This window comes from Chlorocebus sabaeus, chromosome 1 (assembly GCF_047675955.1).
Source record: "Chlorocebus sabaeus isolate Y175 chromosome 1, mChlSab1.0.hap1, whole genome shotgun sequence".
NCBI classification, from domain to species: domain Eukaryota; kingdom Metazoa; phylum Chordata; class Mammalia; order Primates; family Cercopithecidae; genus Chlorocebus; species Chlorocebus sabaeus.
The window spans coordinates 42,279,960-42,424,138 of record NC_132904.1 but is presented as its reverse complement, the minus strand read 5'-3'; the positions used below and the strand labels follow the sequence as shown (position 1 = coordinate 42,424,138).

Sequence of the window (144,179 nt, the reverse complement as noted above, 5' to 3'; positions counted from 1 at the left end):
ATAATCTAGAAATTTAACACATTGCTCTGCTGAGATTGCATTGGCCCAAACCTAAACAAACTGTACATATCTTCAAGGGAGGCTGAATAATCTTTACCTGGTGACCATAAATACTATGAAAAGTTCTCTCATTTAAAAAAGGAAAGAAAGAGTGAGTATTGGGTGTTATTGAGTATTGCGCAACACACAGAGAAGAATCCTCGGCAATTAGAACAGAGGAAAAATTAGAAAGAATTAGATGGGCTCAGAATTAACAGTAGTGGTGAAGAAAAAAAAAATGAAACTCAATCTGCACTGTTTATTACTAGTAGTTTATTGTATATAATTGTGTTAAAATTGCCCTCTTAGTTAAAAGGAAAATGTTCACAGGGTGCATTAATAACTTTTAAACTCCTGAGTGAGTGAAAGAAATCTTCAGGTTATTTCTGTACTTTGATAAAGAGGATCAACTGAACTACGTTGACTCTCATCATGAGTTCTAGGCCTGCTACTTAATTACACAAACAGAGTTTTTGGCAGGCGCGGGAGCTGACATGGTTGTGGTCAAAATCTCTGAGCTAGGAGATTCTGAGAAACAAATAAATAAAAGAAAAGGTAACCAGGAAAGGTAAAATAAGGAAAAGAATCTGACGCCAAGACTGCAGCTTCCCAGCCTCAGTGGTCTTTATTTAAACCCTTCTCACCCTGAAAAGATACAACTCCCTCCAGATAAGACCTTATCAGCTGTATGGGAGATAGGACTTGTGAGGAGGATCCAGACTGTTCTTAGGCTCTTTTCCTCCACTCTAAGAATGGCTTCTTTGGTAGGACTAAGCTTTGGATCTGCTTTTCTCACTCCTACAAATATGGGTATTTATAGGAATTAGATGACTTTCTTGCTCATATTCATCAACCTTGACAGTCCCCCACTGATCCAAGTATCTTCCTGCTGGGCCTGCTATTTCCCTCTGCTACAAATCTTCACTCCACTCCCATGCCATTTCTCCCCTTTTCCACTTATAATTTATCTTAGTGTGACTTTTGGATAAGCTTAAGAACCACAGTAATATGTGCTCTTTAAATACAAAAGAAGAGAGTATACTTAAAAGAAAGGTTTGATTAAGACAGACATTTTAAAATTCAGCCATTTCCATTTTTCAAACCTACTTGATGTGAATTGTACTGCCAGTAAAATTGTGAACAAGAAAACTTTCACAATTTGTTCTTTGGCTTACAAGGTGTTTTGGCTTTTCTTTACAAAGACAACTGGAATGAAAAAGAGACACCCAGGCCCGTTGGAACAGAGAATATTCTTTAACTAAACAGGTCCACTGAATTCTCATTAGGATGAACTAGTAATTGATATTCCAATTTATGTATTAAACAAACATGCATTGTACACCTTCTAATGACCACAAGACAACCGAGAACTTAAGTGTACAATCTTTCATGTTAAATAAGAGTACCCACATCATAGAGATTGTGAGGATTAAATGTGACAGCAGGCTTAAAGAATTTAGGGCAGGGCCTGTTATTTAGTAGGTACTCAATAAATAAAGGTTATTCATGTAAAACAGTGCTATGTTTTGGAGATTCACTGATAATTGACAAGATTCTAGGCTTTGAAAGTCTTTGATGGACCAGTAAAAAAGGGATTCAAAGACATTAGAGGAGAGTATTGAAATAAATTGAGTTGGAATTTCTAACTTTATCAATTAATAAAATCTGAATGAAAATGAAATGCCTGAAGACAGGTTTTGATAAAAAATAGAGAAAAACTGTTAGGTACGTGATGGGGAGTTGTTAAGTCTGAGCTGAGAAGACCTTGTCAAAATAACAACGTTGCTGAGGGCCAAACCTGAACCTGGATATGACAACAATTTACTTCACTTTCTTGTCATTTCCTTCCTGTTATTTGTTAGGTTTTGGATCTGCAGACATTCTCAGCGATAATACAATTCAGCAATACATCTAGTCTTTGAATTTATGGAAAAAGTAATTAATAAAAAATAGAAATTCTATAAATCAGAATTATATTCTTCACATGGTGATAAAGTAAGATAAAATAAATATTTAAGCACTTGAGCATTTTTAATGTTCAGAAGAATGTTTCTAATTGACACAATGATGTCCACTTCGTATTCTAGGGTTTAATATCTTAAGATGTGAGGGCTAACCACAGAGTAGTTTACTATTTGACTTTGGTATAAACAAAAACTATTTATAGACAGTTGAATAACCAATTTAGAAATTTAAGCTTCTCTCACAAAATGTGGAAAGTCAGAGTGCTTATATTAAGAAAATATATGTGTATATATTTGAAATACACATTTATATGTGTGTGTACAGAGCCAGATTCTCATCAGGAAACCTCACAATCAAACAGAGTAAAGGAAAACATTTTGATACTGGGTCTGTTTACCAGGTGTGGGCTTGGTTAAAGGAAACCACCAAGAGATAGTGAAGCACTTTGTAGTTAGTAACTGCAGAAATCCAGGGAGTTATTGCCACCCTTAGACACAAAGAAGCAAGGTAAAGGAGCACTTCAGCTAACTGGAGATGATAGCTGTAACTATACTGTAGCTAAAGGAGAACACTCAGCAAAAAGGGTCTGACTGTAGCTATGGCTTTGGTAGAGGGAACAGTGAATCCATTATGACCCTGTAGAGAGAAATTGAGGAGTATAATACCTTGCTTCTTCCCCAGCTATTCTCTATCCACGGTTCTATCTTCCTTTGGCCAAACCCAACTGGAAGACAAAGGGCAGAAGACAACAATGATGTAATTCAAGGAAGTAATATCTTCTTGTTCACTTGTACCTTTAGAAAATAATCAGTTTATTCAATCTATTTTTTCCCTGTTGGATTATATTTTTGAGACATTAATATTGCCAGTTCCCTTTTCTTTTTGTTAGCATTTACTTATGTCATTGTTCCATTCTTTGTTTCCAAACTTTGTCTTTTTTTGTTTTATTGCCTTTCTTAGATATATTCCTGATATTTTTAAGGACAAGATTTGAGATTTTGAGTTTAATTGGGAGATTATAACTCATTCAAATTTACTGTCATTCCTGGTATTTTTGATACACTATTACTGCATTTTTGTTTTCTACTCATTATGTTTTCATATCATTTATTTTTACATTGTATCTTTTATTCCTCACCTTTGTTACAATTATTTTTTCGAGCAATGTTTCTTCATATGTTTTATCTCTATTTTTAGCAGATATTGTAAAAGTTTAACAATATTTAAATTTTATTGCTCTATCAATATTTGGCCTCAAACAACTCAAAAAGAAGCATAGCATATTTGGAAGGCTTTGGGCTAAATAGAACTTTGCAAATTTTATGAGCCAAAGGAAGGCCATAGATCCAAGGAAAGATTGGTCTGAAATGAGAATAGCTAGGTAAGCAAGGGCAATCACAATAAAAGTAGTCTGGGTGAAGTTCAGTTCTTATGTCAATGCGACAATAATTCTTCTTGACAATCAACTGTAAAATCTTGGTGGCATACAACAATAAGCACTTATTTCTGGCCCACAATCTATTAGTGAACTGAGGCAGCTCTGCTTTATGCTAAGGATCTGCTCCAGATAACTCTCATCTTTCTTCTGGGACTAACAGGCTGACAGTGATGGCAGAAGTGCAAGAAGGGAAGCCCCACTGATCATACATATTCTGAACCCCATCACATCTGCTAATATCTCATCAGATAAAGTGATTCACATACCTGAAGCCAAAGATAGGGAGGGGACATTACTACCTTTGTGGAAGGAATTCTAAAATCTCATGACAAAGGGCATGAATACAGGGAAGGGTAAAGAATCACAATTTATAATTCAGTCTACCACACCTTATACTTTTCACGAGTTTTATACAAGCAAATCAAAACAGATCAGGAATCGTACATCAAAGGCCTTCCTATAAGGAATTTTTACAGCTACCATGGGCCAGGTGGCAAAGTAGGTGAAATTTTGTAGGTCAAGTTAAAATGTTGGATTTTATTTTAACTTCAATGGGAATGATTGAGGGATTTTAAGCAAAGAGTAAAGTAACCAATTTATACTTTAAAATGATTACTTTGGCTACTGGAATGGGGGAGGGAAGAAATGGACTATTATGGCACAGTTTCCATATTAAAGTGGCATTATGGATGGTAAAGAGTGGATACTGTGTGTATATACATACACACACATATATAATATGTTATATATGTTATTTTATGAAATGTAATGAGCATTTTGAAAAGAGAACAAAACAAGTGTACAGCACAATAATTTTCTAAATGTGAAGTACAGTTAAGCAATGTTTCTTCAAGCCAAACAGAGACATGGAACATTTTCTGCACTACAGGACACATCTTCATGCTCCCTGCCATTCAGTAATCTCACAAAGTTAATGACTGTTTGATAGCTATTGCCATATGTTAGTCTTTTGCCTTTGAGCTTCATGTAAATGAATTCATACAGCATATTTTCTCTTGCATATAGCTTAATTCTCACTGCTATGTATGTGAGAGTCATCCACATTTTTTTCATGCACCAGTAGTTCATCCTTTTGCAGTGCTGCATAATGTATCATTGTATCAATATACCAGAATTATTCATTCTCTTAGCTTTGAATCTTTTTGGCCACTTTAATTGATTTTATTGATTGGAGGAGTTATCTAAATATTATGGATACAATCCTTTGTGAAGTATATGTATTAAAAATCTTTACCCTATTATGGCTTGAATTTAAATCCTTAAATTTGTCTTTTGATAAAATAAACTAAGAAAGACCTGAAGAAATGGAAGTCCATACACTGCTGATATATTGGAGACTTGATGTTCTTTAATTGTCAATTTTCCTCAAACATATGCATAGATTTTGTATAATCTAAGTTACAATTTCATATTTTCATGGAAATTGACAAGCTGTTCTATTTAGAAATGCAAAAGTTTTAGAATAGCTAAGACACGCTAAGAACAAAGTTGAGAACTTATACAAACAGATACCAAAATTTCATTATAAAGCTACAGCAATTAAGACAGTGTGGTATGACACAAAAATAGACAAACTGGTCAATCCAAAGCAGATTGCCTGGTCACATACATGCACATTTACAGTCATCTGGTTTATTACAAATTTTCCACTTTCAATTAAGTATAGAAAAACTTGTCATTTCAATAAGCAAAATACAGCAAGTTGCTATCCTAATAGAAAATGTCAACGTTTAAACAATAAAGTTTCCAGAGAAAGAAAGAAGAATGAAGAAAATATACCTTAAATAGGTACAAGAAACACTCATCATAAAAATATTTATAAGTAAACTTTATTAACATTGGATATATTTTTATTGAGGGATTGACAGGAATTTGTTATGTTAGAGTTGAGTGTTAGAAGTTTCAATTATGCAAAATGAACATGTTTTAGAGATCTAATGTACAGCACAGGGAAGATAATTAAAAATACTGTATGTTATGCTTGAAATATGCTAAGATAATAGATCTTAAATTTCACCACACACACACACACACACACACACAGTAATTATGTAGAGGTGATACATAAGTTCACTAGCTGGAATATAGTTTTACAATATATATGGTACATCAAAATATCAAGTTGTACACCTGAAACATATATGATTTTTATATGTCAATGATATGTCAGTAAAACTGCTAAATTTTATTTGAAGATTACTCCCAAGATTCTGGCATAAGAAACTATATCGTTGAATAAAGGGCTCACTAACTGAGGTGGGAACACTAGAGAAAAACACATTTGATGGGAAGGATAGTGTTGCCTTCTGATATCTTGTGTTCCTTGTTTTAGTCTCTGTTCCAATTAGATTATCATCAAATATATAGCATAGCATAGGGATTAAAAAAATCTTCTATTCTGTTTCCTCTTTGAAATTTTAGGCATTTAAGTAGACTCTGTAGAGTACACCTGTAACTCTGAGCAGTATCCCTGGGGCCAAAACATCACAGTGGCCCTAGTCCGAATGAAAGACTCCAAGTGATTGCCTGAGCCTGAGTATCATGGCATATACAGAGATCAGGCAAAGAACTCAAAGTTACCAGATGAAATCCCTAAAGACAAACATTAACACCCATTTGTCTTTTATCTTGATAATAGTTCCTCTTTCACAATGTGAGCTATAGGCCTAACTTTAAAAAGGACTATGAATCATATTTTACCTGAAAAAAATAATATTGGACTCACCTCAATGAACTTCACATCTAACGGTTTAGCACCTCAATTTCTGGCTGCCTCAGCAGCTCACTGTTGCCTTCAAACAAATATGTCTTTGTCTTTTATGTAGTTCTTCCTAGGACAAAAACAGAAATGGAAGAAATCTTTGGCCTCATCTCTTAAAATGTTGTCAGCTCACAAAGTAAGGAGTTAGTCTGAATAAAATCAATCATGGGAGAAGAAGATTTCCATGGGGCAGGCAAGGAAGTCCTGAATGTTAGTGGAGCGTCTATGTGATGGCCAACTCCACAATTTTGTTCTATATAAGAAGCCAAATGGTAACGGATCAGTTCCATTCAAAATCCCAACAAGATGTGGCAGGTTTAATGAGGGTTCAAATCCTTCAAATCTACTTATAAGGTTTTCATTTAGGTACAATGAATTTATGGGTCTTCCTCAAAAGTGAGTGCAAAAAAAGTGGTTCTGGGTGACACAGAGTTTGATTCACAAATGGGATTAAATCATCTGGCTTTGAAGGCTACTGACTTGAAGAAATGTGTTAGCTTGCATAGAATTCTGTTGTCTGTGTTGTATAATCATATTCTTATCACTACAAAACATCATGTTATAAATGTATTATTTCTTTGTTTATTACATGTCTCTCTTTCCTAATTACAGCTCTATGGACAGGATATTTCTGTTTAGTTTGCTGATATATCAATACCACTCAGAACAATAACTAAAATGTAGTTGATGTTCAGTAAGCATGTATTGAGTAATGGATCAATTTATTTCTCTTTACTAGTAAGTCTAACCTTTTGCTTTTTTATGACCTCATTCAATCAATAATCAGTTACATGTGTGCTCAATTTATACAGCACATTGTGCTGTCTATGAATTACCATGTCCTTGGCTGACCACATCTCTTTCTGTCCTCTCACCTTCTCTGATCAATGTTTATAGTGATCCTCCTTTGATCTGGCATTGCAGTTCTCAGCACTGACTTGGTGTCTTACTTTATTAATATTAGCATTAAAACTCATTTGTGCATTAGTGGTACACTATAATAGCCTCCCTGTTGGCATTTCCTTTATTGAAATTTACCCCCACCACAGGACCTTTAGAGAGAGGATACCGGAGTATCCACATTTTGACCACATAACCTTATCTCCTTAGAATTGAATGGGCCAGAGTGTAGATGTTGCCCAGGAGTATCTACGCATAGGATTCATTTTTTCTCCTTTGTCTCTCTGCCTCTCTATTTCTCTGTCTCCCATTCTTTATCTCACTCTTGAATTTAAACAAAGAGGTTTAGTTATTTATATAAGGCCACTGAGAGTTATCACTACAGTTTTTGCCATCATTAACAGAGCTCCAAAATGATACTTAGAGAAGAAGCAGGTGCTCCAAAAAGTTAACAGGAAAGATGTGCAGACATCTACAACCATCTGATATTCAACAAACCTGATGAAGACAAGTAATGGGTAAAGAATTCCCTACTTAATAAATGGTGCTGGGAAAACTAGCTAGCCATATGCAGAAAATGGAAACTGGACCCCTTCCTTACATCTTACACAAAAATAAACTTAAAATGGAGTAAATACTTAAATGTAAAACCCCAACCTATAAAAACTCTAGAAGAAAATCTAGTCAATACCATTCAAGATATAGGCACAGGCAAAGATTTCATGACAAAATCAACGAAAACAAAAATTGACAAATGGGATTTAATTAAACTAAAGAACTTCTGCACAGCAGAAGAAACAATAGAGTGAAAAGGAAACCTACAGAGTGGGAGAAAATTTTTGAAATCCACCCATCTGACAAAGGTCTAATATCCAGAATCTACAGGGAACTTAAACAAATTTATAAGAAAAAAACCAATGACCATATTAAAAAGTGAGCAAAGGATATTAACAGACGCTTCTCAAAAGAAGACATTCATTTGGCCAACAAACATGAAAAAACCCTCAACCTCATTGATCATTAGAGAAATGTGAATTAAAACCACAATGAGGTACTATCTCATGCCAGTCAGAATGGCGATTATTAAAAAGTCAAGAAACAACAGATGCTGAGGAGGCTGTGGAGAAATAAAAACACTTCTACACTGTTGGAGGGAATGCAAATTAGTTCAACTATTGTGGGAGACGGAGTGGAGATTCCTCAAATATCTAGAACCAGAAATACCATTTGACCCAGCAATCCCATTACTGGGTATATACCCAAAGAAATATAAATCATTCTATTACAAAGATACATGCACTTGTATGTTCACTACAGCACTATTCACAGTAGCAAAGACATGGAATCAACCCAAATGCCCATTAATGATAGACTGGATAAATAAAACGTGGTACATATATGCCATAGAATACAATGAAGTCATAAAAAGGAAGAAGATAATGTCCTTTGCAGGGACATGGATGGAGCTGGAAGCCATTATCCTCAGCAAACTAATGCAGGAACAGAAAACCAAACACTGCATGTTCTCACTTATAAATGGGAGCTGAGCAATGAGAACACATGAACATAGGGGAGGGAATAACACACACTGGGGCCTGTCTGCAGGTGGGGTGGTGGGAGGGAGATCATTAGGAAAAATAGCTAATACCTAGGTGATGGGTGAATACCTAGGTGATGGTATTTTAATTATTATTTTCATATAACCAAAAATAATAAGTAGTTTCTGTTTGCAATGAATGCAAACAGTAGTTCTGTTTGCATATATCAGAAATTCAATAAAATCAAATCAGTAAAGACCACTTTTGAGATGTGGGAGAAGCTTTAATATTTTACGAGGTCAATACGTACGTGATGGGTTGATAGGTGCAGCAAACCATCGTGGTGCATGTTTACTTATGTAACAAACCTGGACATCCTGCACATGTACCCCAGAATTTAAAATTAAAATTAAAATTTAAAAAAAGAAAGAAAAGACATGTAGAGAGAACCTCAAATCTCAAAGTATTTGTACTCAATGGAAGAAAGAGAGTATAATGATGAGTCTGGCCACATTTTTGATGATTTATTGTTTACAGTTTTCAAGTCTCACCCTGCACCCTCTTTCTCTTCTATGCCACACCTTGGTAAACTGATAAAGCCCTAGTGCTGCCTCCCTTCACACTGGCGGAAAGTTCAGTCATGAAAGTCCCTGCCTGAGAACCCATACCCCAGCCCCACACAAACCACAATAAACTTTAAAGAAGATTGCTCCTACTTCCTCAAGTCATTTTTGGAATGGCTTGAAAGCCTGCCCTGCTCTCCCCAGAAAGCCTTATTATGTGAATGATGAATCTTTGCATAGCCTCTGCTATGTGTGTGTGGCATTATTAGTCTCAACATCTGAACTAAATTTTTGATAGAGGGTCCATTCTTCAGTGAGGTAACCACAACAGAAAGAGGGAAAGAGAGAAATAGACAGAGAGAGAGACAGAGACAGAAATTTTCACATAACATTTTAGTTACTCTAGGGCATAAATCTGCTTCATTTCTTGAACTTAGATGCATGTGGGGTTGCTTATTATTCCTTATCATAAATGCTATTTTATCTAGGTTAGTTTTAAAGGGTTTCTGTGTTTCTGTTCTTGGCAATCAAATGATCCCTGATTATGACACATGATGGCTCCTCTTTTATAATAGCCTGCAGACTTTGTAAAATATTAATGATGCCTCTCCCAAAGCTCATAAGTGGCCTTTACTGATTTGATTTTATTGAATTTCTGATATACTCAAAGAATAACAGCTCATTGTAAACAGAATCTACTTATTATTTTTGGTAATATAAAAATAATAATTAAAAGATAGAAGAAAAGAAAAATATTTGCTTAAGCTGTAGATAAAGCAAAGTCAGAGAATATCTAACTCATATGTTTCCAGAGCAAAGAGTATGAAAAATGTAGAGACTATGTCATTGGAACTGAAATGGTTCTACCCTCCTGGGGAAACACACTAGAGTCATTCCTTTTGGCTGTCAGAGTTGCTGTTAATTTTGTCTGCAATTGCCAGCAAAGTGTAAGAAGATGTATGAGGATGAATTATTGATTTCCACTTGGATTCTGATTGAAGTGGCTTTGCAGCTTATTTCCAAGTAACTCGTTTCATCTTCATGGCAATAAATACAAACATCAGTTTACTTTATCTCTTTGAGGTAGCACCTTTTATGACAAATTGTATTTATAAAACTAATCATTCTCTCATTATAATCAGCAAATGAAGAACTAGAGTTGAGCAGATTCTTCTAATACACCAAAATTTAGAAATAGCAACTTTCAGGAAAAAAAAAAAAAAAGATTTAAAGAAAGTGAACATAGAGTATAGAAGGTTTTCAGTACAATTAATCTTGCAGGTTAAAGAAAAAAAGAAGTTTCCTGTGGAAAATATTGTTGATAGTGATTGAGGAATATGTTCCTTCACTCAAACTAAATTTTCTGGATTGTGAGAGATTTGGCTTAATTACATTAACCCTCTGTACTTTTGTGACTTCCCCCACTCCCCTAGCCCCCACCCCCACAAGAAGAAAAGCGACATCTCAGCGCTGCAGAGCTAAGCTGCAGTACTCTGAAAGCACTCAAGCTACATAGCTTTTTTTGTTTGCTATGTCTGCTGAAGAGCTCTTGCACCTTCCTTCCATTTGCTTAGGAGACAATGGTTTCAAAGAAATATCTAGGATAGCTATTGGGCACAAAGTAGGCCCCTCACTGCTCAGTCGCTGTTTGAAACCTTCTGACTCCAACCTGCATGAGGATTTGAAATTTCAGGATTTGACTTAATAAGGATGGTGACAGACTCACAGCTTCAGAACAGTTCACCTATCTAAAATAGCACATTTTTACCAGAAGTCCTAATAATTCAAAACCATTTCATATGTTCTTCCTACAAAAAGACATGCTTTCTTCTCTATCAAGCTGAGAAATGAGGCTCACCAACTTAAACACATACACATAACAAAAACTCTTATGTCTGATAGCTCATTTTAGCATCCATTCAAATGGCTCTTCTTTTAATTGAGAAGTTTTCTGGGAGAAAAATTTAATTAGGTGAGGACAGTAATCATTAAAATTTTATCTTCTAAAAGTATAAAACTCACTGATAAAAATAAGGGTGCGGCCAAATTTAGAATACTTTAATACTATAATGATGGTGTGTAAATCACTCATATCTTTAGTACAAAGGTTAAAAAATAAAACTATTAAAAATAATAGCTGCTATAATTTGTTAGGTGATATACAATATACTAATATAAATTTGGTAAATATAAATATAACTGCACTATATAATGTTCACACAACAGTGAAATTACCTAACACTAATTTCTTAGAACATATTCCCATCTTTAAACAATGTATATGCACCTAATATCTGAGCACCTAAATATATAAATAAAATATTAACAGATTGAAAGGGGAGATGAACTGTAATGCAATAATAGTAGGGGACTTCAGTACCCCACTTTGAGCAATGGAGAGATCATCTAAAAAGAAAATCAATCAGGAAACACTGGGCTTAAACAATACTTTAGACCAATGGATCTCACAGACAGATATAGAACATTTCATTCAACAACAGCAGAAGATGCATTCTTCTCATGCACACATAGAACATTCTTCAGGAACAAGTGCTAAGAAATTTAAGAAGATTAATATCATATCAAGTATCTTTTCTGACCACAATAGTATAAAACTAGAAGTCAAAAACAAAGAATTTGGTAAAAATTTACAAATACACAGAAATTAAACAACATGCTTCTGAGTAACCAGTGGGTCAAAGAAGAAATTAAAAGCCAATTTTTAAAATATCTTGAGAGAAACAAAAACAGAGACACAGCATACTAAAACTTATGGGATGCAGCAGAAGCAATTCTATGAGGGAAGTGTACTAGCAATAAATGCCTATATCAAAAAAGAAGAAAGATTTCAAACAATTAACCTTGTATTACACCTAAAAAACTAGAAAAACAAGAACAAACTAAGCCCAAAAGTAGTAGAAGGAAGGAGATCATAAGAATCAGAACAGAAATAAATGAAATAGACACCAGAAAAACAATAGAAAAGGTCAAAGAAACTAAGTGTTAATTTTTTAAAAAGGATAAACACAATTTTAAAAGTTTACATAGTCTTACTGAGATAAAATGAGGGAAGTCAGAAATAAAATCAGAAATGAGAGAGGAGACAATATAATAAATACAACAGAAACACAAAGGATCTTGAGAGATAATTACAAGTAATTATACACCAAAAATTTGGATAACTTAGTAGAAATGAATAAATTCCTGGATGTATACAATGCACAAAGACTGAATAACGATGAAACAGAAAAATCTGAACACACCAATAAGGAGTCAGGAGATCAAATCCATAACAAATATTCTCCTGCCAAAGAATAGCCCAGGTCCTGATGGCATCTTGCTGAATTCGACCAAACATTTAAGGAAGAACTAGTACCAATCTTTCTTAAACTCTTCCAAAAAAATTAAAGGAGAGGTAGTACTTTGAGAATTATCTTACAAGACCAGATTTACTCTGATATCAAAGCCAGACAAGGACACTACAAAAAAAGAAAATTACAGGCCAGTATACCCGATGAACATAGATGCAACACTCCTCAAAAAAATGCTAGCAAAAGAAATTCAACAGCACATCAAAAGGATCTTTCACCAAGGTCAAGTGACACCTCACAGAGGTTAGTTTCGTGCAACATATGCAAATTTATAAATGTGACACACAACATAAACAGAATGAAGGACGAAAACCGTATGATCTCAATAAATGTAGAAAAAGCTTTAGATGAAATTCAACATTTTCATCATAAACTCAGCTAATTAAGTATACAAAGAATGCACCTCAATATAATACAGGACATATAACAAAAGCCCATAGCTAACATCATATTCAATGGTAAAACCTTGAAAGCTTTTCCTCTAAGATTAGGAACAAGGCAAGGATGCCCATTTGTGACACTTCTATTTGACATAGTACTGGAAGTTGTAGCCAGACTGATTAGGCAAGATAAACGAACAAAAGTCATCCAAAGCAGAAAGGAAGAAATTAAATGGTGTTCGTTTGCAGAAAAGATAATCTTATATATGGAAAACTGTTAAAACTAATAAATGAATTCAGTAAAGTTTCAGGATACTGAATCAGCATACACAAATCAGTAGCATCTCTACAAAAACCTGTTAAAACTAATAAATGAATTCAGTAAAGTTGCAGGATACTGAATCAGCATACACAAATCAGCAGCATCTCTATATACCAACAACAAGCTATCTGGTTTTTTGTTTATTTGTTTGTTTGTTTTGGAGTCAGGATCTGCTCATTCAGTTGCCCAGGCTGGAGTGTGGTGGTGCAATAACAGTTCACTGCAGTCCCAAACTCCTGAACTCAAGCAGTCCTCTTCCTCAGCCACGTGGGTAGCCGGGATTACAGGCATACACCACTATGCCTGGATATTTTCTTTATTTTTCTTTTGTAGAGATGGGGTCTCACCATGCAGACCAGGCTGGTTTCAAACTCCTGGCCTCAAGCAATCTTCCTACTTCGACCTCCCAAAGTGCTGGGACTACAGGTGTGAGCCACAGTACTTGGCACAACAAGCTGTCTGAAAAACAAATAAAAAAAACAATCCTATTTACAATAGATACAAAAAATACTTAAGAAAAAATTGAACCACAGAGAAGAATGATCTATACACTGAAAACTATAAAGCATTGATAAAAGAAATCAAAGAAGAGAGAAATAAATGGAAATATCACTCACATTCATGAATTGGAAGAATTAATATTGTCAAAATATCCATACTACACTAAGTGATCTACAGATTCAATACAATCCCTATGAAAACTTCAATAATTTTTTTAGAGGAATAGAAGAGACAATTTTCAAATTTATGTGAAACCACAAAAGATTTCAAATAGCCAAAGCAATCTTGAGCAAAAAGAACAAAGCTGGAAGTATACAATACTTCAAAATACATTACAAAACTATGGTAATCAAAAAGCATGGTGCTGGCAAAAAACAGATACATAGATCAATGAAACAGAATAGAAAGCCTAGAAATAAATCCACATATTTATAGTCAGTTGATTTTTTTATAAGGGTGCCAAGAACACAAAATGGGGAAAGGACAGTCTCTTCAATAAACGGTGCTGGGAAAACTGTATATCAACAGACAGAAGAATAAAATTAGACCTTTATCTCACACTATATACAAAAATAAATCAAGACAAAATGGATTAAAGACATAAACATACCATCTGAAACTGTAAAACAATGGGAAAAAAGAAAGAGAAAAAGCTCACTGCCATTAACCCGGGCAGTAATTTTTTGGATATAGCCCCAAAAGTACATGCAACAAAAGCAAAAATAGACAAATGAGATTACATCACACTGAAAAGCTTCTGCACAGCAAAGGGTACAATCAACAGAGTGAAGAGACAATCTACAGAATGAGAAAAATAATCAGCAAATCATTAGTCTTACAAGGAGTTACTATGCAAAATTTATAAGGAATTTATAAGGTCTAAAACAACAGAATAGCAAGAAAAAAATTAAAAATGCCTAAAGAACCTAAATACATGTGTCAAAATAAGGCATACAAATGGGCAACAGTTATATGAAAAAATGTTCAATATCCCTAATTATCGAGAATATGCAAATTAAAACCACAATGATTTATCACCTCACACTTTTTAGGATGACTATTTTTTAAAAAGATAATACATACCTGGTGTTGGAGAAAAGGGAACCCTTGCACATGGTTGGTGGGAATGTAAACTAGTATGGCCATTATGGAAAAGAGTATGGATATTCCTAAAAAAAATAATTAAAAATAGAACTACCAGATGATTCAGTAAGCCCACTACTAGGTATATATATCATATGGAACTGAAATCAGTATTTCAAGGAGATATTTGCATTCCTATGTTCATTGTAGTATTATTCACAACATCCAAGACGTAATCAATCTAAGTGTCCATCAATAGAAGAGGGGTAAAGAAAATGTGGTATATACACACAATGGAATACTCTTCAGTCTTCAAAAAGAAGGCAGTCTTGTCATTTGCAACAACATCGATGAATTTGGAAGACATCATCTTAAGTGAAATAACCCAGACACAGAAAGACAAACACCTCACGCTTTCACTTGTATGTGGAATCTAAACAGCTGAACTCATAGAAGCAGAGAGTAGAATGATGTAGTTACCAGAAACTAAACGGTGGTGAGGGCTGGGGCGAAAGGATACAAAATTTCAGTTAGACAGGGGGAATAAGTTGAAGAGATCTACTGCACAATATAATGATTATGGCTAACCACAAGCTGTTATTTTGAAAATCACTAGGAGAGTAGATTTTAAGTGTTCTCACCACAAAAAATAAGTATGTGAAGCAATGAATATATCAGCTCAACTGAGCCATTCCAAAATGTGTGCATATTTCAAAACATCATGTTGTACCTGATAAATATATACACTTTTAATTTATCAATTTAAAAATTTAATTAGTTAAAAAACTGTCTTCTTAAATATTATCCTTTAAATTTTCTATCTTATGATTCATTTAATTTTGAGGAATTTGTAATGATATTTTTATTATTTTATATCTTGATTATTTTGTTGAAAATATTTATTCTCTTTTGTATACTGTGTTTTTGCATGTATTACCCTAGGTGTCAAGAAAAAAAATACAAAAACCAGACAATTTGCTATGTTCTGAGGTAATACCGCAAAATACAATGGCTTCTATTCCTGGAGGGTACAAGAACAGAATGACCAAATTGAAAGAAAAACACTTTATGAATATATTATTAGCCCAAGACGCATTTTTCCGTGCTGTTGAGCTGCCATGAGACGGCTCAGAGGGTTTAAATTGTCTTTGGTTTATGTGTTATTTTCACTCTCACCTCCCAATTAGAGCAGAACTGCCAAGCTGCAGGGAATTGAGAGGGAAAGTGGAGGTTGCTAAGAAAAGGGATGACTTGAATTATGTTATTTTATGGGACAGGAGCATCAAGCCCAGAAAAAGAAGGCTCTATGTGCTGGACTAATCTGTTGCATGACAATGTGTGTGGCTCCCACAGTTGTGTGACTTTGGAGACATGGCGAACTCTCTGCTCTGACAAAGGGCCTGCATTTGTCAGGGGCTGTACAAGGTCTGAGATACAAGGAGAAAAGAGATACCTCCTACCTATAGATGGTTTACAATATAGCGGAGCCTATGGAAAAGAGACATTTAGGATACAAAGTGATAAATGTTATAATAAGGAGAAACGTAAAAACTGTGGAGCATAGAACAGAAACATTTACCTGGTCCTTGGAGTCAAGAAAAGCTTCTGAAAGGAGCGATGATAGGCTCACACCTGAAGGGCTTATAGAAGTTTGTTAGTTGAAGGGAGAAAGGAGAAAAGAAAGAAAAGGCAAGAACGTGACAGGCAGAAGGGAGAGCTTGGAGTCAGAGGAATGACATTCCATAGTGGCTCTACCATATTGGTGGTTTGACCTTTGGCAAGCACTTATCTTCTTTAAAACTCAGTTTACTTATCTGGAAAATATGGATAATAATACTTATCTTTCAGCATTACTGAAAAGTAAATGAGATAATATATATAAAGAGCTTGATTGTTACCAAGTGATAGAAATCCAGCATCAGCCAGTTTACGTGTAAAAGGCAATGATTTGCAAGGTTATTGGGATATACCACAGAACATGAAAACTTTATGGAAGGGAGAGATATGACCATGTCTCAAGACCAACTGCAATCAGAGATTCAAATGCCACTGGGACACTACTGCTTCTCATATCTATTTCCATTTGCATGTAGATGGAAATAGATATGGAAACATATCTATTTATCATTTCCATATTTACTGTTTCCTCCCACTAGACACCAACTTTCTACTCATAGTAGATGAACGTGGCCTCCCAAGAAGTTGGCTTCTGAGGTTTACATCTTTGGCCAAACCTTACTCAAAGAAAGTTTGCTTTTCTCAATTACAGTTCCAACAGTCTCAGGAAAGAACTGGTCAGATTCCTACTCCATGGCCTCAATTGTGGCCAGAGAGTGAGGTCATAATGTACTCTCATGGTGGTTCCTGGAATGACTTTGATGCAGGAGGTAGTTTCCAGAAGGGGAAAAGAGCTGGAGAGGCAGTCCAGTTCTTGGTTCTTAGTAATATTAACTAAAATTTCTTATCTTTGGTACATATCTACTATATATCATGCACCGTGTAAAAGTTTTAGATTCATTATCTAATAAATGTTAACCTAGGGAGGGCATTACTCTTATTATCTCTTTGTCACAGATGATGAAACTAAACTCCGGAGAAAGGGTCACTTGCTCAAGTTTCACGCAGTTAGGTGAGAAGCCATAATACCAAACCAGGATTGCCTGGCTCAGAGTTTGAGCTATTGGTTAGTATGTACATTTAGTTTAATTAATGTCCCCTTCAGCCACAGACGAGAATTCTACTTCCCCTCACTTAAAGGAAGAAATCTGTACCTTGTAGAGGTGGGGGAATAGCTTATTCTTCTCTCCTTCCAGTGTTTAGGCCAGCCAGAGATTGCAAGCAGTTCTATCTTGAACAAAAAAGCCAAAGCTGAACACAAAGACAGGAATTCTTTAGATGTTATAGGTCATAGAACTTTGATGTAATTCTGTTTCCTATGTCTATATTATACTCCTCTTTCTAACAGAGTACAAAATATCACAGCTTTGAATGCTAAAAAGTGACTTTCATATATAGATACTGATTTTTAATAATCTTTGGTGGTGCTAGTCCTCACCTAACCCTATATATCTTACTAGAAATGAAAGAGAAGTGATTTTATGATTCTAAAAATAGATGTGGGTAAACTGGTAGCAATTTTTTAAAAGATGCATACAGTGCCTGTAAATTGATCATAGATTAAGGAATGGGCAAAGCCTGAGTTGATTCAAGATTTTCCAACTAGGGTTTCACAATAACTGATGATATTGCCAAATGATGTTTTTTGACATTTTGAATGAATCAGAATACCCACGTCACGTTTCAGCATCAAATCTACAGGATGTTTTTGTTTGTTAGTGTTTCAGTAGAGTGGAGGATGGAAGCACTTAAACTTTGCTGAGAAGGAAAGGGGGAGACATATGACTGTGTATTACTGCAAGTATATTTATTAATGCATTAGTTCACTCATTTATTCAGAAAATAATGAAGTGGAAAGAAATGTGATTGAGAAGGAGATAAAATGGTGGCTTAATTTTTATGTTTCACATTTTATTTTAAAATTCTGAAACAAGTATGGCAAAATATCAAGATTTGTTTAGGGCTTATTGTAGGGCTGGACATGGTGGCTCACATCTGTAATCCCAACATTTTGGAAGGCAGAGGTAGGAGCACCACTTGAGCGCAGGAGTTCGAGATCAGCCCAGACAACATAGTGAGACCATGCCTCTACTAAAAATTCAAAAAAAAAAAAAAAAAAAAAAAGCCAAAATTGGTGGTGCACACCTGTAGTCCTAGCTACTCAGGGTCACTGAAGTGGATGAATTGCTTGAGCCTGGGATGTTGAGGCTGTAGTATCATGCCACTGTAGTCCAGCCTAGGTGACAAAGTGAGACTCCCTCTCTCTCTCTCTCTCTCTCTCTCTCTATATATATATATATATATATAAAAATATATATACACACACATATATGGCTTATTGTAGGTACAAGGGATTTTTGTTTGTTTTTTCTTTTTTGAGACAGAGTCTCACTCTGTCACTCAGGATGGAGTGTAGTGGTGCGATCTCAGCTCACTGCAAGTTTCGCCTCCCGGGTTCATGTCATTCTCCTGCCTCAGCCTCCTGAGTAGCTGAGACTACAGGCATCCGCCACCACACCCAGCTAATTTTTGTATTTTTATTAGGACGGGGTTTCACTGTGTTAGCCAAGACGATCTCAAGCTCCTGATCTTGTGAGCCACCTGCCTCGGCCTCCCAAAGTGCTGGGATTACAGGCGTGAGCCACCGTGCCCAGCCAAGGGTGTTTGTTTTAAAGCCAAGTCTCTTGTATTTAATATATAGCATTTGCTTGGGAATAAAGAAGGGAAAAGAAATTCTGCTTCCATACTTAAAAGTACTAAAACCACTTCATTTTGGTTTCATTTTTTAAAATGCATCATAACTGTTTTGTGCCCATAAATCTTAATGTATCAGCACCATGAAGGTTTCAAACCTTTAGTTATATGACACGTTGTTTTATTATGTTCTCTGCTTGGTCAGGGGTGGAGGTGGTACGCTCTAGAACTGGAAATTTAAACGCCATATCAAATTGGAAGGCACAGATCTCTCAGAATTGCCTCTTTTTAAACAAATATAAAAACTTATTGCTCGAAATGTTACCAAGCATACTTACCACAAAGAGCTGCAAGCCTCAAGCATGACATGTAATTTATCTTAGGATTTTACATTGACTCATGATGAATTCAAAAATATGAAACAGGCAAGTCAATCTTCTAAATCTCATCACACTTATATGTAAGTTGGGAAAAACAAAAATAATAGTACTTAATCTCAAAGGTTGTTATAAAAAGAGGTACTTACCATGACACCAATAAGGGTTAAGGTTTGATGTTTCATTTGTGCAGATTTTCTCCAAAGTCATTACCTAATTTTGTATTTGTAATATTGTGCTTCTTTTTCTTCAAAAGGGCCTTCCTAATTAACTAGCTTCAAGCCTCATTTATCTGGATCTTCTACTTACAGAAAGATAGTAACTAGAAATTTGGAACACACACACACAGAGACAGAGAGAGAGAGAGAGAGAGAGAGAGAATTTAGAGAATTGGCTTAGATGATTATGCAGGCTGGAAAATTTTTATTTTGTAGGGTAAGCCAGCCCGCAGGAAACTCAGGCAAGAGTTGATGCTGCAGTCTTTATTTTTATTATATACATTTAAGGCATAAAACATGATGTTTTTGCCTGTAATCCCAGCACTTTGGGAGGCCGAGACGGGCGGATCACGAGGTCAGGAGATCGAAACCATCCTGGCTAACTCGGTGAAACCCCGTCTCTACTAAAAAATACAAAAAACTGGCCGGGCGAGGTGGCGGGCGCCTGTAGTCCTAGCTACTCGGGAGGCTGAGGCAGGAGAATGGCGAGAACCCGGGAGGCGGAGCTTGCAGTGAGCTGAGATCCGGCCACTGCACTCCAGCCTGGGCGACAGAGCGAGACTCCGTCTCAAAAAAAAAAAAAACAAAAAAAACAAAAAAAAAACATGATGTTTTTATAAACACATACATAAAAAATTGTTCAGTCAAGTAAATTAACATATCCACTTTCTTACATTTCATGTGTGTAGAGCTGCATTTCATGTGTGTAGAGGGGTGTATTTGTGTAGTAAGAGCACCTGAAATCTAATCTCTTGGCAAATTTCCAATACACAGTACAACAATAACTACATCATGCTGTACATTAGGCCTCTAGATTCGTTTATCCCACAGAACTGCAACTCTATGCCTTTTGACCTACATTGTCCCATTTCCTCTCTCCAACCCTTGGTTAACCAGAGTTCTACTCTCTGTTTCTAGATATTCAGCACTTTTAAAGATTGCACACATATGTGAACTCATACAATATTTTTCTTTGCCTGGCTTATTTCACTTAGCATAATGTCTTCCTCCAGGATCACTAGCATTTTTGCAAATGGCAGAATCTCCCTTTTTAAGACTGAATAATATTTGTTATCTATCTATCTATCTATCTATCTATCTATCTATCTTTTATCTATCTCATAATTTCTTTATCCAGTCACCCATCAATAGATACATATTTCCTTGTCTTGACTATTGTGAATAATGCTGCAATGAACATGGAAATGCAGATATATATAAGAAGTGTTTATTTCATTTTCTTATGGTATATACCCAGAAGAAGCACTGCTGGGTCATATGGTTGCTCTATTTTTAATGTTTTGAGGAACCTCAGTTGTGTTTTTCATAATGGATATATCAACTTAAAGTTCCACCAACAGTGAACAAGAGTTCCATTTCTTCCATTCCCTTGCCAACACTTGTTATCTCTCTCTCTCCTTTATGATAAGGGCCATCGTAAAAAATGTAAGGTGATATCTTACTACAGTTTTGATTTTCATTTCTCTGATTAATGATACTGAGTACCTTTTCATCTCATGGAATCAAAAAAGACTCTGAAAGCCAAAGCAATTCTTGAGAAAAAAGAACAAAGGTGCAGGCATCACACTTCCTAATTTAAAATTTTATTATAAAGCTATAGTAATCAAAACAATATAGTACTGGTATAAAAACAGACATGTAGACCATTGTGACAGAATAGAGAGCCCAGAAATAAACCCAAGTAGGTACAATTAACTAATCTTAGGCCAAAACACCAAGAATATACAATGAGGATACGATTCTTCAATAAATGGTGTTGGGAGAACTGGATATCTGCAGGCAAAAGAGCAAAATTGGATCTTTTTCTTACACCATACACAAAATTGACTTAAAATGAATGGAAGACATAAATGTTAAGACCTTCAACTATAAAACTCTTATAAGAAAACATAGGGGAAAAATTCCTTCACATTGACCTCAGCAATGATATTTTTGATATCACACCAACAAAAGCAAAAATAAAGTAGAACTTCATCAAGCTAAAAAGATTCTGTACAGCAAATGGAATAACCAGATGAAAATATAGCCTATAGATGTGTAGAAAATACTTAGAAATCATATACCTAAGTAAGTGGTTAATATCCAAAATATATAAGGAACTCACACAACACAATAGCAAAAAATAGATAAATAAATAACCCATTCTTTTTTCAAAGCAGACATAAAGATGACCAACAGGTATATGAGATGTTGCAGTCTTGCGTGTGAAATCTGTAGATCGGTTGGCAGGCCAGAAACTCAGGCAGGACCTCCATATTACAATCTTGGGGCAGAATTTCTTTTTTCCCAGTAAGCCTCAGTTTTTGCTCTTAAGGCATTCAACTGAGTAGATAAGACCTATTCACATAATTGAAATGTTCATTTATTTAAAGTCAACTGATTGTATATATTTAATTACATCTACAAAATACCTTCACAACAACATCCAGACTAATTTTTAACTAAACAACTGGGAACCAGAGCTTTGATCGGTTGACATGAAACTAGACACCACACTAAGTGCTCAACAAAGCAAAGTTGAGTACTATGCAAAGTCCTAACTAATTGTTCTACTTTTCTTTGCCTTGTTGTGGCCCCAGTTTCCAGAAAGTTCACCTGTAATTGAAAGGTTCTTGAAAATAAGCTTTTAAGAAAATGAGTGTGTCAAGATATGCCAGAGTTAATTATTTAGTAAATAAAATGTAATTATATAATCACAGTAAACAACTGATACACGGATCTCACACAATGGCTAGCATAGTTAAGTCTGAAGAGATGGGTCTGATGGCACATCAGCCAAGGATAAGTGGAGTCTGGTGTGTTTCTTGTATTTTTTTCCTGGTCCACAAGCTGTGGTCTTAACATAGGGTTACGAAGTAAAGTCTGATGTCTGAAGAATGAGAGATTAATACTATAATTGCTGTATAACTATTTTTCTTTCTTACGGCAGAAATAAGATATTCAACATTATACCTTGTTAATATTCCTTGATTACTAAAATGAAGGATGGATTTATCTTAAAGATCATAACAAATATATTGATTCTAATCTAGACTGTCTATAACATAAAGCCAACATTTAGTCACATATCCTATTTATTATTATTATTATTATTTTTTGCTGTTTTCCATATTCGAAGAAGTCAGTGCCATTTCTACCTTCTCTCACTCTTGCCTATCTCTTAATTCAAAAGGTGTTCATCCTTCATCAGAAATTTACAGTGTGGGAGGTGGCAGGAAGAACTATGTTCTAATATTCAATAAACATTTCTTTGTTATGCATGGGCAACCTACAGGCTTGTCTGCAGAGGAATAGAGCAAAATGTATTAAAACAAACCCACTTTCTTATCCTTCCATGATCCTACTGCAATGTCTATGCTAACACCAGGAGTCACATCATTTTGTTTTCCTGCGATCTTAATAAATCAAGCTTCTCCAGAGGTCAAAGATGAAAGTGGTGTTTATTTGCATCTCAGTTCAATCTCTATTCAGTAGCTTGCTTCAAAATGGTTCTTCCTGGGAACACATGTATTCCTATCAAAATGTCAATTACATTTGTTCCTTCAACACTATCAGACAAGACTTCTTGCACCCCTCTTTGAGTGCTTTGTATATCTGACTTGCAATTTACACAGAAAAGACACTGGCTTAACCTAAGGTCTCTGAAGTGTGAAGTCTCACAAGTGACTGAGACTAAGACAAACTCTCCACACATATTTGGGCTAAGTCTTCCCTTCCAATGTACATTCCACTATTTGAATGGGACTTGATTAAGTCATGCAAATAGAAAATGGAGAAACTATGACAGCAACAAAATGTCTTTTCTGACATTTGTGGCATAGTGCAAAGAACATCAGATTCACCAAACATTTCTACATTCCTTTTGAGATGGAATATTCTTTAAAGATAATCTAGTCTAACTGCTCATTTAATAAATGAAATAATACGTGTTTGTGTCATTGCATGTTGCTCAAACATTAAATGTTTATTGGTTACCCTCTATGTGTCTGAAAGTGCTAGACAGTGAGAACCCAGCTTATGGAGCTAATGGAGCATTTATTTGTGGCAACAGATGCTAAGCCAAAAATCATGACTTTCGCTTGCATAATCAGAAGCTACATTAAGTACTATGAAGTAAAAATGTGGAGGAATTTGTGAGTATATGTTAGGGGAGACTCATTTTTTGGTGGTGACAGGAAGCAGAAAAGACCTCCCCATGGAGTGACTCAGGATAAGATTGGAAGGATTATTATGGGTTATTAAAAAGGAATTTCCCTGTGCCTCAATTTCCTCATCTGTAATATGAGGGAATTGGACTAAATTCCCCTCCAGCTCTAAAATTGAATCATTCACCAAATTTAGAGATAGGGGATCTAAGTTTGACTTGAAAACAGATGTGGCCATTATTCAGGAAGTGGCTGGTTTTTACATTCATGTGGATTGTTTAATATACAGTTCAGTAAGAAAAGATACTTAAAATTGGTATTTGGGCACCCAATCTTTTTCCAATATGTTCAGTTCAAATCGTCTACCTTGGACTGAGCTCTCATGGGATTTTCATGGAATCTTTTAATCAAAATCTTAAGCATAAACTATGTAATGGCTCCAGATTTCTCTTTTGATATACACAGTGGGACTAAGGGAGTTATTTCCTTTCCCATATACAATCATCGCTGTAACAGAAAATATGTTTCAAATTAGGCATCGATTCTGTGAATGAGTATAGTGTGAATGCTCTATGTCAACATTTAAAAGAATATTAAGAAAGAGAAACGTATACGTTATGTATTGTGCTGAAGTCTATGTTCATTGTCTTTGGAAATATTAGCATCTCAATTCCTACCTGAGTAAAACCATCTACTTTTAACTTGCAGCTCATGTTAAGGAAAAAATGATAGTATTTGTTTTAGAGGTTCAACGTGGGATGTGAGCATCATGATTCTGAAACTATGCTTGTGTGGATATTGTGATCTTTTTAAACCATGCTGCAGCATTCTGCTTCCAAAAGTGAGAATGATTTTTGAGGGTAGTAATGACTCACTCTTAAAATTTATTTCATATATATTTCTTGATATTTGATACTTTCTATGGCCTCCTTAAAAAACAAAAAGGAAAGAAATGATTGAGGAACAAGCATGTGGGAAAACTGAGAAATGGAAATTCATGCTTGCTTTGACTGCTTGACTCCCCAAACCCTCAACACCCTGGCACCCATGATTGTGATTTTATGGCAGACATATAACAGTCATAATTTCTGCTAGAATGTGTCTAGTTCATATGACATAATTCAATATATAAATATTTTATGGCATTACACGCACACAAAAGCACTAAAAATTCCATCAAGACTTTCTGGTATTCCCCCAAATAAAACAGAAAAAAAAAATCAGCCTATAGAAACCTTTTAAATGTAATTATAATTATTCACAAATGAAAATCTAGATAATTATTTCTTCAAGAAATCTCTTTACTTGCACAATAAATTTTACAGAGGATCTTAAAACACTAAAGGTAACCGTCATGCTTGTGCACAAACACAAATATTCAAAGTCAGGGTTAGAATTCTGTAAATGCTGAGAGCACAGCTTTTCCCCATGTGAAGTTCATTGTTAATTGCTAGTTATTCAAAATTGGTTAAGATTCACTGGATTTCTACTGCATATTTGTGATGGCGAAGAGAAATAACACTTATCAAAGCTTTGCCTGTCTAATTCCTCTATCCTCTCACTCTCCCTGCAGCAAGTTAAACAACGATCCAGGAAAAGGGAAAGTCCAGTGGAATCTGGAATAGAATTCCTAGTAAAGGCAATATGGAAAGCCAAAAGTCAAGGAGGAACTAGAATCAAAACCTTTCCTGATTACTGAAGTCTTAAGTGCCAGGGACAGAATGAAAGGTGTTAAAATATGAGGTGGGGGGGGGGAAATGTGGTTTTAAGTCAGGATTTCAAACCCCAAGTTGGGGCTTGGAAAATAAAGACAGGGCAAGTAAATTGGAAATACATAGACAGGAGATCCTTGGCATAGTCTCCAACCATGAGCTTTTGCCTTGAACAACCTTAATATTGGTGACATACTTAAGTTCAGTTTAACAGGATGACAGTATCAGAAGATAAAGATACTCAGAAAATTACTGAAACTCTACAGGCTCTCCCAAAATAAACTTTTTTTTCTAGGTTTAGGGATATTTTTTGATCAACTTTTGGAATAATTGACATGATGCCACTATATAAGTTTCCTGGAATTTGACACCCTGCTAAGACCTTTTTATTAAATGATGCTGAAACATCCTTACTGATGACAACCAATGAGGGCCTATGATGTTTTCAACTATCATAGCATCCAAAATTATTTTATTAAGGAGGAATGAAGTTATGTTTTGTAAGATTTTTATTTTTTATGATATTATAACATTTATGTTATAGATATTATTTTAGATGGATTATTTGTTTAACCAAAACACCTTATCATAAACCAAACTGAGCTTATTAGACTTTGGGGAAAAAAGTTTTCATTTTCCAAATCACTGAATGATTATTCAATTTATTAACAGACATTTATTAGGTGCTTAATATGTCCCAGGCACCAACTAGATAGAAGCTGAAGTTTAAAGACAAATACATGCAGCTTGTAGGCTTAATTTGCCTTTTAGTGGCAGACAAAGGCAAGCCACCAATACAATACAGACTAAAATGTTCCATGTTGGAGGTGGGCACAGAATATGTTAAAAGTCTGTAAAAGAGTAGACAGTGTTAGGGTCACCCACTGTGAGAGTCTAGTTAAAATAAGGTTAAACTGAACACATTTTTCTTGAAATGATTAAACACAACTGGGGGCATCTGATGGGTATTTTGAGCAGAGACAAAAATCTATGCAAACTCAATGTAAATAACTCATGGTGTAAGGAATATATAGGGTGCAGGTAAGAAGAGATGAAGCTGAGGTAAGCTAGGGAGAAACTAAATTATTTTCATATTCCCAGAAAATGTGTATTTTTTGGTATGTATGTGTCAAAAAGTAAAAAATGTTTATCATCCTGTTGGTTTAATTGAAAAATTGATATTTCATTAGTAGGGATTTATATATGTCATTATCTAGTTCTTCTTGCCCTCAGTTATGAATGAAAATTTTATTTTAGAACCTTGAAAGAGCAAGCATAATGGGAGGCATTAAGAGAAAAAATGAGCTTGGGAATCAGATGGATACAAGTTTAAATTTCATCACCTTTACCTTGGCTCTGTAAACTTGAGAAAACCACTAAATATTCTAAGTAGAAGTACATAGGTTTTGTGAGTTGTAAATAAAATAAAACACAGAAAGCTTTTACCTCGGGATTTGCAATGTGTTTTAATTATTAGTTACGCATTTTCAATCTGTATCCTTTATCTTCAAATGCTACACTTTTTATAGAAATAATAGAGTAGATACTAAATGATTTGCAGTTGGAGCATAATACAGTTGGCACTAGATTTATGACTTAAGATTAATTTGGATTTGGGACTAGTGACCAAAAAATGTACCTTTCGTTTTGGACTACCACAACATATTTCCACACCACTCTCTCCAACATCCCCACCATTCAATGTCCTCATGCTAGTCTAAATGTCTAAAATCACCTCCCATGAGGTGCCTCCTTGTTGCCTGATCTCTTGGAATGACACTATATTTGCTAAATTTGTTCAACACACATCAAAACTATTGCCTTGATACTTTTTCCTGGTAAACCCACTGTTAAAAAGACATGAGATATGAAATCCTTTACAGTCAGATATTTGTATTTTGACAGGAGTCAAATATCAGTTAGATCTTATTATTTTTAAACAATGGAAACCAACTCTCTCTGATTTTGTGTGTGTGTGAGGGAGAATTTTATTGAGATATAACTCCTGTACCAAATAATTCATCTGTTTAAAGTGTGCAATTCTGTGGTTTTTTAGTACCTTCACAGAGCTGTGCAAACATAACCATGATCAATTTTAGAATGTGGTTAACGTTTTTAAAAGGCAGAATACTTTAGAAGGATTCAGGAATGTCAAGAAAGGATGGAAAGCCCAAAGGACCAGTCTTGAAACCAGGCAAGATCCAAGGTGCCTCTGTAAAGTGAAGAGATGGCCTCAAAGCTGGAAGAGTCTGATTGGGCAACACCGGCACAATGACAGTTTTAAATGGCTTCTTATGGTTTTTATTTCTTGCCTAAGATTCAGTGACTTGGGAGAAGCTGTCTCATTGGCTTTGATAACCACCTGACTATACTGAAGCTTCAGGTGTGTAAAGTTGGGCAATCAGTTTTACTATGCCATGTAGACTGCACACAACATGGCAGAAAGTTGTTCCACAAAAGGTGATTATGGTACTATCAGGGTAAGAGATTAGGTACTGAGAGACCCAAATGACAGATATCTATTACCAAGATTATTGGATATTAATGAAAGGCAAAACAAAAATATAAGGTAATGGTGAAATTTCAGAGTAAAAGGGATATTGTTTCTTGGGGGTTCAGGGGGCTAGACACACCTCTTTGTACTTGGAATGTGAATTTCTTGGATTCTAAGTGAAATCAACTCTTCCATGAGGGTCTAATTCTCCATAGAATCACAATGGGAGTCATAGATTTGGGCCAATGTGAAATTTTCTTCCTTTTTACTTTCATTCTAAGCCTTGTTGAAATGATTTTCTCTGAGGCAAAATCCCAGGAAAACTGCAAAATGATTTGTAACTCTTTGTCACCATTAGAAGAGCAGAAAATAGGCAGCAATCCAAAAGACTCCTTCTTGTCATCAGATATTTTCGACCATCTTTCATGGTTATTGCAAAATAGACACCCAACTGGGTGGAAGTTTGTATTAAGTACTTCCAAGGTCCCTTCAACTCTGAGATTCTGTGATTTCTTAACCTTTGTAGTGAATTATTATGTATGCAGGGAAACTCCACAAGGAGTCACTAGACATCTATGAGAACTTTGCAAAACTTCAAAAAAGAACTTTTTAAATGTGCAAATAGCACTACAACACAAAATAAAATTTTCAACAATGGTTAAATGAACCTTTAAATCCCATATTTCAATTTCTATAATTAAAGTGCAGAAAATATGTTTGGATGAAAATAATTTTGTTTTCTTCCAAATCAGTGGACATGAAGCTCCTGGGATTTTGACACTTTCTTTCAAAGCATTTGTTTTGACATCTGTGAAGCACATACTAGATTCCCTTATAAACGTCATCACAAATAAACCTAAATGCTCAAAGGAAAGTGTAAACCAGTTCCTCAAAGTGAAACAACAGGATGTTTTTCATTTTATATAATTATTTATTCCCTGGTTTATTCCAAAAGACATTTGAGATAATGTCTTTACTTTAATAAAAATACAGGCACTACTGGTTCTAAATCCTTGAGGAATTGCCACACTGTCTTCCACAATGGTTGAACTAATTTACACTCCCACCAGCAGTGTAAAAGCATTCCTATTTCTCCACATCCTCTCCAGCATCTGTTGTTTTCTGACTTTTTAATGATCGCCATTCTAACTGGCATGAGATGATATTTCATTGTGGCTTTGTTTTGCATTACTCTAATGACTAGTGATGATGAGCTCTTTTTCATACATTTGTTGGCCACATAAATATCTTCTTTTGAGAAGTGTCTGTTCATATCCTTCGCCCACCTTTTGATGGGGTTGTTTTTCTCTTGTAAATTTGTTCAGGTTCCTTGTAGATTCTGGATATTAGCCCTTTGTCAGATGGATAGATTGCAAAAATTTTCTTCCATTCTGTAGGTTTCCTGTTCACTCTGATGATAGTTTATTTGCTGTGCAGAAGTTCTTTAGTTTAATTAGATCCCATTTGTCAATTTTGGCTTTTGTTGCAATTGTTTTTGATGTTTTAGTCATGAAGTCTTTGCCCATGCCTACATCCTGAATGGTATTGCCTAGGTTTTCTTCTAGGGTTTTTATAGTTTTAGGTCTTACATTTAAGTCTTTAATCCATCTTGAGTTAATTTTTGCATAAGGCGTAAGTAAGGGGTCCAGTTTCAGTTTTCTGCATATGGCTAGTCAATTTTCCCAACACCATTTATTAAATAGGGGAAATTGACCCAGCAATCTCATTACTGGGAATATACCCAAAGGATTATAAATCATTCTACTGTAAAGACACACAGTATGTTTATCGTAGCACTATTCACAATGGCAAAGACTTGGAACCAACCCAAAAGGCCATCAATGATAAACTGGATAAAGAAAATGTGGCACATCTACATCATGAAATACTATGCAGTCATAAAAAAGAATGAGTTCATGTCCTTTGCAGGAACATGGATGAAGCTGGAAACTATCATTCTCAGCAAACTAACAAAGAAACAGAAAACCAAACACTGCATGTTCTTGCTCATAACTGGGAGTTGAAAATAAGAACATATGGGCACAGGGAGGGAAACATCACACACCGGGTCCTCTCAAGGGGTGGGCTAGGGAAGGGATAGAATTAGGAGAAATATCTAACGTAGATGACAGTTTGATGGGTGCAGCAAACCACCGTGGCACATGTATACCTATGTAACAAATCTGCACGTTCTGCACATGTGTCCCAGAACTAAATAATAATGATGATAATAATAATAATAATAATAATAATAAACTATTTGGCAAAAAAAGGTACAGACATTAACAGGAAAATGATGCAAATAGTAAGAATGATGCAAGCAGAAACATGCTTTTTATGTTGAATATTCATTATGTATTGATTTTAGTGCATAAATATTAGTTGTCTTCCACTGCTTCAGTCTGTCCTGCTAGTGCCCTGGCTAAAATGAGCAAAAATAATCATTAACTATTTAAGAACATTGACATGAATATGCCATGAATTTCAAGACTGTCTTCATGAAACTTGTGAGACAGGGGAAGTGTCAACTGTCCTAGGTAGACATCTCTGGTTCTTTGTGTTAGTAGCAAAGTACAGTGCCCTATTAACAGGTGTGTTTTCTTGGCCAAGCCCTAAGCCTGATACCAGATTTACTCATCTTCTGTCCCACCATTTTGGGGACCTGACAAATTGTCAGAAATAATGCCTGATAATATCTTAATAGTTCTTCTTAACACTCTCTCTCCCCTTCCAAAGAATATGTCCACATTTAACTAGAGCCCAGCAAGAAAAAGGCTGTTCTTTAGGAGCTGGCACTGCACTGTTCTTGTGGGTACCTATCCAGTGTGTGTTTGCATAACACCAACTCCTATGGTGTTACACTGGCTGTTATGGTGTGACGTTGAAGATGATAGTTTTGGGCAAGCAGAACTCTATGGTGCTGTTCATAATCATTCATACGTGCATCAGTGATTAAGTACCACCTATGTGTCAGAGACACTGTGCTGGGCACTGGAGTTATAAAAACTAATAGAAATTTGAAACTTGTCTTTGAAGACACATGGCGGAGGCAGGAGGTAAATCATGCTTTACAGCAAGGTGATAAGAACCATAATGGAGGCACATATGGGAGCACTGAGGAAGACTTTCCAGAGGAGATATATGACATCTGTGTTTTGAAAGAAGAATCAGAGTTTGGCTAAATGGAAAGAACTTCTACATAGAAGGAGCCTATACAGAAAGGTTGAAGCAGAAAGTCATTGAAGCTAGTAATTCATTTGGGAATCTACATATTACCTGGGTGGAGATATAACAGTTAAGAACAAGAGCCAGGCTTCCTGGGTTTACATCTTAATCCTTATTAAATGTAAATGATAGGAACTGTGAATGATGAGATTGTTTGATGTGTCCGTGCCTCAGCATCTCCACATGTAAAATGGGAGGAATAATATTAGAGTAATACCTATCCCACAAAAAATGTCCAGCACATAGGAAGATTCCATTTGTGTTCACTGTGATAGTCTCACTGCGGCTAAGCACAGGAGGTGGGAAAGGCAGGGTTGAGACATGAAGAGGTTAGCAGGAACCAGGAAATAAAGGGCCTACCGGGCTGGGCTGCAAAGCTTGGCCATCCACCCTGAGGGGACAGCCTTTGTGGATTTTCCATTAGAGAGTCATGTGGACAACTGCTTCTCCAATTATAAATGAGGGGTTTATGGAAAATCAGACCTGAATCCAGAGCACACGTGCACTCTGAGAATACATAGAATGTGCTTAGTGGGTGCCTGGACAATCCTTAGCTTGATTTAATCTTTTCAATGTTGTAAACAGATGTCTTCAGGAAAATTGTGTTATATTTGCTCTAAAACTTAGGTTGGAAAGAAACACAAGGTGTAAACACTTTAGTCCAGATGAATGGATATGTGAAGTGGGTAATGTGACTCAGGCAATCTATCATCCTCTAATTACTAAGCTTATAAAATGTATGCTTTGGAAATGTTCTGAAGTGTCTGCAAAACGCATTCCTGAAAAGTCATCAGAGTGTGTAGTACCATTTCCTGGGTACTAATAAAATACACCCTCTCTCATTAATGCCCTATTAACAATCACTTAGCCATTAATACCTTATTATTAATGGACTTATTAGAGAAGGAAAAATAAAAAGAAAAAATACAACTGGCAATCCACAATTTTGGAGCTTAAATTTTGAGTGATGTATGTAACACATTAAATCTTGCGTGCATTACAAAATATTTTATAAAAATTGGGTCATGATGTACATTCTATTTTTAACATGCCTTTCTTTTCACTTAACACGGCACAATGAACACTTTCCCACATGACTGCATATTCTCCTATATGTTCAATTTTAACGACTGCATATAGTTTTATCATCCAGCTGTAATACAGATTTATTTTTAGTTCTTTGACATTTATGTGGATTCTAAAATTTTACTATTATAAAATAGTATAAAAACTAAATTCACGTAGCTAAATTTTTGCCCAGGTCTATGATTTTTTTTTTTTTTTCTTTCAGAATAATTCACAGTGAGCATTTTCCAAGCCTTAAAAGGTCCTGATTTAATTGCAACTGTTGGTCAGGCCTGGCCTCTCCCTGAGCCCTCCTCAGAGATGAGGTGTCTTTAGTGTGATACTGCAGGGTTTCTTACAGGCTACTTGACAACAGCCAGGTTCACTCTTGCAGTGGGAAGAAAGTGGTTTCCCTGAAGGATCACGCAGTTCTGTGTAAATGAGATGACAAGCTACTCCCTGCTGTTTCAGGGCCGGGGTGCAGGGACCTCAGATAAGGCGGTTTTGAAAGATTCCACTTTGAGCACAATGTGGCTCTGCAGCCAGGCTTCTCAGCACTCATGAATTTCCATTTTAAAACAACAACTGCTCTTTGAACTGAAATTCTATAACCAGAGAACAAGAACAAAATGAAAACCTTTATCCTTAATGGTTTATGACAGTAAGATGATTTTGAGTATTTCTTAATATTATTATGTGTTCAATGGAAAATCATTTTGTTTTCTTTGGTAGAACATAAATAATTAAAAATAATTTTTCCCAAACCAAATGCAAATACTTTGATATCTGAGGTGGAAAAAAAAAAACAAAAACAATAACAAATGATCTAAGTGATCCAGAGCTCTTCCATTTTAATCTTCACACTATCCTTTGATGAAAACATTTTTATGTATAACCTATAAGTAATGATCCGTTTATATGTTTATAAACCACATCAGACCTGTTGAAACAATAAAACAAAACATGTTTTGTTCTTATATAAAATAATTCTTACCACTGTCAAAGAAAGAATAAGAGAAAGTCACCTGTAATCGCATCACCCAGTGGTTATCTCATTGCATTCATTACTTTAACCACTGTTTTCTTACATTTAGCTTGATTTAAAAACAACTATTATAAACATTTGCTGCTATGAGTGTCTTTGTAGCTATATTTTGTTCAAGCCTCTTTATTTCTTGAAAAAGTTGCCTACAGGAAGATTGCATCAATTTACTCACTCACAAACCATATATGAGAGAGGCAGTCATATAACTATTAATGGTTTATATCTAGTGAAACTGAAGGCTGCAAACGTCAAAATGGTGACAACATTAGTGTCAGTAAATCACGGTTGGACTTGAATCCTCGCTTCCTTCCAGCTTATTCTGTTGCGCTTCCTAGGAGGAGAATGACCGGATTCGCTCACATTTGTGGCCAGGAGTGGTGGGGAGAACGTCTGAGACACACGCGTAGGGTTTTGTTTTGTTTTTTTTTTTTTGTTTCAGGAAGCAGTCAGTTGCCCAAAGAACAATAGTTAGGAAACCAAGCCCTCAGAGGACCGCATTAACTTGTGCAGTAACAAGTTCAGGGACGCTGGGTGTCTCAGCTGTTCAATAACAAGAGAGGGGCGGAAAGCAAGGTTGCCATGGCGATGCCTTGCCGCACGTGCCGCATGGGGGTGGGGGCGGAGGTGACCTTCTGCAGAGCTAAATGAAGCTGTGAAAGTCGCCTCGCCTTGGCCTTGGGATGCGCCCCAAATGTGAGGCGTCTCGGCCGCTGCCAGGAGGCGGGCTGGGAGCACACTGGATCCCTTGGGGAGGGCATGCTGTCCTTAGCACAGAGCAACCCCCTCCTGGCAGCCATTTTATCCCATCTTTTACTCCTGGGCTTCTTCCCAGCGCAGGCCTCCGTGGAGCGCAGTTCACTCCCGGGTCTGCGGCGGGAGGCGGGCGCGCCCCACAGCGCGCGCTCGCCGCGCAGTCTCTTGGCCTTCCCCACCTTACGTGCAGCTTCGCGCCCGGAAGGGTTGGTTTTCGTGGTGATTTGATGTTGGGAGGGGAAGTGGAAATCAAATTCCCGGCAGACTGGGGTGCGATTTCACATGTTGATCCTACTGCGGGTGTCTAAAGGGTAAGGAGACGCAGATGTGATTCGTAAGTGAAGGCTGTAGTCTTGGCGCACTTGGCAAAGGCTTTTTATTTTATACATTGTTTGTATTCTGCCGCAGTGATTTCGGAGGCAAAGCAGACGCGCACTAACCTGGAATTAAGACACATATTCACACATTCGTTAAGGACGCCAAGCAGATACGAATTCGTGGTGTTTTCACAGAAAAGAGAAACTGCACAGGCAGCACATGTCTTTCTATTTCACTCCGCTGCAGCGAGGAGATGCAAAGCAGGGCCTGAGCAATAGTATGCTTTATTAAATTCAGTCGCAGTGCCTGCTTTAGGCATTTCATTTTTCCACCTGATGGATGGGGTGACACTAAACTGGCATTTTCTTGGTCTGCACTGTGTTTTGTATGTGCTGCATGCATGCAGTTTAGTGCAGAACGGTTTTTTTTTTTTTTTTTTTTTTTTTTTGTCAACTGGAAATAGTAACTTCTGTAATTACTGCACAGTGATGTAATCCAGTGAAAAATCTTTGGGGAGGGGAGGAGTTTAGGCAGAACAGATTGTTAAAGACAGTGATGATGGGATTTGGAGGTATAAAAAGAATGACAAAGCAGAAATAATTGTGCTGCCCTCAAGCTAGGAGCAAAGCTCGTTTATAATTCTCGTAGTTATAGAAGCTAAAAGCTAAAAAAAAAATGATTCATTGAGACAAAATCTTTTCCAACATTGCCTTTTCACAGTTGGAGAAATGAAGATTTGAAGAGGTAAAGAATTAACTTACCAAGGTCACAAAACCGTAAGAATACAGACCTGCTTTTCTGGTTTAACTACGCCAAGTCAAAAAAAGCGAGGTGTGGAATTGACTGCATTGAAAAATGAAAACTTTTTGTCTCAGTCTCCTTCACACTGTAAATTATTGAGGACCCCAAGGACTTTCGTTTTTGTGAGTTGTATCTATCACTGTGTATCATACTAAAATGCAAAATTAGAAATAAAAATACTAATTCATTTTAAAATAACAGTAAAACATTATATGATAACCCAAATAACTCATTTTTATGAGGAAAATTAATGAAAAGAGATGTATAGATTTCCATTTTTTGAAAACTAATGGGGAACTTATAGTCGGAGTCTCATCTCTGCTTCTGCATTTAATCTGTTTTAGAGTGTTACTTTGATTAACATACATGAAGAAATCTAGCCACTCATACAAAAAGAGAGGACCTAGTACCGGAAAGGTTCTTGAGAACTCTCAGTAAGTGGTGTGCTGCTCCACTTGTGGACAGTGTTTTAAAAACCAGTTCATTATTGAAGGAGAGAAAGGCCACTTTGTAGCACTGCCAGTTTCTCTGGTGTAAATACTCCCAACATGGCTGATAATGCAAAGTTGGGACAAGACAGGCAGTAGCACATTATTATATAGTGTTTCTACCATACAAATACAATAGCTAGAAATAACTGCAAGAGCCTAACAAGATTGTAGTAAAATGATTAGGAAATGATGGGTTGTGAATATTTATTATCTTTATGTTAATATAATTTAATTGAATGTTTTTATAATATACTTTTTAATAATGATTATGTTTAAGGACTGACTCACAAAATTCTTTAAAATTTGACAGTGGGGACTGCTGAGTCAAATGATATTTCTGGTTCTAGATCCTTCAGGAATTGCCACACTGTCTTCCCCGATGGTTGAACTAATTTGCATTCCCACCAACAGTGTAAAAGTGTTCCTCTTTCTTCACAGCCTCGTCAGCATCTGTTGTTTCTTGATTGTTTAATAATCACCATTTTGACTTGTGTGAGATGGTACCTCACTGTGGTTTTGATTTGCATTTCCTGATTAATCAGTGAGGTTGAGTATTTTTTCATGTTTGTTGGCCATATAAATGTCTTCTTTTGAGAAGTGTCTGTTCATGTCCTTTGCCCAATTTTTGATAGGGTATTTTTTTTTTCTCTTAAATTTGTTAAAGTTCCTTGTAGATTCGGGATATTAGAATATAAATTATTCTATTATAAAGATACATGCATGTATATGTTCATTGTAGCACTATTCACAATAGCAAAGACATAGAATCAACCTAAATGTCCATCAGTGATAGGCTGGATAAAGAAGATGTGGTACATGTGTATGATGGAATACTATGCAGCCATAAGTAGCAACAAGATCATGTCCTTTGCTGGGACATGGATTGAGCTGGAAGCCATTATCCTCAGCAAACTAACACAGGAACAGAAAACCAAACACCACATGTTCTCACTCATAAGTGGGAGCTGAACAATGAGAACACATGGACACAGGAGGGGGGACAACACACACTGGTGTCTATTGGGGTTTGGGGGAGGGAGAGCATCACGATAAATAGCTAATGCATGTGGGGCTTAATATCGAGGTGATGGGTTGATAGGTGCAGCAAACCAGCATGGCACATGTTTACCTATGTAACAGACATGCACATCCTGCACATATATCTTGGAACTTAAAATAAAATAAAATTTTTTTTTTTATTTTTATAAAAATAAAATTTTTTTTTAAATTTTTTTGGGAGGTCGAGGTGGTCAGATCATGAGGTCAGGAGATCAAGACCTACCTCGCTAACACGGTGAAACCCTGTCTTTACTAAAAATACAAAAAAAAAAAAAAATTAGCGAGGCGTGGTGGAGGGCATCTGTAGTCCTAGCTACTTGGAGGTAGGACTCCTGAGGCAGGAGAATGGTGTGAACCAGGGAGGCGGAACTTGCAGTGAGCCTAGATCGCACCACTGCACTCCAGCTTGGGTGACAGAGCAAGACTCCGTCTCAAAAAAATAAACTGAACTAAAATAAATAATAATAAAAAATAAAATTTGACAGTGGGTCCTTAAGAGATGATAGAAGCTGCTCCAGCACACCATTGCCTCCAGGGATCCTCAAACCGTAATGGGAGAACCAGTGTATTAAGTTAATTCAACAAAAATTATTAAGCACTTAGTTTGTGCTAATGTCTGGATAATACATATATTGAAATACAGAAATAAAAGAGTAATACCAAGGGTGGGGAAAAGTAACTACAAAATGCAATAACTTGTGCTTAGTCCATTCAGGCTGTTACAAGAAAATACCATAAATGTGATGGCTTATAAACAAACATCCATTTCTCATGGTTTTGGAGGCTGGCAAGTCCAGGATCAAAGCACCAGCAGATGCAGTGTCTGGTGAGGGCCCCTTTTCTGGCTCATAGATGACAACTGTTTGCTGTGTCCTTCACATGGTGGAAGGTGCAAGACAGCTTTCAGAGGCCTCTTTTTTTTGAGACAGTCTTTCTCTGGAGTGCAGTGGTACGATCTTGTAGCATCTGCTATATGCTGCGATTTCACCCCAACCTTCACCTGAGGCTTCTTTTATAAGGGCATTAATCCTGTCATGAAAGTTTTTCCCTCATGACCTAATCACCTCCCAAGGTCCTACCTCCTAATACTATCACACTGGTGATTAGGTTTGAACACATGAATTTGGGGGAAACACATTCAAACAGTAGCAATTAGGATACTTTAAACCTTCTATTAAGTCAATTTGAGTTAATTATCTGGCTTATGTATTGCTTTCCTAACCACACCCCTCCCTCCAAATGACAATGTGTTTGTTTTCTCTAGATGTTATGATTTTATATTTTGTAGTAGGGCTGTAGGCTAAGTCGATATTTTCATCTGACGGCAGTGATCTGGATGTAACATCTCTCTAAAGGTAAAATATTATCATCTTTACAAACAGAAGTACATAAACCTCCAGGATTTATGAATTTAACCTTCTGTGCTACAGTCTGCAGGATTTGTTGGGTTTTCAGCACAAGCACATTGTTTCCAGATTAGAGGGGCCGTACTCATGGTGAATGCTTGAAATATATACTGACATTGTGGAAAATTAGTCATTCAATGATTATTTATTGATCATCTGCTCTATGCTAGAAGCTGGAGAGCTTACTACCCTAAGTAGCCACTCAGTGCTTAAAGCCAGCACTGGTCACGGGTGTTTCCCTGGGCATTAGAATTGGTGTGAAATAGGTATTGCCCTGAGCACTGTGACAGCAAAGTATAGGAGGCACAGTGCCCTTTTTTATTATATTCTACAACTACTCAGCTATGTTTCTTGTGCACATTCCCATGAACATATTCTTTAGTGATGATTTGAGTCACATTTGCTCTGGTTGCTGCCTTGCAACATTTGAAATGATTTGGAAATAAAATATTTTTATTTGTTGGTTTAAGTATCAAATGTAAAGGAAAAGCAATTCAATTACAAGAGAGACTTGGCAAGGGCCTTACTTACCAAAGGATCTTGGTCTCTAAAGACCTATACACTGCACCTCATTCTAGTACAGGAACAGCTAGAATGTGCATCCATTTTAGATGAAGTGGTGGTTCAGAGGGCAGGGCCTGCTTTGTGTAGCTGGGTGTCACTGATCAAGGCACACCTCTAAAGGATGTGTGGCCTAATTGTCAGCGATGGAAAAATAGATTTGCTGGGGTCAGAAAGTCAGAGCCCTCAATTTAGCCATGCCAGGCTCCATTTCTTCCATGCCTTTCCTTATCATCTGGGATTTTAGAAAAGAAATCTTGGATGAGGCAGAAGAAATGAAAGTAACTTCATGTGATTCTCATGACTTTGTTTCCACAACATATTGCCCTAATGGGTATGGATGGAAGCTCTGGGGCTCAGTCCCTTAGTTGTATAGATAAGTAACTGTATGACCCAACTCTGTGGGAAGTTGAAATAAATACCCTCTAAATTTCTTTGTAGTTTTATAATAATTTCATGTCTAAGACAAAATACTATAGAAGTTTGTAAAGACTACAAGTCTTTTGACATTAAGGCTAAATATTGCTGTGATAAGACCACCTCCAAATCCTCACTGCAGAGGCAATTTCATTGAGTAATTTAATTAAGTGCATGAGCTTTGAAATTAGACAAAGCTGTATTTGAATGCTTCCTCAGCCACTTACTAGTGATGTGACCTTAGGTACATAACTGAAAACCTCTTTCAGATGCCATTTCTTAATCCTTAAAATTAAGATTCATTCATGTCAACAAATATTTTTATGAAGCACCTAGTATATGCCAGTCACTCTTTTAGGCACAGAAGATATTAACAAACAAGACAGATGTAGCCCTCTTCTCATGGCTAATAATCTGATAGATGGAGATAGACAATAAACAATAACTAAAAATATGGAATAGAATGTAAGCTGGTAATGTCTGCTATAAATGACTGATCCTTAATTTTTTTGTCTTGGAACTTTGAAAAATCTTAAATTACAAAACACCCAAAGGAAATTTTGTTTGTATAGGTTATATCTATTGATATTTATCATATTAAAAACTAAAACAAAATTCTTAAATTATTAATTTATCTAAAAATAACAAGAATTATCCCATTACATGTTAACATAAAAACATTTTTTATTGAAAATGACTATAGTTTACAAATTAAAAACAAATTAGTGGGAAGAGTGTCATTTTCCACATTTTTGCAAGTCTCTTTAATATATACATAACGGAATATAGCATGGTGGCTCATGCCTGTAATTCTAACACTTTGGGAGGCCAAGGCAGGAAGATCACCTGAATCTAGGAGTTCGAGATCAGCCTGATCAACATAGTGAAACTCTGTCGATGTAAAAATTAAAAAACAAAACAAAACAAAGAAAAACAAAAACAGCATTGTGGCACGTGCCTGTAGTCCAGTTACTCGGGAGGTTGAGACGGGAGGATGGCTTGAGCCCAGCAGCTTGAATCTCCACTGAGCCATAACTGTACCACTGCACTCCAGCTTGGGCAACAGAGCAAGACCCTGGGTCTAAAAAATAAATATAAAAAAAAAGAATATCCAGCCTCACACAGATAAGTAGTTTTTCAGGTATTTGTGGCTGTTCCCCAGTACTACATCACAACTTGACAAGTGGTTGTTTCCTTAATGTTAATTACAATGTAAAGTCTAAAATCATATCAATGAACTTTTCATACTTTGTTACATTAAAAACCATCAGTTGGCCTTGCACTCTGAGTAAATCTTTTATGCATTTATGATTTTGTACCATCAAGTATTGGCCATGTGGAAAGTATTAGTTTACTGAATTATGCACATCTTCCAAATTTTGACATATTTCATTTTAAAATATCAGAAAACATTTGTTAATATGACCAGTGTTATCATCAGATAAGTCTTAAGCATTGGGAAGCTTTCAAGCTCATGATGGCATATACAGAGTTTCCAAAATTCTAATTTTTGTTGGAAAACTCAAATTTTATCGCTGGCAACAAATACTGTCACTTGTTTTTCTTGAAACGACAGACTCACTTTGTTTATTTTTTAGAAAATGTCTGCCAAATATTCAAGTTTTTCAGTTGTTCTTTTGAATGAAATGCTGCTCCATGAAAAATGGTTAATTCAGTTTTCAGTTCTCAACTCAATCACATAAGTGCCTTACTTTGAGATAATCATTGTCTTTGTTGTGCAGCAAAATCGCTTTATGTGTACTTCCCATTTCATCACATAGAGTATTGAAAAGATGTGTATTTAAGAGTGGAGGTTCAATAAAAGTAATAGATTTTACTATTATGTCAAGGAAATTCTTAAGTGACGCTTTTTGTTTTTCGTTCTTTTTTATTATTATTATACTTTAAGTTCTGGGATACACATGCAGAATGTGCAGGTTTGTTACATAGGTATACATGTGTCATGGTGGTTTGCTGCACCCATCAATTCATCATTTACATTAGGTATTTCTCCTAATGCTATCCCTCCTCTAGCCCCCCACTCCCCAACAGGCCCTGATGTGTGATGTTCCCCTCCCTGTGTCCATGTGTTCTCATTGTTCAGCTCCCACTCACGAGCGAGAACATGTGGTGTTTGATTTTCTGTTTCTGTGTTAGTTTGCTGAGAACGATGGTTTCCAGTCTCATCCATGTCCCTGCAAAGGACAGGAACTCAGCCTTTTTTATGGCTGCATAGTATTCTATAGTGTATATGTGTCACATTTTCTTTATCCAGTCTATCATTGATGGGCATTTGGGTTGGTTTCAAGTCTTTGCTATTGTAAATAGTGCCGCAATAAACACATGTGTGCACGTGTCTTTATAGTAGAATGATTTATAATCCTTAGCGTATATACCCAGTAATGGGATTGCTTGTCTTGTATCTAGAATTGCATGGTGGTGAAACACACAATGACCACTAGCACAGCTTGGGGCCAATGCCTTGATTCATGCCAAGGCAACAAGGGTCTTATTTACTTATTTTCTTATTGCTTTTACACCGTTCGTACAAATGTAGATACAGCAAAAAAGGCAGATAAGATCTCAGTATTATTATGAGAATACGGTTGTCCTCACATACGCCCTAAAAGAGCCTGAGATTCTCACAGGGCTGTAGAGCACACTTTGAGAACCACTGATATAATAAAGATAATTGAAGGGGAAGGGCTATCAATTGACTTGGGGAGAGTAGGCAGCGACTCTAGCTTGGGTGGTCAGGAAAAGCCTCTGTAAGAAGATGAGATTTAAGCTGAGCCATGAAGGATGAGAGGGAACCAGCCAAAGGAAGACTTGCAGGAAAAAAAAGAGTTCTGATGGAGAACACAGCTAATACAAAAGCTCAGAGGTGGGAAATTCAAGAATGGAAAGAAGATCACATGGATAGGACAAAGTGACCAAAGGAAGATTTCAGGATGAGCTTGGTCAGTAAAAATAATATAATATTTGAATCACAGAATTGGTGCTTAAATAAAATAATGCTTATAAAGTGCTTAGCTCAATACTTTCCTACTACCCAGCACCCAATAAATGTAGCCTGTGTTACTTGTGTATGTGGTGAAACTATGTGTTCTATCAGCTTTGAAATCTGTCTTTTCCTGGTATGGACAAACTTTGAGGCATAAAAGACTGAGGTTATTGTGTTCTTTTTTAGAAAAACGCTGTCAAGGCAAACGTAACTCACAACGCTCTAACATTCAGTTTAGCACACTTGCAGCTTAAGCAATTGAGCTAAGATGTAATGTTATTCCTTATCTAAAAGAAAATAAAAATGCTTTAACACATATATGTATAAGTTTGTTAAACCAAAAGTGCAGCTTAGTGGTAGGGAGATGTTGAAAATCCAAAAATGCTAGAAACTAGTAGACAGCATAAAATGAGATGCATTCCAAGAGAAGGATGGATATTCTTTTCCCACTTGCTCAGTACAGATTGTTTGTTTTACATTTATCAGATAATGTGTTCTTCGTGATTGCCTCAGATCCGTCAGACATTAAATAAGCAGTTGCTAGCCTTCTGGTCATCCTTTGCTCAGCGTCGTGTTATGGCAAGAACTGGACCTGATATCTTTGTTTATTTGATTATTTATTCATTCAGCCACCATTAATTGATGTTTATTATGGAATAATGGTTGTTCTGGAAGCTGAGATACAGAGATGCAAGAAGTACTTGCATATCAAGGAATTCCCAGTGTGGGAGATGAAGCAGATTAACAAAAACAAATATATCTTATTTGAAGCAAGTACCAAGTATTGTGAGAGTGAAGAAGGCAATCAAATCTTTGTGAGGAAGGTAATGTGGAGGATGCTAAAGCTTCCTTAAAATGGTGACATATAAGCTGACCCTTAAAAGGATAAGTAACAATTACCCTATGTCAAAGAAAAAATTACATAGGACAACGTTAAACAGGCAAAGATGACTTGATCCAGGCTATTTAAATAGGCAAAAGAGGAAAGAACTCAGTCTGAACTCAACTCCACTGAAACAAAAGGAGGGAGGGGTTTTAAGTGCTGGGATGAGCTAGTGGAAAAGTACTGTGGGACATTAGAGATAAGTCACAGGCCACCGATATTTGCCAATTGGCTTTGTCCAAAAGAGAAAACAAACTTCTCATATCTATGTGATAGGACGTTGTTGCACTGCATGGAACAAACTGCCCACCAAAGTTAGGCTCCTGCTCTTCCAAGAGAGACTATGAGATAGGGGAGATAGGGGCGCTATTTTCCTTGATGATTGTGTTTCAAATACATGGCTCTCGGATCCTAAAGAAAGACATTCCTGGGTCATAAAACTGGCAAGAGACTGGGAGAAGATTTACATTTCTAAAAGGCAGAGGAAGGATTTACAGTTACAAGCTTTCTAAAGCAAACCCTCTAATAAAATAGAAGTCAGGGACCTAAAGTCAGGAAGGAACCTGTCTAAAGGTTAGTCAAGCAGAAGAGACCAATCAGCCATTTTGGGCACTGGAAAAGTGTGGAGAAAAGTCATTTCAGGCAATATAATGATAACCGTGCCACAAAGCACATTGATCACCTAATATATACCACACTACTTTCGTCACACATGTGCACCCCCATGTGCAAATCCCATTTGCTATTCACATTTTACGAATGATTAAACTAGGTCTTAGAGATATTAAATAGCATAGTAGAGGCTGTATAACCAGCACAATTGCAGAGCTGGGATTTGAAACCTGGTCACTTAACCCCAAATTAGATGGTTTTCACCACTGATAAAATGCTGCTTTCCAGTTGGTTGAAGAAAATATATGTACAACTTATTTTGAGAGATTGGTTTGTTTTCCCAACATTTTGTTGTGATAATTTTAGACATACAGCAAAACCACAAGCATTTTACAGTGAACCTCTATGAACTCCTGACCTATACTCTTGCCATAAACATTCTACTATACTCACCTTATTACTTATCTATGTCTTCAATGCTACATCCATCCATCAGTCTCATTCTATATCAGTACTTTTCTCCCTAAATACGTCATCACATGTATTATTAAATAGATTTGAATGTTGTTTACAGATTTTTTATTTTGTTATACAATTTACAAAATAAAATGAACAAATCTCAAGTGTACATTCAGTGACGTTTAATACATGCACATACTTGTGTAACTCAAACTCCTCTCAATACATAGAAACTTACCATCACCATAGAAAGTTTTCTCACGCTCTTTTCTCATCACTCCTCCCTCAACCCCAAGAGGCAAACTTTCTTCTAATTTGATGCTTCTCTAGGTTAGTTTTCCTTTTCCTAGAATTTTAAATAAATAAAATCAGACAGTATAGTATCTCATGCAAGACCTCTGTATAGTTAGTTGTATGTGTCAACTTGGCTAGGCCATAGTACCCAGTTATTTACTCAAACACCAATATGGATGTTGCCATGAAGGTATTTTGTGTATATATTTATCATCTACAATGAATTGACTCTAAGTAAAACATATTATTCTGACTAATGTCTTTGGGCCTCATCCAATCAGTTGAAGTCCTGAGGAGTAAAAACTGAGCTTTGCTGAAGAAGAAATTTAGCATTATGACTGCAGCATCAACTTGTGCCTGGGTTTCCAGCCTGCTGGCCTGCCCTACAGACTTTGGCCTTGCTAGCCCCACAATCACGTGAACCAGTTTACTAAAACACTCTATTGATTCTGATTCTGTCCAGGTTTTGGCTAATTATAAATGAAGCTGCTATAAGCAATTTTTATTAAGGCATTTTGTAAACATATATTTTTATTTATCTTGGGTAATTATCTTGGTGTGAAGAATCATAAAATGTATATTCAGTTTTATAAGAAACTCTCAGAACTTTTGTTCAAAGTGTACAATTTAATATTCTCACCACCATATATGAGAGTACTAATTGCTCCATATTCTCACCAACACTTGTTATGGTCAGTCCTTTAAAATTTTGCTATTCTTGTGAGTGCGTAGTGGCATGGCATTGTTTATTAAGTTGCATGTCCCTGATGAACAGCTTCTTCATGTGCCAAGTGGTCACTCGTATATCCTTTTCTGTCGCATATCTGTTCAGTACCCTTGTCTATTCCTCCACTGTCCTTTCTATCATCTGTGATATCATCCTCTTGCTGAATAAATATCTTGATAATATCCTCTCCAGGCAAGACTGGCTTTAATTAATATATCATTTGAGATATAATAAAGTCAGTATCTTCTACAGGGAGATCATTTAACAAGGATATATCACAGATTTGAAGATAAGAGTGCAAAGCATTTTTTGAAAAGCATTAACTCCTTTCCCTCTATATTCTAGAGTGGTTTTATGGTACAGAGTGAGTTGAATTACACTGTGTAGCTCTGTACATACTTTATTGGACACATTTCTTAGTTTTTAACTTAAATTGAAATATCATTTCTTAGTCTGATCAACACTTTAGTTTGCTATTTGCCATCACTTTTTATGAGTTGCATTTTCTTACATAAAACATTCCAATCACTTGTTTATTACTTCTATTTTCCATTTGTGCAGTAGCATAGAAACTTCAAGCGAACATCTGTGGGAAAATTATTTGTGTCAAAGGAAATGCCAGAGATCTCACTATGTATATACTGCAAAAAAATGCAAATACTGTGTGTCACTCTTACCCTGATCTACTTACTCTAGTAATGAAAATACATTCTTAAAAATTGAGTCAATTTCTCTGTATTACAAATTTAGGGAGAGCTTTTCTTTATTTTTTAAGTCAGTTTTATAGGTATATTTTCCCTTCATTTCTCTATCCTAGTTATAGAACATAGGCTCTGTTTGAAAAAAAAAATCTTTGCTCATCTCACATAGATAGAACCTTTATGAAATGAGGGAATTCAGTGGGAGATCTTATTAGTAACACTGACACTGCTCATTTTTTGGTGAGACCTCGACAGTTTTTCCCATTTCTGTCAGCAGTACATGTCATTTCTCATCAGTTATTTTCCTTTTTCAGGATATATAAAAAGAGCAAGTGGTATTGGGAGAGAAAAAAGCATAACTTCCTCATTGTTATAGGTTCTTAAGAACGAGGGACTTAGCAGTTCCTTGATTAAATCTAAAAAGACAAGAAATTCTTTGGTCTCTTTACTTATTTTTCTTGGTACTTTTGAAGTGATTCAGACCTTGACCCTCCCCACATTTGGAAATCAATACACTGCCTGGCTAATGGAGTACCAATACAAGGCCACCTGCCTACTTAGAGAGTTGTTGAAAGATGAGATACAAAACCTGCCACATGGGAGTTTTTGGTCTGAGGCTTTTGTTTGAAGTACTCAAACACTTTCAATTTCATACAAACTCTTTTTTTTTTTTTTTGAAGCAGAGTCTTGCCCCGTCGCCAGGCTGGAGTGCAGTGGTGTGGTCTCGGCTCGCTGCAACCGCCGCCTCCCGGGTTCAAGTGGTTCTCCTGCCTCAGCCTCCTGAGTAGCTGAAACTACAGGCACGTGCCACCATGCACAGCTTATTTTTGTATATTTTTAGTAGAGATAGGGTTTCACCATGTTGGCCAGGATGGTCTTGATCTCTTGACCTCGTGATCTGCTTGTCTCAGCCTCCCGAAGTGCTGAGATTACAGGCGTGAGCCACTGTGCCTTGCCCCAAATTCTTATAGTATATTGTGGGAATGGGGAATTAAAATAAGAGACTCTAGCCAGGTATGCATCTTCTCAAAACTATGGAACATACGGGCTTAAAGAGATTGTTATGACTTCATTCCCCTGAGTTGGGTTGAACACATGGGCACAAAGTCTCTGGAGCCTCTCAGGGTTCTTAGTTGTCTAGAAAGCATGTTCTTATTTGATCTTTATGAAGAACCCTTTTAGTTTTTTCCACCCCCATATCAAAGTAGTGCCACAAAAGTCAACTGTAGGAACACAATAAAGGAAGTTCATATGGCTTCTCAAAGAAAAAAGGAAATGGTAAATTAGAGCCCTCATTTATTTGTTGATGAAATATTTATTGAGTGCCTACAGTGTTCCAGATGTTCTTGTTCAGTGCCTTGGATGGGGACTCCGTAGTTCATATCTAGTGGAGAGAAATGGAAATGTTCATAGTTAGTTACAATCTCTTAGATATTAAATATTGAGGTGTGCACAGAGAACTATGGGTGCTTAAGGGAGGATCCACCTATGTGTGTGTTAGTGTGTGTATACATGTGTATTGCAAAGAATGTCAGTGATGGTTAGAGAAGATTCCTGTGACATATAATACTATTAATGGAATTTTGAAAGGATGAGTGGGAGTTAGCCTGGCAGTATAGTAGAAAGGGTATTTATGCTAGAAAACAACATTTGCAATGATAGAGAAATATAGGAGAACATGGCTCATCTGAGGAAGGTCGAGCAGCTTAGTCTGATTGGAGTGTAAGGTTTAGTGGGGAAAAGTGGAGACATGTGAGGTTTGAGAGTTTTGCCAGATTATGAAGGTTCTGTTAGGCCATGTGGGGGCTAATGGGTGGACCATCACAGAGGTTTAAACAGGAGAATGCCATAATCAGATCTGACGTTAAGAAATATCACTTTTGTAAGGTAATGAATGGATCAAAAAGCAGCAGAATGATCAGCAATCGTAATAATTGAAAACACTTGGTAATATTCAATGCCAGTCTTTTTCAGCCCGCTTTTTAGGCACTAACTCATGTAATCCTCACAACAATTTTATTCTTGAGTACTATAATTATCTCTGTCTTACTAATAAAGAAATGGAGACACAGAGCTATAAAGCAATTTTTCCAGGTTTACTCAGATAATGAATGGTAGAATAACAACTCAAATCTAACAGCCTGGCTGTCCATGTTCTTACCATTATGATAGGCTCCCTTTCAATAACTACAGCATTTATTGAGAACTTTCACTATACCAGGCAGTGTTCGAGGCATGTTACAAGCAACAGCTAATATGCTAGAACCACTCCATGAAGTAAGTACTGTTAATATTAATATTCCCATTTTATAGATGATATAACTAAGGAGAGAGGTTAAATAATTTGTCTAATATTACCTACATAGTAGCAGAGGTTGAATTCAGACTTGGCAGTCTGAAATATGAACTTGATCTCTTCACCTCTGTATTGTATAGATGTGGGTAGACTATCTATGGGTGTGTTAAAATAAGGCAGAAGTCATGGTGGCCTGAACTAACAGAGTGGTGTAGAAATAAGGGATATAAATCCAAGGTATATTAAGAAAGTAAATTTTAGGGAATTTTAAATGACTATTGGAAGAATAGTGGGGAGTGAAAGTGAGATATTAAAGATGACCTGAATGATGAAGCCTAACACGTAGGGTCCTGTATTATTGTCTATTGTTGCATAACAAATCAACCCCAAATTTAGCAGCTTAAAACAACAAATATTTATTACTTTGAGTTTCCATGGGTCAGGAATCTAGGTTAGGCTTAGCTGAGTGCCTCTGTCTCAAGGTGTTTTATTATATTGCAGTCCAGTTGTCAATTATGTCTGTGGTCTCATCTGAAGGATTATCTTGCAGAGGACCCTCTTGCAGGCTCACTCACATGGAGTTTGTCAGGCCTCTGTCCCTTGTCACATGGACCTTCAGTATGATGGCTGGCTTCTCCAGAATGAGCAATCCAAAAGATAGAAGCCACAGTCCTTTTATAGGCTAATCTCAGAAGTGACATCATATCACATCTATGGTATTCCAATCATTAGAAGGGAGTTTGTATTAGTCTGTTTTCACACTGCTGATAAAGACATACCTGAGACTAGGAAGAAAAAAGATGTTTAATTGAACTTACAGTTCCACATGACTGGGGAGGCCTCAGAATCATGGCAGGAGGTGAAAGGCACTTCTTACATGGTGGTGGCAAGACAAAATGAGAAAGATGGAAAAGTGGAAGCCCCTGATAAAACCATCAGATATCATGGGACTTGTTCACTACCACAAGAACAGTCTGGGGAAAACTGCCCCCATTATTCAAATTAACCCCAGCAGATCCCTCCCACAACATGTGGGAATTATGGAAGTACAATTTAAGATGAGATTTGGGTGGGGACACAGAGGCAAACTGTATCAGAGTCAGTAAGTCCAGTTGACCCTCAGGAAGAGGAGATTACTCAAGGACATGAATACTATAGAGATCAGTGGGATTCATCTTTAAGGCCACCTATCAAAGTCTTTATTCCATGGCATCCTTTTCTTAGGACACCATAATATCCTGTTTGAAAACCACTTATTTAAATGATGGGCAGAGAAATCAGAGCTCAAAATGGAAACTGGGACACAAGAAACTACAGAGGCAAGAGAGAAGCCAGAAGGGGCTTCCAAAAACCACTAAAGTTTTGGGAAATGTCAAATACTATACTAATATCAGAAGCCACCCCTGAGAGTGTCATTGGTAATCTAGGCAGGGCAATTGCATTACTATAGGGGAGTGGAAGGAGATTACTGTGGATAGAAGAGTGAAGTTAAGGAGTAAAAATAGTGAGAACAGGTGACTTTTTCAAAAGAGTCCTGTTGTGATGAAAGAAGAGTGTGTGCTAAATAGAGGTGATCTGTGCTTAAAAGAGACTTTAAAAAGAAAGAGATGCAACATACAAAACCCTTTCTGATGATAAGGTGACTCTGTAGGATAACTAACAAAGAAGAAAAAAAAAGCCATGTGGAATGTGATACTGCAGTCCTTCATCCCAGTGGCCAAGGCCTCCGCTGTCACCTATACAAGTTGCAGAGGAGCAAAACATGGAATCTATGCCATGGACTAATGTGAAGATAAAGATTTGAAAAGAAAGTCCAAAGGGAAACTCAGGAAAATGTTTTCTATCATTTTATTTCTGCTTCTGATAATATGTTGAAATTTCCTGATACGTTGTATTGCTGTGCTATAACACAGTGTTCATTCTGAACATTTGGATCTTTTACCCACGTTACATTTTTGTTAGGGAGATAATGCTCACCCTAATGCATCAAATGTAATTGCGATTGTGAAGTAAGTGCTAGGAACACATTTCTTTGAATCTTCTTCCAATTCATGTATTTCCCCCCTTTTTAATCTTCTGCCCTAATAGGATGTCTCCTGAGTTCTCTTAGTTAAATGTAATATCACTGTGTTTCCTAGGGAGGCAGTTCTACTGTAGTGGTTAATGTCACAGGATCTGGAATTAGATCACCTGGCTTCAATTTCCAGCAATCACATTGATTATTACGTGACCTTGGGCAGACTCTGTAACTGCTCTGTGCCTCAATTTTATCACTTGAAAAATGGTAAACACTTCACCACCTGAAAAATGATAAAATCTTTCTTACTGGGATTGTTATGAACATGAATAAAGTACTAGCAATTGGAAAAATGCCTAGCATATAGGAAACTCTCAACAAATGTTAGGTTCCATCAGCAACAGCATCATCATCATCATCCTATGGCTTCCACCTGAAACCTTCGTTATCATTGAACCTTTCCTTTTCAGCTTCATCCTTCCATGCCTTATTGACTATTCAGTCTGTGCTCCATTTGAAGTAGCCAGTATACTTGTCTTTTTTTTATTATTATTATACTTTAAGTTCTAGGGTACATGTGCACAATATGCAGGTTTGTTACATATGTATACATGTGCCATGTTGGTGTGCTGCACCCATTAACTCGTCATTTATATTAGGTATATCTACTAATGCTATCCCTCCCCACCCCTCTACACAATAGGACCCGGTGTGTGATGATCCCCTACCTGTGTCCAAGAGATCTCATTGTTCAGTTCCCACCTATGAGTGAGAATATGCGGTATTTGGTTTTCTGTTCTTGTGATAGTTTGCTGAGAATGATGGTTTCCAGCTGCATCCTTTTGTATGGCTGCATAGTATTCCATGGTGTATATGTGCCACATTTTCTTAATCCAGTCTGTCTCTGATGGACATTTGGGTTGATTCCAAGTCTTTGCTATTGTGAATAGTGCCGCAATAAACAAACATGTGCATGTGTCTTTATAGCAGCATGACTTATAATCCTTTGGGCATATCCCCAGTAATGGGATGGCTGGGTCAAATGCTATTTCTAGTTCTGGATCCTTAAGGAATTGCCACACTCTTTTCCACAATGGTTGAACTAGTTTACCATCCCACCAACAGTGTAAAAGTGTTCCTATTTCTCCACATCCTCTCCAGCACCTATTGTTTCCTGATTTTTTAATGATTGCCATTCTAACTGGTGTGAGATGGTATCTCACTGTGGTTTTGATTTGCATTTCTCTGATGGCGAGTGATGATGAGCATTTTTTCATGTGTCTATTGGCTGTATGAATGTCTTCTTTTGAGAAGTGTCTGTTCATATCCTTTGCCCACTCTGGGTTGTTTGTTTTTTTCTTGTAAATTTGTTTGAGTTCTTTCCAGGTTCTGGATATTAGCCCTTTGTCAGATGAGTAGATTGCAAAAATTTTCTCCCATTCTGTAGGTTGCCTGTTCACTCTGATGGTAGTTTCTTTTGCTGTGCAGAAGCTCTTTAGCTTAATTAGATCCTGTTTGTCAATTTTGTGTTTCTTAGTCCTGAGTTCTAGTTTGATTGCACTGTGGTCTGAGAAACAGTTTGTTATAATTTCTGTTCCTTTACATTTGCTAAGAATTGCTTTACTTCCAACTAAGTGGTCAATTTTGGAGTAAGTGCGATGTGGTGCTGAGAAGAATGTATATTCTGTTGATTTGGAGTGGAGAGTTCTGTAGACGTCTATTAGGTCCACTTGGTGCAGAGTTGAGTTCAATTCCTGGATATCCTTGTTAACTTTTTGTCTCATTGATCAGTCTAATGTTGACAGTGGGGTGTTAAAGTCTCCCATTATTATTGTATGGGAGACTAAGTCTCTTTGTAAGTCTCTAAGGACTTGCTTTATGAATCTGGGTGCTCCTGTATTGAGTGCATATATATTTAGGATAGTTAGTTCTTCCTAATGAATTGATCCCTTTACCATTATATAATGGCCTTCTTTGTCTCTTTTGATCTTTGATGGGTTAAAGTCTGTTTTATCAGAGACTAGGATTGCAACCCCTGCTTTTTTTTGTTTTCCATTTGCTTGATAGATTTTCCTCCATCCCTTTATTTTGAGCCTATGTGTGTCTGTGCATGTGAGATGAGTCTCTTGAATACAGCAAACTGATGAGTCTTGACTCTTTGTCCAATTTGTCAGTCTGTGTCTTTTAATTGGACCATTTAGTCCATTTACATTTAAGGTCAATATTGTTATGTGTGAACTTGATCCTGTCATTATGATATTAGCTGGTTATTTTGCTCGCTAGTTGATGCAGTTTCTTCCTAGCATCAATGGTCTGTACATTTTGACATGTTTGTGCAATGGCTGGTACCTGTTGTTCCTTTCCATATTTAGTGCTTCCTTCAGGATCTCTTGTAGGGCAGGCCTGGTGGTGACAAAATCTGTAAGCATTTGCTTGTCTGTAAAGGATTTTATTTCTCCTTCACTTATGAAACATAGTTTGACTGGATACGAAATTCTGGGTTGAAAATTCTTTTCTTTAAGAATGTTGAATATTGACCCCCACTCTCTTCTGACTTGGAGAGTTTCTGCCAAGAGATCTGCTTTCAGTCTGATGGGCTTCCCTTTGTGTGTAACCCGACCTTTCTCTCTGGCTGCCCTTAACATTTTTTCCTTCATTTCAACTTTGGTGAATCTGACAGTTATGTGTCTTGGAGTTGCTCTTCTCGAGGAGTATCTTTGTGGCCTTCTCTGTATTTTCTCAATTTGAATGTTGGCCTGCCTTACTAGGTTGGGGAAGTTCTCCTGGATGATATCCTGCAGAGTGTTTTCCAACTTGGTTCCATTCTCCCCGTCACTTTCAGGCACACCAATCAGACGTAGATTTGGTCTTTTCACATAATCCCATATTTCTTGGAGGCTTTGTTCATTTCTTTTTACTCTTTTTTCTCTACACTTCTCTTCTCGCTTCATTTCATTTGTTTGATCTTCAATCACTGATACTCTTTCTTCCAGTTGATCGAGTTGGTTACTGAAGCTTGTGCATTTGTCACGTAGCTTTCATGTTATGGTTTTCATCTCTATCAGTTCTTTTAAGGTCTTCTCTGCATTGATTATTCTAGTTATCCATTCATCCATTCTTTTTTCAAAGTTTTTAGTTTCTTTGTGCTGATTACATAGTTCCTCCTTTAGCTCTGAGAAGTTTGATCAACTGAAGCCTTCTTCTCTTAACTCGTCAAAGTCATTCTCCGTCCAGCTTTGTTCCGTTGCTGGCGATGAGCTGCGTTCCTTTGGAGGGGGAGATGCGCTCCGATTTTTTGAATTTCCAGCTTTTCTGCACTGCTTTTTCCCCATCTTTATGGTTTTATCTGCCTTTGGTCTTTAATGATGGTGACGTACTGATGGGGTTTTAGTATGGGTGTCCTTTCTGTTTGTTAGTTTTCCTTCTAACAGTCAGTACCCTCAGCTATAGGTCTGTTGGAGTTTGCTTGAGGTCCACTCCAGACCCTGTTTGCCTGGATATCAGCAGCGGAGGCTGCAGAAGATAGACTACTGCTGAACAGCGAGTGTTGCTGTCTGATTCTTGCTCTGGAAGCTTCGTCTCAGGGCTGTACCCCACCGTGTGAGGTGTGAGGTGTCGGTCTGTACCTAGTGGGGGATGTCTCTCAGTTAGGCTACTCAGGGGTCAGGGAACTGCTTGAGCAGGCAGTCTGTCCATTCTCAGATCTCAACCTCCATGCTGGGAGATCCACTGCTCTCTTCAAACTGTCAGACAGGGGCAGTTACCTCTGCTGAGGTTTCTGCTGCTTTTTGTTTAGCTATGCCCTGTCCCCAGAGGAGGAGTCTACAGAGGCAGGCTGGCCTCCTCAAGCGTTGGTGGGCTCCACCCAATTCGAGCTTCCAGGTGGCTTTGTTTACCTACTTAAGCCCCAGCAATGGCGGGCGCCCCTCCCCCAGCCTCGCTGCCACCTTGCAGTTAGATCTCAGACTGCTGTGCTAGCAATGAGGGAGGCTCCGTGGGTGTGGGACCCTCTGGGCCGGGTGTGGGACCCTCTGGGCCAGGTGTGGTATTTAATCTCCAGGTGTGCCATTTGCTAAGACCCTTGGTAAAGTGCAGTATTAGGGTGGGAGTTACCCGATTTTCCAGGTGTTGTGTCTCTCAATTTCCTTTGGCTAGGAAAAGGAATTCCCTTCCCCCTTGCACTTCCCAGGTGGGGCAATGCCTCACTCTGCTTCAACTCTCACTGGTCGGGCTGCACCCATGGACCAGCACTAACTGTCCAACATGCCCCAGTGAGATGAACCCGGTACCTCAGTTGAAAATGCAGAAATCACCTGTCTTCTGTGTCACTCACACTGGGAGCTGGAGGCTGGCGTTGTTCCTATTCCTACTTGTTTTACTGGGGAAATTTTATTAGAGATATTAGACACAAAATTTGCCTGATTGAAGTTGTAACAGTTAGGTTATTCCACCACTGGCCTCAAATATGGTAAAGGACATTGATTACTCTACTGAGTTAATTAGTGTTTCCCTAAAACTTATGTCCACTTGAAACCTCAGAACTGAGAATGTGATCTTATTTGTAAATTGGGTCTTTGCAATTGGAATTAGTTAAGATGAATCCATACTGAAATAAGGTAAGCCCCAATCCAATGACCAGTGTCCTGATAAGAGAAAACAGAGATACGGAGACAGTCGCAGAAGGAAGATAGCCATGTGAAGAAGAAAACAGGAATTTGAGCAATTCAACTACAAGCCAAGGAATGCTAAGAATTGCCATCTAGAAAAAGGAAAGAAAGAATGCTTTTCTATAACCTTCAGAGATATGACCCTGCCAACACCTTGCTTTTGGAATTATGGTCTTCCGAACAGCAGAAGAAAAAATCCTGTTGCTTGTAGTCAACCAGTTTGCAGTAATTTGTTGCAGCATGAGTGGGAAACTAATACAGTTACTAATAGACTTTCCCAAAGTACTTAGCACAGCACACAGTGACTCCCATGATCTGACCTTTTGTGCTTTGACCAGACTATGTTTAGGCTTCTTGTTCATCACTTATGCTGTTTTCTCAGTTCTGTGCATCTGCACTACCCTCCTATTCCATGTATGAAGCTGCTACTCCTACTTCAAGGCTCTAATGAGGCCTGAATCATCCTAATCAGAATTATTTCTTCACTCTGTCTTTTATAGTATGTTGCTGCTACCTCTATCATATGTCTTGTGTCTTTTTGCTTTGTGTTATAGATATTTGTTTAGATATCTGTCTCTTCACTCTAAAGTTCTTTACATCATGATCTGTGTCTTTTAAAGATTCTCTGTATCAATAATGAGTACAGTGATTGATTTACTGGAGTTCATAACACATTTCTTAAATAAATGAATGAGTGAGAGACTGAATCAAACTGGTGAATACCTAATACTCATGACTAGGTTAGTAGATAGGTCTACCTTCTCTCCTTATCAATCAATGGTAGTGAATCTAAAAATCTCACCATTAGAGATTCATTATTTCATATTATTGTGGACTAATTATCTCTTGAGAAGCCACAGGTCTGGAAAGAATAACTGTTAAATTCAGCATATTTTCCTGAGAATACATTTATCAGCTCAGAGACAAAGAGAAAATGAAAGAACTGGGTCACAAGGAAAAAAAAGAAGGCAAAATGAGCTTTGAAATGAACCTCTGTGCAAGGCTTGGACATAACTCAGGAGCAAGAAAAGGGTCTCCAATTCGGTTTTATTTTAAAATCACATTTTAACGTGGAAGGCAGGCAACGATGCTTAGTCATTGCATAGTTGTTGCTATTTGACAAGTAGCCCTTTTGTGTGTATCCTATTGCGGGTAGAGGAGAGGAAGTGGATATGTGAATGAATGATAACAGAAAAAGGGTTTGTAGGCTTCCAGGTTCAGGTCTACTGCTTCTGTCCATATTCTAGTTATGGCTTCCGTCTGTATTTTAGGTCCTCCAAGGAAGCCATTTATTACAGCAGCCACATTCTGTAAAACCAGTTATTTCCCCAAGTCCTGTTTATGCTAATTTCACCTCCTGTTTTGTGGGAAAGACCTCTCTGGCTAGATACTGCAGTTATTTGTGTTTGCTGAGGCAGAGAGAGTGCTTCTGTAGCTGACTAGAAGTGGTAGGACTCTCTCTTCTCCATGAGGTAATGCAGCAGCAGGCTTTCTGTAGAGGCTCTGTGATTAAAAATGCAGTTTGTCTGGAAACCTCAAGAGAGTACTTGGAGAACTTGGGGTATTAGCCATTATGTCTGGACCCCTCCAGGCAGTACTTGGAATTCATCCTTCCCAAATATGTCTACCATTATACTTCCTGGGACATGGTGCAAATTTATTCACATGCCCATTTTCAAGCTTATTTCAAAATCTTTATAAATTATTTATGTTTTAATTCTACTTTATTACTTTTTAACTAAAAATGTCATTTCCCTTGGGTGAAGAACCCAATGCAATATGAGAAATTTCAAAGAAGCTAAAAAAAAAAAAAAAAAAAACCTGCATTGGGGACAGCATTTTAAGAAAGGCACAGCATGCTATTTAGGAGCTGCTCTAATCTGTGAGATAAAATGCCACACAGTAATTTGTGCTTCGCTGGAGCTCAGAGATCAAGTTTGAAGCTGTCACAAAAGGTACTTTTTGGAAAAAAAAAAAAAAAAAAAAAAGATTTCTAGGAGCTTTTCTTGATCAATTAATTTCTGGCAATATCCATCCAGCAGTTTGTTGTTGTTGCTGAAAAAAAAAAACAAACCAAACAGCTTTTATTCTTTTCCTCTGGTATTGTGATTAAATCCAAATGATGTTTTAGCAGATCTTTACTCCCACAACTTCAGAGCTATCATTGCAACTACAGTGATTTTATGAAGGGAAGAAAATTCTACCAGCGCCTGTAGCATCAGTCAAAATAAGTTATTTCAAAGGAAAGCAGTGTCTTCAGTGGCTTAACAAGTTCAGTGAATCAGAAATTTTTCCCCTTGTTTCTGGCTGAAATCTCATTTTTGGTCAAATATTCCCCCCGGCCCCCCGCCAAAAAAAAGGAGGTTCTTATTGCCAGGTTTTTAGCAGGGGAAATGATCTTTTGCAAGAAGTTGTGGAGCTCTGGTTCAGAAGATCTAGCTGAGAGACTTTTCCCCCTCAGCTCCAAAAATATGTTAACTCTGTAATCTCTGGCTTTTGTCTTTTTTTTTTTTTTTTTTGAGACGGAGTCTCGCTCTGTCACCCAGGCTGGAGTGCAGTGGCGGGATCTCAGCTCACTGCAAGCTCCGCCTCCCGGGTTTACGCCATTCTCCTGCCTCAGCCTCCCCAGTAGCTGGGACTACAGACGCCCGCCACCTCGCCCGGCTAGTCTTTTTGTATTTTTTTTTAGTAGAGATGGGGTTTCACGGTGTTAACCAGGATGGTCTCGATCTCCTGACCTCGTGATCCGCCCGTCTCGGCCTCCCAAAGTGCTGGGATTACAGGCTTGAGCCACCGTGCCCGGCCTAGGCTTTTGTCTTTGATGTGAAATTTTTGAGGTTTTCTTATAGGTATTTCTTCATATTAATTCTCTGTGGGGAAAACATAACTGAGTTGATGTTAATTTGGGTGGTAAGGTGTTATGAATGTTTCCACTGGTGTGGCTCTTTAAAGACTTTTGTAAAAAGTTTGATCATTGGCCAGATGTGGTGGCACATGCCTGTAATCCCAGAACTTTGCGGGGCCGAGGCAGGTGGATCACCTGAGGTCAGGAGTCCAGCCTGACCAACATGGAGAAACCCCATCTCTACTAAATACAAAAAATTTGCTGGGTGTGGTGGTCCATGTAATCCCAGCTACTTGGGAGGCTGAGGCAGGAGAATAGCTTGAATCCGGAAAGCAGAGTTTGCAGTGAGCTGAGATCACACCATTGCACTCCAGCCTGGGCAACAAGAGCAAAACTCAGTCTAAAAAAAAAAAAAAAAAAAGGAAGTGATCATTAGCAAACACCTGGTATAGTTAGTTGTAAAGCTACTCTAGGTCCAGGGCATGACCAAGAGGCATCAGCTGCCATGTCTGCCACTCACTGACTACCTCACTGAGGATGGCCTTGGAAAAGACCTTCATTCCTTAGAACTTTGTTAAATTATTTTGTAAAGTGCTGAAATTGGACCAAAAGTGCTTTCCCTAATTGCTCTGTGGAACACTGTGATCATTGACATCCTAACACGTGCTCTGCACAACACACAAATACTAAAATAAAGCAAAGCAAAAATTCTCATAGTCAAATAGGTGTGATAAATGTTTCCTAATATATTCCTCTCTTGAAGACTTATGTTTCCAATTAGCATTTTGAAGCCTTATAGATTTACATAGTAAAGAAACTTGTGTAAATCTGTATTGTTCAAACTTAACTGACCATTGTATGAATCAGTATAGACTAGGCTATGCTGAAATAAAAAGCACATGAAAAACTCGTCAGATTAAAATAAGAAAGTTTCCCCCTACCCATTATATGTCTAACATAGTTTAACTACCATGGAGAAGAGCTCTTTTTTTCATAGCTACTTAGGGATACCAGCTGGTGGAATAGACACCATAATGAAACTTGCAGGTCATTTTGCTAGTAAGAAAAGAAGTTTAGGGGAGTCTCAAACCAGTCTTTAAAGATTACCTCCCAAATATGATGCATCTCATTTCCACACACAACTCATTGGTCAGAACTAGTCACATGACTGTGGTCTACTAAGAGGGAGAAAGATAGGAAGAGCCTAGAGGACAGAAAAATTGGATGGCGATGAACAGGACTAATGACTACAACTGTGGAACTCTTTATTATTGTAAAAGCTATAACTAGCTTGTAGAATTACATTCTGGAAAACTGCAGCAGATGAGTTTCCAGCCCTTCCAACTCTGAAAGTCTGCAATTTTATGATCCAATTACACAAAACATTTCCCCCTTTATAAGTTAGTGTGTGTGCTTCTCCAGGAGAAACCAGTTTTTCTTGTTTTGAAAAATTGTGGTAAAATATGTATAACGTAAAAGAACACACCTTATTTTATAAGCTAAAGTATTATATCAGATGAACCTTTGAATTGACTAAAAGACCTTTTAGGAGAGCTGGTTCATATCAAAGCATATCTTCACACCAGTCACTGCACAGAAACCACTTATGCTTTATGTCCAATTGCATACTTTTAGATTAACAGAGAAAAACGAGGGTTGCATGAGACTAAATCCCATTGAAGACCAGAATCTATGCAATTATCTCTTGGGTGGGTTCCGGGACAATTTGTGAGCCCTTTGCTTAGGGGCCTTTCTTCTATCCACTTTCTGTTGCCTGTTAAGTTTCCAAATATAAGAGGAAAATGATTTTAAGTTAAGTTTCCAAATATAAGAGGAAATATAAGAGGAAATGATTTTAAGTTTCCAAATATAAGAGGAAAAATGATTCACCTGTTAGAAACGTAATATATATGTATTAGGCAAACTGGCATCCTCTACGTTTAAACTATGCGATTACATATGTGTGTGTGTGTGTATGTATTTGTGTGTGTGTGTGTGTGTGTATATATATATAGTTGACTATATATATTTAATTAATCTGAAGCTGCCTTCCCAGATCTCCCCACAAAAATGTCTCAGGTGCTGGGAATACAAATAGGTAATGTCCTCACCATCCTTTCTCCCTGTTACTCACCTACTTCTTGTGACTTTTATTTTTGAGCCATAAAATATCTTCATTTTCTAAAGAAATAGGAAAACTGCAGTCTTGCAGAAATGAAAAGCTTGTGTTTAGCATGGTTTAATTTTTTTAGTGTGGGGATACAATTTTTCATATTTGGGTGAGCTGCTGGCTTGTCTCCAATAAGAGAAGTTCAATTTATCTACAGTTCATTCTGAACGACTGCCTAGTGGGGACCTCGGTGGCCAGGGTAGTATTTAATTTGTCCCAGAACAGCCTGAGGCTATGATAAATTCCCAGCCTTCTACCTCTCTCCCCTTAATACACATGTGATTTGTTGACGTGTTTATATAACATTCTGGGAATAGAGGCTGATTTATAAACATTTTGTAATGCAAAATAGATTTGAGCACAGCACTGTGCAAGTCATGGTTTGTGAATTGTTAATAGGCCGCGAGTTTGGCTTAAATATACATCACATCCCGAGACATTAATCAATTCCTAGAGCTGAGTGAACACAAGGCTTGTCCTTCTGGGACACAAGATGCCTATTTTGAAGAAAGGAATTATAATAAGGAGCACATAGGCATTCTAGACCTTGAAGCTCTTAGCAGCAGCGTCTTTTGTTTCATGTTTGAATGAAAAGCATTTGAAAGAAGAAGCTCGTGGTAGATTCAGTCTGACTTTTTTTTTAAAAAAGGATAAATACAGTGGTTTTACATTTATATGAAATATCCAATTGTTTGGCTATTTGTTGATTCCCAAATATTTGGTCCTTGGACAGCATAATGAAAAACTCCTCTTCTATGTAAAATCTCTCCAAGGCTGAGCCCATCATGAAAAATTAATGGATTTATGAGTGGGAGAAAATGGAATCTTTTTTTTTTTCTTTTCTCTTTGTGTTTTGTTGTTATATACTGCTAAAACACTGATGCTTTTTCTTGGTCTATGTTTCCAATATACCAGATTTTTAAAAAAATTCTGTTATATTAAAATACATTTGGCATTCTTGAATATGCCATATTTACATTCGCAACACCTTTAAAGTGCTTTCTCATATATCCTTTAGTGATCTGTTCAGCAGCATGTGAAAAATCTTATGCATCCTGGTATCCTCTGCATTTTAAAGATGTGATAACAGATTTAGAGTTTAAATTACTAGTCAAGGATATTTAGCTAGGAAGTGGTGGAACTGGGATAGAAAATCAGATATTCGCGTTACTAGTTTAGGGCTCTCTCTGATTGTGGTAATTGTTAATGCAATTATTTCCTTGGTTATATATTTTAGATTTTTTTAAATAAAGTGATTCCTCAGGTTTTAAAACTAGTAATGATCTCTCCAATAAAAGTATGTTGCAAAAAATGAAAGTACATTACTAAAATTAAAAAAAAAAGTTATAGAGTACACACTGTATTAAATCTAGAGAATTTAAGAACTTTTGAATTTCCCTTTGGTTTCTTTGTTCCAAGGTCCAATGTTCTGGATAGTTAAGGCCTAACCCAGGGGTGGGAACATTCAGAATTTCTCTATGAAAATCTGTTTTGGGGAACACTTACCTAGCATGCTAGTTGTTTTCTTCCATATGAAGGGAACTCAGTGAATCTGCAGACCTTAGTCTATCTCTTGGGGAACACATCAGACTATAGCAGGCCCCCATTTCTTCCTTCATCCATTCTTTTAATACATTAATTCGTTTGTTCATTGTCCTCCTTCCCTCCCTTATTCCTTCCCATTCTTTCTTTATTCCTTTCTTTCCCTCTCCCCTCCCACTTCATCTATTTATTCTATTAACATCTTTCTGACATTTTTCTTGCATGTTGGGTTACTTCAATCTAGAGAAGGAGGAGGAGTGACTTACCTGCTTAGGACATTTGAAAAGAGTGAACAGGGTATAGGCATGCTCAGCTCTCCTACTTTCATCTAGTTTTTGAAATAATCTTCCTGCTCTGCTCCTCCAAGGCTAGGCTCTTCCGCTGTGAGGGACAGGAAGCGGGGGCTTATCCTAGTTCACTGAGGCTAAGATTAGATTGGTAAGTCTGCCTAATTCCCAGATATACACATCAACTGGCCCTCCTCGGCTTTTATCTGTCAAAATGAGATATATGGGCAACCACCTGTCACTCCTTGGCCTTATTTTTTTTTTAATTTGTTCAAATCCTGGGGAAATTACAGACGTGCCATTTATTGAGCAGGCTTAAAGATGTTAATAGCCATAAACCCAGCATTTGGATATCTTGTGAACTATATATTCATTTTTAACTTTGGAGCATTTTCTAGACAAATGTATTTCAAAAGCCTGCAATATAGGTAGTAATAATAATAATTGCAGCTGACATCGATACTGTGGTAAATACTTTACTTGTTTTATCTCATTGAATCTTCATTATACTAGTTTTGATTAATACATATACTATCTTCAGCTTTCAGATAAACAACTGAGATTCGAGTCTTGTATCTTCTCTGAATTAAAATATTTCCTTTTATTGATAAAGCAGCATAAAAATGGTACTGTCTAAAGCAGAAAAGGATAATTGGATGGGGAAGGATTCTATGCTGTGACCTCGGGATTGAAACCCTCATTGCAAAAAATATAACTGAGAAAGTTATTACAGTGAAAGAGATCTGACCTAACTGACTCTATCTTCCTTCTAACCTCCAAGCTATCCTCATTCGTTCCTGCATATAGGCCAAACTGACTTTGGAAGGAACTTAGTTAATAGTTTAACTTTGAAACAAAGACAGTAACTGCCCTTTGCCAAAACAAACCCCCTGCCTGCCTAAGGACTAGACTGCCTTTGTAGGACTAACAGAATAGCTGCAAGATTAGAAATTATGGTTTAGGAGTCATGCAGCTGAAGGCTGCAAGATTCTGAGCTTCCTCAAATTGTTCCTCAGGATAACATCACTATTATAAAACCTAAGATCAGTGCTTGAGATATTTTGGACACCCCGCACTTAGTGGATCAGCTGGCACCAACCAGATCAATAAACAGCTTCTTCTGTTCTTGCCACCACCTAGGAACTGACTCAGAGCAGGAGAATAACTTCCACTCCCTATGATTTCATCTTTGATATGACCAATTAGCACTCCCTACTTTCCAACCCCCTACCCACCAAATTGTACTTAACAACTCCATCCCCAAATTTTCGGAGAGATTGATTTGAGTAATAACTCCATCTCCCACGTGCTGTGGCCAGCCTCATGTCAGTTAAACTCTTTCTTTACTGAAATGCTGTGGTCTTTACTTGTGCAGCAGGCAGGAAGAACCTATTGGGCAGTTACAAGTTCCCACTTTAGAAATAAATAACTTATTCCCCAGGCTGTTGTCAAGCTCTGGCTGTCACCCTTCAGCTGTTAACCCTCTTGGGGACAGGCAGCAGGCAGTAGGCAGTAGTTTGCTCATCCATACTTGCTCTAGACAATGGAGGCCCATTGAAAGCTTTTGCACAAAACTTGTTCATTCTCCATGACACCACAGGGCATTTCGCCAACACCATTATTTCCTTTATTTTACTTTCAGGCCTTCCTTTCATTCATTATTTCTGCTGTAACAAAATACCTGACATGGGGTAATATATAAACAACAGAAATTTATTTCTTACACTTCTGGAGATGGGGAAGTCTATAATCAAAGTGCCAGCACGTTGAGATTCTAATAGAGCCAAGTTTCTCTGCTTCTAAGATGTTACCTTGTTGCTGCATCTTCTGGAGATTAAACACTGTGTCCTTACATGGCAAAAACAAAAACAAAACAAAACAAAACTGAACCCACTGTCTCTAGGCTTTTGTAAGGAACCTAGTTCCATCCATGAGGGCTTCCCCATCATGACTTAATTGTCTCTTAAAGGCCTCTCCTCTTAATGCTATCACATTGGCCATTACATTTTATCACATGAATTTTGGGGGACAAATCAGATCATAGCAGACCCCAGTTTCTTCCTTCATCCATTCTTTTTTACATTCATTCATTTGTTCATTGTCCTCTTTCCTTCCTTTCTTTCTGCCTTTCCATTCTTTACTCCCTTCCATTCCCTCTCTCTCCCCTCCCATTTCTTCTACATATCCTATTAACATCTTTCTGACATTTTTCTTGCCCGTTACTGAAGCCTTGATCTGGATCACTGACTCTTCTCCCTTCTGCTTTGACTGTCTCAACAACTGCAATTTTGTCTCCTGGTAAATTAAACTCAAGCAATTGCTGGCAGAAAAGCAGCTCTTAAATGACCGTGTAAGTTATTTCTCACTGGGGCTCTTTTCCCCCCTCACGTTTATGAGATAATTGGAAATAAATCTGTGAGCTTTAAAAAAAGGGAGTGAAAAGATACTAAGATAATTTTATACCAGAATCCATTAGAATCTCTTACAACTTTTAACTTCTGTACCTGAATATGTGGCTAAATTTCTTCACTACTGCTTATATTTTAAATAATAGTCTTCTGGGATAGATGTTTGAGAATGAAATATAAGCCATATAGAAAAATGTTACAGACTCAGATTTAACTGTCACAATACATCTTAATTCATAAACAGTAAATATTTAATTACTTGACATTGTCAGAAAATGATATATTCTGCTTAATCAAAAATTCTGTTTACTAAAGCATGCTAAATACTCTAGATATACATTATCAATTTCAAAGAAAAATATTAAAATTTTTACTGAAGTAAATAAATTTTTTGATTATTCAAAATGTTTTATCTCTAGATTCAAGCCCAGCACTATTGCATCTTGGAGTGAATATCAAACTTTCTAAGCTTCATGTATCTCATCTACAAAATGGGGAATATGATAATTTCTAACCTCATGGAATTATGGTACAAACTAAATAGAAATAATTTACATCACATACTTGGAATGGCTTCAGAGCATATAATAGGTGTGGTGAATTTCAAAGTGGAGCTTAGTTCGCATTCCATTGACAGCTGCTACACTTAGTGATTTACTTCCAATGAATAGGCCATGGAAGTTTTCATGATATGTCATTTCCTGTGCTAGTCATTTCCTGTGTCATGGTTGCTCTCTTGGGTCATTTGCTCCAGGGAGAAACCAACTGTATGTAACTAGGGCACTTAGCTGCTAAATTGTGAGGTGCATGTGGTGAGGAACTAAGGTCTTCAGTAAATAACTAGCAATGAATTGAATCCTGCCAACAACCATGTGAACGAGTTTATAAGCAGACCCTACAGATTTCACATGACTAAACTGTCATCATCTTGACGGCAACCTCATGAGAAACCCGGAGCTAGAATTACCCAGCTTGCCACTTCTGGACTCATAACCCTCAAAAACCGTGAGAGATAATAAGTATTTGTTGCTTTATGTTTGGGCATTGTTTGTTATACAGCAGCAGATGATGATTAATGTAATAAGCACTTAAGATTTGTTAGTCATTATTATTGTTCCTTCACTCTCAGTAGTTGTTTTGAGGCACCTGAGCACACCCATCTTTTAATTCGAGTCCCATAAAGCTCCAGTTGGTTAAAGCTGGACAAATCCTTTTGTGTAAGTGCTTTGACCGGATTTTGAGGTGGTTTCTAAATTTAGAACTAGCGATGAGTTAAATGCTCTCACTGTATAAAGAACAGCTTGATAACTTTACTTTCTAGAGCAGGGTGATAATTTTAAAGAAATTGACAAAAGACACTACTGCTCAAGTTTCACCGATGTCCAAAATAAAGGGGTGAATATGTGTTCACCTGCTATATATAAGTACACTTCACTTGCCATGAGTCTATTTATTCCCCTTGATAAATGAGAGCCCCAAAGCTCAGAGAATGTAAGTCAGTTTCTAAGATGCTACAGGAATAAGACCGCAGAATGAGGATTTGAACCTGGTTGTATCTGACTTCAAATCTGGTGTTCTGGTTACCTTATGCCTCTGAGGAAGGAAAGATGGGATCAGAGCCCAGATTCAAATTGCATCAGACAACTCTCTCATAGTTAGACTGTTCTGTTAATGAAGTAGGACCCGTAATCTTGTTCCTAGTGAAGGCCAATGGTTCTGCACATCCTTGTGCGCACACACACACACACACACACGCACAATTACAGCTAGACATCACAGGCTTGATCCCAGTGAGACTTTTTCCAGTGGTGTGTGGAAGGTCTTGATGAAGAATAGAGGAGACCAGATGAGCATATGGATGACTCAGTACAACCTATCACATTGTTAGGAAATTCAATTTCAGGCCATACTTGCCTTGCTGAGAATGAGTCAGTTGTTCTTTCTCTTCTCTAATACTTCAAAGGTTTACCTGAACAAGGTTGTCATAGGAAATGGAAGAGCGTAAAGAGTAATGAAAACAGTCCAAGAACGGCATTTTGGCATTCATCAAACATGGAGTTTAGTGTCATTTCACTATATTCTCCATGAAATAAGATTTTCCAAGAATATTTTTTTTTAGCATACAAAGGGGTAAACTGATAGTCTGGACTTATAAGTATGTCTTTTTTTGGGGGAAAGGTGCTCTAAATCAGTTTTTTAATAGTGTAGACATTTTAAAGTTGTTTCTGTCTACTAAGAGATTTGAGTGATTTCTTTCCCTCTTAACAAATGGCTTGGCATTTCTACTGTATGGATTGTTGTTTATTTTCAAAGTAGGCATCTCAACCACTAATCACTTAAAAAAAAAGGATTCTATCATATCTTACCAAATCAATACTTGATAATAGTAAAGTTCCAACTACGGCCCAGTCATTAGAGGTCTGGTATCTAACCTCTGGAGTATTATTTCTTAAAAGTAAACTCGGAGGCTGGGAAACATGGTCATGTAATTCTAGAAATGATAGCTAGTAACTTTATTTAGGTCAGCTTTACAGTCTTGAGGGAATGGAAGGCTACCACTCAAATGTCTCTTGGCTACTCATGGGTCAGTCTAACCATGGAATACTTTGTTTCAGCAATGACTAACTGTCTAAGAAAGGATGGCAAAGCTAGCTATTGCCTGCATTTTAAACATCAGGAAACTTCTGGAGTTTGTTCCAGATTACCCATCCCTATTGGGAATCACAAAGAAGAAAACTTGGTAATAGACAGTTGAAAATACATGTATTATCCAAAGAACAGGGCATTTAGGAGACCTGAACATTCCCATTCTTATTTATTGGCTGAGAGACCTAGAAGCAGACTTTTGGTTTTGAAACAGAATCTGCCAGTTACTTGCCATGTGACCTTAGACAAGCCACTTCCCCTCTCTAAGGCTTCATACTCTCATTTGAAAATCAGAGTGATATTAATAATAATCTCAGAAGGCATCATGAGGTTTTAACAAAATTATATATGTAATGATTAAAATAATGCCGGATAGTTGCTAATCACTCAGTCAAAAAAGCAGTTAATAGTAATAACATAGTAGCAGCATTAACAATTAGTGCTACAAAGTTATACTTTGTAATTCATCAAACATTTGATGTGCTATAACTCACACCAAAGTTACACTTTGTTGTTACAAAGTTCATTTGCTTTTTGCATTTAGAATTACATATGACAAGTTTGTGTGTGTGTATGTTATAGTGGTCGTGGTGATGATGGTGGAGAGGAATGCTTATATGCTGGCTATTATCTAGTCCCCTACCTGATGCTAATTTAACAGGCCTTGAGGCAAGGATCTGTTGGCTCTTTATATCTGGCCCAGGCTGCCATGTGTATCTGTGCAGGATCTACAATGACCACAGTTAGAAAGACTCTCAGTAATTCAATGGGAATTGAGAGTTGACTCAAGTTTTACCACATTTTACTTCTCAGTTGCATTGGACATAGTATACCATCTGCTTCCTGAAATACTTTTCACTTGGCTTCGAAGACATGTTGGCTTGGCTCCCTTGCTACCTCACTCATCACTCCTTCTCATTTCTCCTCATCATCTTAATCTCTTATTTTCAGAGTGTCCTGGGACTGTATTTGATATTTAGGGCATTTATTCTCTTCTCTATCTGTAGTCACTCCCTGAGTAATATCATCCATTCTGAGATCTCGTAAAGCCATCTCTGTCCTAATCATTTTAAAATTTGTATCTCTAGCAAAGAACTTGTTCTAGAATTCCAGACTCTTACCCAGCAGCCTACTTGAAACATCCACTTGGATATTTGAGGGGCATTGCAAACTTATCTAGTCCCAAACTAACCTCCTGAATTCCTTCCCTACTCCTCCTGCACTCTTCCCTATTTCACTAAGTGCCAACTGTCTCCTTACCCTCTTGAGGCCACAAATATTGCAATGTTTAACTCCTTTTCTGCCTTACACTGCACATAAATAATCTATGGAAATTCTGTCAGCTCCGTCTTCAAAATATGAGTGGAATCCAACAGCCTCTCACCATTTCCAGGGTTTCTTTCCAAGTCCAAGTTATCTGTAGTTTTATATGTAGATTGTTATAACCTCTTAATTATCTTTACCTTCTTCATTGACCATATCTTTTCTATTTTCGAGTCATCAGCTACAGTGATCTTTCCAAAGGATCGAATCTGAGTTTGTCACTCCTTTATTTTAATTCCTCCAAGAGTCTCTCAGCACTAAAAGTCAAGCATTTACCATGGCCCACAGGGCCCTAGTGACCTATTTCTTCTACCTCAGCCTCTTTAACTTCATTTCTCATTCACTGTCTAATTCTGTTGCAATTTAACCTCTTTATCTTCTTTGAGCAAGTGGTCGTACTCTGACCCCACAGGCCCTTTGCACTTGCTGTCCCATCTGCCTGGGACACACACACACACACACACACACGCTTTCTCTTTCTCTCTCTCACTGGATATACTGAATGAAATCATAGGTCCATCTATCTTTCTACCTTTGCCCTGAACAATATTCGCTCTTTCTCCACATTAAACTGCTCTTAAACTTTTTCCTGCTACAGCATTTAAAACTGCTTGATTTTATAGAAAGATAGAATAAATATTCATTCACACATTCACATACATCGATGAGTTATAATTTATTTTCTCTACTTCTATCAGAATGTAAGCTACATAGAGGGTATTTACATTTACATTTTGCTTGGTGATGTATTCCCAGATCTTAGAAAAAATGCTTGATATGAAATAGGTACTTAATGAATTATGAATTATTTGTTGAATGAATACATGAATAAATTAAATCTTTATCAAGCTGAAATTATTCCTACCGGAGGCACTACTCTTGAAAACCTTACCAGCCACAGATTTTTCTCGCATTGCAAAGGACCTTAGACACTCAGTGTATCCTCCTAATTTTACAAGTGAGTATTCAGAGACCCAGAAGTAAATAGTGGTTGTCTTAGGCCTTGGAGTAAGTAAGTAAAATATTAAGGTCCAGACTGTCAGTTTCTTAACTCTTACTCAGTATGGTGTTCTATAGTCTTAAGACATGTCAGAAACCTCCAAAAGAAATTGTAGAGGGCCTAATATTGGTGATAATGTGAATATTATATCAACAGGAAGAAATCCAGGGCTTGACAAGGACACTTGAAACACCAATAAGCAGCAGAGATTCACTGGGAAATTAGGGAAGGAAAAAAATAACAGATGCTGGTGACATTGCAGAGAAAAGGGAACAATTATACACCATTGGTGGGAATGTAAATTAGTTCAACCATAATGGAAAGCAGTGTGGTGATTCCTCAAAGAGCTAAAAACAGAACTACCATTCAACCCAGCAATTCCTTTACTGTGGATATACCCAGAGGAATATAAATCATTCTACCATAAAGACACATGCATGCAAATGTTCCTTGCATCACTATTCACAATGGCAAAGACATGGAATCAACCTAAATGTTCATCTATGACAGACTGGATAAAGAAAATGTGGGACATATACACCATGGAATACTATATAGCAAGATCTCACCTTTCGTGGGAATATAAATGGAGCTGGAGTCCATTATCCTTAGAAACCTAATGTAGGAACAGAAAACCAAATATCACATGTTCTTTCTTACAAGTGGGAGTTAAGTGATGAGAACTCATGGACACAAAAAAAGGAACAACATACATTGGGGCCTACTTGAGGGTGGAGGGTAAGAGGAGGGAGAGGAGCAGAAAAAATAGCTCTTCAGTACTAGGCTTAGTACCTGGGTGATGAAATAGTCTGTAAATTAACCCCTTTTACACAAGTTTATGTGTATAACAAACCTGCATGTGTACCCCTGAACCTAAAATAAAAGTTAAAAAACAAAAATAATAAAATGCAAAGTGTGGTTCAAAAAGGAAAGGTCATAGAGACTGAAGTAAGGTTTGTTCATTGGCAATTGGTTAATTTGTCCATAATCCACTGCTTATGCCAGTTCCTGTACTAGAGGCTGAAGGAGACAGACAAACTGTACTTACTGCACTAGGGGCTGACATTCTTTTCAGTTGGGTGAGTAGGAGATGTGGAACAAGGTATACTTGAGGATGATTTCACAGAAAAGGTGAGATTTGAATTAAGTCTCAGAAAATAAGTGGACCCCAATAGGTAGAGGAGGAGTGAGGAGGTGGAAAGATAGCGAGCAGCATGGGCAAAGTCATAGTGGTATGATGGTGCATATATTCAGGGACTAAACAGTAGCCAATAGGACAGGAGAGGAAGGCTAGTGGAAGGGGTAAGGAGGAAAGGGAGGACTGGGAAGATGGGCTGAGGCCAGATGGTGCATGGTGAATGGTATCTTAGAGCTTGAACTTCTAAACACCTTGCTGAAGGAGGGTCTCTCTCTCTCTCTTTCCCTTTCCTTCCCTTCCCTTCCCTCCCCTCCCCTCCCCTCCCCTCCCCTCCCCTGCCCTTCCATTCCCTTCCCTTCCCTTCCCTTCCCTCCCCTCCTTTTCTTTCTTTTCTTTCTTTCCTTTCTTTCCTTTCTTTCCTTTCTTTCCTTTCTTTCCTTTCTTTTCTTTCTTTCTTTCTTTCTGTCTTTCTTTCTTTCTTTCTGTCTTTCTTTCTTTCTTTCTTTCTTTCTTTCTTTCTTTCGTTAAAACTCAAAAAGGCCTTTAATGCTATTCTGATACTCCCCCAACTTTGTTAGATACCAATTTTTCTATTATTTGCTTCTGGAGATTCTAAGCAAATTTTCAAGTGCTTCTATTATGAGAGAAATAATAAAATTTTTACATTAATATATGTCACATGCACAGATGAAGTTTAGCAGGGCCCAAACCTGGTTTTAATGTACAATGTATAGGCATGTTGTGAGAGAAGATTGTAAGAATAAAAATATATCATGTATTGTACATTCCGATCTGTAACTCTTTTCAGAGAAAGGAATGTATAAATTTATTTATTTATATACCTAAGTCTTAATGCAGAGAACATTTTATTTATATTATAAAAATCCCAGATGAGGAGCCAACAGAGTAATTTTAAAGTATCAAAGAGGGGTTTAGATGGCATAAATTACATTCAAGGAAAAGATAAGTATTAGATTTTTGTAGCATAATTCTCCTTTACATTACCGTAAAATGAAGGAAAACAATAAAAACTCCCAGAAAGTCCTGAAAAGCCAGTGATTCTTTTTTAAAAAAAGTTGAGTGGTTTGTGTATATTACTGTGATTAATCAAAATGATACAATATTTATTTGCATTTGTCAGGCAAGGTGCTGGAATTTTCTTAGTAGATGTTAGTGAAGATAGGAACACAGTGTAGCAGCAACACTGTCTCCTTCCTTTTAATTGACAAATAACTACAGAGAGAACAGTCAGAAATTGGAAGAGAGCAGGGAAAGTAGATGAATTCTTCCCAGATGATGCAGGGACCCTGTTCATGGAATTCTGGTCACGTAGTCTAGAGCTCAGACCTGCCTTGGTTTAATCAGCTTGCTGAACATTACGGTTGAGTATAGCCATGTTGATCCAAGTCTCTACATACATAATTTATTAACCCCTAAATTAGGTCCCATTGTTTGACACATTATATTGAAGGCACAATGGTGAGAATACGGTGTTGTATCAGGTTTATGTACGTATGTGTCTCTGTATATACTTAAAAAATTATGCATAGAGCTCCAGTGTTGACACATATCACCCTATCCCAGGCATTTGATGAATACAGAACAATATTGGATGTTAAGCAGGATATTGACTTCCTCTATTGTGACAATTATGTGGGCCCAGCTTTGCTGAAAATAAGGCCCATCCACCCTTGCAGAATTGAATAAGTCACAAGGATACAGCCCTTAACACCTTTCCTGATTGTGAGCAAGGTCTGCACTAATTCATCAAGTCCTGCAGTGAGGGATTCCACAAGAGCTGCTCGTGACAAGCACAACAGAGACAAGTATTTAAAACCCAAGGATTTTGGACACATTTTTTTCAATGCTTTTTGGAAAATTTTGGCAAAAAAATACAATTTTTGTTTCTTTGTTTTCCATCTGTGGTCAAAAGAAAGAAATTCAAAGAAGTGTAAGGAGTTGGAGTGAAAAAGTGGCAGGCAAACCTGAAACACACTCATTTTTATGATATGTGATACTTAGACATTAGCAATTTCATAACCAAACCCAGATTAGTACCAGAGAAAATGCTTGTAATTATACTGCCAGTGAAGTGGCCCCAAAAAATGAAATTTTTTGAATTCCACCCATGATTTTTTACTCTGATTAAAGTACAATTAAAATATTAAGAAAAATTCAAAATTGCTTCACAACTGATTTTAGAGTGGCAGTGTTCTTTATGTAAAGCATTATGTTTGTCAATAACGTACACATTTGGTCTTGTAGTCCTCTTTGCTGATTTCTGACACTGTAAGAGGAGAACCTGGTTTTCTGAGGTGATGATATTTATAGTTCGGCATCATCAAAAAGCAATTCCTTGCTTATTTGGGATTCGAAGCCCAGCCAGGTCTCCCTTGTGACTCATTCAGCATTCATCCGGGGATCTATGCTTGCCTGCCTGTGCAGCGTTCTCATGAATCCTTAATTCCTTTTGAACTCAGCAATGCCAGAGTCACTTTCCATCAACCCGCCCACTCAGCTGAATTGCGCCAGCCTCTTTTGCGCAAAGCATCACACTGCTGTTGTAAGATTGATTGGGTGTTGAGCCACCGCCACAAAGACAAAGGAGGTCAGATTCAGCCCCTGCAGTTTGCTTTTAAGACCTGATGTCATCATCATCCTGACTTGAAGAGCTGATGCTGATAAAATTTTCTGGGACCTACCTATGTGTAACCCATGTCTTGTTGAACTAACTTTATTAGCACCTCATCACTGATAATGCAATAACATATTAATGATGTGTTGCTCTTACCCTTTGTCTGCAAAGCAAAAGAGTTGAAACTAAAATGACATGGTGAGCCAGATCAGTCTGATGTGTAGCAAACCCTGTATCGTGGCATCTTTCTTATTCCCTGACTGCTTTTCTCTGGGATGATAGGGCAGGCATGACTGGAGTGCTGGCCAGACGTCCAACACAGGGTACTGCTCTAGGCTTGGGAGTTTGCAACTCAGGAAACCAGCATGGCTACTCATGAGGGTCAGAATATGGGCAAGTCAGAGAGCAAGCTCAAATCTAGTCCGTATGTCCATAAGTGAGCATGTAAGTAAAAATTTGTGACCAAGCCAGGGGATCAGGTGTAAGACAGGGAGATGGACTCAGCATAGGCTCAAGGGCAGGGGCAGGGAAGCTGGATTTCAGACAATTATAAAGAAGAGGCTGTTGTGATGGTGGCTTTCTAAAATTGGTTGCCCATAGAGTTGCATGTATTAGGTTGGCCTAGTTTAGAAGCACAAAGTAGGGGGTTGGTAATATGCCAAATACTGGAGAGGTTGAAAACTTACTTAGGTAATGTTGGATTACGTGACTGAGCTCTCCCCAGTGGCTCTTTAGTACCTGGAGCTAGAGATAAGTCAGATGTGGCCCCTGCCTGTGTTCACCATCTGCACAAAGAGACAGAAATGTAAATAAAAATATTACAACACTCACAGGATTGCTGGGATGTAATAGTCTCTTTCTACCAAGAAGGTAGTAATAATGGCTGACATTTATTGAAAACTCACTGTATACCACCAGGTACTATCTTGATTGCTTTACCTATATTTCCTACTGTATACCACCAGGTACTGTGTTAATTGCTTTACCACATTAAATTCTTACAACCATATGAGGCAGTGCTATTATTTCTATTTTATAGATTAAGCAAATGGGGGTAAAAGAATTTAAACAATAATCACCCAGTGTTGCACAGCTAATTAGTGGTGAAGTCTAACTCTGACTTAGACCTTGACCTCTACATTAGTCTGTTCTGGGAGACACATTTTAAGATGGATGTTGGGAAATATGGAACTTGACAGGAGTGTTAAGAATGGTGTGGAGATGGGAATCCACAATCTATGAACATGTCTCTCCTCAACCCCTTCCAATGAGTCTGCTGAGACTGAATATAAAGGGCTAGAGGGGGAAGTACACACTCTGGCTTCAGGTATGAATGATGAATGGGTTGTGGCAGACTGTTTCATTTGGTATAGAAGGAAAAGAGATTCATCTGCAGATTCCCAAACCACTTCCTTGGCTCTGAGTGCCAGGTTCCTCTGGCACCTCAGCAGAATGTTGGGGTAACTGATAGATCTTGGGAAGTTCTGCCAGTGAACAACAACTACAAAGATAAGAGCATCTAAGTCATGTTGATTTAGGAGAAGACGTTTAATAGAACTCTCCACATTTGAAGAGTTGTCATATGCAAGAGAAAAAATAAATTTGTCTCTTGTGACTCTAATGAATGCAGCTGAGACCAATGATTAGAAATGATGGGAGGCAGATTGCAACTCAGTAAAAAATTATTTTTCAACAACTAAAGCTAACAAATACAGAAGCTTGTGGGAGTGTCAGTTCTTCATCACTAGAGGTATTCACATAGAGACTGTGTCACCTTCTGTTGAGAGGGGTAGTTTTCAAATTTTCGAATTCATAAGAATAATTTCTGGGCATGGCAGCCAGATTCTGATTCAGGAGGTCCTCGTAGGCATCAAGAATCTCTCCTTTTAATAAGCCAACTAGAGGATTCTGACGTGGGTGAGAAATAACAATCCGCAGATTGTAAAAGAGGTATCTATTTTTAAAGGAGAAGTTAGATTCCATGATGAAGTTTCCATTCAGCAATCTGTCCAGACCATGTTGATCTATTTCTTCCCAGAGTTCCTGTTGTTTGTATAGTCTTTATCACATAATTTAATATTTGATTACATTTTGTCTCCCTCTTCTAATCGTTTCCCTCATCCCACAAATATTTGCTGATCATTTACCATATGCTGAGCACCATTCTAGGCACTGGGGAGACATTACAGAGCCAAGCAGACAAGGCAGCCTGACCTTATGCAGCTGATAATCCAGTGAAGGGAGATTTGTAAAACCCTAAATATATCAGGTATTTTATAAATACTTTCCTCCATACAACCAGATGCAAACTTTGGGAAGAACTCTGTCTTAGTATTTTATGTAGTGTCTAGAACAATGCTCTGCAATAACAGGTACTCAAAAGTATATTTTAAAGCAACGATGGAACAGTAAAATAAGAATACACTTGAAGAAAAACAGCAAAACTTTGTATTTTCTGCTATAAATCAGGCTAATCTCAATGGTTTCACTGAGGATTTCTTTGTGCTTTAGGATGGAGAATTTTTGTAAGCCAAAGGACTTTTTTCTACATTAATAGAAAATGTATCCAGAACAAGTGACACAAGCTTCTCAAGTCTTGCAGGTCACAGTCTTACAGCAGCAGTGAAAAACTGAAAGACATCCCAAATACAGATGATGAGGGTTCTTAGCACACCATGGTATAAGACAGTGGCCAACAAACTGGTTTTTAAAGGGCCAGGTTATTCAATATTTGGGGGCTGTACACTCTCTCTCACAACTAGTCAATTCTGCCATTGTAGTATAAAAGCAGCTTAGAAAATATGTATTTGAATGGACCTGTTCTAGTAAAACTTTATTTACAAAAACAGGTGAAAGGCTGGATGCAGCTCTTAGATCACAGTTTGCAGACTGCTGCTATAAGATAAATAGTTCAAAGAACTGAGGTGTTTAGCTGGGTGTGTTAGTCCATTCTCACATTGCTATAAAGAAATACTTGAAACTGTGTAACTTATAAAGAAAATCAGTTTAATTGGCTCATGGTGCCGCAGGCTGTGTGGGGAAGCATAGCAGCATCAGCTTCTGGGAAGGTCTCAGGGAACTTAACAATCATGGTGGAACGCAGAGAAGGAGCCAGGCACTTCACATGGCCGGAGCAGAAGAGAGATGCAGGGAAGTTCCACACACTTATAAACCACCAGATCTCATGAGAACTCTACAACACCAAAGGGGTAATCTGCCCTCATGATCCAGTCACCTTCTACCAGGCCCCAACTCCAACACCGGGGATTACAATTTGACATGAGACTTGGGTAAGGACATAAATTCAAACCGTATCTCTTGAAGAAGACAGAAAGAGAATATCATTACTATTTTTGGATGTTTGAATCACTTCCCTGCAGAAGAAGGATTTGACCTATAAAAACAGAGGACATATGTCTAATATTTTAATAGAATTCTCCATATGTTTATGAGTTTAATGAGTTTACCAACACTGGAGGTGTTCAAGCAAATAGGTGTTCAAGCAAATATGGAATGCCCAATTCTTGAGACTGTTCCAGAGCAGGCAAGGGAGTCTGGTGAACAATTTCACTAAATGTCCTTTAAGGTCCTTTTCAACCACGGGATTCTGTCATGAATGTGAAGTTTAGTGAACAGAGCAGGGCCTAACACATGCTGAGATTGACATAGAGACACAGGTAAGTGATACACCAGCAATTTCACATGTTAGAATTTATCTGTGGTAAATGAATGACTGAGTGAAAAGCAAGCTCTACTAAATGTTAGGTACCCATATTAATAAGCAGGTTAAAAATAGCCAGATTAAAAACAGTTAACATCAGGTAAATATCATTTTTTTTTTTTCAGTTAGCTTGATTTATAGCCTTTTAAGATTATATCTGGGTTAAACGGATTGGTCATTCAAAAACTAAGTGGATGTCTCTCAATCACATAGATTAAAAAGAGAGGAAAGACTCCATCCTACCTTTTAGAATTTAAAAATTTTTAATTTTTTATCTTTTGGACTTCTTGTAAAATTTCTTTGTGTGCCTTATGATGTTTTGCTTTTACGAAGTTGTAAGTGCTAAAACAGCACAAATTCATCCTCACAAATGGATGTGTAGATCTATAAAATTAATAAACAATGATGTATTGGGAGCCTATTGCTCCACTGAAGAAACTGAGAACCAGACAGTGCCTGAAGGATGAACATGACAAGGAGCTAAATGGTTTAAAATTTGTGGCTATCCTTAATATGCTACCCATGTGTGCCAATGAGGCAGATCTTCAGCCAGCTTGAGCCTGGTCTCCACCTCCCAGTGGAGGGTCAGAAGGGGTGAGTGATTCCAATCAATATCCAGTTGTTAGAGTAACAGCCATGTCGGTTCTGGATGGCTGACTGGATGAAAACATGTTTATTCTACTTAATGCGACAGTGTCTTGTCAAATTAACAGCCATGGTGGCAGGAACAAGCTTGCTTAATGGGTTAGAGTCAGTTCCACAGAGAATCTATCATCAACATGCAACTGAGAGGTATCCCAAACCTCATTACCAGGGTTTATTTGTAGATAATAACTGAAGGTATGCCATGTACTTACAGCAGGATTTGTTTGGTTTTTTGGCAACTCAGTTTGATGGTCTTTATCAAATGTTGCCCTTTTAACTCCCCAAAACTCTGTATGATCATGCTTAGTCTGTGTTTAAACACACTAAGTAAAGTGCAATATTTAAGCAGCTATGTTAAGATGTTTTAGCAAGATAGAATGATTATTTGAAATAACCACGTATTCGACGTGCAGGGCAGTGGGGAAAAGGAACTACTCCAGTGAGTGCTTTAATCCTGCACTTCTTGGTGAATATTTAAATACACTTTTCCTCCCTAGAGGTGAGCTGTTGTCCCAAAGCCAGAATCATAAACTGCCTGCCAGATTTAACTCACAGTTAAATTGCATTTGGTCCATATAGTTGTGTTTTAAAATTGAAATGCTTGCTATCACTTAGAAAAAAAGAAAATTTCACATGCAGTTCTAGGTGTTTCCTTTCAATGAAAAATTCAGAGAAGTCAGCAGCATGGGCCAGCTTTTCTCAGGGCGGTAGTTTTCTGGAGCTGTGTGTTAGTCCGTCTTCTCTAGATAGGCTGAGTGTTCTCCATGGTGTCTACGGTGCCTGCCTTATTCATTTATGTGACCTAACCAGCCCCTTGAAACATTGAAATTTTCCATCTGTGATTAATAGACTAAATCTTGATTTTCTAATCATACTCATATATGAAAAATGCAATATTATGGCTTTACCATGTACAGATATTGTTAAGGCACTGTTTGCTTCTTTCTTCTTCTAGTCCTCCAGTCCTCTAACAGTGCCTCCCAGTGGCCTAAACCAGCAGGAGCCATATGAAAAAGAAGTCTGGAAGATGCTAGTCCTTCTCAGGAGGATACGAGAATGGCAACAAGAAGATCTGCGGACTACGAGATTCAGGATGAACAAATCTAGGAGCCAGAAGATATACCTGCTAGTAGACGCTATAATCTTAAAAAAGTCTTGAACCAACGTGACCTTCAGAATTTTTCATCTGTAAAATGAAACGTTGGGCTAAACGGTCCCTGAAACTTCTTAAAGTCCATGATTCTATGGTGGAAGGGGTTGGTACAGCTTTGATTTCATTGTCTGTTTATACCTGGCTGAGTTCTCTTGTGACATGTGACTGTCCTTCTTAAGAAACTGAAAGACAACCAAGTAGCTGATTGTTGAGGTACCGAAATGTTTTAGGGAATGCAGAGAATACAGCCTACCTGATATAAAGTCTGATAGCAACAACAAAAATCTCTCTGGGCAACTGTATTTAATAATTAAAACAAAAGGTTTGGAGGAAATATTAAAATTGCCACTTTAACAGGAGAGTAACCTGTGGTGAGAATGCTTCAACAGTGATATGGACTGGCATTAGAGCTAAAGAATCCCAGCCTGATTTGATAGTGACTCTAGCTGTTTTATGTTCCTCAGGAATCCCAGGATGTCTTTCAAACAAACAAACAAAACAAACAACAACAATGACATAATATCTTCGTCATTTATCACAGATGATTGTCCCAGAATTGTTGGCTCAAATTTTAGAAGAAATTCTAGAAACTGATTCAACCTAAAATTAAAACCTGCTAGCTCTTCATGTAAATCATGGAATCACTTGTTTGCTACTGAACTGCATGTTGACATTGAAGTACAGATGTTTGATGATGAATTCATTCCTCTTTGTATAACAGCAACTACATGATAAACCAGGGAACAAATGGCAGCATCTTTTATATCTTCATTTGTTTGAAACAGATAAAAATATTTCATTTTCCTTATTCGATGTCAAATAACCCAATAATGACAAAATCTAAACTTACATTTTCAAGGGATTTTTAAAGTGTATTAAATTTGTAAAGGTAAAGCAATACTTTAAAGCAAACACACAGTTTGAAATATATCAGTTATGGAGCCAACTGAGATGTCAATAATTTAGTAGTTTTTCTCTCCAAAAATAGAGAATATTCAGAAGCAGATCCAGAAAGTTTCATTTTAACCTCAGTTGGAACCAGGAAGAGGAACTGAGGTTGCTTACTAGCAGATCATAATACAGTGGACACTGACATTCTTCCACACATTAAGTCATTTGTACTTTCTCTTTGACAAATTTAAAATCTCAGAAGTTAATTGTGGGAGCTAGTCCTGATTCACCAAGATCAACTAGCAGTTGCTGGAACATTTTCTTTCAAATTTTGAAAAAGAATCAAGTTTACTTGTTAAGATGTCCAGCAAATAGCAAGATAAACATGGTAATATACTCAGTTTTAAATATATAAGTTTATATTAATAATATATTTAAAATAGCGTACTTTAAGGTTACTAATGAATATGTGAAGCAAAACGAAAAATGTTAGTTTGCAAGAGAAACTGATTTTATTTAATGACTTATTTTACTTCAGTAAAATATTGGTTAAGCAGAATAATTGAAAAAAGAAATATCTGAGTAAGCAAAACTTTGATTTGGCTAGAAAATAAAGTAGATTTTTCTTGCACTTGTAGCCTCACTGTTGAGAATTTTAAGAAATGATCCTCCTTGTTTAAATTCAATTGGCCTTTAATGGGCACATAACACATGCTGGACATTACAGTGGGAGGCTGAAAAGAATACCATAAATAAATAATTCCCCTGGCTCTCAAGGAATTCTTAGACTCAATGAATAGACTACATTGAACACAAGTGAATTTTATATATATATATATATATTTCTAGAATCCTTCAGACTTAAATTCAGTTTCAGAAAAAAAAAAAAAAAAAAAAAGCTCATTTTGAGTTTCGATTTCTATTGCCTTAGCCTGTAGATGGAAGTGGAGAAGAGCAGAGGAAGGATCACTGGCTTTAGAAGAAGTCTTGAGGATGAAACGAAATAATGTGTGTGAATGCTCTTGGCATAATATATGCTACTTTGCTAATATCAACAGCATTAATATTTATTTATTTATTTATTTATTTATTTATTGTATCAGTCACACGGCAGACATTATTATGTTGACTGTCTCTCTGATAAGAGCTTGCAGATGGGAAGGAAGTTGGATGTCACAGACTTTTTCTTGATTAATCAACCAAACATGTATTGTGTATCTATCAGGGTAAGACTGAACTACATAGGTTGAGTCATACAAACCAGGTTGCTCTGTGAACACATAGGGAGGACATCAAAACCAAATGTTGGGTGCCAGAAACTGATTCCTTAAGGAAACCAATATTTGAAGAATGAGGTGAATGTACCATGTGAATGTGGGTATGTTTTTAGACAGTTGTTTGCAATTTAGAGCAGTTGTTTCTATGAAACAAATGAAGGAATTGTTGGTTTCAGAAACTCAGACATCAGTTAAATTTTGAAGTTATACCAAAAAAGCCTGTAATTATTTATAAACTGAAATAGAACCTTCTTTTATATAAAATTTTGTCACAAACTATTGGAATGAGCTTACCTAGTATGCATTCTATATAATATAATTATTGAGAAATGGAATCTTAGCACCTGTCTGCCAGTGTTAAATGGCAACTAAGGAGCATTTAATTCATCAAAAATGTACTGAGTTTCTATTAAATTGATAGAGCTGTCAGAGGATGAGGGAATACAAAAGAGATTTCAAAGTTGTCTCATTTCCAGGAACTTACAATCTGCTGGGAAAGACATAGATACATACGCACATAACTAAACAAAATTAGGTTTAAAATAGAATACGTACAAGTGTTATACAGGTGAGTAAAGTATGGAGCATTTAGTTTTACAATATGTTAAGGATTTAGAAGCAATAATAAACTATGAAGATAAACGGTGATAGTTTAACACTGTCTCTAATTCTCCATTTGGCTCTGGATATTTAAAATCACTTAAGCAGGATTGTTTGTATGCCCGGATGTCAGAATATTGACTGTCTCTTTCCCCTTCCCATTTGTCTTACAATAATTTTTTTACCATCAAATCTTTTCTGCCTATGTTCTTGGATTTTTATAGCCCAACAAAAGGGTGTATATTACTCAGCATTCTGTCAGAATCGCCTAATTTAGGATCTTCAAATTTGAGATGTGGATCTTAGCTGAGGGGTTGGAGAGCATTTAAGGTGTTCTTTGCTTTGGATGTCATGACAAATCTATGACTTCAGAAAGAATAACAAAAACTTCGATTTCTGCTAAACCTTTCAAAGAAAAGACGCTTTGAATCTATTAAAATCTCAGTTAAAACTCTGACTCTTGTGTATGTTTCAATTGGTTCTTATCCCATTCTCTCTTTGGTTCACACTTCACCAGCCACACTGGCTTTCCTTCTGTCCCTCAAAAAGCTGATTGTTATTTCTTTACTCCTTAGCCTCTTTATCCTGACTGTCTCCAACTCCTCCAGATCTTTGGTCAGTTAGCTACTTCTCATCATTTAGGTTTCAGTCCAAACGTCACCTTTTAGAGAGATCTTGCCTGACCATCTAGCCTTTTGTGTCATTTGTTTTCAGGAACAGGTAAAAGAAAATGTGGTTCAAGTTTATGTTAACAGCAGGGAATATGAGATCCTACAAGAGGAGATCCTGAAGTCAGGTGAGTTTCAGGTGATTGACTTAGTACCCTAACAAGCTCGTTCCTTTTTTAACTCCAGCTTCCATATCATTATATTCCTCCTACAGCTGGTTCCCCCTTCATGATGGTAAAAATGGTTTCAGGAAAATTCTGGGCCACAAGGCTCCTTGTTAATACCATAAAACTATTAATTTGTTATGGTTCTTCCATAAATTTTTTTTTTTAAAACTTTCTCTGATGCCTGCAGTAAACTGGTTTTACATTTTTTTGACTGGAACTGAGTCACATGATTATGCTTGAACCAATCATTGATAAAGTAGATGGGAATAATTTATAAATATGAGATATGAGTCATCACCATTTGAACTGGAATCCTTCTCCAAATCATGCATTGCTGTTATTCATCAAGAGATGATGAAGTAAGTGCTGGAGATTCAACCAAAATGTCTACATTTCCCTCAAATATAATCTTATTGTCTTTTTGAGTTTTTACAGTCACCACAATTTCATCAAGAGATGATGAAGTAAGTGCTGGAGATTCAACCAAAATGTCTACATTTCCCTCAAATATAATCTTATTGTCTTTTTGAGTTTTTACAGTCACCGCAATTTTAAGTTATATATTTATGTGTGTTGTTAAATATATATATATTTTTATATATATGTAATTGTCTGCCTTGCTATCATAATAAAAACATCATAAGAGGATAATTTTTGTCTTATTTAATGATGCATTTTTACTTAGAAAAATGAAATAGTTGGTGCTCAATAAAATTGTTGAATTAGGGGATGAGCAGGAAACATCACATCATCACTTTCTTGGTCTCTAATAGTCTCCTGACTTCATGAGGATAAGAAACTTCATGAGGATGAGAAGTTATTATTAACTGACTTTTCCTTCTTATTTCCTAGAGTCTCTTAAATTCCTAGGAGGCCCCAGTTACTGGTTGAGGGTTCCTAAACAACAGTAGTTTTATCAGTCTTGGACACTTTTGAAGTAGACTTTGAAGGATAAATAAAATGATAAGTAAGTCATTTTTTTAAAAAATAGAAGCACAAGAAAAGATGAAAAGGAAATACAAATTGTAGGAAGACATGTTGAAATTGCATGAGGTGTGCAAAGAAATGAAACTAGTCTGGTGTGACTAAACCTGGGAGCTGTAGAGTGACTGAGGCAGTAAGGCTGGGAGGGAAGCAGGGAAGCTGACCTACAGATAGTCTTTCTCAGTTATGTCTGTGGTTCTGACTGGCTCTAATTACCTGGTCACTGATTTATTGACGTCAGCACATTTATAATTTGTTTTATATTGTTACCCTAAAAACCTCTTATTTCTTTATACTAGATATCTCAGGTATAGTTTACCTTTTGACTACTTTGTGAACTCATTGATAACACTGAATAGTTTTACTGTGTGTTAGAATAAAACATAACTGATCTGGATATAAGCTAAGCTTTAAGAAAGGATCGTGAGTGACTTTAAAAAAAAAAAAAAACACTTATCCTCAGTGCACATGGGAAACACACAGTCATATTGGCAAGATAATATTGAATAAATGAAAGACAGAATGACTCAGAAAACCTGTCTCTTTGTTTTTTGTTTTGTTTTGTTTGTTTCTTGTTGTCGTTTTTAAATCAGGCGTCCCCTTTACTTATGTGATCATAGAAGAGTGTCACTGAATCCTTTCTAAGTTTGATTTCCTCATTGGTCAAGTGAGGATGATAAAGCTAATGACAATTGTTGAGAAATATAAGTCAAATCAGGAAGACCCTTGGGAAATGAAAATGCTACAGAAATGTATATAATGGGGCTGGACATTATTCTGAAATCAGAATAATAGAAGCAAAGATGAGAAGAGGAAAAGGTTAAGATTGTAAGTTTGGCACCCAAATGGGAAAACCTAACTCACATTTTTTGCCTATCTTGAAGATTTCAAGCTGCACATACACTCTTAAAAAACAAGTTTCACATTTCACTGTAAGAAATGGAGATAATCAGCTGAGTAAATAGTTATAAAGCTCCAAGCCCAAAGACTTCTACAGTTTCAAGATTCTGTGTTAAGTAAATATTTCTGAGTTGGAATGGACCTCTTTGTAAGCAGAGATTATGGAGATTTACAACCTATTTCAGATTCTTGTCTTTCTCTTCCCATCATCACTTGAGAGGGAATAAAGAAATTATCCTACCTTAATATAAGAAAAAAAGTCACTGCATCAGGGCCCAGGAAGCTGTCCACTAATTACTTATGTAACCTTGTATTTACTCATAGATCGGGTTTTTCTTTATAAAATGAAGGAACTATATGAGATAAACCCTGAGAATCTTCTGTTCACTAAAATTTCACAGTTCTTAAGCATGCAGAGGAAATAGTGAATTTGAATCCCAGGTAACTTTCCCTGATCACTCAGCTGAGTCCCTTATATTTGTAGTATTTGGGAGAATATCTGTCAGCTTCCACACACATTTCTACAGAATTTTTTTATTTGGGTTTTGTCTGACTTACCTCAGGGAGTCATTTTGCTGGCTAATTTAGGTCATGTCCTGTTATCCAGCTGGGTGATAATAATAACAGCTACCACCTATATCACACTACATGCTGGGCATTATTTTAAGAATTTTAATACATTAACTGATTCAATCTTCATAACAGCTTTATGACATAGACATTATTGTGATGCTTATTTTATAGATGAGTGAACTGAAGCAAAGTGTGGTTATGTAATTTGTCTAAGTTACACTACTATTAAGTGCCAGAGTAGCACTTCAAATCTAGACTGTTTTATAACCCCACATATGTGTGCTAAAGTAATAAACTACAGTACGGAGGGTAGAAGAAAAGATGGCAAAAAGAGGCCTACAACTAGAAGGAACAGAGCCAGGCTCCCAGATCATTATGTCCGGTATACAAGGACAGGTAAGTGATTTAAACACGTGTGGGCAAGTGACCAGAAGTCTGAGTTCTATCCCATAGGCCAGTTTACTCTTGGAACTTTGTCTTTGGGGTTGCCTGCCAAAAATGTGACTTTAAATATAAAACCAACAAAATGAAATCATTTCTTGGAGAACGTTTCTGTGGTTCCCTGTGGCTTGCCAAGTTAAGAATATCTGTCTTACATTTTCAAGCACATGTGTTGTAGTAATTTTATGGGGTAACGAGTTGGCTTCCATTAACGATATTTTATTTTTACAGGGGCTGGGCCTGGAGAAACATTATGTGGCAGGCAGTGAAATATCTTGCTTTTTCAGATTGCTTTAACTAATCATCTCAGGTGGATTTTCTAGGAACTCTGATTTTTAACCATTTGACTGCTATGGATTTCAGTGGGCTGTGATTGAGGCTTTGAATGTAATACCATGGAACATAGTGGTAAGGAATGGAGAAATTCAGGGTTTGGTGGAAATAATAAGAGTAGAGTGGAACAAATGTGGTACTTTCATTTCAAACTGAAAACTTGAATGTAATGTAAGTTCATTCCTTGGATTCGATAGAAAATAATTCAATATGTGACAAGAGCTAACAAATGGAGGCAGATGTAATTTATCAAAGCTAGCATGTCTCTCATTCCAGTTTATCACATGGAGGATGCTGCTAGTTATCTACCCAATATCTATCCTCTCCTTCTTTCTTATTGGCAGAGGCCCAATTTTACTACTTAAATATTTTATTCCCCGTACCACCTTACAAAAAGAGAGTTGGATCTGTGACATATGTTTGACCAAAGAGATCTATTTGGAAGTTAACTGCGATTTCCTGGAAAGCAGCTTCTTCTCGATCCTCCTAACTGGTGAGTGGGACATCAACGGCTGTCTTATAACTGTGAGTGGGACATCAACGGCTGTCTTATAACTATGAGCAAGAAACATTAGTTATGGTTAGTCACACAGAAAGATGGAGGGATCTAGATTCTTGATTCATTGTGAAGTTGCTGTAGCTACATGTAACTACTCAGGCACAGCATTTTTTGTTTTCTAAAATATGTGTGTGTGTGTATACATATATATATATGTATATATATGTATATATATTTGTATGTGTACACAGTTGCCTAATTCTGAGCTTGTTAGAAATACTCTCACTGTGTTTTTTCCTCCTACCTACACCCTTCTCATGGCCTCAACTTAGGAGCTGACAGGCCTCCACCTAGTTGTGCCTGTGCCAAGGGATCAGGAGGGTCATTCCTTCCACTGGAACTGCCATTCTTGATTATGGTGAATCTTTATTGGTGTTATCAGAGAAAGAAAAGGAATGTAACCTGAGATATGATCACTTGCAACAATCTGTTTAATTTCAACATAATAAAGATATTAGGGTAAAAAATAAGAGAGAGAGAGAGAGAGAGAGAGAGAGAGAAAGAATTCTACTTGAGAGAACAAGAGAACATGAAAGAGCTTGGTGCCTGATCCTTGCCCCATATTGGGGTACAGAAAATACCGTGGATCTTCTGATGGAAAGAAAGCTGTATAAGGCTGGTGGCAAACTTCAGCATTCTGGAAATGGAATACAGCCCGATTCCCCATTGGGTGAAATGTCTCTGAGGCTAAGTACCAGTAGGCTGTGAGATCTTTGGTCAGTAAATGCTGTTTGGGAATTTTGAAAGAACTTTGAAAGAAGAGTTCAAGAGGTACCAGAGTTGAATGTATGTAATTCACACAGTTCATCTGATGTTACCAAGAAGAGAGAAGCTTGAAGCTGAAGACCTTCATGTTCAGGATGGCATATTAGAAGCTGAAGAACTGCATGTTGAGGGTGGCATATTAGAAAGGTCTTTGCATCCATGTCCCTACAAAGGACACAAACTCATCCTTTTTTATGGCTGCATAGTATTCCATGGTGTATATCATTCTTAGCAAACTATCACAAGAACAGAAAACCAAACACCGCATGTTCTCACTCATAGGCGGGAACTGAACAATGAGATCACTTGGACTCGGGAAGGGGAACATCACACACCGGGGCCTATCATGGGGAGGGGGGAGGGGGGAGGGATTGCATTGGGAGTTATACCTGATGTAAATGACGAGTTGATGGGTGCAGCACACCAACATGGCACAAGTATACATATGTAGCAAACCTGCACGTTGTGCACATGTACCCTACAACTTAAAGTTTAATAATAATAAATAAATTAAAAAAAAAAAACAGAAACATAAAAAAAAAAAAAAAAGAAAGGTCTTTGATGGCATTGTTACACTTAAACCAAATTATCTTGGGCTTCTTTTTGCATGAGTCAAATAAACCTTTTACTTCTTCAAGCCACTGTTGGCTGGGTTTCCTATTATCTGGGCTGAATTCATTTCATACTAGTACATCTCCTCTTCTCTCTCAATATACCCACTTGGTGAGTGCTCAATAGATGGTTGGTATGTCAGGGAAAGATAACTGGGTGAAAGACATACTTTGTGATAGCGGAGTTTGACTAATTGTCTAAGCCTCTGTAATCTCTGCTTTGTATTTATGTTTGTTAGTTTGTTTTGTCCAAAAAGTTTTAGGATGATTACATTTGGATGTGTTCTATAAATGTCAGTTTCTTTATCAGTTTGAGGTGGGTTGTGATCCTCTAAGGAAATGGGGGCATTTTGATTTTCTAAAGACAGTTCAAAGAAGGTAGGATGAAAGGCAGAGAAAAAGGAAGGTGAAACAAGGATAGAAATAGTAAGCAATTGTGCACAAAAGATATGCCTATCATGCTGTTATGGTTTGAATGATTGATCCCTCCCAAAGTCATGTTAAAATTTAATTTCCATTGTACAGACTTAAGAGATAACTAGGCCATGGAGAATTATTGAGGGTTGAGTGCCTTCGTAAAAGGGCTTTCGGGGTAGGCTCTCTCTCCCTCTCTCTCTCCATTTTGCCCTACCACCTTCCAACACAGGATAGCACACAAAGAAATCATGTGTCAGATACCAGCACCTTGATATTGAACTTCACAGACTCCAGAACTGTGAGCTGAAACATTTCTGTATATCGTAAATTACTGAGTTTGTGGTATCCTGTTATAGCAACACACAAAACAGACTAAGACACATGGTGCAAGTCATCATGTCATTTTATTTATTTATTTAAACAGTTCTTGAGGCATATTTTCTTAAAACTGTCACACAAAATTAGAAATCTGATACCCAAAATGGGTAAAATGCCTTACCAATAAGTGTCAGAACCAGATTTCATATACATATTGTCTGATTCTAAGCATTCACATTTCCCGTGACCTTTGCTCCAGGAAGAGACATTATCTTTAGTATACCAGACAGTTATCAAAGCTACCCTTTGCTCTGGGAGTTGGGGGTATTATATCTACATCTACTAAGGCCGTTTGCTATACAAGCAGCCTTGAAAATACAATGGGGAACAATGGCAGCCAGTGCCTTTGTTTGCAAACAGTATAAAAATGAGAAAGATCCATGGATAACAACGTTCCCAAAGCATTTACTTTTTGAATTCTCCTTTTCTGATTCCTCCAGAGTCTTCTCTCTCACACAGTTCTCACCACAGTTCCACCTTTGTTCTCCTTAATTTATAGGTGCCTGGGGGTTTTCATCATTTTATTTCTTCTTATCATCAGAGAAAAGTTTTAAAAACTCATTTTAGGCATATATATATTTACAATGTACTCCAAAGAGTTTTCATATGATCTTTCCAACCAACTAATATAGTTTGGATGTTTCTTCCCTCCAAAGCTTATGTTGAAATGTGATCCCCAGTGCTGGAGGTGCGGTCTGGTGGGAGGTATTTGGCTCATGTCATGAGGGCAGATCCCTCATGAATGTTTTGGCACTGTCCTTATGGTAGTGAGTGAGTTCTCACTCTGAGTTCATGCAAGATCTGTTTAAGAGTCTGAGACCTCACTTCTCTCTCTGTCTCTCTTGCTACCTTTCTTGCTATGTGATACACGGCTCCTCTTCGCCTTCTGCTATAATTGTAAGTTCCCTGAGGTCCTCTCCAGAAGCTGAGCAGATGCTGGTGCCATGCTTCCTGTGCAGCCTGCCAAACTGTGACTCCAAATAAACCTTTTTTCTTTGTAAATTACCCAGTCTCAGGTATTCCTTTACAGCAACATGAATGGACTAACACAGCAACATAATCTTAAGCATTCATTAGCTCATTTATTTATTCAGTGTTTATTGTGTAGTTACTACAGGTTATGTATTGCAAATCTAAAAATACAAAGTCTGAAATGCTCCAATATCCAAAACCTTTTGAGTACATGATGGTTAAAAAAAATGTTTACCGGAATATTTTGGGTTCGGGATGCTCAACCAGTAAGTATAACATAAACATTCCAAAATTGAAGAAAAATTTGAAATCTGAAACACTTATGGTCTCAAACACTTTGGATAAGGGATACTCAGTCTCTATATAGAAAGTACTAAGTGCTTCCTTTGAGAGAGGGAAAGTCTTAAAAAGTAAACAAATGAGCACTTCAGATACTGATGAGTCTGAGGAAGTAAAAAGTATTAATTTCACTGCGGGTGAAATTTGGTGCTTTTACATTTTATGGTCAAGAAAGACCTCATTTTAAAAAATGAAGTTTTACCTAAAAACTCAAAGGATAAGAGAATCATCATAAAAAGAACCTGAAAATAATATTTCATTTAAAAAGTGAGAATGTGTCTCTTTAAGTGAAAAGACCCCTGAAAAATAAGTCTTAAATCTAAAGTTTATACTAGGTGAAACCACTAAAGTTATACACCAAACCAGTGAAATCTTGGAAATTTCAGACTGGACTTGGAATATTTACATTTTACTTACTGGTTGAAAATCCCAAATCCCAAATGCTATGATGAGCATTTCCTTTATTGTCATATCAATGCTCAAAAAGTTTTGGCTTTTGAAACATTTCAGATTTGGGGTTTTCAGAATTGGAATGCTCAGCCTAGAAATGTTAACTGACATGCAGTCACTGCTGTAAGAATTATGTGTGTTTCTGAGTATTTATTTACTTAATCTCATTGAAAATAAGTTTACAAATTCTATGTCACTAACTTTGAACTTGATTCAATGCATAAAAATGTAACCATTGTATACTTTTTTGAGGTTTTCTTTATTAATAGTTTAAAAATTTGAAGAAAATTGCTGAATGGTTTGCAAAAACTCCGAGAAACTACAAAAAAAAAAAAAATAGTGCAACTTTACAGGGAAGAACAAATAACCTATTAGACAAAATAAAACTTGACAAAGATAATAATTGGAAAATAAAACAGGAGAAAGCAGGTTATAAGCAAAAGTTCTAGATATTAGCAATCTTTAGTCAACATGGAAGCATTTAGCATAGGAAATATGTGTTTCAATTGTGGTTTCTATAAGACTAAATATTGGAAGTAAACTATTGCATGAATAACTGCTAAGTTACATTAAGAACATGTATTTTACCTCTAGGGACAGTTATTTCATAATCTATTGTGTCAGTGTTAATTTTATGTGTTAATTTGACTGGAACCATGGGTACTCAATATTGGGTTAAGTATTTCTCTGGGTGTATCTGTGAGAGTGTTTCTGGATGAGAATAACATTTGAATCAGTAGACTGAGTAAAGCAGATTGCTCTCCCCAAAGTAGATGGGCTTTGCTCAATCCGTTGAAGGTCTGTATAGAAAAAAACTGAGTGTTATTTCTCATTGTCTGTTGAAAACATCCATACATGTGGTATAAAACAGTATTTAATATGAAATCTTACATTGTTTGTAATTTTAATCTGATCATTTGTTTCAGAAAGGAGAAGGAAATAGATTATTGACATTACTGACACATTCTCAAGTGTTATCAAAGTTGTATTTACAAACACCTATGTATCCCTTCTTAGTGATCATGAACACAGAAATTCCTTTGAGAACTGATGAAAGCTATGAACACTCAAACAACCTACACATGTTTTCTTGCGGTTTCAGTGCTTCACAATCACCCTGAAAGTAGTTCAAATATCTCAGTTTAAGAACTCCCACTCATTCCTCAGAATAAGTCTTAGAAATAAATATTCGTATGCCCGTCTATCAATTAAAAAAAAGATTAAAGAAGTAAAATAATTACTTGCCCAAGTTCACATAGCTAATGAGAAGCAATACTGAAACTAAATTCAGATCCACCTGAATCCGAGTTTGGTCAATTTTAATCATATCATACTTCAAATCTAGTTTTTCAGTTTTTGTTTTTATCACTTAATATCTGATTTTTTAAACTTGTAATTTGAGGAAATTAGGAAAATATCTGCTTCTTACTGTTGTCCTATGGCAATTATAATTTGAACTTTGTCCCCTGTACTATCAAAATGGAATGATTAAAAATGCCTATCTGCTAGAAGGTTTTGACATTTGAAAAGAATGCCTCATTAGCTGACACACAAAGAGATTCCTACTGCATGCTTTACATCGATTTCACAAACTGGGCACTGGTGTTATGGTCTGATATAGCTATAAGGTAAGAAGGTTTATGGTAAGTTAATTAAGTTCAGGGTTTGGCCTAAGACATAAACTGCTTCTAGATGCAAAAGTGTATCCAAATTGTATGAAATTGTAAGTAGCACAATACAAATCTAAAAGCTCAGTGAAACTCTCAGAATACAGATGGAAATGACTTTTGGCTTGGGAAATGGGGCCAGGTCCAAAGGGATTCTGAAGACTTTTGGGCTTTGAGAAAGCATCATAGTGGCATTAACCTTTCCACAGTCACTTGAAATTTTCTAATTGAAATATGAATGTGAAAGACCATCTCATGGTCTATGATTTTTCCTTTAAGGGAAAACGTCTGAGAGGAAAATTTATAAATGAATGTAATTGTCAGCATGTAATTTATTAAGAAAACAAATTTACATCTTACCTATATTATGATGTCTAGTGTGTCCTTGGTCATTAATGAGAACTGTATATTGCATTTGACTTCTAATTTGCCACCAGAGAAGAGTAATGCTTAAAAATATGTTTATTTAACATTTCGAAAGAAATTCACTGTCTAGTTTTGAATCAAAACAAAACAGTGCTAAAAAGAAAGATGCCATATAATGAATGCTTCCATAAGAGAAAGTCACCACTGACTGTGTAATTTCTCTTGAGACCAAGGGCTCATGATCAATAGCTCATTTCAAAGTTTGTTTGTTTGTTTGTTTTTTAATGACCAGAAATACTTGGAAAATAAGCAGGTCATTTTCAGAAAGGAATGTGGCATATGGAGAAGGAGAATGAGAAAGTGCAAGGATTATGAACACCTATACTATTTCATTCCTTAAATGTTTCTTTTTCCTCACAGCTTTCCAAAGATATATATATATATATATATATATATATATATATATATATATATATATATATATATTTTGGAGACAGAGTTTCACTCTTATTGCTCAGGCTGCAGTGCAATGGCACGATCTCGGCTCACCACAACCTCTGGCTCCTGGGTTCAAGCAATTCTTCTGCCTCAGCCTCCCAAGTAGCTGGAATTACAGGCATGCACCACCACACCCGGCTGATTTTGTATTTTTAGTAGAGATGGGGTTTCTCCACGTTGGTCAGGCTGGTCTTGAACTCCCTACCTCAGGTGATCTGCCCACCTCGGCCTCCCAAAGTGCTGGGATTACAGGCATGAGCCACCGCGCCCAGCTTAAGGTATAATTTATAACATAAAATTCACTCATTTTTAAATATACAATTCAATGACTTTTAGGACATTTATAGAGTTGAGCAGCCATTACCACAATCTGACATTAAAACATTTATATCCCTCCCAAAAGTTCCTTTGTGCACTTTTGTGATTAATTCCTAGTACCACAACTAGCTTCAGGCAAATATTGATCTATTTTCTGTCCCTATAGATTTGTCTTTTCTGGATATTTCATGTAAATGTAATCATGCAATACGTAGGTTTTTGTGAGGGACTGCTTTAACTCACCATGGCTTTGAGATTCTTCCATGTTGTAGCATAGACCAGTAGTTTTTTATGGCTGTTATTCCATTGGATAGATCACATTTTGTTTATGTATTCACCAGTTCACAGACATTAAAATTATTTCAAGTTTATAGCCACTAAGAGTAATGTCGTTGTGACGTTCACATACATGTCTTTATATGTGTAAAATATATGTGTAAACATCTATTTCATTTCCTTTTAGTAAACAAGTAGGGGTGGAATTTCTGGATTGTATTTGTAATGGACTAAATTGTGTTCTGCCAAAATTTATATGTGGCTATATTTGGAGATAGCATCTTAAAAGAGTTAATGAAGGTGACACAAGGTCCTAAGAGTGGGACCCTAACCCAGTATGACTGGTATCTTTATAAAAAGAGGAAGAGACATTAGGAAGGCTTGTGCACAGAAGAAAGTCCATATGAGAACACAATGAGAAGCCCAATGTCTACAGTCAAAAAGGCATCAAGAGAAGCCAAAACTGCCAACACTTCGATCTTGGATTTTCAACCTCCATTACTGTGAGAAAATTAATTTCCATTATTGAAGTCTCTTAGTCTGTGGTATTGTGTTATGATGGCTGTAGGAAACTAATTCAGTAAGTTTATGATTAACTTTTTAAGAAACCGCTAAACTTTTCCAAACTGGCTGTACCAGTTTTACATTTCTGCCAATATGTGGGAGTTTCATTTTCTTCACATTCTCACCATTAATAATACTGTCTTTTTTTTATTATAAATATTCTAGTGAATGTGAAATGGTATGACTTTGTAGCTTTAATTTGCATTTCCTAATTATGTGGATTATCTCTCATTCTTTCTTGCCTACCCACATGCATGCACCAAGGAAAAACCATGTGAGGACATAGTGAAATGCAACCAACTGCAAGCCAGGAAGAAAGCCCTCATCAAAAACCGAATTGATCAGAACCTTGATCTTGGCCTTCCAGCCTTCAGAACCATGGGAAAATAAATTTCTGTTGCTTAAGCAGGCTAAAGTGCTTTGCTGTGGTAGTTCAAGCTGACAAATATATAGATTAATAGAAGATAGCTAAAATTTGACTCCACACCTGCATGTGGAATAGGCTCCGAGTTTCGGTTGCTAATTGGAGACTTTTTCACACTCCAAGACCCAATCAGAGTCAAGTTCCCTTGCTTTTTTATGGATTGATTGTTTTTAGTCTCACTTACATGAAGGAGGCTGCTCTAATGCTCTTCTAGCTTTACTCAGGGCCCCAAGTTTCAGCTTTAAACCACTGTTTTTCTATCCCTAAGAAACATACCCTAAGTACTAGATTATAGGACCTATATCAGGGTTTTCTCCTCCCTAGGATGTTACAGGGTTAATAAAATCGCTTACCTTTTTCTTTTGAGTTCTCTCTCTCTTTTTTTTTTTTTTTCCTAAAATTTGGGATTTTTACTAATTCTCCTGAGTACACCTATTCATTTGTGTGCATTTGTTGTTGCTATTGTTAACTTCTACTATTGTGTGTTTTTGAGGGGGTGAGGAGTCTATGTTGGATATGTTATTCATGTTACCAAAATCGGAATTCTCTTCTTACATATTTGTGAATACACATTTTGTGCAAAATTATCAATAAGTGCAATGCACCTTCCCTGAATCATCATTGAAAACTCAATGTCTAATGCTATTATGATCAGCTTGTTTATTTCATTGAATTCAATACCTGTAATAATTTCCATGAACTGAACATTTATGTTCCCTTAAAATTCATATGTTGAAATCCTGATTCCCACTGTGACGTGGTATTGGAGACAGAGCCTTTGGAAGGTAATTAGGACATCCCAGCAAAGCTCTCATAATCAAATTAGTACCCTCATAAGAAGAGACATGGGTGGGAACTTCCTGTCTTTGTGTCTGTGTCTCTCTGTTTTTCCATCTCTTTCTCTTCCTCTCCTCCTGCCATGTGAGGACTCAGCAAGAAGGCCACATGCAAACTAGGAAGAGGGCCACAGAGATTTATTAGAACCTAACCATTTTGGCACCCTGATCTTAGACTTCCAAGCCTCCAGAACTGTAAGAAATTAATTAATATTTTTAAGTCACCTATTCTATGATATTCTGTTATCACTACCCAAACTAAGACAGAAATTATTACCAAGAAATAGGGTGCCACTATAACAAATACATAAAATTGTGGAAGCAGTTTTGGAACTGGGTAATGGGTAGATACTGGAAGAGATTGAGGTGCATGCTAGAAAAAGCAGATATTGGGATGAAGGGAATATTAAAGATAAATCTGTTAAGCACTCAGAAAGAAAGGAATATAACTATAGAGAAAGTGCCCATCTTGAAGAATACACAAATAATCACGTACAGAAGTTTGGTAGAAATATGGATGATAAAGGCCATTCTAGAGAGGTCTTAGATGAAAATGAGAAACATATTATTGGACAAAGAACAAAAGGTGTTCTTTGTCATAAAGTTTCAAAGAACTCCGCTGAAATGTGTTTGTATTCTAGTGTTTTGTGGAGAGCAGTACCTGTGAGTGATAGAATTGGATATTTAGCTAGAGAGATTTCTAAGCAAAGTGTTGAAGGAGCATCTTGGTTCCTCCTGACTCCTTATAGTGAAATGAGAGGAGAGGGAAATGAATTGAAGATGAGATTGTTAAGCAAAAAGGAACCAGAACTTAAAGATGTTGAAAATTCTCAGCCTGTCTATGTTGCAAAAATGAGAAGGTACGTTCATAAGAGAACACCAAGGGGGTAACTGACCAACAGTTTGGTAAGTTGATAAGTGATGGTATGAACTATGAACCTAATCAGCCATCTTAACAGAAGCCAGAAATAGAGATGGGGTTATACAGCAAAGATACAGCCAATTTGAATTAAAAGGGACAGACAGAGTGGAATCACAGATAATTTGAATTAAAAGGGAGAGAGAGAGAGTGGAATAAATGGAAATAAAGGAAGATTTTCAAATTTGTTAGCTTCTACAGGACAGAATGATAAAGCTATTCAGCTTTAAATTTGCACTATTCTTGAAAAAAAATAAAAGAAGAAGAAGAAAAAGAATCGCCCAAAGGCAATTCAGAGAGCATCAGGTTTTGACAGAGCAGAGCTTCCAACAGAAGCCATGGTGGCAGGGATTTCTGAAGCTTCAGGGGTATGATCCTTTCCTGGTGGGGAACTAAGATAGCAATTTACTATCTAGAGTTGTATTATTGAGGAACTCCTCTTTCTAAAGAAGCAAAAGCAAAGCAGAACTCCCTTTGAGAAGAAGCAGAATTTTTCTAAACTAATGAAGAACTTTTAAAATTAGATTTATATCAGCTCAAAGAATGTAGCAGAAGTAACTGTTCCTTTATGGAAATCATTCTTTTATTGATGTCTTCTTAGGCAATTTTTTCTGCTTCAACTGAATTGCAGTCAGTTACTCCCTGGTCTCTGAGCACTGCTAATAGGTAGGGAAAAACTGAAGAATGGATATACGGAGGAAACTCAACTCATAAATATGCCAACTGAATGTAAGCAGTATTAATTACAGGCACTTGTGGATGACAGAATATTAAAACTCCAAGCTGCTGGAGTTTTAACCTACACTCACTCTCGCATTAAAATATTTCACCATGTACTTTGGCAAGATCTGTATCACCTTACTCTGAAGGTATCTAGAGTTGGAATACCAGACTTGAGAGTCTGACTCTCAACCCTCTCGTATATTGTGTTCTGTTGGGAGGTTGCCATTTCTCACACAGTCTGCTGACCAAACGGCAAGAGATCGTTAACTGATATTTTCTTAAGCTTTTATGTTCTCCTGGAAGTGGTCATTATAGATTTATATTATACTGCACTTATGTTTATAATGCATATAGAATGAATGATTTATTTCACCTAAGTCAAACTTTAGGTGGGTAGTCCTCATTGTATAAGAATTCTTGAGGATGACATAATTCAGAGGGTAGAGGAAGTAGAAATAACATGAGCTTGATTAATAGAATGAAAACATCAGGTTCCTCACCTGTAGAATTGAGATACTGTCTCCCTCACAGGATTGTCATCAGAATTAAAAAATAGAGTAAATGTATTGAGCATTGAACCCAGTCCCAAGAGCTCAATAAATGTTAATTTTCTCCTCAACTTTTCTAAAATTTTGAATTAATTCACAGAATTTTACAACCATAAAGCTGAAAAGAACTTTGGACATCTTTGTAACACTTATCACTGGTGTGGAAATAGGGTAGGAGACATTGAGTTGGTGATGTTCATTTAGAAGATGGCTTAAAGCCCCACTTCTGATTTCTTCCTAATATTCAACTAAAGCCTGATGGCTTTCTGCTTTTCTTCTTGTTGCTTAATAAAAGGGTAAGTCTGTACTACCTCTGTGATATCAGGGAATTGTCTTTTTCTGTAGGATTTTAAAATCTGTAATTTGCTGTTCATGATATTTGTTTGCCCTGTCATTGTTTCCAGCCACTTGTCTGTACTTTTCCCATCTCTGTACTGTCCTTGTCATGCTGCTTGGTACTTCAAAGATAAACCTCTAACCCTCACCTCACCCCAGGTACAAAGGAAGTGCAGAAGTTAAACCTCTCCCCAACATACAGGCGTTAAAAGTCCTTCCGTACTAAGAACACAAACAAAACCTTAGACTTTAACTGATAGATAAGGTGAGAAAACAACAACAGAAAACAAAAAACAAACAACAAATAAACAAGCAAAAAAAGGGAGAGAAGACTCCACAAAAGGTTAGTCTTTCCAGATTTTAAGGGAGAAACAGTCTTCCATTTTCTAGGAGGACACGAGTGAGCTTTTTATCTAACCGAAGTTCAGGAAACCAAATAGCTGGAAAATGAAGATCATTAATAATTTCTTATTTTAAGAGGTGTGATTATAAAATTAAAGAATGAGTCATTCTAGTGTTTAGTCTATGAAAGTAGGAACTGGTTTTTCTTTTGTTTCTTTTTCTCCTCCCCTCCCCAAAGGAACACACAGATGATTTAAACAGCCTTCGATTACAACATACCTAAAATAATGAAGCAATTGAGGAGGGAAAAAAAATCAGCTGAAGGTGTAAACCCCCTCCAGGCTGGATGACTGTGGTATATTTCATCTTCGCATTCTAAATCAATGCTAAGCAAAGCACAGAAATGTTTACCTTTGTCTGATCTCTAATTCCCTAAATTTATGTGGAATCATGCACAGATGCGCTGGAAACCAGCCTGGAAAAGCCTGGCATTTTAATTGATCCCAGAGCTTCTTGCCTCACGGCTCCTGCTGTGATGAAGTCTGCTACTTGTTCCAAAGATTCTCCGCCTGGTTGCCTAGCCACGGCAGCTGGCCAATCAAGGTGTCCGTATGCAGCGAAGGAAGTAACCAATCAATTTTTTAATTTCCTTCTGTAAACGGGAGTGAGTCAGGGTGGATTTGAAATCTCATTAGTCAAAAGTAAGACGTGTAGTGTGCATTTTAACATATGTATTAGTTGAATACATTTGGCATTGAGTCATAAATTCTGATGAATATTTGAAAGCCCATTTCAGACAAGTTTGAACCTTGGAGCTTGAATTACTAACTTTTGAAAAATGTTTTATATTCTTACTAGTGCACTCCATGTATAAAATTTAAATAGACTTCCCCCCCTCCTAATTTAACACCCGCCTCCTTGAAAACCAGTTTCTTATTAAAATTTCCTTTTAAAGACAATTTTATTCTGTCAGTTTGTCTGGCTTTATCCTCTCTCATGACCAATACTCTGGCGTAAGGCCCAGATTTCTCCCCATTTGGATTCTGAAACAGCCCCATGATCCTAGTTCCTCCAATCCCTTCTAGAAGCCATAATCGATTGTTATATAGTTTCTCCAATCTATTCTATAAGGCATCATCAATTGTCATTACCTCAGTCCTCTTCTGGAAAACTTCTACTCAAATGCAGGCAGTCATGGGTTGAAGTGAGCACTTACTGATTGACATATTTCAGTAAATTGTCTGGTATCTCTGAGCCTCAGTTTCCTCATCTGTAAATATGGAAGTAATTAGGTCAAAGGAGATAATCTCTGTAAAGTACTTAATCAGGCTCATCTTATATGTATATGTATACATATAAGATGTATCTTCTATTATTTCTTACTATTATTCCATTATTTCTTACTTTTATTTGTATATGTATATGTATCTTCTACTATTTGTATCTTCTATTATTTCTTACTATTATTTAATGTCTCCTTTTTTGTTGATCTTTTTATTATATCTTTGAGATTTTTCATAATCTTGCCTTGATTCCATCCATCTGTACATTCTGATTTCTAATAATCCTTCCCATATCTCATTTCTCATCACCATGTCTTCATCACTCTGATCAGATAGCCTCTTCACAGAGCCTCAAATTTATCATATTATACTGGTGTCATACTTTAACTTCTACTGATCCTTCAACCAATATTCAAACTCAAGTATCACTTTCTAGTGGAAGATTACTTCATTATATGCTTTCACAAAATCATGTTAATTTACATCCATAGATTTTTCTCAGTTTGTAATTATACATTGCTAGTACAGCTATTTAATTAATTAATGTTACCTCCCTGACAATGCAGGGATAACTGTGAGAACAGGAACAGTATGAGTTTTTGGTTTTTACTCTATTCCTAGAGCTTAATATGTAAGTATGGCATGAATATTTGTTGACAGAATATTGTCAAATTCTTATCTACTGAAAAGGGCTCTCATCTTGCCCCTTTTCCAGATCTGAAAAATGTTATCTTTTGAAACTCTATATTAATTCCATTGGAGGGAATCAATATTTAAATAAATGTTCACTGAACACATTCTGTGTGCCCTATATTATAATGGGTAATATAGATGAATTATTTTCCTAAACTTCATTGAGAAATACTGGATAAATAGATTAAAATTTACTTAAAGCAAGTTCTTAACTCTGTGTGTGTGTGTGTGTGTGCATGTGTGTGCGCGCACGTGTGTGTGTGTTGGTGGAGTAGGAATGAAGCAGTGTGGTTGGTCCAGTAGAATGAAACAGGGGACTGAGAAATCTGGACTTTGATACTTGATCCTGAACAAACTTGGGTAAATCACTTCTCCTTTCTAGACCTCTGTTTCCTTGTCTGTAACCTGAGCAGATTGAATCAGTATTTCTTTAAGATGTCTTCAAACTTCGTGGGTTGAAATAAAACATGTTACAGAATTAACATATCAGCGAGATTTTATTTTAGTTCAGCTTTATATGGATAAATAAATGTATTTAGTAATATATAATTAGAATATTATGTTGTGCTTTTCTCTAGGATACAATAACATAAACATTTCTAGTGGTTCTACAGTGGACTTTATAGCCATCATTTTTTGCACTTTTAAAATTTATACAATAAGTACAGTATTGAACAAAGACTGTGTGACAGGCCCAATGTGACGGACTGGAGGTAAAATGAAGAATGAAAGAGGTGTGGTCTTGGTCCTTATAGAGCTTACTATTAGTGCAGGGTGTATCCATTGTACTTGCCATTTTATACTTACTTTTTTTCTGTAGTTGAGATCTTTTACATTTCAATATCTAATTATTTACATGTGTTTCTTATTCTTGGTTGTTACTTATGTGCAAGTATTCTATTCTCATCAAAATTATAAATTTTTGGAGATTGCATTATGTGTGTGGGAGTGATCCTAAATCACAAAATTTCATGCCAATTTTAGTTTTAAAATATTCTGTTTTGTTACTATGAAAGTACATGAACTTGTCAATGTATAGTAATATTTATTTGGAAATTGTTGTTGCTTTACATACAATAAATAACTAACACACATGGAATGCCTGTTATGTGCCAGCATTTGCCATGATTATTTTATCTAATCCTCACAACTGTCTATGTGATACTGTTATTATTCCCATTTTATGAATGGAGAAACTGAGGCCAAGAGTTGTTAAAACAGTGGCCCAAAATATTCTTCAATGTATATGTGGGATTTCAAGTCAGGCTCTCTGACTACTAAAGGCATGCCTTTTCCATGTTATGCATTTTCATATACTCAGGTTTCCTTCACATCACTGAGAAAAATACAGTTGCTCTTGTAACATCATAAATCTTAATAAATTTTTATTGAATCATATTTTCAGTAAAATCATGAAATTCATTTTGGAGCCATATAAATCTTTGTTTCTGTGTTGTTTTCTGTTTTCTAATAAATCCTACTAGCCTTATTTTCCTTTTTTTTGAGATAAGGTCTGATTCTGTCATCCAGGTTGGAGTGCAGTGGCAAGACCACAGCTCATGCAGCCTCAACCTCCCAGGCTCAAGCAATCCTCTTACCTCAGCCTGCCTTGTAGCTGAGACTACCGGTGTGCCCCACCATGCATGGCTAATTTCCTTCCTTCCCTTCCCCTCCCTCCCTCCCTCCCTCCCTCCCTCCCTCCCTCCCTTCCTTCCTTCCTTCCTTCCTTCCTTCCTTCCTTCCTTCCTTCCTTCCTTCCTTCCTTCCTTCCTTCCTTCCTTCACGTCTCTCTCTCTGTTCCTCTCTCACTGCAGCCTCCACCTTATGCGTTCAAGCAATCTTTCCGATTGCTCAGCCTCTCGAGTAGCTGGGACTACAAGCAAGCACCACCACATTTGGCTAATTTCATTATTATTATTATTTAAGGGAGATGGGGGTCTCCCTATGTCACTCAGGCTGTCTTGAACTCCTGGGTTCAAGGGATCTTCCTGTGTCGGCCTCTTAAAGTGTTAGGCTTACAGGCTTGAGCCACCACACTGGGCATTGATATACCCTATTAGATTCAATGGAATTGTCTGGGGGAGAGAAAACAGTGAGAATAGAAAGAAAAAAAAAGTCTGCAGCTATTTTATGCCAACTTGTGAATTTACATTATTTTAAGTATTTGGAGATTTTTCTAAAGACTTCTATTTTCAAAGCACCAAATTTTGTACTTTGGTTGCACGATATTATATGGTCTTCAAAACAACCTTATGAAGTAGGTGCTATAATCATTCCCTTTTTAGGGGTAAGGAAATTAAGGCTTTGCAAGATTAAGACACTTGTCTAAATATTTACTGTGGGTTAAAATATCAACTTGCCTTTACCCACACCATAGTAAGACATGTAAGACAACTTCCTTGCTCCTTTCTCCTCTTATTTTCTTTCCCTCTTTCCTTATGAATTTGCAGTCTACCAAAACATGCGACTTATTGATGCTCTATTATTATTCCTTGCTGCAAGGAATAATAGCAATAATGACAACATTTAACACTTAATAGTAACTTAACATTTAATAGTAATTATTGGTAATAGCAATAGTTAAACATTGATTAGTTTTTAGCAATAGTAATAAACATTTGGTAGTAATTTAACATTTAATAGTAATAATGATAACATTTAACACTTAATGTATGTCTGGCATTGCTCTAAGCAGTTTACATGTATTAATTTAATCTGTATAAAATTCCCATATGGTACCTACTATTATTGTGTCCCTTAAATGAGATAATGCATGAAATGTGTTAGGCACATCTTCTAGTATAAAGGAGAGTGTAGGGTAGAGGTGCAATTAATACCAGCTACTATTATTAATTTTGTCTGCACTTACATTTGGGGCACACACAGTTTTATGTATGTTAATCTTTACACATTAACACGAGGGCTTTCTATGTGTGTGTGCATGTGTGTGTGTTTGTCTGTCTATAATTGGCATGCAATCACAGAATCTTAGACAAAAAGGGGAATATATAAACCAACATTCCAACAAATAGAGTAATTCATTTTCCAGCTTCTTTGACAGTTTTATTCTGTCATGTTCTTCTGACCTCTTATTGAATTCTGCTTAATGAGTTCACTGAGTTTTGAAGACATTTATTCATTTGATAGCTCTATTTTTCAGAAAGTTTTGTTTCATATTGAGTTGAAATTAACCTTCCTGGATGATACCTGATTGTACAGAAAAACAATGTAGCCTTGAACATTGAAATCAACTAAGTCTGGCCTTCAGTCTTGACTCTATCACTTAGTAGCTGTGACTCTAACTTAAGTTACTCAGTATCTCAGTACCTCGTTTTCTCTTTCTATAAAAGGAAGATCATAATCCCTATTGCAGAGGGTTATCGTAGTGACTGATTGAAACACGTTTCCATTATTATGAAGTGCACTCACAGGGTGCTTTGTACCAATTTATTCTGCCTGTGTACTTTCACATCTGGCAGGCCATGCCCTCTCCTCTGCACCACACTAAGCTAGCAGGAGGCATCTTAGTTCAAGTATATGGAGAACAGGGACTAAGTGCCTCCCAAGGAAATGTGGACTGGCTTCATTAACTGCTATTAGATCCAGTTTGCCACATTACTCACGAGCTGGCAGCCCATGGTATCAAAGAGCAGAAACCCTTGCAGAACTGTTGACCTTACCTCCAAATGGCTACCAGGGTTTTGCTCAGGCACAAATCAAATCTGGAAACAGGTTCCCTAGAGAACTCAGCTACCAGCTATGCAGCAGCAAGTCACTGGGGTGAAGAAAGCATGGGAGCAAACTATCAGTTATCATGGACTGCGAGACTGAACAGCTCACAATGTCAGGGATGGTTTGGAGGAGGGTAAAACTGTGCAAAAGTCAACCCTTTCAGCCCCATGATGGAAATAACATTTCTAGATAATAGCATAGGAGTTAGTCAACATATTTGTTTATTTTGGCCATCTAAATGCATGCATGATTGCATGAATAAATAAATGGCTAGGGGATGCATAAATGTCATTCAAAGGTGCATATTCACCATCCAGTCTTCACATCATCTATTCATTTATTTACCAGATTTGTTATATGCTAAGGACTATGGTAGGTGCTAAAAATTTCAACATTAATGTGATACAAAGGCTCTCAAATAATTGTTAATCTAGTAGGAAATGATGTGAATATCTAATTATGAAATAATATGGCTAGTGTAGTAACATTATAGTGAAAACAAATAATGAAGAAAAACATTATTGAAGAAAAACAAAATTATTTCTGCTGGAGGATGGGGAACAGAAATGAAACAAGGATTGGCATTGAACAATACGTTTGAATTGAATCCTAAGGAATGAGTAGTTTTACAAGTGAAAAGAGGAGAATAAGAAGTATATTTTGGTCTAACACAGTGGCTCACGCCTGTAATCCCAGCACTCTGGGAGGCCAAGTCTGGCGGATCAACTGATGTTAGGAGTTCAAAACCAGCCTGGACAACATAGCAAAACCCCATCTATACTAAAAATACAAAACTTAGCTGGGTATGGTGGTGGGCATCTGTAATCCCAGCTGTTCTGGAGGCTGAGGCAGGAAAATTGCTTGACTCAGGCAGTGGAGGTTGCAGTGAGCCAAGATCATGCCAGTGCACGTCAGCCTGGGCAACAGAGTGAGATTCTGTCTCAAAAAAAAAAAAAAAGTACATTTCAGGCATCAGGCAGAATGAATAGCATTTATATTTGTAAGCTATTTTGGGAAACAGCAAACAATCTAGGATAAATAGAATGCAGCAAGAGAAAGCTGTAGAACCTGAAACTTAAAAGGAAGGTTGAAAGAAGCCTTGGATGGACTCTAAGTAGAGAAAGAAACTGCTCATGATAGATAAATAATTCTGACATTTATTCATGTCTTCTAGCTTTGCTCACTTTCCATCCACATTCACTTTTTGATCTGTTATGTCTGTTGGTCACTCCCTGCCTATAGACAGTGCCCTGCAAAATCCAACATTGCCACGTTTGGCCTAAAATAGTGCTGTCTTAACTAGAAGTCTGTATATGCTTCTCAAAGCTGTAAAACCCTTAAAGTGGCCAAATAATGTTACACTCAACTGGTCATAGTCTCTCTGTCTTTCCCTTTCCTTTAAAGTTTCCTTCAAATGAATACTTGAGAAGGCAGAACTTTATTCATTCACTCATTTTTGTATTCATTCACTCATTATGTATCTTGGTCCTGTGAAGGACCAAGAGCAATACTGTAAACATCCCTGGATGTCATCACATCTCTATCATGTCCTTCATCTCTATCTTATTCTTTTCCTAATCACTTTAACCTAATTACTTTTACATTTCTTAGATACAGGCACAAAATCCCTCATTCATATTGTCCTGAGCTGCTTCACCTCCACTGGAAATCCAGAAATGCTCAGGCTTTCAATTTCAGGATTTACTTGCCAGTTTCCTTTAGCAAGGAAATTTGTTGTAGAAAATAACTCACTTTTAAGATTGCAAGAGTCCACTAGACTTTCAGAATCTATTGTTAGGAGCACTATTGACCTATCGGAAAATACCAAAACAACACAGAATATTTAATATTTCATTACACATGAGCCACTTGCTAAGAAGTCCTAATTCCCCTACTCCAAACTGAAATTATGACTATCTTCTTTTGGACTCCAAGTTATTTATAGAAAAATGCACTTTGCATTTCTGGTAGTATCTTTTCATGAAAATGAAACTTACTGGTTGAAAAATAAAGTAAAATTTCAAATTATTAATAAAAGCCCCAAAGTTGCAAAGAATATTGAACAATCCAAGAGAATCACAAAATATGATGTTTTCTATAGAGAATAATTTTGATAAATTACATGGATATTAGCATATACAAATATTATATTTCCTTTCTTTTCTGACAATACTCAAAATGTTATTTATCCCTGTTATGCAAACATGGAAAAATATGTGACTAGATCTATGCTTTCTTAAACATGAGGCTCATTCAAAAATTTAGGTGATACTTATGTTCTCTAGTGTCTTTCTTTTCCAAGGTAGACACACACCTGGTTTTCTCTAGATTCTTCTGTTGTTTATTGAAAAACATGATATTTCTGTATGGCCATTATCCAGGTCACTAATTAGTTTATCAAATGAATTCAACAAATGGCTCCAGTTGGAATGTGATCAGCTTGAAAAACAACACTAATTCCTACTTATGTTAGAACATTATTATTATTTACTAATCCAGTCTAAAAATATCTCTAACTGTTTCTATAGGGACTCGATTAGTGAAGATGTCAAATGCCCAATCTAATGACAAAATTCTTGGGCAGAAATTGGAAATACAAGTCCAATAATGAACTGAAAACACACATTAATTTAACTACAATGAAATTTTATGATATCTCTTAAATTTTTTTGTTTTATTTTATTTATCATTTCTCCTCAGTTAAATTATTTCCTCAAAGTTAGTGGCCACATTTTTAAGAGGCAACATAAAGCTGTAGACCTACAACTACAAAGAGCTAAGAAAATAAAGAAAAAAACCTTGTGTTACAGTCTTAATTCATCTACTTATATGTAACCTTAGCAAGTCTTTAAATCTCTGAGTTTCATATTTTCCACCAACAATACCCATTTCATTCCTCATAGAATTGCAAAAAAATCAAATGATGTAATGAACAAAAAGGTACCCTAAGAATTATAAAACTCTGTACAGATTATGGGACCATGATTCTTCCTCATTCACAAGAATGCTCTTAGTAAGTATATCTGACATACAACTTAATAATGTGTTTGTGTCTCCACAGCATTAAGAGAGGTTAGGTTCTTCTCTAAATTAAAAATATATTTTTTTCTAATAATTCATTTAATACAGCTGGTGTGGACAAAGTGAGTAATGATGAGTAAACTATAGTTAAAAAGTTTTCTAAAATCGTAATTATAATAATTTGATGTTCTCTATCTTTGGTCTTTGGTATGAAAAACTTTCTTTGGAGTGCTGGTAAAAGGATTTTTGTAGCTTTTGGCCTGAAAGGATCAAGTCCCACAGTGATCACAATGTGCTCAAGCTCTTCCTGCTCTGTGAGTTTTACAGTACTGAGTTAAACAGAATACAGATGTCTGCAGATGAAAAGAAAACATATGAAATTCTCACTCTCAAGCCAGAGAGAATTCAAGCCAATTCAAGTGTGAAGGCTAATGTCACAGCTGAAATAGAAGTCAAGAGGGTAGCTTTGAATATAATTAAGATATGACAGTTTCACTCAGATCCAAAACCCAGACGCCTAAAAGAAGAATTTTCTCAAAGGTGTGAAGGTGAAAATAAAATGTTTCTGGAATTGGGCCTTGTGCCCAAACTAATGAATTTCCCATTGAGTTACTAATTATCTAGAGCCGTGACCATCAGAAAAGAGATCTGGGAGATGAATTTTTTTTAAATTATTTGGATTTCTCCTCTCTTTGAGGTCTGTGGAAATTATTCCTCTGGTTAACAAAAAGGGGGGCGGGGGCTGGGAAACCCAGAGTTTCAAAAGAACGGAATTCAAGTCTTCTCACTTTAACTAGATCCCTGTTTTTTAGGCATGCTGTTGGCATTGAATCTGTGCCCAAAATGCCAGCTGTCAAGGGGGAAAGCACAGTAAGTTTAATTTTGACATTATATAACCAGGGTAGGGACCTTGGTTCTACTATGGAGCAATCATTCATAAAAGATTTAAAATTTGTTAAAAGTCAGGCAGAAAATAAGCAAAACAAAATCAAACAAACAAAAATTATTTTAATTGTTTTTACATGCATACATACACTAACAGACACACACACACACACACACACACACACACACAATAAAACAAGAATAAGAGCCAGATTTATTTCATAACAAAACCCATGCTCTTCCCACTGTATCTTGCTTACAAAGGAATAAGGGCTATGGCCACAAAGGGCAGAGAAGAGAATAATTTATTACCTGAAGAATATAAATAACTAATTGTTTTCTACTTTTTAATTTATCCAATGTTTAAAACTTACATTCAGAGCAGTATTTACTAAAATACATTTTGAAAAATTCTAGTACTTCAACTTAGTAGACGATGAAAGTTTCAATGATCAAAAAAAAAAAAAAAAAAGGAAATTCTATAATATGTATACTTTTTGGGAAATTATCAATGACTATTGCCCTGTTAAGGCCTCTAACATCTCTTATTCAATTTTGGTTTTTGTGTTTTCCATATTTATTCGGTCGTGCAATATTCTCTTAGAAATTCTGATTTGGAGGTCACATCTTTAATGAGATGAGAGCATCTCACAACAGTGTTATCAGTTATAATCAGAATTATAGTACAAATTGTTATTAAAGTGAAGCCAAAGAACTTGAAAACCAAAGACCTAGGAATTCGAACTTTGTCTTAGGTTCTTGAGGAAACCACCAGAGGTCTCCAGAGAGAAATGGTCACATGATATTTTAGTGTGTATCAAATGTTTTTTAAAGTATGTTCCATAAGAACGTTCAGAGAGACAAGTATGTTTTTGGGGTTCTAATTCCAAGAGAATATCAGGACAGCTCTTCCTTTAAAAAAAAAATTAACTTTTATATATCAGACTTCTATGCCATAGGTAGTGATTAGCTTGTTTTGATCATCTATGTTTTAGTTATTGCAAAATACAGTAGCAATCCACAATAAAACTTGTACTCTTTGATATTCCAATTTACTACACATCAGTGACTGAAATGAAATACTCCTTAGATTTTGGGAATCCAAAGGGCTTCCTTTTTGCTTACAGCTTGCTTTGTTGCTCCAAGATGAACCTCCCAAAACATCACCACCGCCATGACACACATCAAGTCAGAAATCTTCATTTGTTTTCTCATGGCTCCCAGAAGAATCTGCATTAATACATTAGCATGGTTTTTGGGGGTGTAGGTAAATTCTGTCTTCTTAAAAAATAGATAAATAGGCCGGGTGCGGTGGCTCAAGCCTATAATCCCAGCACTTTGGGAGGCCAAGACGGGCGGATCACGAGGTCAGGAGATCGAGACCATCCTGGCTAACATGGTGAAACCCCGTCTCTACTAAAAATTACAAAAAACTAGCCGGGCGAGGTGGCAGGCGCCTGTAGTCCCAGCTGCTCGGGAGGCTGAGGCAGGAGAATGGTGTAAACCCGGGAGGCGGAGCTTGCAGTGAGCTGAGATCCGGCCACTGCACTCCAGCCTGGGTGACAGAGCGAGACTCTGTCTCAAAAAAAAAAAAAAAAATAGATAAATAAAAAATAACCTTCAACTTTTCCAGCCTGCAATGATCTCACATACTACTTTTGATTCCTCCATGAGTTACACATTTTATCCTTTGGTCGAATATTGTTTTTGCACATATTAGTTGCTTTATTATATCCTTGACCAGATATAAAATACTTGGGATAATAGAAAGCACATAGTAATGTCCAAGCCAACTGGAAGTCGAAGACAGATTCGACTACTTTCCAACAATGTGAACGATATCAAATCATTTGAATTATCTGAGTCTCACTGATTTTCCAGGAGGCTTGTAAGGATTACTAATAATGTGTTCACTATGACACTTGACACATATATTTAACAAACATTAGTTCTTCCTCTGTGCCAAATCTTTTTTAAAGCCAAAGACTTTTAAGAAGCTTCTACCCACCATGGTACTCATTGCACAGTATTATCCTTAAGAAGAATGTAATTATAACTTGTTGAATCAAATAACCTGAAAAAATTTCTTTAGTGACGTTATTCAGTCATCAATTACATAAACCATATTTTTAGGTACTTCAAGCATTCAACAGATATTTATTGAATTGGTCTGTATGTGCTGGCATTGTCCTAGTCCACGGGGATACAGTACTGAATGGAACAAAAATCTCTGCCTTCCTAGAGAACACATATGTAACAAATGATGAGCAGGTAAGAAAGATGCCTATATATTACCACTTGAAACATAACCAGGTTTTAGCATTTTAGAGGCTAAAAATGATGTCAATTTTCATAATGTCATTAATACGTTATAGAGAGTTGTAAAAAAACCAATTTCCCCATAGTATCTAATAAAATAATTTATTTTTTTCATTTTGAACTAAAATAATCTTAAGAATATTTTTCCTTTTACTTCTGAATTAGCCTCTATACACAAATGATGAGTTACTGGTATATTAAGCCAAAAATTAATGGGCATCATTACGGTAAATGCTTGATTTGTCATAAATCAATGATCACCATTGTCAATTTGTAGCACCCAATAATTTTTCCAGTTGTGCCAAGAGAGTTTATAAATTATAGAAATCATAATCCATTTTTGTGAAAATAAATATAATTTATTCTTATGATTACCAAAATTTCTGTGGAGATAATATCTACTTCACATCCTCTACTGAATCCCTATGCCCTGATGGTTCATTTAAGAAAATACCATCTTAGTATTCAAACTGGTCCTTTATTTTTGGTTCTTTATTCACTTAAATTTTTTTTTTTTGTAATTTAAAAAGTTGTATTTATTGAGTACCTACTTTTTTTTTTAAATTATACTTTAAGTTCTAGGGTACATGTGCACAACGTACAGGTTTGTTACATATGGATACTTGTGCCATGTTGGTGTGCTGCACCCATCAACTTGTCAGCACCCATCAACTCATCATTTACATCAGGTATAAAGCCCAAAGCCTTCCCTCCCCCATCCCCCCTCCCCATAATAGGCCCCATGTGTGATGTTCCCCTTCCAGATCCAAGTGATCTCATTGTTCAATTCCCACCTATGAGTGAGAACCTGCGGTGTTTGGTTTTCTGGTTTTGCGATAGTTTGCTGAGAATGATGGTTTCCAGCTGCATCCCTTTCCCTACAAAGGACACCAACTCATCCTTTTTTATGGCTGCATAGTATTCCATGGTGTATATGTGCCATATTTCCTTAATCCAGTCTGTCACTAATGGACATTTGGGTTGATTCCAAGTCTTTGCTATTGTGAATAGTGCCACAATAAACATACGTGTGCATGTGTCTTTATAGCAGCATGATTTATAATCCTTTGGGTATATACCCAGTAATAGGATGGCTGGGTCATATGGTACTTCTAGTTCTAGATCCTTGAGGAATTGCCATACTGTTTTCCACAATGGTTGAACTAGATTACAATCCCACCAACAGTGTAAAAGTGTTCCTATTTCCCCACATCCTCTCCAGCACCTGTTGTTTCCTGACTTTTTAATGATTGCCATTCTAACCAGTGTGAGGTGGTATCTCATTGTGGTTTTGATTTGCATTTCTCTGATGGCCAGTGATGACGAGCATTTTTGTCATGTATCTGTTGGCTGTATGCATGTCTTCTTTTAAGAAATGTCTGTTCATATCCTTTGCCCACTTTTGGTTGGAGTTGTTTGATTTTTTCTCGTAAAATTGTTTGAGTTCTTTGTAGGTTCTGCATATTAGCCCTTTGTCAGATGAGTAGATTGCAAAAATTTTCTCCCATTCTGTAGGTTGCCTGTTCACTCTGGTGGTAGTTTCTTTTGCTGTGCAGAAGCTCCTTAGTTTAATTAGATCCCATTTGTCAATTTTGGCTTTTGTTGCCATTGCTTTTGGTGTTTTAGACATGAATCCTTGCCCATGCCTATGTCCTGAATGGTATTACCTAGGTTTTCTTTTAGGGTTTTTATGGTTTTAGGTCTAACATTTAAGTCTCTAATCCATCTAGAATTAATTTTCACTTAAGGAGTAAGGAAAGGATCCAGTTTCAGCTTTCTACTTATGGCTAGCCAGTTTTCTCAGCACCATTTATTAAATAGGGAATCCTTTCCCCATTTCTTGTTTTTCTCAGGTTTGTCGAAGATCAGATGGCTGTAGATGTGTGGTATTATTTCTGAGGGCTCTATTCTGCTCCATTGTCTACATCTCTGTTTTGATACCAGTACTATGCTGTTTTGGTTACTGTAGCCTTGTAGTATAGTTTGAAGTCAGGTAGCGTGATGCCTCCAGCTTTGTTCTTTTGACTTCGGATTGTCTTGGCAATGTGGGCTCTTTTTTGATTCCATATGAACTTTAAAGCAGTTTTTTCCAGTTCTGTGAAGAAAGTCATTGGTAGCCTGATGGGAATTGCATTGAATCTATAAATTACCTTGGGCAGTATGGCCATTTTGATGATATTGATTCTTCCTATCCATGAGCATGGTATGTTCTTCCATTTGTTTGTGTCCTCTTTTATTTCACTGAGCAGTGGTTTGTAGTTCTCCTTGAAGAGGTCCTTTACATCCCTTGTAAGTTGGATTCCTAGGTATTTTATTCTCTTTGAAGCAATTGTGAATGGAAGTTCATTCATGATTTGGCTCTCTGTTTGTCTGTTGCTGGTGTATAAGAATGCTTGTGATTTTTGCACATTAGTTTTGTATCCTGAGACTTTGCTGAAGTTGCTTATCAGCTTAAGGAGATTTTGGGCTGAGATGATGGGGTTTTCTAAATATACAATCATGTCATCTGCAAACAGGGACAATTTGACTACTTCTTTTCCTAACTGAATACCCTTGATTTCTTTCTCTTGCCTGATTGCCCTGGCCAGAACTTCCAACACTATGTTGACTAGGAGCAGTGAGAGAGGGCATCCCTGTCTTGTGCCAGTTTTCAAAGGGAATGCCTCCAGTTTTTGCCCATTCAGTATGATATTGGCTGTGGGTTTGACATAAATAGCTCTTATGATTTTGAGATACGTTCCATGAATACCGAATTTATTGAGAGTTTTTAGCATGAAGGGCTGTTGAATTTTGTCAAAGGCCTTTTCTGCATCTATTGAGATAATCATGTGGTTTTTGTCTTTGGTTCTGTTTATATGCTGGATTACGTTTATTGATTTGCGTATGTTGAACCAGCCTTGCATCCCAGGGATGAAGCCCACTTGATCATGGTGGATAAGCTTTTTGATATGCTGGATTCTGTTTGCCAGTATTTTATTGAGGATTTTTGCATCGACGTTCATCAGGGATATTGGTCTAAAATTCTCTTTTTTTGTTGTATCTCTGCTAGGCTTTGGTATCAGGATGATGTTGGCCTCATAAAATGAGTTAGGGAGGATTCCCTCTTTTTCTATTGATTGGAATAGTTTCAGAAGGAATGGTACCAGCTCCTCCTTGTACCTCTGGTAGAATTCTGCTGTGAATACCTCTGGTCCTGGACTTTTTTTGACTGGTAGGCTATTAATTATTGCCTCAATTTCAGAGCCTGCTATTGGTCTATTCAGGGATTTAACTTCTTCCTGGTTTAGTCTTGAGAGAGTGTAAGTGTCCAGGAAATTATCCATTTATTCTAGGTTTCCTAGTTTATTTGCGTAGAGGTGTTTATAGTATTCTCTGATGGTAGTTTGTATTTCTGTGGGATCAGTGGTGATATCCCCTTTATCATTTTTTATTGCATCTATTTGATTCTTCTCTCTTTTCTTCTTTATTAGTCTTGCTAGCGGTCTATCAATTTTGTTGATCTTTTCACAAAACCAGCTCCTGGATTCATTAATTTTTTGAAGGGTTTTTTGTTTCTCTATCTCCTTCAGTTCTGCTCTGATATTAGTTATTTCTTGCCTTCTGCTAGCTTTTGAATGTGTTTGCTCTTGCTTCTCTAGTTCTTTTAATTGTGATGTTAGGGTCAATTTTAGATCTTTCCAGCTTTCTCTTGTGGGCATTTAGTGCTATAAATTTCCCTCTACACACTGCTTTAAATGTGTCCCAGAGATTCTGGTTTGTTGTATCTTTGTTCTCATTGGTTTCAAAGAATATCTTTATTTCTGCCTTCATTTTGTTATGTACCCAGTGGTCATTCAGGAGCAGGTTGTTCAGTTTCCATGTAGTTGAGCGGTTTTGATTGATTTTCTTAGTCCTGAGTTCTAGTTTGATTGCACTGTGGTCTGAGAGACAGTTTGTTATAATTTCTCTTCTTTTACATTAGCTAAGGAGTGCTTTCCTTCCAACTAAGTGGTCAGTTTTGGAGTAAGTGTGATGTGGTGCCGAGAAGAATGTATATTCTGTTGATTGGGGGTGGAGAGTTCTGTAGATGTCTATTAGGTCCCCTTGGTGCAGAGTTGAGTTCAATTCCTGGATATCCTTGTTAACTTTCTGTCTCATTGATCTGTCTAATATTGACAGTGGGGTGTTGAAGTCTCCCATTATTATTGTATGGGAGACTAAGTCTCTTTGTAAGTCTCTAAGGAGTTGCTTTATGAATCTGGGTGCTCCTGTATTGGGTGCATATATATTTAGGATAGTTAGCTCTTCCTGATGAATTGATCCCTTTACCATTATGTAATGGCCTTCTTTGTCTCTTTTGATCTTTGATGGTTTAAAGTCTGTTTTATCAGAGACTAGTATTGCAACCCCTGCTTTTTTTTGTTCTCCATTTGCTTGGTAGATCTTCCTCCATCCCTTTATTTTGAGCCTATGTGTGTCTCTGCATGTGAGATGGGTCTCCTGAATATTTAATTGGACCATTTAGTCCATTTACATTTAAGGTTAATATTGTTATGTGTTCACCTGATCCTGTCATTGTGATATTAGCTGGTTATTTTGTTCCTTAGTTGATGCAGTTTCTTCCTAGCATCAATGGTCTTTACATTTTGGCATGTTTTTGCAATGGCTGGTACTGGTTGTTCCTTTCCATGTTTAGTACTTCCTTCAGGATCTCTTGTAGGGCAGGCCTGGTGGTGACAAAATCTCTCGGCATTTGCTTGTCTGTAAAGGATTTTATTTCTTTTTCACTGATGAAACTTAGTTTGGCTGGATATGAAATTCTGGGTTGAAAATTCTTTTCTTTAAGAATGTTGAATATTGGCCCCCACTCTCTTCTGGCTTGGAGAGTTTCTGCCAAGAGATCTGCTGTTAGTCTGATGGGTTTCATTTTGTGGGTAACCCGACCTTTCTCTCTGGCTGCCCTTAATATTTTTTCCTTCATTTCAACGTTGGTGAATCTGACAATTACGTGTCTTGGAGTTGCTCTTCTCGAGGGGTACCTTTGTGGCGTTCTTTGTATTTCCTGAATTTGAACGTTGGCCTGCCTTACTAGGTTGGGGAAGTTCTCCTGGATGATATCCTGAAGAGTGTTTTCCAACTTGGTTCCATTTTCCCCCTCACTTTCAGGCACACTAATCAGACGTAGATTTGGTCTTTTCACATAATCCCATATTTCTTGGAGTTTTGTTCATTTCTTTTTCCTTTTTTTTCTCTAGACTTCTCTTCTCACTTCATTTCATCCATTAGATCTTCAGTCATTGATACTTTTTCTTCCAGTTGATTGAGTCAGTTACTGCAGCTTGTGCATTTGTCACGTATTTCTCACATAAAAGTTTTTATCTCTGACAGTTCGTTTATGGCCTTCTCTGCATTGATTATTCTAGTTATCCATTCTTCATTCTTTTTTCAAGATTTTTAGTTTCTTTGTGCTGGGTACGTAGTTCCTCCTTTAGCTCTGAGAAGTTTGATTGACTGAAGCCTTCTCCTCTCAACTTGTCGAAGTCATTCTCCATCTAGCTTTGATCCATTGCTGCCAATGAGCTGCATTCCTTTGGAGGGGGAGATGCACTCTAATTTTTTAATTTCCAGCTTTTCTGCCCTGCTTTTTCCCCACCTTTGTGGTTTTATCTGCCTTTGATCTTTGATGCTGGTGATGTACTGATGGGGTTTTGGTGTGGGTGTCCTTTCTGTTTGATAGTTTTCCTTCTAACAGTCAGTACCCTCAGCTGTAGGTCTGTTGGAGATTGCTTGACGTCCACTCCAGACCCTGTTTGCCTGGGTATCAGCAGCAGAGGCTGCAGAAGATAGAATATTGCTGAACATCGAGTGCTGCTGTCTGATTCTTGCCCTGGAAGCTTCGTCTCAGGGGTGTACCTCAGCTTGTGAGGTGTGAGGTGTCGGTCTGCACCTAGTGGGGGATGTCTCCCAGTTAGGCTACTCAGGGGTCAAGGACCCACTTGAGCAGGCAGTCAGATCTCAACCTCCATGCTGGGAGATCCACTGCTGTCTTCAAAGCTGTCAGACAGCTGTCAGACTCCACCCAGAGGTGGAGTCTACAGAGATAGGCAGGCCTCCTTGAGCTGCGGTGGGTTCCACCCAGTTCGAGCTTCCTGGAGGCTTTGTTTACCTACTTAAGCCTCAGCAATAGCAGGCGCCCCTCCCCCAGCCTCTCTGCCACCTTGCTGCCAGATCGCAGACTGCTGTGCTAGCAATGAGGGAGGCTCCGTGGGCGTGGGACCCTCCCGGTCAGGTGTGGGATATAATCTCCTGGTGTGCTGTTTGCTAAGACCCTTGGTAAAGCACCATATTAGGGTGGGAGTTACCCAATTTTCCAGGTGTTGTGTGTCTCAGTTTCCCTTTGCTAGGAAAAGGGATTCTCGTCCCCCTTGCACTTCCCAGGTGAGGTGATGCCTAGCCCTGCTTCAGCTCTCACTGGTTGGGCTGCACCAGCTGACTAGCACCAATTGTGTAGCACTCCCCAGTGAGATGAACCCTGTACCTCAGTTGAAAATGCAGAAATCACCCGTCTTCTGTGTCGCTCACGCTGGGAGCTGGAGGCTGGAGCTGTTCCTATTCGGCCATCTTGCTCCCGACTCATTTAAATTTCTATAAATAAAGAAGGGACAATCATGGGAAAAAGGAATTACAGAATGGAAAATTACAGAATGGAAAAAAGGAGTACAGAATAGAAGGAGATAATCAAATTTTACAGGTCCCTTTCTCCACCCTCAAACTCTCCTACTTTGCAACAGAAGTATCTACTTTTTCTTGTTTATATCCATTTCTTCTAGATTTTCTAGTTTATTTGCATAGAGGTTTTATAGTATTCTCTGATGGTAGTTTGTATTTCTGTGGGATCAGTGGTGATATCCCCTTTATCATTTTTTATTGCATCTATTTGATTCTTCTCTCTTTTCTTCTTTATTAGTCTTGTTAGTAGTCTATCAATTTTGTTGATCTTTTCAAAAAACCAGCTCCTGGATTCATTGATTTTTGAAGGGTTTTTTGTGTCTGTCTCCTTCAGTTCTGCTCTAATCTTAGTTATTTCTTGCCTTCTGCTAGCTTTTGAATGTGTTTGCTCTTGCTTCTCTAGTTCTTTTAATTGTGATGTTAGGGTGTCAATTTTAGATCTTTCCTGCTTTCTCTTGTGGGCATTTAGTGCTATAAATTTCCCTCTACACACTGCTTTAAATGTGTCCCAGAGATTCTGGTTTGTTGTATCTTTGTTCTCATTGGTTTCAAAGAACATCTTTATTTCTGCCTTCATTTTGTTATGTACCCAGTGGTCATTCAGGAGCAGGTTGTTCAATTTCCATGTAGCTGAGTGGTTTTGAGTGAGTTTCTTAGTCCTGAGTTGTAGTTTGATTGCACTGTGGTCTGAGAGACAGTTTGTTATAATTTCTGTTCTTTTACATTTGCTGAGAAGTGCTTTACTTCCAACTATGTGGTCAATTTTGAAATAAGTGCGATGTGGTACTGGGAAGAATGTATATTCTATTGATTTGCGGTGGAAAATTCAGTAGATGTCTATTAGGTCTGCTTGGTGTGAAGCTGAGTTCAATTCCTGGATGTCCTTGTAACTTTCTGTCTCGTTGATCTGTCTAATGTTGACAGTGGGATGTTAAAGTCTCCCATTATTATTGTGTGGGATATATTTAGGATAGTTAGCTCTTCTTGTTGAATTGATCCCTTTACCATTATGTAATGGCATTCTTTGTCTCTTCTGATCTTTGTTGGTTTAAAGTCTGTTTTATCAGAGACTAGGATTGCAACCTCTGCCTTTTTTGTTTTCCATTTGCTTGGTAGATCTTCCTCTATCCCTTTATTTTGAGCCTATGTGTGTCTCTGCACATGAGATGGGTCTCCTGAATACAGCAAACTGATGGGTCTTGACTCTTTATCCAATTTGCCAGTCTGTGTCTTTTAGTTAGAACATTTAGCCCATTTACATGTAAGGTTAATATTGTTATGTGTGAATTTGATCTTGTCATTAAGATGTTAGCTAGTTATTTTGCTCATTAGTTGATGCAGTTTCTTCTTAGCATCGATGGTCTTTACAAGTTGGCATGTTTTTGCAGTGACTGGTACCAGAACCCTCTCCATGTTTAGTACCTCCTTCAGGAGCTCTTGTAGGGCAGGCCTGGTGGTGACAAAATCTCTCAGCATTTGCTTGTCTGTAAAGGATTTCATTTCTCCTTCACTTATGAATCTGGATATTAAATTCTGGGTTGAAAATTCTTTTCTTCAAGAATGTTGAAGATTGGCCACTACTCTCTTCTGACTTGTAGAGTTTCTGCTGAGAAATCTGCTGTTAGTCTGATGGGCATCCCTTTGTGGGTAACCTGACCTTTCTCTCTGGCTGCCCTTAACATTTTTTCCTTCATTTCAACTTTAGTGAATTTGACAATTAAGTGTCTTGGAGTTGCTCTTCTCGAGGGGTACCTTTGCGGCGTTCTCTGTATTTCCTGAAGTTGAATGTTGGTCTGCCTTGCTAGGTTGGGGAAGTTCTCCTGGATAATATCCTGCAGACTGTTTTCCAACTTGGCTCCATTCTCCCCATCATTTTCAGGTGCACCAGTCAGACCTAGAATTGGTCTTTTCACAGAGTCCTATATTTCTTGGAGGCTTTGTTTGTTTCTTTTTACTTTTTTCTCTAATCTTCTCTTCTCACTTCATTTCATTCATTTGATCTTCAATCACTGATACTCTTTCTTCTAGTTGATCAGATTGGCTACTTAAGCTTGTGCATTTGTCACATAGTTCTCGTGCCATGGTTTACAGCTCCATCAGGTCATTTAAGGATTTCTCTACACTGGTTATTCTAATTAGCCATTCGTCTAATCTTTTTTCAAGGTTTTTAGCTTCTTTACGATGGGTTCAAACTTCCTTCTTTAGCTCAGAGAAGTTTGATCGCCTGAAGCCTTCTTCTCTCAACTCGTCAAAGTCATTCTCCGTCCAGCTTTGTTCCATTACTGGCAAGGAGCTGCGTTCCTTTGGAGGGGTAGAGACACTCTGATTTTTACAATGTTCAGCTTTTCTGCTCCGTTTTTTCCCCATCTTTGTGGTTTTATCTATCTTTGGTCTTTGATGATAGTGACGTACAGATGGGGTTTGGGTGTGGGTGTCCTTTCCGTTTGTTAGTTTTCCTTCTACCAGTCAGGACCCTCAGCTGCAGGTGTGTTGGAGTTTGCTGTAGGTCCACCCCAGAACCTGTTTGCCTCTGTATCAGCAGTGGAGGCTGCGGAAAAGTGAATATTGCTGAACAGTAAATGTTGCTGCCTGATCGTTCCTCTAGAAGTTTCATCTCAAAGGGGTACCCGGCCGTGTGAGGCATCATTCTGCCCCTACTGGGCGCTGCCTCCCAGTTAGGCTACTTGGGTGTCAGGGACCTACTTGAGGAGGCAATCTGTCCATTCTCAGATCTCAAACTCTGTGCTGGGAGAACCACTACTCTCTTCAAAGCTGTCAAATAGGGACATTTAAGTCTGCAGTGGTTTCTGCTGCCTTTTGTTCAGCTATGCCCTGCCCCCAGAGGTGGAGTCTACAGAGGCAGGCAGGCCTCCTTGAGCTGTAGTGGGCTCCATCCAATTCGAGCTTCCTGGCAGCTGTGTTTAGCTACTAAATCCTCAGCATGGCAGGCACCCCTCCCCTAGCCTTGCTGCCACCTTGCAATTAGATCTCAGACTGCTGTGCTGGTAAATGAGCCAGACTCTGTGGGTGTGGGACCCTCTGAGCCAGGCGCAGGATATAATCTCCTGGTGTGCCATTTGCTCAGTTGGAAATGCAGAAATCACCCATCTTCTGCGTTGCTTACGCAGGGAGCTATAGACTGGAGCTGTTCCTATTTGGCCATCTTGGAACCACCCCCAATAAGTGTTCTTTCTATATTGTGGAAACAAATTCTCTTTTTTTTCTTTTTTATTTTCTTTTAAGTTCTGGGATACATATGCAGGATGTGCAGATTTGTTACATGGGTAAACATGTGCCATGGTGGTTTGCTGCACCTATCAACCCATCACCTAAGTATTAAGAATGGCATGCATTCACTATTTTTCCTGATGCTCTCCCCAGCCCCTGCCCTCCCCATATAGACTCCAGTATGTGTTGTTTCCCTCCCTGTATCCAAGTGTTCTCATTGTCCAGTTTCCACTTCTAAGTGAGAACATGCAGGGTTTAGTTTGGAAACAAAACTCTTCATCAGATACATGTTTGGCAAATATTACTCTCAGACTGTAACTTGCCTTTTGCTTATCACTACGATGTCTTTTGAAGAGCAAAATTTTTCTTTAATTTTAATGAGATCTATAATGTTTTCTTTATCATGTATTGTTTTTTGTGTCCTAGCTAACTTTCCTCAACCCAGGGTCACATTAATTTTCTTCTATTTTTTTTTTCTGGAAGTTTTATATGTGTGACTATTACCTTTGGTATTTTTATTCATTTCAAATTAAATTTGTGTGTAGTATGTGGCAAGGGCGGAGGTTAATTTTTTGTGTATGGTTATCTAACTACTCCAGCATAATTTGTTCAAAAGATTATATTTTGGGTTGCTTTGGTGACTTCATTGAACATCAATTGATAAGAAGGAGCCTATTTCTGGGATCTCTATTCTCTTCCACTTAGGTATATTTTTACCACACTGTTTTAATTATTGGAGTTGTATATTAAGTGTGGAAATTTAGTAGTAAAAGTCCTTAAACTTTAATTTTTTTCTAACCCATTTTGCTATTCTAGGTCCTTCACATTTTAAAAATAAACTTTACATTTAGCTCATCAATTCTACCACACATAGAAAAACTTACTGAGATTTTACTGTGAATTGTGGATTAACGTGTAGAAAACTAACATTTTGATGTTGACTCTTCCAGTCTCTCTATTTATTTAGGTTTTCTTCAATTTCTCTCAGCAATATTTTATAATTTTCAGTGTACAACTTTTGCACATATTTTGTTAACTTTATTCCTGAATATTAATAATTTTGATGGTGTTGTAAATGCTATTGTTTTTAAAGGTCAATTTCTACTTCTTGCTTATAGAAGTACAATCCATTTATTATGCATACTTTATATTCAGTAACATTAATATACTTATTAATTCTAGTGAGTTGTTCTTATAAGTCAAATAGAGTTTTCTGTATAAACATCAATATTAACTGGAGATAATACAATCTTATGTCTTCCTCTTGTCCTGTCTAAGGCTTCCAATATGGTGTTTAATAAAAGTGTAGAGAGACGACATCCTTATATTGTTTCTAATCTTTTTTTTTTTTTTTTTTTTTTTCAGACGGAGTCTCCCTCTATCACCCAGGCTGGAGTGCAGTGGTGCAATCTTGGCTCACTGCAAACTCCGCCTCCAGGGTTCACACCATTCTCCTGCCTCAGCCTCCTGAGTAGCTGGGACTACAGCCACCCACCACCATGCCCGGCTAATTTTTTTGTATTTTTAGTAGAGACGGGGTTTCACCATGTTAGCCAGGAGAGTCTCGATCTCTTGACCTCGTGATCCGCCCACCTCGGCCTCCCAAAGTGCTGGGATTACAGGCGTGAGCCACCACACCCGGCCCCGTATTGTGTCTAATCTCAGGGAGAAAACACTTAGTCTTTACCATTAATTATGATACTAGCCACAAGTTTTTCATAGATATTTATTATCTGATTGATAATAAATCAATCTTGGCTCACTACAACCTCTGCCTTTCAGGCTCAAGTGATTTCCTGCTTCAGCCTTTCATGTAGCTGGGATTACAGGTGTGTACCACCACATGCTGCTTTTTTTTTTTTTTTTTTTTTTTTAAGTAAAAACAGGGTTTCGCTGTGTTGGCCAGGATGGTCTTGCACTCCTGGCCTCAAGTGATCTGCCCACCTCAGCCTCCCAAAATGTTGGGATTACAAGAGTGAGTCACCACTCCCGTCCTATTCCTAGCTTTCGGAGAGGTTATTTTTTAGTTATCAATGGGTATTGAGTTTTGTTAAATTTTTTTTCTGAATCTATTAAGACTATCATATAGTTTTTGTTTTTTAACCTGTTAACACGATGGTTTGAGTAATTTACATATGCATACATTATAGGAATTTTAAATATAATTCATGCATTTATACATTTTGTTTTATAACGTTCTGTTGACACTTAATTCTTTATCTTGGTTATTTTTTTCATAATCAACACATTATAAAGATCTACCCTGCTTTTTAACAACTAGCTAAAATCCCATTGTATGGATGGACCACAATTTATTTAATTCTTAGCACATTTATAAACATTTAAGTCATTTCCCATTTTTCTTGCAACTATAAACATTGCTGTGATTAATACTCCTAGCGGTGGAATTCCTTCATTCAGGTGTATGAGCATTTAATAGTTTGACAGATATTACCAAATTGCACTTCAAAAAAAAGTCTCAAAAGGTATTTTTACCTATAGGTATCGAAAGTATCTTTACTTTCACTAATATTGAGAACTAACAAATGTTTAAATCTTTGCCAAGATTACAGGCATTGTATTTTTTAAATTATGTGGTTCTTTAATTACGTATTTAAGAATGATGGGGAATAATGTTATGCTATCAACCAAATGTTGATTTGCTATTCTAACTCCAGAAGGTTGGGCACAAGTGCAAGAATAACAACAGCTACTACTTGTGAAGCATTTACCATGTGCTAGACATTGCCCTAAGCACTCTTTTCATATTATAACATTTAATTGTAATAATTCTGCATTATTTTAAGATTATGTTATAATCTTCATTTTACATATAATTACAGAGATACATAGAGAAAATAAGATACTTGCCTAACTGCTCAGCAGCAAGAGGAGACTCCTCTTATTTCTCACATGTTGAAGCCAACCAGCAACTGTTCTAAAATGCCAATCCCAATGAGTGGAATAGGAATTAAAATTCCAGCTTCAAATCTTCCTAAGAGTAAACTAAGGAGTTAGCCAGATAATATCTTTAACAACTCATTGTTTCTTAGGCTAAGCATACCTTTTTTTCATTTTTTTCCTAAACACAGGTGAAGATGCCGCCAATGACTGATTTCTCTGTTGTATTTCTAAGCCTTAAAAACAAGTGCTCAATCAAATATCTAATAAGAGTGTTACAATGATAAACGGTTTCATTTACAGACCTCAGTACTTCCATACCCAACTCATTAGGTTTGAAGTGGTACAATTAGAGCAGTGTGGGGGATGGTCTGGGGATGTGCGGATCAGAATGCTCAAGGGAATTGCAATTTTAATTTTAATTTGTGGGATTTCACTTCCGATTTCTTCTCTGTTCACTTCCAATCAGAGCTGCAAACTGCTTTTTACTCACCTTCTGCAGCATTGTATGACTTCCCTGAGGAACTTACACTTGTTTTCCTCTCCATTAATGTGCAATTTCTCCTCCTGTTTCATTGTGTAGAGCTAAGAAGGTGAAGTCATTGAAAGCGCCCCTTTCTTTTCACTCTGGTAAATAAGGAGATCTTTTTTCATGCTGACAGTGGGGTCTCAGAGGCCAGACTCTGTTTGTACCAGAAACTTGCTTTTCTAAACCTCAAAACACTTCACCATATGTTCAGCTCACATGTTCTCCTGGCTGGTTAATTTAACCCATGCAAGGTTCCTCTGTATTTGCCGTGAGCACTGGGGCCATAGCCTGCTTGTGAATGATTATTTATGGGGATGTAAATTCACAGGTCACTTGTAGTGACCTCTGGGTGCTTCACTGAACTGTGACAGACACCTCTGTGGAGTGAGTACAGAGGAAAGATATTTCAAATTTAAAGATGAAACACAATACACAGGTCTGACACCTAGGGTTTTATTTAGTTCATATTCAGTTCATAAATTTTAAGCAATATATGCTTCTAAAAATTATGTATTTCTTGTATACATTGCTAATACTTAACCTGATCCAAAATATCAGTTTACACAAATGCATGTAATGCTACTAGGTAGCACAGATATGAGGCAAATAATAATAATAATAGAGGTAACAATAAAACTAAAGTAAGGAATTAAAAAAGCATTGTTCCCAAAATTTATACCATGCAATCCTACATCATTGCTAGAGATAAGTCATCTATGTGACTCTAAATTTTCTAGCAGCCAAAGCAAAAACTTAAAAAAAGCAAATTTCAAAATTTACTATAGACATATAGTATAAACTTTCTAGTTTCTTGGCAGTATATTTTACACAATAATGAGATCTGATATAAATTTCTCCTGGAACAGCACATTGATGGGGTCTCTGTAACAGAGTTCTCTGTGAGATTATAGTGATCAACCTCTTCAGTCATGGGTATAATCAATATTAAAACTGATTTTTCATATTCCTGAATGAAGTTTAATCTCTTTCATATCAATTACAATTTAGTAAAAGTAATTTTAGTAAGATGGGTCAAAACAATGTAGTACAGGTATTCATCTCTCTGATATATTTTTTGTTCATTTAAGAACAGAATGTGAATGATGCAGAGAGAAAAAATGAAGGGAATATGAAAAAGCTAACCTGGAAATATTAATTCCTACAAACAGGCTTGATTATAACTGGTAAACAAAGAATTATAGGTTATGTTCTCCAGCACAAACTGGGTGCAGATATGTTTTGACAATTAACTGAAAGAGAGCAGAGTTAATATTTAAAGATATTATTAAGAAACGTGTTGTTGGTTTTGGTCTTCATTTATTGCTTCCAGACCTGAAGTTACAACAGGCTGAGTGGAGCTGGAATGAGCCTGTGTGTTGCTCAAGCTGTGAAGAGCCAACTTACAGAAGAGGTGGAGGAAATATGACAGGGCTCAAACAGAGGCTGCTGAATTATAATATTTCTGAAGGCCCTAAAGTATGCTCTTTCTTCCCCCACCCTCTTGCCCCCGAGCCAGTCAGGGATGAGATTGGCAGAGGACTATTACTACATCCCTTCTGCTTTCCGTCATAAACCTGGAACACTCTAGCATGATTAAAGAGATTCAAGCAATGTACTCAACTCCAATTCTTTCTGAATCCATTCTTGCCAAGAAACTATAAGGTGGAATATGTGAGTCTTTTTATTAAATAATGGTGATTTTGAAAACTTGAGAAAAGCTGTGAGCCCTCTTCCCCCTCCGCTCAGCACTCCAAACACCCCTACATATTATTTTGTGCAATTTTGGAGGGTTTATATAATCCCTGATATCCAGATTAAGAACTTTGGTTTTAAAGGCCCTGCTATTTCTAGGAAAGTCCAGACTCTAAATGGTCCTGCCGTTCCTTCAGATAGGACGTGCTTTCGTCTTCCCTTCTCCACTCTATTCCTGCCATTTCCCTGACCCCAAGCAAGACCTTGAATACTTCAGTTTCTTAAAATATGTCATGCTCATCATGCCTCAGATTATTTGTTTATACCCTTTCGTCTGTCCTTTTTTTTCCTAATTTTTCTGGTGAACTCTCACAGAGCTTTCCTGAGCCAGCTCTGAAAACTAACTTCTCCTTAGTTGTCTCTCCCCACCCCTCAGGATTGCTCACTTACCTCTTTACTCACAGCATATTGCACCAACTTCTATACAGCATGAGTCACTCTATTCTAATTATTTGTTTGCATGTGGATCTCCTATATTGGAAAGTAACTTATAAAAACATTAATCATTTCTTACTCACCTCTGAAGGTGTGCAGTGGCATGATCTCAGCTTGCTTCAACCTCTGCCTTCCAGGTTTAATCGATTCTCCTTGCCTCAGCCTCCCAAGTAGCTTGGATTACAGGCGCATGCCACCATGCGCAGCTAATTTTTGTATTTCTAGTAGAGTCGGGGTTTAACCATGTTGGTGAAGCTGGTCTCGAACTCCTGACTTCAAGCAATCCACCCGCCTTGGCTGTGATTACAGGCATGAGCCACCGCACCTGGCCCCAAATTCCCATTACTTTAGAAAGCAGAGGCTCTGAGAGACATTTATGGAGTCAAATGCTTTTAGAGATTCTAACTGAGATGATTTTGGGAACATGACCCTGTTTGGAAAATTGGTTTGGCCAAACATCTCAATGTATTAGGAAGAAATATTTACAAGGAATCTGATTTAATTAAGGTACACTCTTCAGGGTTTAATGCTAAACACTGGAATTACTGGCTTGGAAGTGTTACAGGAATATCTAACACCATAAGATTTTAAAAGATGACTTATTTATTCCCCATACTCTAACTACACAATCATCAGTAAAATTAGTTGGAATATTTTGCAAGTGGATCATGGATTAATAACTATATATTCTTCCAGATTTTTGTAAGGAGGATCTTCATTGAAAATGCTGCAGTGTGCTGTGTGACGTAACAGAAAGAGGAAGAGCTTATTCTCAGCATGCCATCTCGTAGGTGTTTTTAACCTCTTGGAGGCTTCAATTATGAAGTGGGCACAGGTGTATGGTAAGGATTAAATGAGATAAGGGTGGGAAGATGAATAAGATGTTTAGCAGGAGCAGCTGAGTGACTTCTTTAGTGTTGTCTGTTCTGACTGCAAGAGATATGCTGGGAATTCAGGGTATCTGTGGCGGGGCAAGATAGAAACAGTGGCCCCTGAGGATGATGAAACCTAACACTGGCCTATAAGAGCAGAACAGCCACTAACTCTTTCTACAGAACTATGCCAGTGCTTTAAAATCTTCCTGGAGTAGTTAACATTTAGAGGGAGTCAGTAGGGTGGGAGGAATATACTACTACTTTGGATTCAACTCTTGACTCTGCCTCAAATTAATACCTAGTATTTTTGAAACTTTAATAAGGTGATAAGCACTCTGTGTGTGTGTGTATGTGTGTGTGTGTAGAGTTTTATCTCATTCTTAGAACAACCTCATAGAAGCATAGTATTGCTTTGTTATGAGTATTTTTCATTTCACTGGTTAGTAGCCTGAGGCTTAACAAGGTTAAGCAACTCATCCAATGTAAGATAGCTAGTAAGAGGCACCTGAATTTGCATTCCAGGTCATTTAGGACATAACCACATCACTATAGTATCTCTGTGATTGTCAGTAAATTACTTACTATTGTTGAACTTTAGATTCCTTGTCAGTGAAATGGAGGTCAGAATTTCTCCTTCCTGTCTTGTTCTGAGATTTAACTGAGGTAACGCATGAAGAGTGCCTCACCACAGCCTCAGGATCAGTACAACTTGTTAAAAATAAAGATTGATCTCATAGTGGAGTGCTTGTTTGTGTGTTTGTGTGTGTAGGGGGAGTTCTCATTTCAATCTGAGGAGTGGGAATTTTTTTTTTTTACTCGCTCATGTGAAGTTGCCAAGTGAGGCTGACTGCCAGTCATCAGTCAGCACGGGTTTCTATGACCAGCCCAGGGCTCAAAAGTTGGCTGGGATGTGCAAATCAGTCAGGCTCTGAGGTAGGCAGGGGGTTCCATGGTCCAGGATGGCGATGCAGTGAGGTAGTTTGCACCCACTATTTGTGCCTTTTAAGGAACCTATAAAGAAAAAAGAAAAACCTAAAATCCATTGCCTGAATTTACACTTTGCAGACTCAAGAAGTGGGAGAAAGGAAGTGGCCTGGAACAAAGGATTTGTTATTTTTTCCTCTTGCTTCATGAATACCAAGGCCGTTATTTTTTCAGTCTCTCCCTCTGCCTCCCACCCATCCCCCACCGACGCATAACCCACCCTGAGGCACTTGTTTGGAAAGACAGCGAAGTCAGTAAAGATGCACTTCTATTATTTAAATGCAAGTGTTTCAAGGATTCTCCCTAAGTGGTGAGATAGATAGATACACACGTGTACACACACGCACACGTGCACACACACTGGATTGCTATGGATTAATTAGGATACACATTCCACACTATGTCCCAGATATAATAAGAATTTAATTAGCCTTCAGTATTATGTTGTTGAGAGCATACAGAATTAAAAATCAGATATATCCAGTATAAAATTCTAGTTCTGGCATATCTAACCACTGTCCATTCTTTAATCTCATATAGCCTCCATTTTGCTTCTCTATAAAATAGGAATTATATCTATCTTGCAGATTTCACTTGCTAAGTTATATAAAGAATATAATGCAATTAGAGCAGTGTCTAAATCAGCAAATGTTGATCGCTTCTCTACAATAGGTATTTCTAATAGAGTCCTCAAACATTTTACCATATTGATCATCACAACCACTCAACCACCCCACCACCAACCATTTTTCTGTAATGTTCTTTTTCATTTTTGGGGGGATATAGCACTTGTTCTCTGCCCCTAGAGGAAGGGAATTCCTTTCTTGTGCTCTCAGTCCATAATATCCATTTGATAATCATAGTTTTTACTGCTGTGGAAAGAAAATGAGCTGTGTCCATGCCAGAGTATGAGTGCCTTTTAAGTGTCCCACTTCCTGCAGCACAGATCCTGCTCAGTGGGAAAAGGATTCCCTACTGCATTTACAGCATTATGGTCATCTGATTTCTTGAACCTCTAACTCGACTATTCCATGCTGTTCTTTTCACTTCATTTTCTTGACTGCCCTGGTTACCAATTTTTCACTTTTTCTAGCATTTAATTCTTGTGTTATTCTTTAGCACTGAATATATTTCCAGCCCTCTGGCAATCTTGGATATCTTTTTGACTGAATGTCTCTCAAGATAGATGGAACCAAGGTGCCGTATCTGGGGCTGGAGTAAAGCACGAAGCTGGAGTAACCAGAGGGACTGTGCTTCGGAAGTGGAATAAGATGCTAGGTGGGACCTTCCAAATCAGTCAGCACTCCAAAGAGGATGGACTCAGAATGAGGATATGAAACACAGCATTGCAGGTTCCATAGAGATCTAGTAAGAACGGACAGTAAGGGTTTGCTTCGGAGTTGGAGAGTGGGAGGTGTAACCTAGAACAATTCCTTTCTGAAGAAAGCAGTGGCTTTTTATAGGGTTTCTGTGGCCTTAAAATTGTTAGAAATAAAGCAATTAAAGAAACATTGTGTGTAGTAGACATATATGGTATTTTCTGCTCAATACTCCATTTCTAGGAATCACTGCTCCACCCAAAGTTATGTTTGCAGTGGACGTAGCTGGGTGTTTTTCTTGTTCCTTGTTTCCTTTTTTTTTCCCTTTTTTTTTTTCTGTATATGTGTATGTATGTAACAAACCTGCACATTGTTCACATTAACGCTAGAACTTAAAGTATAAAAAAAAGGTAAATAACTCAAGTAAATATTGGCAGAGAAATGAACCTGTAATGTACTGAAGAGGAAATAACAAATAGTCTGAAATGTATGAAAAGATGTTCAGTCTCACTAGAAAATAAAAATGGTAAAATATCATTTTCACTCATCAAACTGGTAAAAATTAAAGATGCTTACTTCATAAAAAACAGAAAGACAGAATCCTGCTCTGTTGCCTAGGCTGGAGTGCAGTAGGGTAACCTCTGTCTTCTGAGTTCAAGCGATTCTCCTGCCTCAGCCTCCTGGGTAGCTGGGATTACAGCTGTCTGCCACCATGCATGGCTAATTTTTGTATTTTTAGTAGGGACAGGGTTTCACTGTGTTGGCCAACGTGGCCTCGAACTCTTGATCTTAAGTGATCTGCCCGTCTCGGCCTCCCAAAGTGCTGGGATTATAGGTGTGAGCCGCCGTTCCTGGCCACCAGGTATGTTTTAATTTTTTTCTGACCTTTGGCATTACAAATGGACCTAGGGAAAGGAATCTAACCCAAGCTGCGCCAATGAGCCCCTTCCCTGGGACATTTGGACGTAGAGTTTAAAGTCTAAGAAATAATGCTGAGGATTTATCTTAGATAAGTTTTTTACTATGTGCAAAAAAAGAGGCAGCAGTCAATCTTTAGAGAAAGAGAAGAACGAATAGACACACAGAAAGGGACTCTCATGAGATATTCCAGTATATTTATAATAGCTTATTTTTACTTACAAATAGTTCTAGTTAAATTTTAGTTTTTGAAATAAAATAACTAACTCTAAAGATGCCAAATAAAGTGCACCTCTGAGCCGTTGCTGAAGTCATTCTTCTGAGACTACCTCCCTTCCTACTCCACTTTACCTTTTATAATCCATCCATAAATGTCTCTCCTTCTCTAAATAGCCCTCCCTGGCCATACCTAATGTTAGCCTTTTGGAATGCCTCTTAAATGAGCAGTCTGATTAAGTTCTTGATGGATTAAATATAAAAAGGCTTTTCGTATTTTGTATTTTTTTTTACTTTGAGTGTGATCATTCAACTTCCCTCAGTAATTTTTGTACATTTAACTTGAAGTCAGATTAGTTACGTATTAAAGCACAAAATTCTCTATATTCTCTATCACAGAAAATACTTCATTAAGCACCTAATCATAGAGATTTTCGTTATCAAGGTACAGAGGAGTAAAATATTTTATTAGAAATATTTTCACTACCACAGGACCTAATGTTACCTGACAGCCTGCTTTTGGCCAATTGTGGGTTTAGGTATATGCTTTTGAAAGACAAGGGAATACAAAGAGGACTAAAATTGTGTGCTTGGTTTCAGTACTTAAATAAAACTCAGAGAAATTAATTTGGATTTTGGATTCTACAAAGCAGTATTCTGGATAGCTCTTTTGTCTCTGCCCAGATTTCAAAATGGTAATAACACTGGCCTAAGAAACAGGACACACACACATGCATGCACACATTCAGCTCTGGCTGTGTCTGAGGTAGCATTATGAATGCAACTGCTGGACCCAGTAGTGAGTATTGACAATAGGAGACGGGACACAGCAGACGGTCAGCACATTCACTCAAATGTCAGGCAGCGGCATCATTAACATACTGCAGTGTCCAATAACTCCAAGCTCCCCATGGATGGGGACTGTGCAGGAATAATTACTTGGACATCACATGTACTTCATCACTTCCAAATTAGATTTTACTAATCCACCGCTTTATTTTCAGGGTAATCTCATTAGTACAATGGTGTTCCCTTTTTTTTCTTTCAATGCCTTGGAAGATTTATTGCTTTGAACCAATGGTAAGATTAAGTGATTGCCAAAGGACATATTATTTTAAGATTTAAACTAATTTAAGTGGGGCTGTGAAAATCTATTTATTCTTCTTCCTCATCCCCCACACCTTAAGAAATATTTTAGAGTAAAAAACAAATTACATCTCCATACCTTGATTTTCCTTTTTTACAATACAAATAAAACCTTGTTAAAGAATGCTGTTGATTTTCTAAAAAGGAAAGGAAAGATCAACTCATTGTCATATGCAGCCTGTCCTTTTAAAATATGTATACAGAAAAAAATGTCTATTTTCAGTGGACACTTTGTTTTGTATATTCTAATATTTCTCCATTAATAAGAGGATAAAATGAATGTTCTTTGTGGGTTTTGTTTTTCCATTTGTGCTGACCCAGAAAAGGTAAAGTTAGAGAATTCTGAAGGAGCTATAAATTCCAGACCATGCCAGATAGGAATCATTTTGTTCTTCCATAAGGTTATTTCAAAAAAGTATTGTTTTAATTGACACAACATCTTATGATATCATGGAAAACAAGACAAATTATGATGGAAAACTACAAAACAACCCACAATACCTTGCTTCTAGATTTATTTTATTAAATGTACTCAGGGTATTTTCCTGACTAGACACATACTTATCCATACCTTACACAATTTCACACCTTATCTAATTTCCATATTAGAGTCATAAATGTGTGATTAATGATTGACTGAATGACTGTTAGCTATCTGTAAATAACTAACAGATATGAAGTTATAGCAATTAGTTGCATTCTTTTTGCAGAGAGGTTTTTCACTACAGAAGCATCTAAATTATCAGAAAAATGTCAAATATTTGCCTTTCACATAAGACAGGCATTATAGTAGGCATTGCCATTGCTAAAATAATTAAGATTAGCATGTTTTCTCTCCCCATGGTACATAAAAAGTTGTGAGTGAACCAGACAATTAGATGCATGGAAATTATTTACTAAGATGAGTAGAGCCTTTTCTGCAAATTCCTAGGAATTTGTCAACGAATTACCCCCACATGTCCTATACTGAGAGTGTTTGCTAGGACCTTCTCTGCCATGGGAAAGAAAATAAAATTTTGGAAGACCTAGCTTTTGGTCCTGGGTCTTCCAGTAATTAAAGTTCTGATTTAGGGAAGAGCTCCCAGGGTTCAGTTTCCATGCCTGCATGATGAAGAATTGAATTTAAGTGTCTTTGTTTTTAACTTCTATTTTAGGTTCAGGGGTACATGTGCAAGTTTGTTATATAGGTAAACAAGTGTCATGGGGGTTTGTTGTAAAGTATCTTTATGAATGTTTAGAATTCAGAAAAACTCATAATCTTAGTTACCTTTCCAGGTTATCTCTCCTGCATTTTTACATGTACATGTAAGACCATAAAATCCAAGATAAGGAAAAGGAGAAGAAAAAGAGAGTTAACCATAACTAAGCACCTGTTATGTGGCATTGATATTTCACAACAAAATAGAGGTAGAGTACTCTGCATGGTTTATTAACCTTACGTGGCAAGGTCTGCTACGTACCCCAGTAAAGCTGAGACCCAAACACAGTTCTTAAATGATGACTCACTCATGATGGCTTTTCAGCTGCCTACACATGGAAGCAGGAACAATGACTCAAGACAGAGAAGACTTCCCAGAACCCGTTGACAGATAATTTTTAAAGGCATATAAAATAACTGTATTTGAGAAAATAAGTACAAAAAAAACCTAAATTCATATAAACAACAACAAAAACTAAAGAAAGTCTTTGGTTGAGGATGTCCCTTTCCTAAAAGGTCGTTCTTTTACTCCTACAGTATAATTACTCTTTGTGTCTCTAAGGGTAACACTGTCTTTCACCTGAGAAAAAGTTTCACACTGACAGCATGGTACACAATCAGAACAATGACTGGGGCTGGGTGCGATGGCTCACGCCTGTAATCCCAGCATTTTGGGAGGCTGAGGGAGGTGGATCATGAGGTCAGGAGTTCAAGACCAGCCTGGCCAAGATGGTGAAACCCTGTCTCTACTAGAAATACAAAAATCAGCCTGGCGTGGTGGTGGGTGCCTGTAATCCCAGTTATTCAGGAGGCTGAGGCAGAGAATTGCTTGAACCCGGGAGGCAGAGCTTGCAGTTAGCCAAGATCATGCCATTGCACTCCAGTCTGGGTGACAGAGCAAGACTCCATTTCAAAAAAAAAGAATAGTGACTGGGATCTAGGGAGAAGGGCTATTCAAACTGGTTTGATGATAGCATCATTTCTCGATACTCTGTAGCCCAAACAAAAGAGTTGACTGCATTTTCCATTTCTAGCTTGTTGCTATGGTAATACAGCTCAGTTCTTTTCTAAAATATGTTACATAAAAATGGTTGTTTTATCCACCTTTTGTAGCAGATGGTGACAACTTTGAGTTGTCAGCACCTAAACAGTAGTGGCAAAACCGCAACTAGGGAAGACATACAGGTCAGAGATCCATGAGTGGTGGGAATGATGTCAAATCCTAGTCACCTAGACTGGGCGTCTGACTAAGGTGGCAGACCTGGCAAAGACTGAAGAGGAGGCAGCACCAAGAAACTGGGGCCCACGACCAGGAAATCCAAATATATTTAAGAGTTCAGTGCTCCATTAGGTTGAGCAGTCCCTTGAATGACTGAGCTCCATAAATTCACCCTGACTTTCTTAAAGTTTTATTTTAATAACTTTTGATTTTGTAATGATTTTGGAATTAAAGAATAGTTGCAACCATAGTACAGAGAGTTCCTGTGTACCTCTTGTATGAGTTTTCTATGACTTTTATAAGAAATTAGGAGTTTTCTATGGCTTGTGTAACAAACTTGGTGGTTTAAAATTACGTGAATTTATCACTGTACAATTCTGGAAGTCAGGAGTCTGAAATAGCGCTTATTGGGTAAAATTAAGGTGTTGCCAAGGCTCCGTTCCTTCTGGAGGCTTAAGAGGAAAGCCTATATCCATGCTTTTTCCAGCTTTTAGAGGCTTTCTGCATTGCTTGGTGTGTGGCCCCCTTCCATCTTCAAAGCCAGCAACAGCCAGTCAAGGTTTTCTTCTATTGCGTCACTCTTGACACTGATTCTTATTTCTCCCTCTTCCTCATTTAAGAGGGAGATTATCTTGTGTCTACCTGGACAAACTCATGATTATCTCTCTATCATAAGATCAACTGATTAACAACCTTAATTCTATCAGCTACCTTGATTCTCCTTTGCTAGATAATTTAATATACTCACCGGTCTCAGAGTTTAGGGCATGGACATTCTTCAGAGACCATTATCCTGCTTATCATACCCCTTATCCAAATTCCCTCATTGTTACCATTTTACTTTACCCTTGTACATTTGACAAAACTAAGAAACTGACATTGGTACATTACTATTGACTAAACTTCAGACTTTATTTGGATTTCACAATTTTTCCATGATGTCCTTTTTATGTTCCAAAAGCCAATCCACAATACCACATTTTATTTAGTTGTCATGTCTTCTGGGCGGAGTCTCCTCTAAACTAGGAGAATTTCATAGTTTTTCCTTCATTTTCATAATTGTCTCAGTTTGAGGAATACTGAAGGGCACAGGGTTTTAACAGTTCACCTCTACTCTGAGTACATCACATTTCTTATTTCAGTCAATGAGCAAAAACAGAAGGGCAAAATATTTGTTTAACTTGCCAGAGCATCACATTCCAGCTTTGCAGGGGTACTCTGGTAAACTGCTATTATGATGATTGGACTCCTTCCAAGCAGTGTCCAATCACTGGCTCTAAAAGAAAAATAGAGTTCCAGTGTCCAAAGCCAGGCCTTCCTGGAGTCTCTTTTATTCATTATGAAAATATATAGTTTTCCCAATAAAGATATAGCGTAATATAACTCAATGAGAATAGGACTTGAGATAAAAGTGTATACAATGTTTTTCACTTGTTATTAGTGCTATTCTTCTTGTTACTTTTAAAGAGTTTATTGAGAAATTAGAAAATGCAAATAAGAAATAAAGATTTAAAACTAAATGAAATCCATGTAGAAATAATTCTGTAAACACCATGGTATATATTGTTTCTGAATAAAAAAAGAAAATTATGATTATGTAATACTTAAGGCTGATCTTCTTTTTCATTTATTATCATCTCAAATTTCTTTTAGTGTTATAGCAGATATTCCATGTTTTAGATATACTTAAAAGTACTTTGATTTATTTATGTATCTGAGAAATAGTTATATAGTTTATCTCTAAGTTTACTGTCATGAAGATACATTTAGATACATTTTGTGAAATACCTAACTATTCCTTTAGGATAAATTCTCTGTGGAAAAATTTCTGCTATGTTAGGTTGTTTTGGGATGACAACAACTCAAAATCTCGGAGACTTAAGACAGTGGTTTGTGATATGAGTCATCAGGGTTGCTTGGGTTCTGCTTCGTATTGTGTGCTCTGGAACTAAGCTGTCAGAGAGTCATTCTCTTGGACACTGCCACTTATCAAGGCAGTAAGGAGAGAGTAGTGAAGCACATGATGACTCCTGAAATTAATTGGCCAAATCAAGTCACGTGGTCAAGTCTGACTTCAAGGAGGCAGGAGGGTATAAGCATCTCATAGAGAGAGATACCTTGTCAAATGGCCCTCTATAATGGTTTCACTGGTTTATATTTCCACCAGAATACATGAAAGTGGTGATCTCCACACAACTTTGCAAACACTGCATATTACCATGTTCTTATACTTGCCAATTTAACAGGAAAAAATAGTATTTTATTTAAAGGAGTTACCTTTAGTTGATAATTAATAAAGAAGGCTCCAGCTTAAATTTAGTTTTACATTTAATGGATGTGAGTCCTTGAGTAAATTAGCTAATATCTCCAGCCTGTGTTTACTTTCTATATAATGGAAAGAATAATTTCTTATTCAATTATGGTAAAGATTAAAGTTGATATTATATAAGATTACTTTGTAAACTCTAAAAGGTTTTTAAAGGAGGAATCTATTTAATAATCCTCTACACAGTATCAAATGTCTAACAATAATAATAGGAACTGCAACATTACAGACTGAGGGGTAGAGGAGTGATCAAGGCATTGTAATCAAATTTCTGGTCCCATGTACACCAGTCATAAGTTCTTCAACTGTTAAAGGATTATAATACTCTTCCTGAAGGGCTATTCTGAAGATTCAATAAAAACAAATAATATAGAACATAAAATAGATAATAAAAAACATTTATCACTAAAGATAATATGATAGTCAATAAATATTTACTGAGTGAATTGTATTATCACTGTCATTTGAAAGCAATCATGAAGCTAAAAAATGTTTCAAGCTCTAAACTTTTCAAATTTGTCTTTTGTGGACTTCACTTTGTCTTAAGGACCCGTTAAGCATGTCTTTATAAAAGCTTTGTTTAAAGTAGCATTTAACATTATGCATTAACTTACTAACATTTAAAGATAATTGCTATAGCCAGCATATCTTCAAAGAAAAGGAAAATTATATTAACCGTAGAACTTTTATCCATTAAATATGTCTCTTAGTGGAAGAAGAACTAGTGAATTCTTTATGCACAATTTGTCCTGGGTAACTTTCCATCATAATGCACAAGGACACATGGTTCATTATAACTTTCATAATTGTTCTTTCTTTTGTTATTTTAATAAGTGCTGGTGGAGATCACAGATGCCAAAGATAGAGAAGAAAATGGAATGGGTTGACTTTTCTAATCGTTCATTCATTTACTCATTCATTCAGCCCCTATGTGCCAAGCATTTATTCTGTGCCAAGCTCTACACTAAATGTTTTAGATGCATTATCTTATTGAATCTTCCTAATAAATTCAGGAAGTAGGCGTTATGATAATTTTAACTTTTATGAAATATGAACCTAAAATTGAGTGAGTTTAAGTGATTTGTTTATGATCACAGTTGGGAAGTGGCAAACCCAAGGCTAAAACTGAGATCATATCTTTTCAAAAAGCATACTCTTAATCACCATGCTATGCTACCCCAAGGCAAAGGCATTTTAGGAAAAATAATAAGTATAATATTTCTAAAGACTACATGTATAAGGTGAGAGGGAGAGCTAAATATTATTTAAAGCTTTTACCCTGCCTAACCAAGATGATATGGGTTACTGAACTGAATTTATATCACCGAAGACAAAGGTTTAACTTGGTAAATTTCTCAAGATATGATCAAGTCAACCATTACATTTATACTCTATCTATATCATACACTAAATTCCTAAGTAAAACATGTTTAAAAATACAACTTGGTTGCTTTTATTGGATCTTGGCTTTTTTGTTTGTTTGTTTGCTTGTTGTACTAGTTCATAGGTAAATATGAACAAAAGCCCATTGAGCCTTTGGACATGGAATTAGCAGTATAAACTCACTTTTAATCTTAATCTAAAAATGCACCCTAATGCCATAGAGAGTCACAGTCCTTTGATGACAATTTCAAGCAGCATAAAAACTAGAAATACATTTCATTTTTAACTTTCCTCCTTTGGAAATTATACATTAATGACTTGATATTTCTTGATTAAATAGACATACACCTTTCTGCCACTGAGAATATAATGATAAATATTTTTCTCTTTGATAATGGCATGATTACAGTGGCATACTAAGGCCTGCCAGATAAGGCAATTGATCACATACTCTATTTTCTGTGCCACAAGTTTCTAAAACCAAAATAATTTTTCAAAGTATTACAGCTTTATATAGCTGTAGTACATATATTTTCATTGATCTACAGTATTCCACCATCAAAATATACCACAGTTTATTTAATAATTATTTAATCAGTCTATGGTTGATCGATATTTTGGATATGTCCAGTTTGGGATATTAAAATAATACGTCTACAGATATTCTTACATGTGTCTTTCTGTTGGATATACGTATATATAGTAGAGCTATAGATAGATAGATAGATAGATAGATAGATAGATAGATGATAGATAGATAGATAGATAGAAGACAGATAGATATCCTGTCAAGAAAATAAAGGCTCCTTAAATATATTTTTTTGAAAAAATGAAGAAGGAAGTGGACATAAATGAAAACCTACAAAATACATTGCAGAAAGAGCATAAACTTCTAAGTCAAGTATCTAAACTATTTTAAGTAGAAAAGTAAAATTATTGGAAATAAGTTTTCATTTGGTCAAAGGGTACAAAGCTTCAGTTGAGCAGGATAAATACACTTTGGAGATCAAATGTACAGCAGAGTGACTATAGTTAATATTATTGTATTCTATACTTGAAATTTGCTAAACAAGTAGATTGTAAGGGTTCGTGCCATACACAAAAAAGGTAGCTGAGATAATAAAAATGTTAATTAGTTTGATTTGTGGTCATCATTTTATAATGCATATGTACATCAAAACATTACATTGTACACCTTAAATATATATGATTTTATTTGTAAATTATACCTCAATAAAGGTGGGAAAAGTTAAAAGAAGGAAAGAAAAAGAGAAACAGTAAAGAAAATTTTAAAAAAGGAAAGAATAAAAAAGAATAGGAAAGAGAATAAGAAAAGGAAAAGAAAGAAAAGGAAAAGAAAGAAAAAAGCAAAAGAAAAGAAAATTTTCAGCAACAAAGTGTAGATAATGAGTTATAATGGAATAAGCGAAATGAGTTAGCAGACAACAGGAATGATCCCACTGTGAGCTGTTGAGTACTTCTGCCAGGAGGAGTAAGAGGGAAAGACCGATGAAGAAATATACAAGGAGACAGACTCTATGAGATTAAGCGATGGATTGATGATGAGGGAGAAGTGATTTGGTAGATGAAAGGTTGAGGGAGAAGGAGGTAATCATAATGAATTGAACATTTGGTGAATGCTAGTCTGTACAGAGAGGGGAATCCTGGAAGAAGAGAAAACTGGCTAACAAGAAGGCAAAGGTAACGAAATTATAAATTCATTTTTGGATATCTTGAGTGTGAGAAAACTTTCTAAAAAGGATGGATGAATCTGAGGTAAAAGAATGAGTATGAACTGGACGCTTAACTTCCAGGTGCAATGGCTCATGCCTGTAATCTCAGCACTTTGGAAGACCAAGATGGGAGAATTGCTTGGGCAGGAGTTTGAGACCAGCCTGGGCAACAAAGTGAGACCAAATCTCTACAAAAACAACAACAAGATATATATAGCCAGGTGCAGTGGCAGGTGCCTGTAGTTCTCTGCTGAAGTGGGAGGATTGCTTGAGCTCAAGATTGAGGCTGTATTGACCTATGATCACACCACTGCACTCCAACCTGGGTGACAGAGTGAGACCCTGATTCAAAAAAAGAAACAAACAAAAAAAAAAAACAAACTAGACCAGTCGACCAGATGAATAATGAATAGCAAATTTTTCATCTCATTTTCTGAATAGAAGAGGCTATGTGTGTGTGTATACATGTGTGTTTGCGATGCAAGAGATTTGGTAATCAACAGACCTAAGTGGGGTAGAGGTTGCGTATGGAGATAAAGTGGAAAATACTTTATTTGTATTCGCATTGTGTTTGAGGTTTCAAAGGCTCTAAAAATTTTGCTCCATTCTTCCCCATAATTTCCCTTCTCACTGCCACCCTTCTTGTTCAGAACCTCAGAATCATAAAACTATGTTCCTCAAAAGGGCCCTTAGAAGTTATTTCTTCCAATCTCTTCAATTTTATAATAAAAATTTGGGACTAAAAGAGGATAAGGGATGTGTCCAAAGTGCAGAATTAGATAGATGGGAATCTGAGAACTGTACCCTGGTCTCATTTCTCTTGGCCTTTCTCCCTTAGATAGCAAAATTGACTTCTTAAATGTTCCCACCATGCCCAATTTCTTGTGTTTTTCAATCCATGTTATCTAAAGTCACTTAACTTTTTGACAATGTCAGTCTGTTTAAAAGGCTTTGCATCCTTTCTCAGTGCCTAAAAAATAAAAGACCATATTCTTTAGGCTAGTATTTGAGGCCCAAATGCAAAATAACTTGATCTTTCATTCCTATAATTAAATCAAGCACAATAACTTGCCATTTCACAAATGCATGCAGCCACTAATGAGGTCAGTCCTTCATCTTTATCTGGCCAAACCTCTCTTACCTTTTAATGCCTTCTCTACATACCAATTACCCTATGAATAATTTCCTTATCCTTCTAAATTATGCTTCTTTCTGAGCCTGTTTCTTCATCAGTGAAATGGGGATAGTCACACCAAACACACAGAATTGTGCTAAGGACTACATTGTGTATACAAAACTTCCAGCTTAGAGCTTGTCATGTAATGGGCTCTCAACACATCTTCAAACTCCTTTTTTTATTTAACCCTCACAGTTCTGTGTGGTTTCTTTGTTGCACCCCTGTATTTTATATTTTCTGAAGTTACATGTGTGCTTGACTTAATCCCCCTGTTTATCTAGTAAATATTTCAGGGATAATAAAATTTTAAGGACTAAGACCATACCTTATTCTTCTTTGTATAGTATCATCAGGCCCTAAAACTCTGTCCGGCATTATCTGCATGCCTAATAAATACTTGAATTATTAACTGGAATTGAGCAACTCCCCAGTACAGGATGTCTTCTCAGTTTCTAGTCCCAAGCCGTTGAGACTTGCTGGTGATTCTGTTATACATGGGACCAGTTTGAGGCCAGAAAATAATCAATCCCCCACACCGCCCTGCTAGCTTTCTATCTGCCCCTAAGCATTTTTCACCACAGCAGTCATTTAAACCCTTTCAGCTTTCCACAAATCTCCTGCTTCTCTACCTTCCACCTCACTCTATCCATGACCTATGCCCTTTTATTTCACAACAAAATTAGAAACTCTATTTCCTGCAGCCTCATCCATCAGTTTACTCATATTACCCTCACACTACTTCCCCTCACTCCATCTTACTTCCATTTTTGTTCTCCCAAATGGACTAGTTTTTGCTCCTCTTATGTAATACTGATTTCTTCAATTCTGTTCTTGATGTCTGTGCTTTTCCATTTGCTCAGATGTATTTCCCTACTAAATGCCTTCTTTTTCTTCCTCATCTCCACTGACTCCTTTCTATCAACATTTGAACATACTTAGCTGTCTCCAACCTTTAGAAAGTAAATTATCCCTTGATGCAGAAACATTATAAGATACCATAACATTTATGCTGTTTCCCGTCCTGAGTCACCTACAAATATTGCTCCTTTTGTCTCATGTGCCCCACAACCTATCTTTAAAGTCTACCTTTTGCCACTACCACTCAAATAAAAATGTTCTGGCGAGGGTGCCAGTGGACTCTTTACTGCCAGATCTGATGGATCCTCTCTACCCATGGAACACAAATAATTGCCATAGCACTCTACTGACACTGCTGTGGCTTCCTTCTCCTCGGCCTGTCCCTTAATGTTGGTGTTTCCTAGATCTTCAGTTCTTTCCTTTCTCTCTGGGCTCTCCTAAGTGATCCTATCATTTCCTGTGACTCCATAGACTTTCTATATAATGATGACTCTAAGAGCTAAAAATTCAGACCTGATCACTCTTTTGACATCCAAACCTCCATCTCCAACAGCCAGTGCACCATTTTCACGCATCCACAGCACGTCACACTCCCAGCATGTCTAATAGGGAAACTCATGTCTTTCTCTTTCCTCCTTACAGCTCTTTCTTCTCTCTCAGTGTCCAAATCAGGGTCCTTTTCCTCACTCTCCTACTCATCACATAGAATATGTCAATTCCATCTTGTTACTAAACTCCAGTCTGTGCACTTCTCTCCATCCCCATAGTCACAAACTTGTTTCAAGGCTTTAGTTCTTTGTATTTGTATTACTGTATGTGTTAGCTTGCTACGGGTGCTATAACAAAATACCAGAGATGGGGTGGCTTAAACAACGGAAATGCATCTTTTTCCATAGTTCTGGAGACTGGAAGTCCAAGACCAAGGTGTTAACGAGGTTTGGTTTCTTCTGAGGTTTCCCTCTTTGGCTTGCAAATGGCTGCCATCTTGCTGCATCCTCACCTGGTCTTTCTTCCATGCACGCACAGTCCTGATGTCTCCTTTTGTGCCCTAGTTTCCTCTTCTTATATAAGTCAGATTTGGTTAGGGCTCACCCTAACAGACTCATTTTAACCCCTTTAGAGACGCTATCTTCAAATATAGTAATATTTTGAGGTATTGTAGACTAGGACTTCAACATATCAATCTGACAGGGAAGAGAGGCACAATTCAGTCTATAGCACTGTGATAGCTTCCATATTGGTTTCCTAGGACAGCCATAAAAAATAATCACAAACCCGTTGGCTTAGAACAACAGATATTAATTGTGTCACAGTTCTGAATGCTAGAAGTATAAAATCAAAGTGTTGGCTGGGCCATGCTCTTTCTAAAGCCTCTAGGGGATGATCCTTCAAACTTAAAATCTTTCAGTGGATCCACAGAAATGTTTTACTCTGGATGAATTATGGCGTACAAACCCTCTGTAATCGTTAATCTGTCTACATCTTTATCTTTGTCTTTTGCTATCACCCTTCTTATACTCCTTCTCTTCATTATTCCACTAAAAACACCTCCTGAACAGTGTTCTATCACAGTTGCTGCCTTCTCTCTGCCTAGGTAGCTCAGCTAATCTTTCAGCTCAAATTCAATCCTTACCTCTTCTAGAAAACTTTCCTTGACTACCTCTCTATTGTGGGGAAGTGACTCATATATTTTTCTAGCTTTTCTGGTCTCAGCCTTTCATAGAATTAACCATTACATATTATAATAATCTGTTTATGTGTTTGATCATCCATTAGACTGTCAAGACTTTGAAAGTAGAACTTGAGTCTTGTTACCAATATGGGTACTTGGCACATACCAGGGATTCAAGAAAAGCTTACTGGATGAATAAATGGTGAAGAAAACACTGTTATCCATAGTTGTAATTAGGTAAATTTATTTGATAGAAAGTAATTTAAAATGAAACAAATAATATATGGAATCTGTTGTGGTTAAACCCCATTACAAAATGCTGTTATACCAAAGGAATTTTGATAAATAAATATTTCATTGGGGATTCTTACATGCCTTAAAAATCCATTCTGGTAGGGAATGATTGTATTTTGAATGTAATCCAAAATGTTTCCAAATAATTTCCCAAATTATTTCAGATTGAAAATCTGGGTGAAAGATTTGTGTTGGAAATTTTCAAAACAAATTTTACCTTTGCTTTTCAGAGACTTATTATGCGCATTACTTTACTTAGTTTTCCTGCCTTCATAAATTATTGTGTGAGTCTTATAATCATGGAAAGTATTAATATTTCAAATCTTGGTTATTTGTAGTGTAAGAAAAGGCAGAGAAATTAAATGTAATGTCATTAGGTTCTCATTTTACTTCTGCAGAACACATCCATCTGTAGGAAATACAATTATTCTTCTTTATATTAGTTCTTTCCTTAACAGAAATTAATGACCCTGTAATTCAAAACTTTCCCTTAAACTTAGATGACAACAACTTGAGGACTCTACTAGCCTTCTGATTTTTAGTTAGTTGTGTAAAAAGGGAAAATAATGGCATTTTAATAGATTAACTCACATTTTAAAAGCTCTAAAGAACTGTACCAATCCTTTGTAAAGAAATGCAGTTTATTTTTATGTATTAATTTAATAAGCACACAGCTTCCTAAATGTATAAATTCTAATGTTCCAATGGAAAATCTTTTTACTTATGTAAACATGTGTATTTGTCACCAATGACATCCTCTTTTCCAAATATTAATATATCTATTTTTAAATTATTGTTATTTGAATAGAATGATGGTGGTTAAACTTGTTTGTATGTTAATTTTAAAAGAAAGCTCATAACGTTACATTATTAAACATGAACCTTGTTGAAAACATATTGAAGCTACCCTTCATCAGATAAAGAACGTTGCCTTCTATTCCTAGTTTGCTGTCTTTATCATAAATGAGCTTTGAATTTTTCCAAATGCTTTTACTTCATCTTTTGAAATGATCAAGTTTTATCTTTTAAGTAAGGTGTAGGTCGAGTCAGTTTATGTAGTAGAGTATGTATTTTAATCAGTTAATATAGTGCATTATATATATTTTTTCTCTTAAAGACGAGTGTGTTTTGTTTTAGTTTTGTTGCCTGCTGATAAAAGTCACTTCAACTCTTTTGGTTTGTCTTTGCCTGGTATAGCTTTTACTATCCTTTAAACTTTAGCTTTCTCATGTCCTTCAATTTACATGTTTTTCTTGTAGATAGACTATTCAGTAGCTATTTATTGAATGTCCCCTGGAAGCCATATTCTTGGTTAGGTACTAGGAATACAATGAAAAAGAGACATTAGGTTCCTGATACTCTGGAATGTACATTGACATGAGAGAAATAAATACACAAGTACACAATAAGTAACTAAATGGTTATGGATTGTGATCAGTACTATGAAATACAGAAACAAAGTGTTAGCATAAATGATAATGGGTGTAGACTATCTAAGATGGGGTGGTTAGGGAAGATGACTAAGAGGAGCCAATGTTTAAGCTAAAACCTGAAGAACAAAAGTCAATCATGTGAAAAGGTAGGAAAATCAAACATAACCAGAGGGATAAGTGCACATAGACACCCTGTGCCATCAAGAACTTGTCATGCTCTAGGAATATGCATATCAGCACCCCTAACTTCAACATTGTAAGTAAGGGATTGGTGGGTCCTAAGAGGATATGAGAGAGAGAGAGAGAGAGAGAGAGAAAGAGAGAGA

At 37.0% G+C, this 144,179-nt stretch overlaps 1 long non-coding RNA gene across 1 annotated transcript; it reads right to left on the bottom strand.

Annotated features, from left to right (window-relative positions):
- Positions 1–47,260: 47,260 nt before the first annotated feature.
- Positions 47,261–98,132, bottom strand: LOC119624483 (uncharacterized). Its single transcript, XR_005240652.2, has 4 exons — positions 98,028–98,132; positions 85,695–85,831; positions 73,642–73,740; positions 47,261–47,365 (listed from the first exon to the last, which is right to left on the bottom strand). It is a non-coding gene; the product is annotated as an uncharacterized lncRNA (long non-coding RNA).
- Positions 98,133–144,179: the final 46,047 nt, after the last annotated feature.